General features: G+C 40.1%; 1 protein-coding gene across 1 annotated transcript; it reads left to right on the top strand.

The window, feature by feature from the left end:
• The first annotated feature begins 2,616 nt into the window (after positions 1–2,616).
• On the top strand, positions 2,617–63,283 carry GABRG1 (gamma-aminobutyric acid type A receptor subunit gamma1). Its single transcript, XM_062642397.1, has 9 exons — positions 2,617–3,053; positions 24,151–24,299; positions 32,369–32,436; positions 49,245–49,465; positions 52,106–52,188; positions 53,490–53,627; positions 53,743–53,895; positions 57,014–57,225; positions 62,073–63,283. The coding sequence occupies exons 1-9, from the start codon at positions 2,749–2,751 to the stop codon at positions 62,349–62,351; spliced, it is 1,608 nt and encodes a 535-aa protein (XP_062498381.1). The 5' UTR covers positions 2,617–2,748; the 3' UTR covers positions 62,352–63,283.
• The last annotated feature ends 58,613 nt before the right edge of the window (positions 63,284–121,896 follow it).

Here is a 121,896-nt window from a genome sequence, read left to right as displayed (position 1 = left end):
TTTCTCGGCAGAAGCCGTTCTGGTCTGGGCCCCTTTAATAAAAACAGCAGTTTAAATCCTACAGCTTTGCTTGTACATTAAACATTGTTTAATTTGCTCTTTCTGAGGCGATGCCTAGCAGGCCTGAAATGCCACTGCTGACCCCTTTCTTCACCTCTGTGCTTTGTTGGGTTTTTTTTAAAGACACCCCTCCTACACTCAGTAGAAGATGATTCTAACTGATAATTTAAATATTGCTGTTAGGTCAGCTGTGTCAGTACCAAGTGGCTGATGAGTATCAGGAGGCCTTGGTAACTTACTGTCACCTGGATCAGCATCTCCTCATTTTGACACTCATTTAGGTAATTTCCTCTGTTTTTCTTCAATGTCTTCTTTTCCATTTTGCAGTTTTCCTGTATTGCTTCTTTTGTTCCTTTGAAGCACAGACAATTTGAGATGATTCATTGTCCTTCAAGTTTTCTTCTGTTAGTTAAAGAAGTTTTACTATTTTTACAGGATAGTTTGATTCTCAGTACTTTAACACCTAAGGTTCCTTAAGTATTTTACTTACTAATTAAAAAAAATCATTCTCTAGTTTTGTAAGGGGTAGAATTCTATTTTTTACATTAAAGGAAAATTCAGATTTAGGACTATCTGAAACCAGCTTGTCCTGATATAATCTTGTGTCATTTGAGAAACCTCATAGGTACAAATTTTATTTTAAATTCTTTTCAATGACACTTTAATGTGCCTTAGTAGTCTAAACCCAGAAAAATCAAATGAAAAAAAGTATTTTCGCAGTATCCATGTTACCTGTTATTTTAGCTGTAATCTTCCACCTCTTTCAGTGCTAGCTAGCTGCTGGACCTACACAGGGGTGAAATTAAATGTTTATAAATCAATGCTCCAAGCTGCTTATGTAGAATAAAGATGCCTCGTAATCCTGTAAGTACCCTTAAACTTCTTGCATCAAACTTTCTCAGTATTCATATTAATTGCTTAATTTATTTTAGTGACAGGATGAAATTTTATAGACTAGTAAAGAGTTTTAATGGCTCCATAAACATCAGAATGCAAAGGCATATGAAGTGTTCATTACACATTTTGCAAAATGCGGTAAATTTGACAGTTCAATTCATAAAAAAACCTAAGGATTGTGATTATTTTCAGGGAAAAAAATATGGAGAGGAAGGGACCTGGGAACAGGCTGTGCTTGTTTTCTTGCTGAGGGGGACAGCACTCATATTCCTTGGAGCCAGGGCCACCAGCTGCAGCAGGGGAGCTGCTTCTACACTTACTGTGTAATAAATGGATATTCTCTCCTCTGAGCTCATGTCTTTGCCATCATGATAGGATGCTGCCTGCAGTGTTAATCCACCAATAAAGAGACCTCAGGTCATACACTAATATGTGCTTTTACCTTCTGCCAGTACCCCCAAGGCTGGCTATTAATTTTCAAGTCACTGAATTTTCACTTAATGCACTGCAGCTCTCTGAAGCGTGGTGAGTTCCTTTAACCATTAAAGCGCTATAAGATGTATATATAAAATAACCATATGAAGATGTGTAAAGCAGGAGAGCCCAAACCAAAACACTGCCTTTTGTCGGAATAACCACTGAATGGGGAATTATTTACATTTCTGTGCAGATACATCTTGACTCCGAGAATGACGATGAATAGGATGACTATAAAACGTTTTGCTCCTTATGCTGAGAATCACACAGCACAGGTTACTCTCGGAGTTCCCCGATCGAGAGCTGCAGGCGGGACACTTCCGGGGCCGGGGAGAGATTCAGGGGCCATCCAACCCTGAAGCCGTGCAAGGACATAGGCTCTATTTAGGCGCTAGTCCCAGCGGGACTTTACCGCCGGTCCCAGCGGGAGGGGGCTGCAAGCGTGAAACCTCTGCGCTTCTCCGCCGCCGAGGACGCTTTTCGTGCCTCGGGGTTGTTTTTTTGTTAGGTTTAGGGTGTGGGGGTTTTCTACCTGTTTTCCCCGAAAGAGACAGGAAAACGGAGCAGCAAGGAGGAAAATGAGAAGGGAAGAGGAAAAAAAAAAGGGGGGGGAGGGGGGGAAGGAGGGAAAAAAAAAAAAAATCGATTTGCAGGTTGTAGCAAGCCCCGGCACGTTTCACTTCATAGCGCAGCACCGTGCACCGACCGCTTTCTTCCCCCTTTCCCCCCTGGGGGAGCTCCGCGGCCGCGCAGAACAGCGTGCAGCCTTCGGGCTTGCGCGACTTTCGTTTCTAGGGTGCGCGGAAGTCCCGCGGTTGCACTTGCGCACTGAATATGCCGCCTGCTTCCAGCACAGCTTTGGGGACCATGGCTGGAGGGGTGGGCCCCTTCTCCTGGGGACAGACGAGGGGCCGGAGGGTGCCCCCTTTCCCGCGGCTGGTGCCACCCTCCTCAGAATCGCAGTCGTGCCGGACGCGGGGCCGCGCAGTCCCCCCGGATGCCCGCGCACAACCCGCGGCTCTTCTCCTCCCGCCTGCAGCTCCCCTTTGGCAGGGTCGAGGGGCTGCTTCTCAGACTGCAAGCCACCCTCTCAGTAGCTTTAAAAATACAAAGATTCAAACACATATATACGTAAATACATATTTAACATTCATATTTTTGTATATAAATGAGATTTATCTCCCTCTTTGGATAAAATAGCAAACCAATGCCGCCCTTTCTCCCAAGCATGTTTCCCTTCTAGTAAAGGAGGCTCCACCTCTGCTAGGGATTGATTCGCCCAGCAATTTTTAGGATAATTTATGGAGCAACCTGATGAGCCTATTGGGCGAGTTGCTCGGTTCTTGTAGAGTGGCTTCCTACCTGTTTGGGTGCTTGATTTTTTTATTTAATTTCCCCCTTCCTCTCCCCTCCCCTCCCTCTGCCTGCCGTGTGCCGGTGGGGGGGGGAGAACGGTGGGATTGGCAGGGTCGCTATTCCCCAGCCTCTCCGGAGAAAACTCGGGGACGGGAGAGGGCCTTCCCGCTCATGGATGCGTGGGGGGGGCCCGCTCCCCGCTGGAGCTGCCGCCGCGGAGCCCGGCTGCTGCTGCTGCTGCTGACCGTGCGGCTGGGGAGCGGGTGAGTACAGCTGCGACCCCCGTACCGGCACCGCCAGCACGCTCCCGCCGGGTCTCCGCTACCTGCGCATCTCGCCCCGGGCTGGGGGAAGGGGACGGGGAAGGGACGGGGAAGGGAAGAGGACGGGGACGTGCTACGCGGTAGCCAAACTTAAAATAAGCCCAACAAGGTGCCGGTGCTACGTCGGCGGCTCCAGCGGGCGGCCGCGGGGGAAGCTGGCGACAGCAAAGTAAAAGTTCAGCCGCATCCCACTTGTTCGCTGTGCGAGTTGGTGAGCCCGGGCTCCGCTTGGCGCAGGGAGGGGAAGGCTGGAGCTTAGCTGGGGTGCGGCTGAGGTGCTGCTGGTTTCTCGGCAGGGCCTGGCCCAAGAGCCGGTGCCGGGTGGGGGTACAGTGCTCCCGGTGCCGTTAGTTCCTGACTGTGCAGCGGGGCGTGCTGCACGGCACCGCCTTGAGCCTCCGCATCCTTGGGAGGGAGACGGTGCCGGGCAGCTGCTCAAGTCCCAGAAGTTGGAAACGGGCATTTTGAGGGAGATTTGTAAAATTGATCCGGGGGACTCTGGAGAAACAACAATTTGGTACCGCTGTGTAAATGTGTGATTAGTACCCGTAATAACGAAGAGCAGTCTGATCATTCAACTCCATTAATAATTCAGAGCTAATGTGAACCATTCCACAGGTTATACTCTCATAAAAATCACAAAGCAGCACTGAAAGAGCATTTGACTGTTGCTCAGTGTGACTTTCTTTTTAATGATAGACTAAATTATCATTCTCAGAGGGTATGCAAACGTGTAGTAAAAAAAAACCAAACCCATAAAATGCATTATAGCATCTTTTTAAGTCCATCGTACTTTAGACCCCTTCCCCATACTGAATGATGATTTATCAGTCTGTGTGTATGTGTTGATCTCAGCTCATCTCTCATCTTCAGAAGGCTGCTGTGTTAACCTAGTCAGGAACACTACTGATTGTACTTTTCTTAATCTCTCTGTCTTTTAAAACCTTGGTATGTTATGGAAATGTTTTTTCAGAATCATTGATGCAAATGATACCAGTGCAGCTGTGCATCTTCAGAATGCTTCTTAATGAACATATTGTACCTCAGGTATGAAAGAAATTATCCAGTGGTTTGAGAAAAAAGAATACAAATGCTAATTTGTCAGTCCAAAGGCTTAGTTACAAAGGAGGAGGACTGGCTGGGAAAAAAATAAAGTAATTTTTGTTTGTTTGTTGAAGTGTGGTTGTGATTACAGGACTGGGTGTAGGTTATTACGTATGCATCTCATTAACAGTAGCATTCATAAATAAGTTGGTAAGAAGTCTTCAGGAAGAGCAAGAGGTGACTTACTTGCATTATTTTATTGAACAGCTCAGATAAAATGGAATCTTTGATATAAACATTTGTATATCTGCATCAGCTATTTTCAGGCTGCCTTTCGTTCAGAGGCTACATTGGAAAATGGTGGTTGAGAGATTTTTCTCTTTTGCTACTTTTTTTTTTTTCAAGTGACCGTAATGTTTTTCAGATGCTGATTCTCTGGTATATAGTGCATTACAACTCAGGGGTGTTCACAGAGATCTCAAAAGCTCTAGCACCCTTTAGCAGCCTGCCACAAAGTAGGATGGAAATGCTATTTTTCTGCCTTTTCAATTCCTTTCTGTAGTTTCAGCCCAAGCTTTTCCTTGATGTTCAAACTAAAACACAGAAGTAATGCTTTTCTGAAGAATAGACCATATTGCACCAATTCTGTGGTTTTGTTTTTGTTTTTTTCCCTGAAAACACCTTGCATGAGCCAACCCACCTTTTCAACACATACTTTTGCTGGTATGCGTTTATACACAAAGTACCTTGCATGGAGTATGAGTAAAGTTACTTAATGCATGGAGCTAGAACCTAAGCAAGCACACTGAATGTTGAGTCCAACCAAGAGTTTATCCGTTTAATGTACTGCCCCCAGACATGTAGTGTGACATTAGACTGAACTTCACCAGAGGCATTCACTGCAGTTAAACTCTGTCCCATAAACCAGTTGTCTTCCCCAGTTGTGCACATGAAGCACAAACAGACCAGAATATTGAATGCACTTGATGTCACTTTGTGAGACAGTATGTTGAAGTACTGGTGTTTTTTTTTTTTGTCCATAGTTGACATCACTTCTGTAGCAGAAACTGGAGTGTGAGCCTTTCTACAAGGTATGTGCAGGAAAAGAGTAGTTAGCGAGCAGTCACTTCAGTCCTAAATGTTCAGCAAAGTCATTATTCTTGTTTAACTCCAGTAAACAGATAATTCATAGGGAGAGCATAAGAGCTGACAATATAATTAATTTTATTTCCTTAATTCTAATCATACAGGTGCAGTGTAACTAGAACATTTCTTCTGGTTTATACTGCTTTAAATGGTATGTGCTGGTCAGCATGCCTAGTAGTATATTGTAAGCTTAATTTTTGGCCATATTCTCCTTTTAGTTTTGTAACCTTATGTTCTAAAAAGCAGTTCTAAATGACCTGTTGCAGTGTAACTGTCAGCAGGTGCAAATATCAATTAATATTTTCTTTTTCATTTCAAAGTATCTCTTAGTTAAATACTTACATAATGTGGCCTACATTTTCTTCTCATATGAATTCCTGGATGAGAGTTAAGCCTTTCATAACAATATGGGTTTCTTTGTGCTTGATAATAGTGATTTACTGTTTCATTTGAACATCTATGATGTTTATTCATTATTATCCTCACTCTTACACGATTTGTTCACAACGTGACAGTGAATAACTTGTAATTTAGCAGTGCCAGTGTTTTAAAAGTTTATTTTTTAAAAAAGTTTATTAATATTTTCTTTTGTTACTGTAAAGTTTAATGAGACATAACTATTGAGAAATACTTATATTCTTTGCACATAACTTTCTTACAATGGATTCAAAGGAAGCCTTCAGGCCATGGCAGTCCATTAGAAAAAGGGCTCTTACAGCAAATTGAGTTACATTTTCAACTACTTTTAACTTTATGCTTGTTAAATATGCCTGATATTTAATAAGAGGTATCAAAGGTGCTTGCTGCCAATTCAGGCCTTTCTGAGCTGGATAGAAAGGTTACAGGTGAACACTTGTTGACTTTGGTCAACTTTTTTCTGGATACGTAAGTCTGGCCACAGTGTAAGTTACCAGGCAATTGGCAGATCTATGATTTTTCTTCAAAGCTGTAGAGGAATTGTGATAATCTGATTAGAATACAACACCTAGATTCTATGGCCACTAGGTAGGACTACTTAAATGGACATGGCATATGCACTTTTTGAAGGTGAGCTGCCTTGGCTTGTACTGTCATATATATACATATATGATTGATGGCCTGGCTACGCGAGTGAAGATTTGGGAAGGGCTTTAACCATGCTTACTGCAAGCACGATGACCAAAGGCATGTGGGATATGCAAATCTGGTTGGAGCAGAATTCACCAAGCGCTGGATTGTTCACCCGCTAATAGGGAACGTGTGCTGGGATATACATATATATACACACTAAAAAAGCCATGAATGTTGAATGTGCAGGAGATCAAAGGTGAGCATCTCCCAAGATGGGCAAAGAGCCATTTTAGCAGTACCACTTATAAAAGAAGAGTACTAGAACTTTAGTTACTTCTTTAGCCCTTTCTTGCACCACATACTCAATTGAGCTTGTACTTTGGTAAAATAACTATCATAACTTATTTGGTAAAAAGCAGTAGAGAGAAAGTGGTAATTATAAATGACAGTATAAATGTCAGCACACTGACAGGGACCTTTCAAATGATGGTTGATGAAAGTAACACTAATTTTTATTCCTTCACCATTTCTGTGAATGGTAATATTTTGTAAGGAGAAATTCAGATGCAATTGAATTAACCTGGAGATGACATGGGAGTCCCAGTTTTGCATTTTTTACACATGCAAAGGCTTTTAATAACACTGAAAATAGTGTGGTGAGTTCAGTGGCCTACTGGCCTATGTAAAAACTTGATCTACATATCTAAACTTAAAATGGTAAATCGTGTAACAATACTGAACTATTGGAAGTAACTGGAGAGACTAGAAAGGTCATCAGGAATTGACCAGAACAGAACCTTCTTCAAAGAAGAGGAAAATCTGAAGTGTTATGACAAAGATGGAAAGAAGTAGTTTCTAAAACATGCTTTCATTGGTGGATGTGCAAGTCAGTGGGGTCTGTTGTGATAATCAGTCTGTTACCAGAATAAACAAAATTAGAGATTTTACCCTGGCTTGTGCATCAGGTTTGTTGCTTCTGTATAACTGTAAGTCCCTGCGTAGAAGTATTGTACAGTATTTCTAGTCTGTAGTTTCTCTGGCTTCTAGCCAGTGGATCTCGTGCCTTCTGCTAGGTGAAAAAGCCTGATTTTTTTTTAATTTTTAATTTTTTTTTTCCCCTCAGTACCACCCCCTACAGCTGGCTCAGCCGCTGGATCCCATGTCCATCTCTTCATGGGGAAATCCAGGTCTTGTTTTGTATCTCTGGTTTGTGCAGGGCAGCCTCAGGGTGCAGACCATGGCTGTCGCTGCTCTTCAGGAGTGGAGTGTGGTCTGCAGCCATCTGCTTTTTAACACAGCGGATGTTATCATCAGAACTCTTCCTTGCCCTTATGTGCCTCTGCCAAGTTTTGCCTTGACATGAACTCAGAGCACCTCGAATGAATCCTGAAAATTCTTACAGAAAATCAGCAGTTTGGTCAGAAACCACCCTGATGCTGCCTTTCTCTTTCCAGATTAGTCTTTCATAATATGTTGTAAATTACTTGCTCAGAGAAACCTCCTCACCTCTTGGAAATGAGAAGCTGCAGTGCAGTTGTATGCCTAGCAGTTGCTGCAGGATAAATAATCTAGTCCAAAATGAAAGTTTTATACAAATGTGTCACAACTGGAGATACTCTACACAAAGTGGAAATTCCCATTGAATTGGCTTTATTCATACTACAGTTACACTAACTACTACTAGAAGTATTTCCCTGGTATACTGTACCAACTTCATCAACAGCTTACATTTTCCTTTCAGAAAAGTACTTAAGCTACTTATATTTCTTAAGAAAATACTGAATTCTTTGTTTAACCGTTTGGTAAACCCTTTTAAACTTTTCTTTGAAGAACAGACCTCAAAAATGGGTAGATTATATAAATATTAGCCTTATTAATGGCAGGTATGGCATATTACTTCCCTACTACTACTTCATAATACTGAGATAATCTATCCCAGGATTAGCTCTGGTACTGCTCTGTTTCTTTTTGCTTTCTGCCTTGATCCTCAAATTCTTTTCCATGTCACTACATTCATCTCTGGTAAGGTGTGAATGGCTAATTCTGTGTTTCTACATTTATATGCAATTACTTTTTTTATTTTTGGGAAGATGGACATAGTAAATAAGAAAGATCTAAGGTAACATGTGATCCATCCCTTTGGGTTAAATTATTTGAGGTCTTAAATAGATCATTAGTTCTTTAATATGGTTTTCTACTTATTTAAGGCAGTGTACCATGAGGGATTAAGTAGTAGTATTCTTATTAATTTAATATTATGGTCCAATTTATCTTTCAGAATAAAGTTTGGCTTGATGGAATTTACATTAGGTAAAAGTTATAGTATTAAGTGGCTAACTGCCGTAGTAAGTCATGACAACCTTTTTTCTTCATTGTTCAATGCCATAGTTAGATGGCAGAACAAGAGATATAGTTGTTTTAAAGATAAAGTAGCCTCAGTATTTTCCCTGGGCAAGAAAGATACTTGACCTCACCATCAGCCAGCCATTGAATACATACTGGACTGTATGGGACCTGCTGCAGATGAGCTGTGGGTCTTACCAATTAAGGCCATGCAACTGATGGCCTGGAGGTTCCATCCAGCAGGGAACAACTTTGACAGCCATGAATTTTAGTTATCATCTGACAAGAGGTGGAATACTCCTGTTGTGAAAGATATATGTTATCTTTAATGCACAATAAGTTACAGTGGAGGAGACAGATTTTGCTTGCAGAGAGAGCGAACAAGCTCTTTATTACATGGTTTAGTTATTTACATTAGCCCTTACAGACTATATTCACCTCTTTGTACAATTACTCACTAATATCACTGACATTTAGATTAGTCCATATGGCTTAATGACAGCTAGACTATAATTTCAGCAGAACCCATTCACAGAACCATTGAATCATAGAATAGTTAGGGTTGGAAAGGACCTTAAAGATCATCTAGTTCCAACCCCCCTGCCATGGGCAGGGGTACCTCACACTAAATCATGTCACTCAAGGCTCTGTCCAGCCTGGCCTTGACTGCTGCTAGGGATGGAGTGTTCACAACTTCCTTGGGCAGCCCATTCCAGTGCCTCACTGCCCTCACAGTAAAGAACTTCCTCCTTATATCCAGTCTAAACTTTCCCCTGTTTAAGTTTTAACCCATAACCCCTTGTCCTATCACTACAGTCCCTAGTGAAGAGTCCGACTCCAGCACGCTTGTAGGCCCCCTTCAGATACTGGAAGGCTGCTATGCTTTCTTAGCCTGTCTTCATACGGGAGGTGCTCCAGTCCCCTGATCATCCTCGTGGCCCTCCTCTGGACTTGTTCCAACAGTTCCATGTCCTTTTTATGTTGAGGACACCAGAACTGTACACAGTACTGCAAGTGAGGTCTCACGAGAGCAGAGTAGAGAGGCAGGATCACCTCCTTCGACCTGCTGGTCACGCTCCTTTTGATGCAGCCCAGGATACGGTTGGCTTTCTGGGCTGCAAGCATACACCAAAGCTGGCTCATGTTCATTTTCTCATCAGCCAGCACCCCCAGGTCCTTCTCCGCAGGGCTGCTCTGAATCAGTTCTTTGCCCAGGCTGTAGCTGTGCCTGGGATTGCTCCAATGCAGGTGTAGGACCTTGCACTTGTCATGGTTAAACTCCATAAGGTTGGCATCAGCCCACCTCACAAGTGTGTCAAGGTCCCTCTGGATGGCATTCCTTCCCTCCAGCCTATCAACCGAACCACAGAGCTTGGTGTCATCGGCAAACTTGCTGAGGGCGCACTCAATCCCACTGTCCATGTCAGTGACAAAGATGTTGAACAAGACTGGTCCCAACACCGATCCCTGAGGGACGCCTCTCGTTACTGGTCTCCAGCTGGACATTGAGCCATTGACCCCAGTGATACTTCTCTTTTTGTCATTTCCTTGTTATTTTAGTTGTGTGGGTTTTTTTCTATAATTTTAAGCCAGATTCACCTGCATGTCACAATTATGGTGCATAGTTCAGTGCAAGTCTCTGGTTTTGTTGCTACTTCTGTCTGTACATACTTCTTTACCTCCTGCTTACATGTGTACCAGAAGCTGGAAGTATTTCAAATAAGCTTGTTTTTATGAAGGCCTGCAGTAGATTACCTGAAGATTTTGCAGGAAGTATGCAATGAATTGGGTTAGAACAAATGTTCACATGAATATGTTGAAATAGCAGCAGTATAAATAACCAAAAATGTCTTATTAAGGAGAGCTAATTCTATCTATTTCTTGAGATGATGGTGACATTTTAAGGTAGAAACCTAACAAAGTTGAAAGTGGACTTTGCAAGTTGAGGAATATTTTAGTGACTGTGGGATGGCATTTAATTAACGTAGCAGCTTTTTATTGAGGTTATGGTTCTCAGCATTCATTTATGTTAGATTTGTTTTAAGTCTAGTTCCACTGTGGAAAGTGTTTTTTGGATCAAACCCATCAACAATGTATCAGCCCATTCTGAACTCGATGACAATTAACCTTTCTTCAGTCAAGTGTAGATAGAGATCTGCAGTCTCTGGAGAGGGGTGCTGACATGTGGCACATGGATTTATGTGTGCCTGTCTTTGTGTGATGATCCTAGTCTGAAACTCCCAGGACTACCATGGTGGTTAGCACATGTTTCAGGTATCCAGAGAGGTTATGCTTTTTCATCATCATGCTCTTCCTTAGGAGTTTAGGTATATTTGTGTGCTTTATTTAATACCATTTATTCCTTTTCAGTTATATTTACTTAGGCTCTATAAATTGCTATCATTATTTTTTTTATTTTCTTCTCTGAGTCTTCATTCATTTCCTGCTGTGTGCTCTGGATGAACAGTGGCTGTTTACATTTTAATTACTTGATTGCATGGTCTGGCCAAAACCCACAAAGAAAGTAAAACTTACCAACTGAGAAGATAAGATTTACCAGTTTACATTTCTAGGTTTTGTTAAGAATCTATCTGAAATAAATCTCCCTAAGAATTTTAGAAGGTTTATACTTCAGTTTCAGTCAAGGCAGTACAGATTGTGCTAAGGACTATAATATCCTGATAAATTTGGTTTTTGTTTTTTTTTTTTGTTGTTGCATGCAATAGCTGGAAGGTTTACCTTGGAAGATATTTTGTTGAGGAAGATATATTTATCTAAAAATGTTACGACAAAATGCTCTTGATCTCTTATGATTAAAACATAGTTGGCGTAAGGGCCCGTACTAATTTTTCAGCTAGAATTAGAAATGTTTGTACTAGAAAAAAGGAAGGACATACTGAAGATAATAGGGACTTTCAAGTACTTTCCTAGGCAAGATGTGTTTTAAGATATTGTAGTAATGATTTTCTCGGAACAGGGAGAGGTGTACTTACACTGTGAATGTGGGTGTTATGATCAATATAGTACCCACTTCTTGTAAGCCAAAACAAATAACATGCCACACATTCTGCAAGTTTGCAATCAGAATGTGGAATAATTGATGTGAAGAAAGAGGAGTGAAAAATGTGTCCTATTTCCTCACTTGTCTGCGGTGGAGCAAGAACTGCTCAGGGCAGCAGGAATATTAGTGTAGCTTTTCCTGAAGACAGTAGACTTTTTTCCCCATATTGAAAGATTGTTTTTACCAAGTTCGTATGTTTGCAGCCAGGGTTGCTGTTCTGAGGTAGCTGTGGGGATGGGTTGACAGCGATGTTATAAAATTCATCAACGATGAATGCTATATCCTGCAGCTGGGTGGGAAGGTCCCCTCAGCAGCATGGGCCGGGGACAAGCTGGCTGGGGAGCCGCTCTGCCAAAAGGGACCTGGAGTTCCTGGAGGACAGCATGGCACCTGAGCAGCAGTCTCCTGGTCTGTGTGACCAGGTGCATGCTCAGAAGGTTGAGGGAAGTGATCGCCTCAGCACTTGTGAAACCGCATGTAAGTACTGCATTCAGTCTTGGGTTTAAACTGGAGGCAGCTCAGCAGAGGGCTACTAAACTGATCAGGCTGGAGCACTTGCCCTGTGAGGAGAGGGCTGTTCAGCCTGGAGAATAAATGGCTTTTTGGGGGACCCAACAGTAGCCCCCATCACTTACAGGGAGGCAATCAAGAAGACAGAGATGGGCTCTTTGAGGTGGTGCCTGGTAAGAGGATGAGGAATAATGGTGATGAATTGCAACAGGGGAAATTCCAACTGGGTATAAAGAAAAAAATTCAATGTGAAGATAATTAAACAGTGGAATAAGTTGTCCAGTGAGGTTGTGGGATCCCTGTCCTTGGAATTTTCAAAGACCAGATGGGAGAAAGCTCTAAGCATCCTGGTCTGAATTCTGTATTACCCTCCTGTGAGTAGAAGTCAACTTCATAAGATCCCTTCTAAATTTTATGATTCTGTGGAAAATGTCAGGAATCAGCTTGTTTGTTTTTTTTTTCTTTTTTCTTTTTTTTTCTTTTTTTTTTTTTGTAGGATTTGCTATCTTGTGCAAGGTTCTTGTTCTCTATTGTATGGCATAAGAGAGGGATGCAGAAACAGGTAGTTATCTCCATCAGATTTATAAAACTGGAAGAATATTTTTGTGATCACATATGGAGGTAAAGAACTGTTTTTACGAAGATAGTCAAAATAAGATCACTGTACTAATCAAGGTGAATATGTCTGAGAATCTAGCAGTTCTGAACTGGCACAGAATATTACCTGTATTTAGATAGAGAGAGAAGAGGAAAATTTTTAATTGATTTCTGGACTGCAACTTGATAGGAGTAGGGGCAGCAGTTATGTGATCATAGCAGATCGATATTTGGATGAACTTTCAAGGAGAGAAAGTTAACTCTGTATTGTATGAGAAGATTGATGGATAAAATCTGATGCTTTGAGTACAGATGATAATTTTTTTGAGGTCTTTAAAAAACATTTGAATTAATAACAAATTTGACCTATGCCTTTCAAATCGTATGTGGCATTATCTGAAAGTTGACTTGGAGAAAAGCAATTTGTGTGGCTCTCAGAACAAAATTATTGTACTGGAATACCTGTTCTTAACATTAAAAAATCACATTTCTATAAATGTTCTTTGCAGCTTTTGCCTTTGTCAAGTATTCAAATGTTATATATGGTTATATTGTTCAGCAGTTTCTCTTTGGATTAGTTTTTATTATATTAGTATCACAGAGATGTTGAAGATCATTTTATAAGAAATGTGATAATGCTTTTAAGTGAAGGTCTTGCTGGGACTAAAATTAATTGTACTGAAGTTATTGTGTGTGGGAGAAAATGTTTCATATCTTTCAGAGATGTACTTCAAAGCGGTAATGACTCAAAAGATCTTGAACACCTGATGCTTGTGATATGTATTAAGATATCACAAGTTTGATAGTCTAAACACTCAGCTATGCAGGCAACACTGTTAAAGGGAATGAACAGCCAGGGTACCAGCTTTAATTCTGTTAGTGTTATAATTGTTCTTTTTTTTCTTTTAGCAAAACTTTACTTATTAAATACTAAGTGAACTGCTTTATGTAATTTGCCCTAAAACTCTGATGTGTCTTTGTCCTGGGTTCAGCAGTAGCAGTCATTTTTCCCCTTCTTGGTAGCTGGTGCAGTGCAATGTTTTGACTTTCAGCTCGGGAACAGAGCTGATAACAAGCGATGTTTTGGTTTGGCCAACAACTTTGTGAGCCTCTTGCTCTGCCAGGGAGGAGGGGAAGCCAGGAGGAAGAAGAGACAGGACACCTGACCCAAACTGACTAAAGAGGTATTCCATACCACAGCACGTCATGCCCAGGATGTAACTGGGAGTTAGCCGGAAGGGCTGGGAGACTGAGGGGTTGGAGGAGGTATCGGTTGGAGCTTGGTCGGGGTTGGGGGGCGAGTTATCGGTCGGCTGGTGGTGAGATGATGTATTCTCTTCCCTTGTTATTTCCTTTATCATTGTTATCATTGGTGGTAGCAGTAGTGATTTGTGTTATACCTTAGTTACTAAACTGTTCTTATCTCAACCCGTGGGAGTTGCATTCTTTTCGATTCTCCTCTCCGTCCCTCCGGGAGCAGGGGGAGGGCAAGAAAGGGGGGGAAGTGAGCGAACGAATTACCTGACTGGATTTAAACCACGACAGTCTTTCTGTATAAGAATTTCTAATTTTTCCAAACTTTTCCCTGTGAATTTTTCTGCTGACTTAAGGTCCAGGTTCATCCATTCAGTAAAAACTCAGGAAGGAGAAGGGAAAGAGGAAACAGGGCAGAAAATTATAAATAGCCAGACAAATAGTGAGTTTAGAGAAAGTGACGAGCACAAGACAAAATGTATCAAGAATCAACCTAACAGTATGTGGTAGGTATGATGGAAGAAAGATGTAGGGAATACGTCAAACATACTTCAGTGGGAGAGATACATTTTGACACACAAAAGAATATGCCAAATTCTGGCAAGGCAGAAGAAGAAGGAAATAGATTGGTAAAATCATCTGAGGTAGAATGGTGGGGGAGGAAGAGGGGGAAGAGAAAAAAGATTTTTGTTAACAGTGTCTAAATGGGTTTGGGAAGGATGAAGATGAAGGAATACAACGTGAGTGACTATATCACACAGGATTCAGAAGAGCAAGTAATGCTTTCTGTAGGCGTATTTTCAGTAGCTGCATTTGTTTGCTTGCAGTTGCACTTATTTTCCCATGATTTTCTGAGATGAATAAAGCATATCAGTGAATAAGCTGATGATGAAATGCAAAAGAGAGTTCATTTCTGCAGAAGTGCAATAGAACTGATGAGTATGAAGTCAACCATCAAGTTTGGAAGATAATCTTGAGAGCTACTGACAGCTAGCAATGGAAGTAAGCTTTCAAGAGAATCTTTTGACGAAAAATGTAATTGTGTCCTGTTCTAGCAGTCGTGACTAATGTAGTCCTGCTGCTGTTGCTGCTACTGAAAAGAAGTAATATTTGAGTTATGTGCAGAAGTCCTAATCCTTTTTCAGCTTCTGAAGGATCCTACAGTCTGTCTCATGCCCTTGTTTTATCCCAGGAATGTCTAAGGAAATATATAAATGTTTTAAATTGCTGACATAAGAGTAATTACTTATTCCTAACATGCTGAAGCTGCGTTTTGCTCTCTCTGTAAGGAATTTTCTTTTGTTCCAGGCACTGCCTAACTTACCACCTTTCTAGAGTTCAGATTTTCTTCTATGCCTCACCTTATGCCTTGTGATTCAAATGACCGAGTACTTGCCTAAGTACTTGCTTTTTTAGCTTCTGAATTGGAATCATCACCAGCCTCTGTACAAAGGTCTGACTCTGGATGTTAGGATGTCAGTGACCTTGTTTTGGTTTTCAGCAATGCTTTAAGGTCTTTTTTTCATGAGTGGAATTTGTCTAGATCAGATGACCTCTGAACTCTTATTGATGGGGCCATGAAGTATACTTTTTTATCACATGAAAACATGTCATGTTTGGTGTTCTGGAGTAAGCTAGTCACTGGTTAGACGTCTGATTGGTTGGAAACCTTCCGTGGAAACCTTGTGTGTCTCAATTGACTTCTAAGGAAGCATTGGTTAAATGCAGTATTTTGACAAACCTCTGAAACTGAATTGTTGCTAACAGAGTGATCTCCTGTTTATAATTTGGGAAACGTTAACATTTTGTCTGAAAGTTGAGAGAAATTTAAGTACCGGAAAATAAAGTTTAAATTATATTACACTTAGGCAAATAACATAAATACAGCATGCTGGGATGCACAGCCAGTTGAATAACAGCTGTCTTAAGGCATGTTTTGTGATTTAGGTAAGTGTCTCTCTGCCTACCCTCGTATCAGTAGAACTCTCAAAGAAACTTCTTTTGGCTGCTGTTGGAGAAGATGCTCAGCTAAATGAACTAACGGACCAAGTATTATTTTCATTTGCTTGTGTAAGGTAAAAAGAAAAATGCAGGGGAAATTCAGGTTGAATATAAGGAAGAAGTTCTTTACTGTAAGGGTGGTGAGGCACTGGAATGGATTGCCCAAAGAAGTTGAGTGCTCCATCCCTGGCAGTGTTCAAGGCCAGGCTGGAGAGAAGCTTGGGCAATACGGTCTAGTGTGAGACATCCCTGCCCATGGCAGGAGCGGTGGAACTAGTTGATCTTAAGGTCCTTTCCTTTCCTAACTATTCTATGATTCTGTGTTCCTTTCAGCTCTTTCAGTATAGAAATTATCTGAAGCACTGACTTTCCTTCTTATTTATTTATTAAACGATCATTAGAGTATTCCTTGTATGGAAGGAAGACTTTGTCTCCAAACAGACAAGGCTACTGTGCAGGGTCAGTTATCCCTCACGGCCACTGAGGGCTTGACTGAGTTGCTTGTGCACAGGCATAAAGTGTCAGTGGAGATAACTTAAGGTTCACTGCTGTCCTGGGTTCAGCAGTAGCAGTCATTTTTCCCCTTCTTGGTAGCTGGTGCAGTGCTGTGTTTTGACTTTCAGCTTGGGAACAGAGCTGATAGTGATGTTTTGGTTTGGCCAAGGACTTTGTGAGCCTCATGCTCTGCCAGGGAGGAGGGGAAGCCAGGAGGAAGCAGAGACAGGACACCTGACCCAAACTGACCAAAGAGGTATTCCATACCACAGCACGTCATGCCCAGGATGCAACTAGGAGTTAGCCGGAAGGGCTGGGAGACTGCAGGGTTGGAGGAGGTATCGGTCAGAGCTTGGTCGGGCTGGGGGGGCGAGTTATCGGTCGGCTGGTGGTGAGATGATGTATTCTCTTCCCTTGTTATTTCCTTTATCATCGTTATCATTGGTGGTAGCAGTAGTGATCTGTGTTATACCTTAGTTACTAAACTGTTCTTATCTCAACCCGTGGGAGTTGCATTCTTTTCGATTCTCCTCTCCGTCCCTCCGAGAGCAGGGGGAGGGCAAGAAAAAGGGGGGGAAGTGAGCGAACGAATTACCTGACTGGGTTTAAACCATGACAGTTCTTTTGGCGCCCAACGTGGGGCACGAAGGGTTGAGATAACGACAGATTTGACTGGATTAATACTCACTCATCACAATGCTGATTTATTGGCTCTCAGAGTTGTTTCTCTTGATCTCACAGCTTCAGAATGTTGTAACTTACGTAGAGCCGGTATTTGCTGTGATAGTGTTTATCAAGTATGGGGCCTGGGCTAAGGTTCTTGTCTCACTGTGCTTTATGGCAATGGCTAGTAATACGGGCGGGCTCCAGCAGCAGGGCGGGACGGACGTGACCGTGGACTTGTACCTGGCCGTCCGGCTGCTCTTCACCGTCCTGGCCCTCGCCCTCGCCTCCATCTTTGTGAGGCTGCGGGGAGCCGAGGGGGAGCGGCCCCGGGAGCCGGCGGCAGCCGAACCGGCCCGGGAGAGCGGCCCCGGGGACCAAGCGGCGGCGGGAGCGGGACCGGAGGCCGCGAGGGGACGGCTGCGGGTGGAGGAGGTCGGGGCGGTCGAGGAGAGGAAGGAGGCGGCTGCCGAGCAGCGGGAGGAGGCGGCGGAGGAGCCGAGCCCCGCGGAAGAGCCGGGCCCCGCGGAGGAGCCGAGCCCCGCGGAGGAGCCGAGCCCCGCGGAGGAGCCGAGCCCCGCGGCCGAGCCCAGCCCCGCGACGGCCGAGAGCATTTACCGGAAGCCGCCCGCCGAGCCCCAGGAGGATGCAGGAGACCACGCAGCATTTCCCAGCAAGGCAGAGGAGGAAGAGCTGGACTCAGGAAAAGAGAAGCTGGCGGTGGGAGAGCCGGCAAGCACAGCAGCTGCACCAGCCCCAGTGACAAGCACAGCAGCTACACCAGCCCCAGTGACAAGTACGGCAGCATCGTTTGAGGGTTCTGGAGGTTTTGAATGGCCTTTGGGTATCCTTGGGACCTGCCTGCTGATTGTGATGGGGATCAGCATGTTGGCACACACACAGACTGTGTTCTACCCACAACCATTTTGTCTGATCTCAGAAGTTAAGCAGAGTCAGGTTTGGGCCTTGTCTGGGGTTAGACAACAATATAGCGTGACCAAGAAGTTTTCTCCGAGGCTGGACAGTGATGAGTGGCAGGGTGTGTGGGACAGTATGGGCAAGTATCTAGTCCACTGGGCCCCTCCAGTGCTTTGGAAGCATCGGAGATGGAAGGCAGCTGTATGGAGTCCCCAGCAACAAGCTGCAGAAACTGCTGAAGGGGACAGTGAATTATTTTAAGCCTGGTGGGACCAATGCACTTCAGGCCATCAGAGCAGAGATGCAACACAGAGATGGACTCATGATCGGGGGTGGACTTAGCAATGGACACTATTGCCCAGGTTATTCACGAGTGTGAACACTGCACACAGTCTCTCCTGCTCTGGAAGACTGTTACAAGAGATGGAGCCTGACATGGACCAGATGGACGCAGCAGCTTTATAGGGACTGGTCCATGCACTAAGTTAAGAGTGCACTGAGATAAGAGTGATGGTATATTGAAAATGTGGGATCTGAACATGACGTGAATGGTATGGAATAAGGGGTGGATAATGTCCTGGGTTCAGCAGTAGCAGTCATTTTTCTCCTTCTTGGCAGCTGGTGCAGTGCTGTGTTTTGACTTTCAGCTTGGGAACAGAGCTGATAGTGATGTTTTGGTTTGGCCAAGGACTTTGTGAGCCTCATGCTCTGCCAGGGAGGAGGGGAAGCCAGGAGGAAGCAGAGACAGGACACCTGACCCAAACTGACCAAAGAGGTATTCCATACCACAGCACGTCATGCCCAGGATGCAACTAGGAGTTAGCCGGAAGGGCTGGGAGACTGCAGGGTTGGAGGAGGTATCGGTCAGAGCTTGGTCGGGCTGGGGGGGCGAGTTATCGGTCGGCTGGTGGTGAGATGATGTATTCTCTTCCCTTGTTATTTCCTTTATCATCGTTATCATTGGTGGTAGCAGTAGTGATTTGTGTTATACCTTAGTTACTAAACTGTTCTTATCTCAACCCGTGGGAGTTGCATTCTTTTCGATTCTCCTCTCCGTCCCTCCGAGAGCAGGGGGAGGGCAAGAAAAAGGGGGGGAAGTGAGCGAACGAATTACCTGACTGGGTTTAAACCACGACAACTGCCCAGTCTATACTGCTTCTCCGTAAGTCTATGTTTCCTCATAAATCGACTCCACTTGGAGGACTGGGTACCCTTGGGTATGTTGGGTGGGAATAGGAGCCTGGGAATGGTCAACTAAATTGATTATTAGCTGTGTTTAAATACTCCCACCTGTGCTATGCTGTGTACTTCTCTGTGTAATACTTTGATATGCATGGTGCGAACAGCAGTTGGAGCTCTCACTGTATACTATTTTTTTTTTCCCAATGCCTTAGATAACCTGACTGATGTTAATTGCAACTTACAGCTCATTTGATTGTTTTTTCTCATAGTTAAACAAAGACCTGTGATATTAAAGTCTGAAGATGGTCATGGTGTTCAAAAGACTTATTTAGTCATTAGTCACTTGTGCTCAGGGATTTATTAGTCATGGTAATGTCTCCAATTAGTTGAAGGACAGAGAGCATTATTAGGGCACCTTTTGCCCAATTATTGTTAACTGTATACATGGAGTTTACTGTTGAGCTTATGAGGCTATAGCTGAAGTGTTACAATAACAAGCATGTAAAGAAGTAAGGTCTCTTTCCTGTTTATAAGATCATTAAAACCAGGATTATACCTGCAGTAATAGATGTAAACTAGCATCGTGCCATGGAACAAAAATGTTTTCATGGTTTGTGTCATATTTTTGTTCTAAATCATCATAGAATCATAGAACAGTTAAGTTTGGAAAGGACCTTAAGATCATCTAGTCTCAAGACATTCTGAAAAAGACATACTGAGTGAACTTTGTTGGGAAAAAAAAACATATTTTACAGTAAATGGAGACAGTGTATAGTGTCATAACCTTTACATAAACATAGAAAGGAAAAGAATTCCTCTTCAGTTAAGTTTGTCTTTCTTCCTGGGGTTGTGAGAGAGAGAGGGGAAAGTGCTGTTGTTAAAGTGAGAGTGATTAATTGTCATTAATCTTTATGGGTGTGTTATTTTAACTGCAAAGAAGTAGAAAGCTGCTCAGCCCAAGTAAATGTGTCACTAAGTATTTGAGCAACACACCTGAATTTGACATTATCTGGTTTGGAATGAAGTTTGCTTTCTTCTGCCTTCTACCCTATTCCAAGTTCTGGAGATAAAACTGTCCTTTGCAATGTGAGACACACAGAAACTTGGGTGAAAGGCCAACAGTTTTGAACCATCTTGTTTTCCAGCATGAGAATGTTTCTTAAGGAACACGGTCTAGAGACCTTTATTAGATGTTGATAGCGCCATCTCAGCTGATCTTGCTGACAATTTAAATCTGCAGAGATTTCTACCTTTGAAACAAAGTAGTTCAAGCCTGTCTACTGTGACAAAGATTAGTAGTTCAGATTCCAAGAAATTAATATGTCCACAGCGTCTCTTCCCTGATCTGTGTGAGTCTGGGTATTCTTTTGGGAGATATTTGTGCAACTCCCCCCAAAACATCTGGATTGAGAATTCAAGCTGGCAGGTGTTGTGTTCTCAATTTCATTGGAGGGCGTAAAGAGGACTTTCTGTAAATTATGGTCACTTCCTTTTTCCAGCCAGCATCATTCCTTTCTTAGCTCAGTGCTGTGGCAGCACGTTGGTGATTATGGCTTAGAAATCAAAAGTGTATCAGCACTGCAGAGATGCATGCTCATCTTGGGCGCATTTTAAAGAAGAAGATGAGTTAATCACAGTCAGTCATCTCTGAAATGGCCAGTAAGATAGGAACAGAGAGAGTAAGAATAGCTCCTTTCACTGTGTAGAACAGTGATAGTCTGGTGCCTTCACATTTGGTTACATTAATTCCTAATTTGTATTAATTCCTTTGCTAGTTTAGTTAATGGATTAGTGAACTGCAAGCTCTTATTAACCTACCAACTTGTGTGGAAGTCTAGTGTATTTCTATTCTAGCAGTTGTCACTTTTTTAATGTATTGTGTTTTCTAGATAAAACCAGGTAGTTCTGTGTAAATACGAAATGGATGTTTTAAGACTCTTGTCAGACACTACGAAATGTTGCCTTTAATAGAAGTACCCCTTAAATGAATTTAGCTAGCTGTGGCTGGTAAAGCGGTTGGATGTCAGGATGGATTTTTTTCACTCTCTCCCTGGAACTGCATTATTAATAGCTTTCTGTAACCTGAGACCAGGTTGTTCAGAGAGGTTGTGCATTTCCGTCCTTGCAGCTCTGCAAGACCCAACCTGGTTAAGCTCTGAGCAACCTGCTGTGACCTCATAGCTGGCCCTCCTTTTAGCAGGAGGCTGGACTAGAAACTTCCCATGATCCCTTCCACTGGAGTTGTCCTGTGAATCTATAAATAAAATTAAAAACTCCAAAAAGTCAAGATCTTTGAGTGACTGCAGGTGAAGGTATCATGGTTGTAAGTCCTCTTGGGTTTAGGTGGGAATGGCATGACCTCTTATACTTTTAATTTTTGCTAAATCTGTGCTGTTCTTAATAGGAGTGCGGAAAGAACATTGAAGCAGGAGAAAGTTGTGTCACCATCACTTAAAATTCTCTGCAAACAATTGGTCTGATCCTGAGAGTCAGGTACCTTGGCTCTGTACAAAACTGTGGTAGTTTCACTGTACTTTCTGCTCTTTGTGGAATGGACAAAAAAAAAGGAAGAAAATGTTGGTTTCATAGTATCTTTTTCCTCAAAGAGCTGCTTATAAATTTTTACTCATCATCTTGGTGCCCCTGGGGAAAAACTGGGATTGCCTCTGCACTCTTAGCAACTGTAAGCTAATTTATGTAGTAATTAGATGACATAAAGTGCAAGCAGACAAAATATATATGTATAAAAATATAAAGCTGCATGGTAACAAAACATGAAAGAGATAGCAGTAAGTGGCTTTGAGGAAAAAGGGTGTACATTTAAAAACTTAGTTTCCTACTTTTAGTGCTCCCTTTAGTGTGATCCTACTCATGGGAAATGTTAAATATTTAATATCTGACATTTCTATAATATCTGTTTAGTGCAGTAAAGATTTAAGTATTTTACAGTGAATTTCAATTTTAAAGAATGAAAGTGCTTTTCAGACTGTTACAGGGAAAGCTGTCAGTGAACCTTTCTCCTGGGTTCAGCAGTAGCAGTCATGTTCAGTCACTGCTGAACCCAGGACAACCTTGTATTTTGATTGCATATCACTTTTAGCTGTAACAGCCTCTTGCAACTGGTTTGCAGCAAGCTAGGTATGAAAGTCTTGATATCTGAGCAGCACCTTTTGTTCATCCCCTGGGAACCTGTTGAGCTGTTGCACTTCCCAAATTAAGCAGGCGTGCCAAAACCATTGAGCAGTTTCCACAGCCTTGGTAGTCTTGATGCTCAGTGAGACGTGCTAATGTTATCTGAGGTGATGTGAGGTCTTACGAATACAGACTGTTTTGGTACATGCCCTCAAAGGAGTACAGTTAAAGCCAGGTGTGCCTACCTACCCCATCTCTGTGCTTTTCTGACTTTTTCTGTCCTTTCTTCCTGGAGATGTAATATTGTCTCCATGTGGAACATGCTGGTGATCTTCATTCCTGTAGGAAATTTACTGAATGATTCCATCCCTAGTTTTGAGGGCAGCATGTGTCTGTGTAATTTAGAAACCCTTAAATCCCTTTCTGACAATATAACAGTAACATTTTTAGTTTTGGTGCACAATACAAATCAGTACAACAACAGTAATTTAATTCCCTTCTTTTACTGGAATGTTAGCTTATGCTAACCTTGGAACTGATTTATATGGATTGCATACATTTGTAATAATTGCTAGCCAGTGTCCATTTGTGAAGATAACGTTGTGACTGTCAGAGGTACTGCTGTCAGTCTAACGCACTTTGCTTTACTTGAAGCCCTTAGCAGTTTCCCTCAAATAAACTGGATGAGTAATACAGATTGCAGACCTTGGCAGTGGAGGAATACTTAAGTCCACACTCATTTGATTCAAATAGAAAGTTCTTCCATGCATTCTTTGACCTTTCAGTGATATAAGAGTGAATCTGCAGATGCAACCAGGCTACTTCAGGCGTGGGTTTTTTGGTGACTTAATGATTAACTATATATTGCTACTTATCGAAAGATAGCCAGTAAATAAATGTATAAGTGTTCTCCATGTACATTTGTTTCATCTTTATAAAATGGGTAGCTAACAAATAATATTACTGGCTGAAAGGAATGGAACAGCATTTTAACCGTACCATGTATACATGCAGATACTTGACACATGCTGTGAATGTTTACTTAAAGCACATGGTTGTTATATTTATTTGCTTTCTTAAAATTTGAATAGAGTTGAATAAGTTATACAAGTCTTACTTTTTTATACCATAGCTAGAATGGAGGCTACTGGGAAGGAAGTTCTTTGAATGTTCTTGACATCAAGTTGTATCTATTACCATGATTATGTATCTCTTAGAAATATTATCACCATCACCATGATTTGAAAATGAAATACATGCAGGGAGAAGCTTGTGAATTACATTTTGTGCTTTAAAACAGGAAAAGGCTGACAGGAAGGGTATGCCTACTGCTGCTTTTATGGGCTTGACTCGGCTTGATTTTTTTCTGAATGGTTGATGTGTTAATGCCTCTCTTGACATGTTTATTTGCTTACACTCTCTACTGCCATAAAATAAAATGTTGGTGTTTTAAATAAGCAGCCTGCCTCTTTCTTTTGGCACCAGAATGCATTTAGATTTTTATAAAGTACTGTAAATACTGTTCAATTTTTTATCAGATTCTTCTTCACCTCTTGTGTATTTAGTTTCACTATGGTTGGGGTTTTTTTTTGTTTGTTTGTTTATTACCTAACCCTGTTTTTTTAAATTAATTTACTATAGAGCTGATAAAGCAGATGATGAAGATGATGAAGATCTAACAGTGAATAAAACATGGGTACTTGCACCAAAGATTCACGGAGGGGATGTAACTCACATACTGGACTCTTTACTTCAAGGATATGACAATAAGCTTCGGCCAGATATTGGAGGTAAGCCAATAAAATAACTCAGTAAATAGAAAACATGAACCCAAGATAGTTTTATCACAGATGGCAAAAATCCATTTAATACAATTTTTAAAACTTAATATAGCAAGCTAAATATAATAGCAATAAAATGCAGTGTTCTTCTGGAACTAGTAAAAATAATGTTCTAGGCAAGAGCAGATTTTTTTTTTTTTAATGTTCTATTTACAGTCTCTTTTATGTAAAGCATTGCTTTTTGTGGACATTAGGCAATCTATAATAAAACATTAGAAGACAATTATAGTTTGCTTTGTTTAACTAAGATCTTCTGGCAGAAAGAACTGTAGATATAAACCAGCCATGATTATTTAAAAAATTGGTCTTGAGTCTGTAGGAGTTATTAAAGATTATTCTTAGATATTTTTACTCTTGCTGTAGAAAGTGCATTGTAAGTGTGTATTCTGAGCAAAATTAACTCAACCCAGTTCTTCCATTCACTCAGATTTTGAAAAACTTCATAAGAATCTAAAAATATAACTTTGGACTGTATCTTTTCTGGGCAATACAGAAAGGAAGACTGCATTACCAAATGTCAGACTGCAGCTAACAGGAAAGGGGTTTTGTCTTTCAATAGTCAGAGCATCAATTTGCATATAATTATTAAGTATAAATATTTGGAAGAATTTTGTGTTGAAAACATGAAATACATGAAACCTTGCCAGCTCTTGTCTACCATGTGCATGCTGGATCAAACTAGAAAAAATAATTTATTTTCTGAGTTTGTTTCCTGAACTGTGAAGGAAGAAGTGTAGGACTTAATTATTTGTTAAATACTTGGCATTCCCTATCAAAGTAATGTTATGTAAGTCTTTAAGCTGTTTATATGATAACACAACAATCTAGACTTGTTTCATTTATGTAGGAGAACAGAGATGCAATCTCAAACTAAGTATTTTCTTTCGAAAGCTTCTGACAAATTGTTTTCTTCTCCGAATTTCTTAGTTCTCTTTTATTGTTGACTGTTACCCTGAAGATGATGAATGGCAATTTTTCTCTCGCTGTCATAATATAACCACATGTGAATCTCATGAAGTTTTTTGTAAGTTTTTGCTTTCACATTCATTTAATTGTATAACTGCAAATATTGAGACAACAGGAAAGGTCTTCCAGATTATTTCCCTTTACATTCTCAATGTGTGACAGCTGTACGGTATTACTTTTTTTTTTTTTTTTTTTTATCCTGACTGCTTTATGCAACAGACAGCAAAGGCATTATGAGGGAATAAACTGTCTCCTCTAGAATTCCTTCTAATGACTAGCTGGTAGGTGGGGATGAAAGAAAAGAGAATCCTGTTTTTCTTCTTTCCCCCTAAAACTAAGAAATAAATGGAGGGAAAATAGAGGAAGAAGTGTTTATTCTGACCTGTCAATAGATTTAGACAGTTATGGAAGAATTATGGTGTAATCCTTACCTTCACTTTTCTGATTATATACTGAGCCATATGTAGGGCAAGAACTCTGCCTTTTTGTGAGTGAGTGTACAGCATTTTGGATTCCAAATAATCAGCTCCTGAAGGAAGACAGTTCTGGCTTCTCTCACATAAATGCTGCCTTTGTTTTCCTTCTTCACTCTCTTGATGTAAAACAAAACTTAGTTCATTCAGCTTAGTCTGCTTCAATTATATGGATAAAATCTGGTGTCAGATTCCACATATTCAGGATATATGCCAGTACTTGTACAACAAGCTTATTGAACTGGATTTCTAATTCTAAAGAACGTTTTTACTATTGAATTAATGTAGCTCAGTTACAATAGTTGCAAAAATTTCTTCTGTTCTTTCTTTTTTTTTTTAATAACTTGAACTTTCTTGGTTTGCATTCCATGGCAGAATTTTGTTTTCCTCTTGATTTTGACATAGAATTTCAGCATCTCAGATTAAGATAAGGGGTTTCATTGTTAAACATCCATTTACTTGAGGGAGATAGAATTATAGAATGGTTAGGGTTGGAAAGGACTTTAAGATGATCAAGTTCCAACCCCCCTGCCATGGGCAGGGACACCAGACATTAAACCGTGTTGCCCAAGGCTCTGTCCAGCCTAGCCTTGAACACTGCCAGGGATGGAGCACTCACAACTTCCTTGGGCAGCCCATTCCAGTGCCTCACCACCCTTACAGTAAAGAACTTCTTCCTTATATCCAATCTAAACGTCCCCTGTTTAAGTTTGAAGTTGTTACCCCTTATCCTATCGCTATGGTCCCTCGTGAAGAGTCCCTCTCCAGGATCCTTGTAGGCCCCCTTCAGATACTGGAAGGCTGCTGTGAGGTCTCCACGCCACCTTCTCTTCTCCAGGCTGAACAGCCCAGATTTTCTGGCTGTTTTCATATGGGAGGTGCTCCAGCACCCTGATCATCCTTGTGACCTTCCTCTGGACTTGCTTCAACAGCTCCATGTCCTTCTTGTGTTGAGGACACCAGAACTGTACACACTACTCCAAGTGGGGTCTCACAATAGCAGATGATAAAGGAGAGCCAAATAAAATTGAAACATCAGAGGTGATACTGAAATTCAACAGGAGAACGCCACACTTTGTAATTTTCGCTTTGTCTTATTTAAATATCTTCTGAGATTAAGAATATTTAGCAAGATTTGAAGGAAATTGAAATACAAGAGCAAGAAGTTTAAGAGCATATGCAGTGAATGTTAAAGGTACTGGATGTGTGCACGCATGAAAATGATGGAAATATTAAAAGTGGTGGTTGGAGTATTTGCTAAAGATGGATTTCTTTTAAAGGAAAAGGTAAAAGAAGTGTAGAGAATAAGGCTCTGTCTTCATCAAAATCACTTTGAAAAAATTCTTCAGAGTTGGAGCTGCTATCCTTCTGTAGACACTTGATGAATTTTCAATATAGATAACCATATAAGTAATACTGTTAGATAACTGGTTGTGAAAATTATGTTATTCCATAGAAAACTGTAGCAAACTAATGGCCTGTTATTTCTGAATGTCATAGTTGCATAATTTATTTGCTGAATAACTGCTTTATCACCAAGAAGAACATGTTATAGAAAACATGTTCATATAAAAAATAAGCCTCGATAAAATTATCAAAAATCTTAGTTTAAATCAAACAGCATGAAAAGTAATAATTAATAAAAGGTGATGTAGACCTTCATTCTAAAACGACGAACTGTGGTAAACTATGGGAACCAGTTAGTGAATTTAGGTGGACTGGCATGCTGTTTTTCTCATTATCTTCTCTGATTTTTGTAGCAATAAATTAAACAAATTTTCCCAAGTCAAGTCCGTTTTGCCCATGACCATAATTGTTGATGGACTGGCTTGTCTTTATCTCAACACACTAGCCTTTTGTTACGTTTTCTTTCCCCCTCTCTGAGGAGCGGAGTGATAGAGTAGCTTTGGTTACCATGTGGCATCCAGGCAGGGTCAAGCCACCACAGCCTGGGTGTAATGCAGCATTATTTCTTATTAGAAGGACAGTGGTACATGCCTGCTGAGAGAGGCTTTTTTCCAGGTCTTGTTGCTTGTTGGGAAGTTCATTCTTGCTCTTGAATTCCAGGCCTACGAGTATTTTATTTACTGTATTTCTTGGGACAAGCCTGCTATGTGCTCGTGTTAGATGATGTCAATACCTGTCAGACCTATTAAACCAGAAGACAAATCATAGAATCATAGAATAGTTAGGGTTGGAAAGGACCTTAAGATCATCGAGTTCCAACCCTCTGCCCTGGGCAGGGACACCTTCCACTAAACCATGTCACCCAAGGCTCTGTCCAACCTGGCCTTGAGCACTGCCAGGGATGGAGTGTTCACAGCTTCCTTGGGCAGCCCATTCCAGTGCCCAGCATCCCTATAGGCCCCCTTCAGATACTGGAAGGCTGCTGTGAGGTCTCCATGCAGCCTTCTCTTCTCCAGGCTGAACAGCCCCAACTTTCTCAGCCTGTCTTCATACGGGAGGTGCTTGAGTCCCCTGATCATCCTCATGGCCCTCCTCTGGACTTGTTCCAACAGTTCCATGTTGGTTTTATGTTGAGAACACCAGAACTGCACACAATACTGCAGGTGAGGTCTCACAAGAGCAGAGTAGAGGGGCAGGATCACCTCCTTCAACCTGCTGGTCACGCTGCTTTTGATGCAGCCCAGGGTACAGTTGGTTTCTGGGCTGCAAGTGCACACTGAAGTTGGCTCATGTTCAGTTTCTCATCAACCAGCACCCCCAAGTCCTTCTCTGCAGGGCTGCTCTGAATCTCTTCTCTGCCCAACCTGTAGCTGTGCCTGGGATTGCTTCGACCCAGGTGTAGAACCTTGCACTTGTCATGGTTAAACTTCATAAGGTTGGCATCAGCCCACCTCACAAGCGTGTCGAGGACCCTCTGGATGGCATTCCTACCCTCCAGCATATCAGCTGAACCACACAGCTTGGTGTCACCTGGTGAGGGCGCACTCAATCCCACTGTCCATGTCATCAACAGAGATTTTGAATGAGACCGGTCCCAACACTGATCCCTGAGGGACACCACTCGTTACAGGTCTCCAGCTGGACATTGAGCCATTGACCACAACTCTTTATGTGCGGCCATCCATCCAGTTCTTTATCCACCAAGTGGTCCATCCATCAAATTGATGTCTCTCCAATTTAGAGAAAAGGATGTTGTGTGGGGCAGTGTCGAATGCTTTCTTTAAGTCCAGGTAAATGATGTCAACTGCTCTACCCCCCTGTCCATCACCTCCGTAGCCCCATCATAGAAGGCCACCAAATTGGTCAGGCAGGATTTCCCCTTAGTGAAGCCATGCTGGCTGTCACCAAGCACCTTGTTGATTTTCATGTGCCTTAGCATGTCTTCCATGAGAATCTGCTCCAAGATTTTGCCAGGCATAGAGGTGAGACTCACTGCTCTGTAATTCCTCGGCTCATCCATTTTCTCATAGTTTAGTCTAGTCAAGAAAACATGTCAAAACAGGAAATCAGAAAATGTGGGTAGATCTCTCTAGACTGGGCTTAACAACCTGGTTCCCTGTGTACTTAGCTATGTTATGAGCTGATGAACTATCCCTTGGGGACAGCTGCCCCTTGGTGCTCTCTCTCTCTGTTGAGTGTGCAATATGCTGTCCTCTCACCTTCGTACTTTACTCTAGCCTATCTCATGATGTCTTTCAGTGTAAATATTTAGAGTGTGCAAGCCTTTTCTCCCCTTCCTTAGAAGCTTCTGTAAGTTTACAGTGCTGTTCTGCACTTCAGGATGTGTTAAATAGCCTTCTTCCTTCTCATAGTATTTTCAAGGTTGATTCAAATCTTTTAAAGTAAAATAAGAAGGATTCACAGTAGAAAAATCTCAAACCATTTTTCATTTAGCTCTTTGTGAAGTGTTAATGAGCAATAGTAATTATATGGATGTCAGGAAAGTGTTTTCCTCCAGCATTTGTTGTTTTCATGGACTCTTACCACTTCTAGTTCAAGAACACAAGAAGAATAAATTCTTTTTTTTCTGATTCACAGTACTTTGCTCTGTGCTACGCAGAAGAACTGAGGTAGCAGAACATCCTGTTCCAGTCTTCTTGAATTGGATCATTTGGGTCAATTAAAATAATTTCAACTGAGGCAGATTTTCAGACTCTTCATTGGCTCTTAATAGCTCTTCTAGTCTTACTCAAAGCAGTATGGAAAAGGCAAATTGAACTCCATGGCACGTTACAGGATAGCCCCTGTGGCAGATCAAGTGCTGCTCACTGCAAGCTGAAATTTCATAAAATCGACAAAGTCCCCATTAAAAACTGGCTTGATGAAAGATATAAAAATTTAGTTGTTAATAAGTAAGTGTCAGTGGGCTGTCTATAATGGGGTCTCACAGAAAAGTCTTGATCAAGAATATTGATACTTTGACTGATTTTAGCAATTAATTTTTGTACTAAAGTTGGTGGATGACAGACTGTGGGAAAGGAAGAGGCTGTATCTGCAGAGTAATCAGCTCCTTCAGTAAAACTGGAAATACAAAAACTGAGGGGGAGAGGGGGAAGATGGAGGAGAGAGAAGCAGCCTGTGGGTCATACTGCAAGGTAAGATTCTGCATAGTAAAGCAGTGACAGCAAAGGCAGGCTTCAGAGGTGACCTTAATCATTGTGTATAGGCACTTGCATCTGAAGAAGAGGTTTGAGACATGGCTGGGCAGTGCTGAAAGCCTGAGTAAAAGACTTGAACCTCTGAACAAAACAAGATGTCCTAACACTGAAGGGAATTAAACATTTCCTATTAATATGGGAGAAAAATAGAGGATTCAGCATTGCTTGAACAATGAGGCAGGATGCACTTTGATCCATCCCCTTGTTTCCTACTCTAGCAGTCGGATAAACAGGGTTGCAGAATTAAAGGAAGAGGATATCTGCCAGATGTGACATATGTAAATTATATTACATTTTACATATGTGTATAAACACACATGTATTACATACTAATATTTTCTCTGATTTTTTCAGTCTGTGGATGTGACTTCTTGTGCTGCCCCCATTCCTCTATGGGCCCTGCAGATGGTGAAAACATTTGCAGCTCAAGAAGTACTTACTTTTTCACTCCCCTCCAGGAAATAAATTGATTTCTAGAGTCTGTTTAAACTTTCTATGAAGCATGCTGGGGACAGCATGGTGACCAAGTGACTGTGCTCTGTGGTCATCTAGAAAATCTTTTGTGCAGCCTCAGCAGTGTGTCTTGCTGTCATGCTCAGTGACTGGATTTGGAATCAGGGAGAATTTCCTCCCAAGTGAGACTGGTGGGACAAAGGAATCTTAGGATATTTAGGAAATGTATCTTGCCTGTCATTGTAACTGGTGAGGATGTTAATGATACCCTGGTTTCTTTCTGTGTATCTGTTTTTTTGATTCTGAGATTTGAAAAGTCCTCTCAAGGTTTTTGATTTGTTATAGAGCACTTGTGTGATCTTTGATGGTTTGCAGTATAAAGAAATCAAATCTGAAGACATAGTCCCTTTCTTAGGAAATCAAAGTGTCTTTCTGTTTGCACCTTACACCTTTTCCACCTGCAGATGGACAGAGATGCTTCATTTTAACATGCCACATCATGAAATAAAAACCAGCAGAGCTTTGTTATTAACCCTCTTAATTCTACTGGGACTAGGACATATGTATTTTTGTGTCCTCATTTTGGCTCTCCAGTACAAGCTGGTACTTAGAAGAAAATTTTTGGCAAATTGATGAAGTTAAAATACATCCTGACCTCTTCTCTTTCCCCCCCTGTAAACCAGTTTGGAAGAAAAAAACTGAATTATCTGTGCAACCTGTATTTCAGACAAATACCTTTATGCCCTCATGCAAGTGCACAAAGAAAGAAAGTATATTCTGTAAGAGAATATATATTTTTAAGCAGTTAATTTTTGTCTGCCCGGTGAGAGTGGTTTTAAAGAAAAATACATTTTGAAATGTTTAACTTCTAAATGACTTTAACTTCAGGAGCTTTAGTTTAGCATTTGAAGCACCGTATTAAGTCAAATAAAAACATTAGTAGTCCTTAGGTGTACTGTAGTTGCATGAATTGAAGAAATCTGTGGTGAAAAGTGTTGGGTTTTGTTGGGTTTTATTTATTTAGTTAGCTAGTTAGTTACATATTTTCAGTAGGAATCAACAGGAGGCACTGCACATTGATTCGTTACAGCTGATAAACATATCTGCTCCCAGACCTTATGGGTTTTTGTATGAGCAATTTTTCCCAGACATTTTTTCTGTTTCTGATTAAGGTTTTATGTTGGAAAAACAGATTTTGTGTTTGTTTTCTTTTGGTTTTTAATTCTTTTACCTTTTATGCCTTTTATATCTGGTTGTTCAAAAAGCACTGGTGGAGATTGCGTTATGAAGTAAAAAATTTATGTTGATAATCCTAACGAGTCGTATGGAATAGGGAGCCAAGTCATATATGATCCTTCCCAGAATGAACAAACCAGAGATTTAATTATTCTGAATCTCATAAAAGAATATCAGATTTGTTGCTATTTTAATAAGCTAAATGATTCTAACAATGTACATAGTTAATGAAATATGTAATTATTATGCTTATTGTTTTGTTCAGTGAGAACTACAGTGATTGAAACAGATGTCTATGTTAACAGCATTGGCCCAGTTGACCCAATTAATATGGTAAGTTCTGATTATTGCCAGAAAATATTATCTGATGCTATAGATTAATATTATGAAATACTTATAATCTTATTCAAATAAGTTTATTTTTTACTATGTATTCTTATGCTGTTGGATATGATTGTGATTATTGCAGAAACATGTTTAGACTTGTCCTGGGTTCAGCAGTAGCAGTCATTTTTCTCCTTAGTAGCTGGTGCAGCGCTGTGTTTTGACTTTTGGCCTGGGAACAGAGCTGATAACAATGATGTTTTAGTCTGGCCAAGGACTTTGTGAGCCTCATGCTCTGCCAGGGAGGAGGGGAAGCCAGGAGGAAGCAGAGACAGGACACTGACCCAAACTGACCAAAGAAGTATTCCATACCACAGCACGTCATGCCCAGGATGTAACTAGGAGTTACTCGGAAGGGCTGGTGGGCTGCGGGGTTGGAGGAGTGTCCTGGGTTCAGCAGTAGCAGTCATTTTTCTCCTTCTTGGTAGCTGGTGCAGTGCAGTGTTTTGACTTTCAGCTCGGGAACAGAGCTGATAACGAGCGATGTTTTGGTTTGGCCAAGGACTTTGTGAGCCTCATGCTCTGCCAGGGAGGAGAGGAAGCCAGGAGGAAGCAGAGACAGGACACCTGACCCAAACTGACCAAAGAGGTATTCCATACCACAGCACATCATGCCCAGGATGTAACTGAGAGTTAGCGGGAAGGGCTGCGAGTCTGCAGGGTTGGAGGAAGTATTGGCCAGAGCTTGGCCAGGCTGGGGGGGGGCGAGTTATCCGTCAGCTGGTGATGAGGTGTTGTATTCTCTTCCCTTGTTATTTCCTTTATCATTGTCATCGTTGGTGGTAGCTGTGGCGATTTGTGTTGTACATTGGTTGCTGCACTGTTCTTATCTCAACCTGTGGGAGTTGCATTCTTTTCGATTCTCCTCCCCGTCCCTCCGGGAGCGGGGAAGGGGAGAGCCCTGGGGGGCGCCTTGTTTGCTCTCAGCCCGGCACTACTCACTGGGAGTGAGTGAACAAGCTGTCTGGCTCGGGTTTAAACCATGACAAGGAGGTATCGGTCGGTGCTCAGTCGGGTGGGGTGGGGCGAGTTATCGGTCAGCTGGTGGTGAGGTGTTGTATTCTCTTCCCTTGTTATTTCCTTTATCACTGTTATTATTGGTGGTAGCAGTAGTGATTTGTGTTATACCTTAGTTACTAAACTGTTCTTATCTCAACCCGTGGGAGTTGCATTCTTTTCGATTCTCCTCTCCATCCCTCCGGGAGTAGGGGGGAGGGAAAGAAGTGGGGGAGTGAGCAAACGAGCTGCCTGACTGGTTTTAAACCACGACAGACTCTATTCGAAATTGTTGTAATTTCAAAAATAGATATCTACTTTAAAAAATGAGGTCACACAGAGGACATTGCGTCAGCTCCTTATTTTGGTTTGTGTTGAATGTTTTCCCTATGTTTGTTTATATCTGGTTTATCTCTAGCCCAGTATAATTTCCTGGAGCTACTCTTCAAAGGTTATAAAAAATAACAGTTGAACTACACTTGTGAATAAAACTATTTTCAGTGCATTGATTTATTATTACTTCTTCAAATTCACAGAAAAACCTGAAATTAACATTTTTTCTTTTTACCAAGAAACGTTAGACCAAATGATCCCTGAGGTCCCCTTCCATCCTGGTATTCTGTAATTCTGTGATTGATTCCTTTGTTGTCCTTTTTCTATGTGCATTAAGCCTTATGGGCCCTTTTTGTGGGGTGTGTGTGTACACATAGCTGGTTTCTTCAGAAGTTGAGCAACATCTTATCTAGTTTCTTGTAGAAACTTGAGATTGAACCTATTTGGTACCAACACTGAAGTAACAGCAGTTATGAGGTAGTTAAGTCTGTGACCTTTTTTCAAATCACTTAGCTTTTCTGTCACGATGTGCGTTGTATGAAATGGTAGTATTGGAGGCTTTGGAAAGGCCTTGTTGCATGACTTCCTCTGGGGACTGCTGCCCAGGACTAACACTGGGAATGGTCTTTGGGCGAGTTTGAGTTCAGGCCCCTCCCAACTTTTTTTCTTTTCCTCCTCCCTACGGAATTGCTGACAGTATTGAATTTGCATGGCAGAGAAGCCTTTTGTTCAGTCTGAGGCTGGAGTATGCCAGTGCAGGGGGCTTCTGAACATTTGGTGAAAGCACAGTAATTCCGATTATTATTAAGGATCTTGTGGTTTACGTGTATGTCATCATACTTCGGTGGGGAGTATCAGCTTTCAGTGATGGAAAGCAAGGCAGGAAAAAACAGTAGTACTTAGACACTGGATAGAAGTGCCAGACATAGATGATGCAGATCTATTGCAAAGGATATCTGTTCCAGCATAAAAGTCTAATAAGTTTAGGGTTGTCATTATCTGGGGCTGTGTCAGGGAAGTCCATGTCTCAGACCACACTGAATGTAAAGAAATACATGAAAGTGCAGAAGAGTGATGGGGTGGGGAAATTTTTTGATTTCCATGTCTGGTATAAGTGGTATCTTCAGTTTTGGCTATCTTCCTGTTGCAGTCTTTCTCTTTTTCTTTCTCTCCATCCTATCCTATCTTGAAGGAATGTATTGTGGGAGCAAAATGTGTGGACAGAATTACCTGTAAGGAGGATATAGCAAATGGTAGAGGCTTCCTTTTCCAGTAACTTACATTTCCAGAAATATAAATTCTTCAGCCTGTGGCCAGTGCATACCCTGGAACTGAAACAGCTTCAGTTTTCCTGTTTTAAAGAACCAGCATGTGGCTGTCTTTGCAAGGTAGCCTTGCCCCATCTTTTCTTGTGTCTGCAGCCCCTGGCAATCTTCCTGCTGCTATGTACCATGGCCTCTGCTGTGCCAACAGCTATCATCTGCTTGCTCAGCAGTGTTATCATGCACTGCACTTGCAGTAATGACAGTCTCAGCCATGGGACTACTTCATGTCACTCATTTTTGAGATCTCCACACATCTGCTAGAGCTGTCATAGAGCTAGGTGTGCTACTCTCATGGTACTAATAAAAACCAGTCCAAGGTAAGGATAGCACCATACTGAAAAGGCAAATTATTTCATTAGAGAGCATGATCCCAGTAGTTATAGTGCATGTCAGCTGAATGTTTATCCCTCTAACCCTGATATCTGAAAAAAAAACAAAACAAAACCAAAACAGGATGGCAAAGAAGCTTTCCACCAAAGGGTAGTAAGGTGAATGTCATTAAGACATAAAGCTTCAAAAACTATTCTATGATTTTAAAAATGGGCAGAGAACCACATAGAAATTGAAATTACAGTCTGAGGACACTATGGCCTTCATAAAAGAGCTATTGCTTTCACTGGGTTTGGATTCCAGGAACCAGGAGCATCTGAGCATCACTACAAAAATCTAATGTTTGTGGGAAATAAATCCATATATATGCAAATAATTTAATTAAGATTTCCTAAAAAGATGTTTCTAATTTGGGAAACAACATTCTCAGGAAAAAAAAAAGGTAATTACAGATTTGACCCTATAAGCTCTCTTGTTTTCATTAGGAAGGCAATATTGTTTGAGATTTTTAACCAATAATCCCAAAATTGCTTCAATTTCAAAGGCTGTCTTTAGCCCTTCATTTGATCACTTAATGTGAGAACACATATCTGTGATTCCCCATTGGATTACTCATTTGACATATACGTTAATTCACTATGACAAATGATGTCCTTCAGCTTAGTTTGAATGCAATATGGCATCATGTAGAGAGCAATTTTTCCTAACAGTGATGCTGAAGCAGCATATCAAGGGAGTATGTTTGAGAGCTTCAGAGGACACATACGAGAGGAAATGGGTTTATTTTTGTAATTCAGTCTGTTTTCCTCCTGCTTCTGGTAGACTTTCACTTTTATGAAAGGGATGCTTTAGGTGTACATATGACGTTCATTAGAATTAGCTTCTGAGGGCTGTTGTGTTTTGGCTTTCGCTGTTTAACAAAGATCTACTCAAAATTGTAGACAGTACAGACACTCCATGTTTAAGAGATGTTTTTCTACAATATGTGATCTCTTCAGGCAACTACAACCTGAGTAAACATTTTTAAGAAAGTGTCTGCATATTTATGCTTCTAATACTCATTAAGCCTAAAAATTTTTGAATGTGTTTTTTAGTGCTAAACTGGGCTATGCATTGTGCAACAATCATGTAAAATGCAGCTAAGTGCATTTTTATGGCCAAAGTCTTGATCCTTAAGAGCTCTGCAGTGGTCTAGGGCTTTCTTAAAATGTAGACATGATGAATATTTAGAGCTTGGTTTCCTTGTATGCAGAGGCTCATTCATAGAATCGTAGATTGGGTTGGAAGGGACCTTAAAACTCATTTAGTTCCAACCCCCCAGCCATGCACAGGGATAACTTCCACTAGAACACGTTACTCAAAGCCCTGTCCAGCCTGGCCTTGAATGCTTCCAGTGCGGGGGCATTCAGTTGGGCACTTAATGTAAATGTTGTAGGCTCTTACTACCTTTCTCTTGCCTTCCAAACTAGGGCCAAGATGGAAAAAAAAAAAAAAAAGTCAGTTTGGTGGTACTATTTGGCAGAGTCTGATGTACGGTCAGTGTTTTAATCTGTGTTGCCTGTGGGTCTCAGTTTTCTCTGCCCTGTATTCGTCCCCCAAACTCTATGTGTGCATAAATGCACAATGTTTTGTGCTGCTGGTGCCCCAAGGGACCTGGGGAGAACCATGCAAGTGCCACAGCTTTTGTAGCTTGACAAGACGAGGCAAGTGTGCAAGTCAGTGGGCTGGGGAAGGCATGGTGGCACTTCAAGGCATTTTCACCTTCCTTTAACTAAGAGAATACCTGATCTTGTAATTTCTGTTGAACTCATATCAATAAATGACTGCGACCCCAAATGACAGTTTTTGGAGAAGGATTCACAGGAGCAGTTCCTTAAGTAAGAAGCAGTATTGCATTGTGTCAAAAATTAAGAGCAAACAGAAAAGTTTGTACTTTCCTTGTCCTTAATGTCAGTTTAATCAGGCTTCATATAGGAAACAGTAGAGCAATGCTCAAGTAACAAAAATGGGGAGAGGATTAGAAAGAGTCAGATCTGTTTTGTAGAGACACAGGGACATCATGGCTGATAGATTAAAAATGGGCCAGAAAAAAATACTCTACCTGTCTGTCTATATCTGTAAGTGTATACTTACATGAATCTGTATGTTTACAGAAAAAAAAATTCAGAATTCATTTTCTTTATGTGTTTCTGAGTCATGCTCTAACATTTTGAAACATTATTGTATCATTACCATTTTAGTGTATTTGAGGACTATGTATTCTTTTCTTCCCTTGCTGTGGATGCAGATGATGCTCTCTATTCAATTTTAGTATTTATTAATGGAACTTTGTATTAGAATGTCCAAACTGAAAATTCCAGGATTAATTCTGGAACTAATTCTGTATTTCACAGAAACAATTCGGTTTCTTTGTTATTTTCCAACATTTCTGTCTCTTCTGTAGATGACTTACGTTTTGTCGCTTGTTTTTTTTGCTAGTTATGCGTTGAAGACTGCTGTGACCACAAACTGAAGGCCATACTTTGAAGCCTAGCACTCTTATTTTTAACGAGAGAGTAAACCACTGTTATCAATATTGTAGCCAATTTGGTTTAAAGTATAAATTTTATTGAACTGAGTAAGCGATAGCAGATAAAACAGCGCTGGGTGCGCCGGGGAGTCCTCTGCTCCGCCCAAGACGCACACACGCAGTACCTGGGAGGCGGTCCTTTATCTTCTCCGGTTCAAGGCCCCGGCCAATCCTGTCGCCCCTCCTCACTCGGATGTTGACATGGCTCTTCCCCATTGGTTCCCTTTGTTGCAGGGGTCTCATTACCGAGAAGTTTCGGGAAGTTTCGAGAAGCTGCCAGAGGCTTCGAGAAGCGTCCACTGCCAGCCTCCAGCCTCCTCACCGTCGCAGCCCCCTCCCCTCCCCTCAAACGTTGCAACAAGACACCACTTCGAGCCACCCAGGCCCCTTTTCTCTCTCACAATCCCGCGGAACAATACAACTGACTTCCCCCCATTACCTACAGAGTACAACAGTTACAGAGTCAAAAGGAGTATTGTTTCACATAACGACAGCCACAGAGAGCCTCCCTCCCCCCAAACTTCTTGATGAACAAACCCCACACATTACACCACTGAACAAATCAGATTTTTACAGATTGCGCAATATGCTACTTTGGTACACAGACTGCACAGCCTGGGCACTGTTAGGATACATTTTTTTCTGCGATAATGTGCCATTTATGGCGTCATGTAGAATGTGCTAATGGCGAATTTTAAGTATCCTTTGACTTACGAATTCCATTTTATTCTCAAGTTGCAGCAACTAACAGCAGATTTTTAATTTATTGGCGTTTTTTTATGTGTTCAACTATCAATGTGTTTGGTATCCTAATACACATTGTTCAATGTTATTGTACTTGTGGGGGATGCTTTGTGATCAGGTATGTCACTGCACTTATTCTACGAGTCATTGAATTTGTGTAGAAGGTTTGAAGGTTTTGTACTCTTGCTTTACAGTGCCAGGAAATTTACATTAAGCACACTAGAGTATAAATAATCCTGTCCCAAAGATAAATTATCTGAAGCTACTCTGAAATCCTGTACTCAAACTGCCACTCTTTGTGTGCATTATTCTGTAAATTAATGTATTTTTAACTCTGAATTACATTAATTGTTTTGTTAATGAATAGTATCTAGCATAAAGGATGAGGTTTAGAAAAAGACAGAAATATCAGAATTGGCAAAGCCCTGATCCTGCTGTTACCTAGGCATGTACTTCAGTTTACATGTGTGAACCATGTCATGTTGATTTAAGGGTTCAACAAACACAATAGGAAAAAAAAACTAAGTAAGGAGTGTATAACAGGAACAATACGAACACTCTCTCCCCCTCCTGGTCTGTCTGCTACGGAGAACTGTGTGTCAAAGTGAACATAGTTCCATACAAGAAACACGTAATAAATCATGGTGCTATCAAAATGCTGCAGTAAATAGTAGTATTTCAGGACTAGGTGAACACTGCTTGATATGGCTTGTCATGGTTTATGAGCTGCATGTGAAGCTTTTTGTGGTGGTTGGAATTTGAAGAAGACAGTCTTGAGGAGAACCATTGTCTCTATGAGCTTTATGATGACAGACTGAAAGGAAGAGCATAAGGGATGCACTTCTGCCATATCTAAGAAGTTATGAGGTTTCCTAAGGTTGTGTTGATTCAGCATGCAAGCACTGCAATTTTCTGAGAGCCCAGTGTGTATGTTTTGTGAAAACTGGTTCAGTTCTTTCAAATGGCAGGAGTATCTGCTCATAGATGAGGACAGTAATACCAACAAGTCTTTAAATATTACTTGTCTCTTACTGTACAACATCTTTGACGTAAGGTAGAATAATAACTTTTTTTCCCAACTTACCCTTTTATTTTGATTAGAGAAGATAGATTCCAATCATTTTGGTGCCTGTCAGCACTGCAAGTGATTGGAGTTAATTGACTGTTACTCAGATGAGTGTTTGAGATTGATGGACACTGTGTTCATTTACAGCAGCTGAGCAACTAATTCTTTGGTAGGCTTGAGCATTGTTTTTTCTTTATTATGAAATAGATTTAACTGTCAAAAATCACGTCTGTTAGTATTTCTCATTTTACCAGCTCTAAAAACTTGAGTGATATTTTACAAATAAAATTTCATGAATCTTCTCTCTTGTTTTTTTGGGGGGGTAGGGGGAAGCTGGAATTGATTAGTCTTGTTCTTGCAGGCAGCTAGTTTGCCTGCTGCTATTGCAAGGTAGCTTTAAGCTTGTTCTGTTTAGTTTCAGGGGAATTGGCCAAGTATAGGCAATATTCTGCTTACACTGGCTCAGCAAAGCAGTTACTGTGTCTCTCCCAATTTCTGTGATCATTCTGGAGGGAATGGTGAGGGGTGAGGGAAAAAGCAGCTGTGGTACAGCAGATAAATATTGCAATAGCTTTCTGAAACCAAACCAGAATACAAGCGTCTTTTATCCCCCACTTTAAACAGCATACAGTACTTGTCCCATTTTCAGCTACATTTTACGGGTTAACAGATAGGAAGTGAGGAGAAGTAGTAAAGCTTCAACACAAGACACCAGAAAAAAACTATACTTTTTGTTGTAAAATATGGCCTGATTTCTGTGTGCCATTTAGCAATGCTATAGTCTGAGGCTGCAGTCTTTTTGTGCTGTGGTTTATATACAACTGGTTTTGTATAATTCCATTGTATCACTTAAGCCACAGTTGGCTTGCTTTCAGTATTAATAATAATAATTTATTTCTCTGACTTCAATAGAGTATGATGGCTTACTGGTGGAAATCCAGTTTATATCATCTCAGATTCTTAGTACCCACAGCCAGAGCAGTAACCAAACTACCTTTAAAGTATCTGAACGTTTAGGTGCTAGTACTGTCTATTTGCAGAAGGCTAATTTGTTAAAGAAATAGCAGAAGTGCTGAGTTGTTGATCTGATTAGAAGACAGTTCTGAAAAGCTTCCTTTTATCTGTGGTCAGTTTGCCAGTGTATTGTGAGTTAGTCCCTTAATTTCTCATGTTCCCAGTGCTTGATCTATTTAGGTGTTGACATGAATGTACTTCTTAATGCTCATTCTTTGGCACTTCTGTGCAGGATATCTTCCATGGTCACCTTTGTCCTGCTTTCAACTACTTTTTTTCATGCACAAATTCAGCACTCTCTCTGTGCCAATTGCCTTCTCCTTTGTGTGTCTGCTTTTGTCCAATTTGAAATACGGCCTTGTGTCACTCATATCTGTTCATAGGTATTTAGTTAGCTCAGTATGGCTAAATCACAGCTTTAGATCTTCCCAAATTTTACCCCTTCCACACAGTTGATGAGGGTAATCACTAGTCCCTGTGTCATTGAGGCCTGAAATCTAAAAATTTTCTATGATGTGATGGATCTTAGAACCAGGTCTTGTAGTGCTGCAAATTGTGAGTGCAGAGGACTTTTATCTATATTTATTTTTTAATCCATCACATGAAATCCCTTTTCCAGACTCCCATTGTTATGCTAACATATTTTTGTAACTTTTCAGTTGCACCCTTGCTCCGTTTGTGCTGTGTAGTGATGTCCTACAGAGAGAATCTTCCACTGTTTCAACTGAGTCATTATTGCTCAGGTGGTTCTTCAGTCTCCTCTTTCACCAGGCCTCACACATAAACAGTTTCCTATCACTTTCAAGGCACTTCAAAGCCTATCCTCAACCATTTATTCCTATCCCCCCACCCCACCCCAAGAGGTCATTTGCTATCTCAGATCTCATTAGTTTCTGCTTGCATTCTTTCAACTTTTCATACTGCTTTCTCCCAAGCTGCCCTTTATGGTTGAAAGAAACTCTCTATAAATGCCTGTAAAGCTGTTTCATTGTTTCTCATAACTTTTTTTTTCTTTTTTTCTTCTTTCTGTGGAGGTTGCAAAATATCACAAACAATTAAGCTTTTGTTGTGCTAAAATCCCTACCTGTAATTCTGACTGGGTTCTTTGTTTCATGTTTCTTATGCCTCTGTTGTCTTTCTGAATCTTGTCTTTTATGTTAAATTCAAACCTCCTTGCAGAGGATGTGTATCCTGCATAAGCAGCATTGAGTGCCTGCACAATTCAGTTGTGATCTGAGACGGTCTAAACAAAAAATGATGTTAACAGAACTGCCATATAGCACTTCACCAAGAAGGTAAAGGTATTGAGTGGTTCTAAAGTTAACTCACCAGTCCTTCACTCCTGCTTTTTCCCCGCAAACTGCATAGACTGCTTGGCTGCTCTGTCATACAGTTTATTGTTACTTCTGATGCCTGAATAACCTATCCAAATACTTTGTCTGCTTCTACTGTGGTTGTCTCCCTTGTATCTGCAGCTGAGACAAGCTACACTTAGTTCTTTGTCTTGTACCTCTTTATGTCGAATACATTATAACTATTTTGAGGAACATTACACACCTGTTCTTTGTTATTAAATCCTAGTCTGTCTGTCTATATGGTAATTTGTGATGCTGCATTCCACATCCAGGAACGATCCTGTTGGCCTAGATTTGAATTGCCTTTTGGGAAAAAAGGCAGGGAATGTACTTTAATTGTTATGATAACTTGTAACAGCTTGTTGTGATAGAAACTGTCCTTGGCAATGGCTTCTAGCATATGGGTTTTCATTGCCTCCTTTGCTGCTGTACTCCAGAGGAAAGCTGCTGTTGTTCACTTGCCTTTATGATGGCTAGTGCCAGGATCTGTGTGACATTGCAAAATGTCATTCTCTGATAAAAGCTGGACTGCAGAAACAGGATTTTTCTCTTCATAGTGCATGCTGTGGGAAGTTCACTTTACAAAGCAGGGTTTCTGGATGCCCTTTTTGCAGCAGCACCTCCAAGCTGTTTAGCAAAGAGCCAGACCTACTCCTGGGAAAAGTGTTACCCTTACTCCCTTTTAATAGGGGTTACAGCACTGACAAAATAGCTATTAAGAAAAGCCATGTGCTTTTTCTAGTAAGTGAATGTAACTTCCCTGCCTGTTGATCTTGGCCTTCATTATTTTTATACTGTTGTTTTATGATTTGAAATTTCATCTAGTCTTATATAGTTGAGGTGGTTATTTCAACCCCTGTGGAGAACGCACATCTAAATCACTTCTTGTTGGACTGTTTTGGAGTGTCATTCAATGGCATGCAGTAAGTACTGCATAAGATTTCACCTTTTGAGTAATAGTAATGTCTCTATTGTAGAGGGTTATCCCCACAAACGGTGACACCGTTGAGGCCAGTTAAGTAAATAGAAGCTCTTTTAGGAAGTTCTTAACAGTTGTTGGTGCTCTTCCATCTCCAGTGTAGCAGGTGACTGATATTTGGAGTTGTATGACTGCCTCATCAGAAAGCTAAACTGATAGTTGTGCTGTTTTTCATGTAGGATGATATATCTTTCAGGAGTTGCAAGGTAGAAACAAAACCCAGATAAATCTTCTTGCCATCAGTATTGATGTTTGGAAGCATAGCAGGAAAACCATGGAAATAAAGAGACCAAACAGTAACTGTGCAGTTAATCTTTCTTTAAAAAACATTGCACCATACTGAATGCTCAGGTATTGTATTTGAGACTTGATAGCTTACTTATAAAAGGAAATTGTAGAAAACCATGTATGCTTGAGTAATGTGCAGCTTTGTCACTGGTGTTGTAGAGCAGTTTTGACTGCCTGAGTCTCTCTAGTTACAAGAAAGTAGATTTAGCTGCTTGAATTTAGAAAGTGCACTTAATGCAGCTGATAAATCACTATTCACAATCTCAAAGCCAAACCCTTAATCCATACCAGTATTCACTCCTGGGTTTTAAATATATGTGTATGCATTTATGTCTGATTTTTTCTTTTGTTCTGAGTTTTCTGGTTCTTTCTGTAGTTTAATGTTTCTTTATGAGTGGCAGTAGCTGAAATAGTCAATTTTCAGTTGAAAAGCAAACCAAAACTTTTTGTATAATTTTTGCAGTGGGAATGTATATAGATTATATATATATATATATATCGTCTACTTCCTCTCCTGATGTTCATTTCAAATGGCCAAAATCTATGCTGATGAAATAAAAGCAGAGATTTTGCTGAAGTGCTTTACTTACTTTTCTAGCTAATCTTTTCATTATTGGCAGGATTTTAATTATGGTTTGTAATCTACAAAGTATTGAGATAAATCTTGCTAAGGCAAAATTTTATTCATATTGTTTGCATCTGTCACTTTGCATGTTCAAAATAAGGACTGGATAAGCACAGATACAAAATTATGATGTGAAAAGTGATCGGATTTTTTTTCTGAATTGTGACTATCTAGGTCTCACTGTACTCCCTCACCTTCTGTGGATATGATTTGCTATATTTCCACTTAACCCTGTGCGTACATTCTCCAGTGTGATTACCTGTACGGTTATAACAATCTGACTGGTTAAAAGGTTCTGGGAGTACGTGCTGTGCACTTCTGTTCAGTGTATTTCCTGCAGCCCCCTCTTCCACAGCTGTAGTATCAATAATGCAGTATTACACTGAGTTCCAGTTTAATGAATTTAAAAAAGCTGGATAGAATGAAGAAACATGGGGAAAATACCTTGAAGCTGAATAAGATGAACTCACATCACACTTGGTAATTCTAAGTTCAGGGGCTCCCTGTGAAACAGATTTCTGAATCAGCTTGTTGCACTCTTGAAAATTCTGTGTGCCCTTCAGGTGAAATTTTGAATCTGGGAGAAAAGCTGTGGTGGGTTTCTGAGTAAAGATAAAATGACAGGAGTAAGATTTTATTATTTTTTTATCTGAAATTCACTGGTAATCAACTGTATTGCAGGCCTGTGGTTTAAAAACACAGTTTTTGAGTTCCGAGTCTGGTTTTGGGACTTTCCATTGCTTTTATGTCTGGCCCCAGGAAACTAGGCCACTCTCTTCCTGTTCTCAAACAAAATGTGTTGTAGCTATCGTAATCCAGCTGACAATTTAGCTATGTATTGCTTGACTTCTCCACACTTTTCACTGTGGAATATCAAATCAGTTGTGAGACTGCTAGACAAAATATCCAAGTAAAATGTTTTTTCTGCTTTGTGATTTTTTCCCATCCTTATTGATATTATGTTGGAATTTGTGGGAGGTGGGTTACACTGAGAGACAATCATGTAGGATGATATCTGCCTCCCTTTCTTTAACGGCTTGCCGATAAACCTAATCCACTGTCCCATTTTTGTGTCTAATTGAACTATGCATGACAGTGAGACTGATATTGAGGATTCCATTTATTCCCATACAGTAGCTGTTTATACTTTATTTGAAGTAATTGCTTTTATTTATTAAATGATTTTCTCTCAGACTGTGCACCTGCTTGTCAATACTCAGTTTGTTCACTCCCTGGCCCTTTAATGGTAATCTCTGATTAGTCAGTGTGTTCCCAGCCTTTGGAGTTTGTTATGATCTTTTAGAGGGGAAAAAAGATGGAGGAGGATTGCAGTTATCTGTAAATAATTAGGCAGGTGGGCTTTTTATGCAAGCTGTGCAAAAAAGAGGTCAGTGATCTAATCAAATGCCAAATATGAGCTAACGTGTGCCATGATCATTGAACCCTGTAAGGCTAAATATAAATAAGTATGCATTTTGCTGTTACTGTGACTAACACAGCCATAGACTGATTTCATTTTGTTCTGCATGGCTATTTTATCATTAGTTTCATTTGAAAGAGAGAATAGTAAACTAATTTTTATGGTTACACAGTGACATTAAATGGTGAGATTTATGAAAAACTAACAGAAGTAGTGATAAGTATATTAATTTTTATTTTTTCTTTTGTAAGCAGGAAAAACAAAATAATTGCTCAGAAAGATCTGTTATAACAAAAGAATATTGTCTAAATCTGGCTGCTGTTGTGCTTGCTCATACAGTGTCTAAAGCAAGCTAGGGCTTTTATTCATTTCATTTTGGAAACAAAGTACTCCTAGAAGACAGAGTGATTTTCTTTTTCCTAACCTAATTTTCAACAAATTTTAGGGATCTGTATTTCCTGTTCTTAAAATGAAATATGAAATATTTTTCAGGAGATGCAAATTTAAGAGACTATAACGTATGAATCCATAAAATCTGAACATTTAGGAGCCATTCAAAACTGGATTTTCAGAAAGAATCCAACTTTCCTGATTATTCTTCTAGCATAGTTTCCTTTTCAGGTTATTGCTCTCAAACTTCTTTACTGTCACAGCTGCATGCTGCCAAACTCTTAGTTGTCTGATCATCCTGTATATTTGCCTGTGCTTGGTGACTGATAAGTACCTATGCTACCTGTCCTTTTCTGGAGGGAAACTAGTGTTCAGAAAGGAGGCTAATATACATTTGAGTTCCTTTTTCATATGCCTTGCACTTCTACAATATGACTACACGTATGTGCTTGGACATTATGCTAAAGTTCACTTGAGTGGAAGATAGCAGATACAATGGGTTGAAAATGTGATCCTATGTAAGATGCGTTGTGTGAAGAATATATGCAGCCTCAGGATGTATTATGGACCCTCAAAGTCGGAGAGGTCTTCGGGAGGCATAGGACAAATAGATCTGCTGAAGAAGTAGGTAGTAATGTCCACCAAGACAGATACTGCAAGTGAATAAAGTGTTCTGGGGGGGGGAAACCAGGGAGCACTGACTCTGAGTCCTGCTGAAGTTGGGGGTGAGCTGCTGCTACCACCCATTGCCAGACTGCAAGTTCACATATATCAGGTGAGATGAGTAGGAGGATTTATGCCTTTGGTTGGCTGATTCCTGAGGGAGAGGAAGATGGCTGAGTGCTGAAGTGTAAGCTTTCAAATGGAGGACCGCCCTCTGCAGGTATGTGACAATAGGCTAGCAACTGGATCTGTTGTTATACATGCAGCAAGATACTTGGAAAAATGTAGTTACTAATTTTATGATGTTAAACTATTATGTATTAGTTTATTTTTAACAGTTGTAAATGTATCTTGAAGAATTTTAACACAGTTTCTTTTTTCTTTTCCTTTTTTTTTTTTCATCTTTTCAAAAAAGTTCCTTAACTCCTGTAAAGCATGTTATGATAAAAACTTGCATGTTTAATGCTGAAAGGTAAGAGAAGTGTCTGGGTCTGCTGAGACTATTCCTTTGCTTTGTGTTCAAATAATCCATGAGCTCCTCTTCCTTTTTTATCTTAATTTATTAGGGTGGTTGGTATTCTATGGCAGCCTGAGTCTTCTTGCTCTGGGTGAATTTGACTGTAACGACACTTTGATAAATTTCTCCTCAGACAATGCACTGCTACTGTGAAGTGGTTGCCTAGAGTAGCACCTTCAAACTCAGTCAGTCTGCACTTTTTATACATGTGGTCGTGTCTGCTGATTTCACTCACTGACTTCTTTTTTTTCCTCCTATTTGTACTGTAAAGGCAACACATAAATCTTTGTTCAATCTGTTCCATTTAAGCCTATTAAAATACTTCTCTGTTGCACTGCCTTGGGCTCTCCTTTACACTACAGCAAGGCAAGTTTTCTTTACGGTTATAACCACTATAGAAGAGCACAGAAAACTGAATTTTAAAATTAAATAGGCCCTTGGTTTTCAGGGTGTCTTGAATGTCATTTACAGAAGTAAAATAATGAAGGACTTGTTTTGACCTGCAGAATCTTCCCCTGATTAACAGTGCCTCTCAAGGAATAAGCAGAGTTTTACAGTGAAGTCATCTCTAAAATGCATTTTTTATTTGTCCCTTTATTCCTTCTGTCCCTTCACTGTTTGTTTGCCTCATACACTAGTTATTCATAACCTTTGAGAGTCACTGAGTTATCACAGTCCAGGGGGTAATTCATCTCCCATACACCACAGAGCAAGGGCAAGCCTCCCTCTTGCATATCTGTTTCTTGATCCTTCCAGTTCTTCTCCCACCTGGAGAGGCTGGAGGATTGAGAGATTTAGGTTGCCCTAGAATATCTGCCTTTCGCACTTCTCAAGGATGAAGTGCCAAATTTCACAAACTTTCCTGCAAGACGGGTGGTATCAGTTGCAGAAACAAGTGAGGAGCCTGTAACTCACACAGTTGGCTGCTGTGAAATTAAAATGAACAAAACTGAACAATCCAAGCAGGAAAGCCTTCCACTTTTATTTTATTTGAAAACAAAATTTACTGTCTGCACTGCACATTTTTTTTACTAACTAAGTAAACTAGTAGTGACCCCATTGGCTCAAGCAGGAGTTTGAACCAGTCTCCTTCTCTGTTCTGTCTGTCCACTCGTGTAACTGAGAAGTGAACAACCAACACCCAATGTCTAAGTCTGGTCTCCAGCTCTTTTTTGTCCTGTAGAAGAGCTGCTGAGTTGTTCACTGGAGCATAGGGCAGTTGTTCACTGCCCCTCATAGGGCAGCCATGAAGGAAAGACCACATCTGCCATCAACCAGAGAGACTTGCCCTTAAGATCAGAGTCCTGATCTGGAGCTGTGACAAATACAACGGAGAAGAGGCTGCTACTTTGCTCCTTTGGAGTGCAGGAACTGGATTGTTTGAAAAACAGTATTTCATTGCATCTGTAATAGTTATCTCCCTCAAGTTTTACTGTGTCAAGTATTGTCTTGTTAAAAGGCTGTGGGCTTTCCATTATTTATTTATTTATTTATTTGCCTTTCTTCTCTGGCCGTAAGTCTACTGAGAAAATGGAAAAAAAAAAACTTTCTTCAGGCTTTAATAAGTAAAGTGTAACTACTTTAGAAATTTCCTTCCTGATTATGATTATATATACTTTTGTGTGTATGTAGGTATGTAGGTAAGTAAATGAGGCAGATGGTAACAGATAGTTCTGCGAACTGTGATGTTTACTTCCTGCATATTCATGAATTTTTCAAAATCTGAAATTTCTTTAAGGATCTTAAATTCCATATTGTACAGTTTGGGGGGGGGGGGAATATAGTTTATTTTGTTTGCTTCTTAGAGTTGTAGAATCACTGTCTTAACAAACATAGCCTAGCCCTGAAGTATTAAGGGTGCCCTTACATTTATGTCTAGGGCTTCCAGAGGTGGTTGCACTGTGCAGGAACCAAGTTACAGCAAGCTCCGATCAAGTCTCCTTTAACTAATCAGTGTGCATCTAGGGACAGAAAGTTGTGTGTGTCTTTCATCAGCCTCTAATTTCTTGATTTGGTGTTACGGGCTGCTGTAATACAAAAGAGAATAGAAGAAGAGACCTCGAATTTACGTATGAATTAAAAATTGTTGGCTTGCAGACTTTGGTAAATATATACTTTCATGTGGTTGTTTCTCTGTTTTCAGGAATACACTATAGACATAATTTTTGCCCAGACTTGGTATGACAGTCGTCTAAAATTTAACAGCTCAATGAAGGTGCTTATGCTTAATAGCAATATGGTTGGAAAAATTTGGATTCCAGACACTTTCTTCCGGAACTCAAGGAAATCTGATGCTCACTGGATTACAACTCCAAATCGTTTGCTTCGAATCTGGAGTGATGGAAGAGTATTATACACTCTAAGGTGGGTTTTTACTAACTGGGGAGAAAAAAAATAAAACTCTTATGACCAAGAATATGGAAATAATGAATATGGATCAAATCCTTAGTATCTCTTTTGTTATGGACTGCAGGAATTTGCAAGGAGTTTACGAAAGGAGAAAATGAAAATATTTGATCATGAAAAACCTGAAATTTGTAGTATTGAAACATATTGTGTAGAAAATTGGGTAAAGAGAATTGAAGAGGTTAGCAAATTTTGATCTCATTTAGGCAAGATTAAAAGAAGATATTACATAGCATGTGGCACTGTGGTGGTCTGTCACTAACATATTGCAGATCTAGCAATAAATTGTTTTGCAGACTTTCTATTCTAAATAGTTCAGTATCTAATTTTCACCAAATTATATTCTGTAAGCAAAATATGAAATGCTTCAGATAATAAAACTCATAAGACATTTGATTAAAGCTAAAGCCCCAGTCCTGCATATGCTTTTTAATATGTTTTCCCTTGCAAGCTATTAAAATCAACAAATCTGTTCATCTAAATCAGGCATAAGCAAACATGTTGATAATAATTCTTTCTAGTAAATGGGAGATCTTGGGCTGGCTTTAAGTTTTGTGTCACTTTTCAAACAGTTCTTGAAAGACTGCAGTCTACAGAAAGCATTTTAGGGTCATCTCTCAATTCTGAGTATGCCTAAAAAATGTTGCTATAGATTAGGAGCTGATCAGGAAGCAGTCCATGCAGAGGGTGCTCTAAATCTGATTCTGCTCTTGAGAGTTTGCTTATTTAAAACAAAAAGTAGCACCCTTTAATTACTTTTCAGTCATTTATGCTGTTTTCATAAGCAAGCTAGTTGTGTTGTATGAACAATTTATAGAAGTCTTCTCTATCGGAAGCAGGAAGAATAAGAATGTTTTAAAAGGATTCTCCTCACTGAATTTTTTCTTAGTGTGCTTCATTTCAGAGTATACAAATATACCTGAAGAGCACTTTTTAAACAGTTTATTATACTGGTGTTTATAAAAATCTCTAGAGAGCCTCTTTGTTAACATGCTAATGTGTTTTTTTCCTTTTGTAGCTGACATACTTGGACTTTACTTTTCCATTGCCCATTCAGTTTCAGTGTACAATTTCTTTTAAATGGGGTCTAAGTAACACAAAGAAAAAAACGCAACCAAAAAAAAGCCAAACCAAAAATCCCTAGTGAGCTTTCCCAGAGCAATAGGTTAGAATTAATGTTCTATAGTGTGAGCTATGAAGTGCAGTGAGCTAGTAATAGGCTAGCAGAGCAGGTATTCATCCAGTACTGCAGCATGCAAACATCTGTATAGGTGAGGATATGGCCTGAATTTGGCCTCAGGTAGAATAACATTGAGAGTTTCATATGTTGGTTATTGAAGGAACAATAATAGGATCTGACAGTGTTCCAGGTTCATGGGCTCCCCTGTACCATGGCCTATCCATTGCATCCATTAATCCAGTGATTCCAAATCTAGTTGTGTTGCTTTTAATAAAAGTCTGGTTTTGTTTTCTTTAAGCATTTGACTATCCAAAGATTGAAAATGGAAAACAAAGGTAATAAATGTAGTAAAAAAATACTGCAGTTTGAAAAGTATCTTCAGAGGAATGCAACTCTTTTACCTAGAAATGGAGGGATGTTTGCCAACCTCTCATCCCCCTTATAAACCTCTCTCTTGGTCAAGACAAATTTCTAGGAAGGTCTAGTGACACTTTGTGTAGAGTAACTACTTTGTTCACAAACTTCTAGAGCTTTCTGGCACCGTGTGGCACAATCTTCCTCTCCCCATCCCTTTTTGTTCAGTATGTAAGTATTGCATACAGTCAAGTATGTAAGTATTATATTAATTTTCAAAGTTGATTTTGGAAGACATTCTGACTTTCTTCACAGTGTTACCAACAGGAGGTATTTTAAATACAAAGAAAGCAGTTTGGAGTCTAGCCCCTTACTCTAGCTTCCTAGTGAAAGTTAGCAGAACTGGGTTTTGCATTGGTTGCTTGGAAGCTCTTCAGAAATCTGTGATGGTATTTTCAAAAGTAGCAAGTGATTCAGTTGATACCATTACAGTCCTAAATTACTTCTAAAACATATATTAGTTGCATGAATGCAACTAACTACTTGATGCCTTAGACATTAAATGAGTGGAAATACGGAAGTCTGCTCTTTCATATCCAAGCTACTGCCTTTGCCACAAATATAGAACAAGGCCAAGAATGTCCTCACTTTCTATCTGCCTGATACAATGTTGCCAAATGCAGTTTGACTTGAAAATGCATTCTTCAGAAAATTCATTTTTTTTCCGTCATAAACTTCCCTTTCTTGCCCTGCCTTCAGTCCCTCCCTATTTTATCCCCTATTTCTGGTAGGCAGCTGAAGGATTCCCCCAAATCAACTGAATTTTTTTTTAAATGGCTTGAAATGGCAATTGAAACAATGCTTGTCCTCACGTTGTATATCATGATAGTTTTTGTTCTTTGGCAGTGATGCTGGATGCTTTTGCAGATACACAATTGGCTATGTGTAACATTCATTAATTGACAAAACTGATTTCTGTGCATGTGCTTTACTATCTAGTCTGGAGTGTCTGGATGCTTGAATGTAATCTTTTTTCTTTTTTCTTTTTTTCCCTTTTTAATTAGGCTGACAATTAATGCTGAATGTTATCTTCAGCTTCATAACTTTCCTATGGATGAACACTCCTGCCCACTGGAGTTTTCAAGCTGTAGGTGGTAAAATACATTTTTGTTGGGTTTGGGTTGTTTTTTTTTTTTCTCCTTTAAATTCAGGCATTAAATTTCCTTAAATCCCAGCAAGAGAGCAAGGGTTAACTTTTTAAAGCCTTGTAGTGAAGAAAAGAACTGACCTATTTTATTTCTTTTTCATTAGATTTATTGCATTATTTAGTGCATTATTAAATGCAGTAATGAATGAGTTGAATTTCAAGCATTTCATTTAGGTGCAACTTTAAAAATAATCTTATTGCTTAAGAGTCTGATGCAGTGCCCATTCCAGTTAATGAAAATCTATTGCCCTGGAAGAACTTTATTTTTTATGCCTGCCAGACTTGCCAGCTTTGAATTAGTTCCATGTGGTATACTTAAAAGGAAAAATAAGATCTGTCTTCTTCAACTTTTTCCTGTAAATGCTTAATCAGTATAAGAAGTCCTTTCAGTGGGACTTACTTATGTGAGCAAGAAACACAACTTTCAGGATTAATTTCTTTAGTATACACTATATTAAAAAAAAAATTAAATCTAAGGGGATTGTGTTATTACTGGCAAAAGAAACCCAAACCGCCTGAAGACAGCTAAACGACTTATTCCTAAATGTGAAACCTAATAGGCAATGAAATCAAACTTCAGTGATTCTTTTTAAATTAATGTTTTCATTTAATACTTTCTTCTTGAGTGCTTCCGGCTAAATGAGCTTTGGTAGCTCCATTGATTAAGTAGTTGTGCAACACAAGCTAGTCTCCCTTAATTTCATTTCTGCCTTTCTACAAGGTAATGTGGGGTAACACGCGAGGCATGTGAAAATCAAGAAGGTTACACTTCCTTAAAGCTGAAGTACTGGATAGTGAATCAGGCCACAGACATCCATTGTGAGAGTAATAGACAAAGAATAAACATTAGTAGGACTTTTATAAACATATGTACTCAAGCTCTTTGTGGTCTTTTAATGATAATGTATATTATATTTGTGTATTAATTCATAGTGATGAATCTGAGCCAGTTTTTCTATCTGAGTTCTAGAATATCATCTAGATACTTACTAAATGTTTGTATTTACATAGTTTTTGATTGATCATATATTTCTAGCTAGGCTTAGTACTGAGGCTAGATGTTTTGTGGTTAAATTTTACATGTATCAGGTGGACTGTATATTGGCTTTCTGTCTGATCCACTTTATGTATAGCCCTGTTTTTTAAACAGTTTAAAAAGTTTATAAACAGCTTCAGAGATTACAAAATATGTGTTGGTATACACTGTAGCTGAATGCTTGATTTGCTCTGTTTTATCCTAGATGGATATCCCAGAAATGAAATTGAATACAAATGGAAGAAAACCTCCGTTGAAGTGGCGGATCCAAAATACTGGAGATTGTATCAGTTTGCATTTGTAGGGTTACGAAATACAACTGAAATTTCTCATACTTTGTCTGGTAAGGCAGAATGTTAAATGTTATTTCACGTAATATGTGTGTAAAAGAAGACTAACAGATGAAGATAGAACTGAAAACCATTCTCAGTTTCATGTATTTTTTTTCTAATTTATAGGTGATTATATTATTATGACAATCTTCTTTGATCTCAGCAGACGTATGGGGTATTTTACTATTCAGACGTACATTCCTTGTATACTCACAGTTGTTCTTTCATGGGTGTCATTTTGGATCAATAAGGATGCAGTTCCTGCAAGAACTTCTCTCGGTAAGAACATACTTTTTCAACCTCTAAGGGTCTGGCACTCCCCAGGAATACAAACCTGCAGCAGGGAATAAATTGAACACAGTTTATTCCCCTTCACATTGTGACCATTGGCCACCCTTTCTCTTGAATTGCAGGATTAAGAGTAGAAGGATCCTGCTGTGGTTGCACCATAGGGCTTAAGGAGGGAGTGTTGAGAATGGAAATCTGGAAATCCTGAACCAAGCCTTGTGGATGTGGTGGTGCTCATACAAATACATTTTCCTCTCCTTTGTGTTCTTTTTATCATCTCTAGGGACTTGCAATATGGCAATCATTAGTCTGACAAGTATGATTGAACTTCACTTAGCATCATGGAGCAAAGGATGTCATTGCTACACAAGCATTAACCATGAAGGTTTTGTTTTTTTTTTTTTAACTTTTTTTTTCTTTTTGGTTGGGTTTTTTTGTTTGTTTGTTTGTCAGGGGGTTTTTTGGTGGTGTTCCTGTTGTTTTTTTTTTTTTTTTAATAACAGAAATGTTTCAGTTGTTCTTCTAAGCCCAGGGTAGAACTGAAAATTTGCAACCAAAGTTGCACTTCAAGCAGTTAAGCATGTAACTCAAACTTGAATCACTGCCCTGCTTTTAATACAGATAGCAATGAAGTGTGTTGCAAGTTCTGATACAGAGATAATTCTGTGTTAGTGTCATCTGGCATGTTTAACATGGTACCAGTCTCCTATGTTTGACTTGAGGATCCATGTGCTGCCTTGAAGAAGAGTTGTACTCCCCACATAAAGAATGCTAGACAGTGTGTGGAGTGCAAGGACGCACAATTACAACTTTGAGCTTAGAAGTGATAGGTGTTTTTCGTAAAACTGGTGATGGTGGTATGACCTGTTCTGGGAGAAAGATCAAGAGCTGAGAGTGTGTCTTAGAAAGTGAGAAATGTGTGTTACTTTTTCTCATCAGCTTATAGGATTGTGAAAACACCATTCCCACTTATTAGGAACATTCCCTATCAGAAGAGTGTGTCCAGGTTTTAACTCCCTGACTTTCCCACTGAAACTGGACCACTTGCAGTCAAGCCTGCAAGATTAACTAGTCAAGCAAGAAAGTAAGCAAAATAGTTCAGTAGCCTAATGAAAAGGTAAGGGGAAAAAATCGGAGTCTTGGTTCTTTATGCTCTTTAAAAGTACTGCAAAGTTTAGCGAAAAGAGCCTAAGGTCTTGCGTAAGTAAGTCGAAACAATAAAAAAAAATAGTTTCAAATCTTAGTTTTTCAATTTATTATAAGATTTCTTTGACTAATCACTGGACATCACTGTGTACCATCTGGAAAGACACTAGCTATAACAGGAAAAATTGTATTGGTATTCTGTGAGTTCTGTATCCAGTTTACTCTTTCTACAGAGGTTTGTGTTTTGGTTGTTTTGGTTTTTTTTTTTTTTCAGTGCCACAAGCTTTGCAAATTTGCCTTTAATCTCATGGTTAAGAGAGTTTTCATGCTCCCCCTTCAGCAGTAGTAACCTTTATCTATTTGAAATGTACTACAAATGTTTGCAATATTGTATTTGCAGCTCCCTGCAGTTAACTCTGAGCTCCTATTGTATGAACATGCAGAAGCCATTGTTTGACAGATTACAGGATGACTTTTCTCACATGCAAATGTTCTGGTGGAGAAGAGAATACCAGACAAAGCAATTTTATGGGAAATAATGACAAATTAAGACAAGAAAGCCAAAACTAAGCATGGTCTGTTATGGCAAACAGTTGTGATGCTGAGGTCCTTGTGACAGCCCTCTGTGTGCCTTTTGAATAGCAGAGAGGACTGGGAAAATCCAGGTGTCCTTTTGTCTTCTCTGAACAGAGGTCAGTCAGGGGAATGCTGTGTGTGACTTCTTGCCTGGAGGCTGTGCTGGGGTCTGGTATGCTGAAAAGGCTTGGGCCTTTTTCTTCCATTTATGTTGAAAGATACTGGCAGTTTGTGGTTTCCCAAAGCAAAAGCTTTGAGACAGTTAAAGGTATTTAAATGTTTAACTAAGTGGAGAAATGCCTAATTGATTTTCAAAAGCATCTAGTGGGAGCCAAGCACTTTTAGAAAACTCTGGGGTTATCTGTTTGCCCTTTTAGGCACATGATTTCATTGGGAAATCTGTTGTAAAATCCCCACTGCTTTCTTGCTGTGGTATCAGTCCATCGCGACCCCGATTCCATGCTTTGATTGAAATGCCACAGACAGCCTTAGACTGGTGTAACCCATTTTTTGCAATAAGTCTGTGCATGTAAATAATGAATTATTTCTGTGTCCAAGTATTGCTTTCTGAAGGAAAGGTCACATCTTAATTTTTGGGACTACTGTGAAAAAGGCTTTGCTTCTCTCTGAAGCATCAAATATAAGAAAAAGTGTTAACACCTTCTAAATGTTAAACCAGTGAAGAAGAGTGGTATAGTTGAGATTCTGAACACATCTCTATTAAGGCCAGCTTCTTCTTTTAATTAACTTGTATGTAAGTGAATGAAGGGAAATGTTTTCTATTACTTAAGACACAGTATTGAAAAAATACCTAGTAACATTAAGAATGAGACTGGAAAGGCCAGGAAGGTCATCTAGTTTGATCTGCAACATGTCAGAAGCAAACAGTTGAAAGTGTTATTCCTTTTACTTGTATTTTCTGGAAGTTTGAAATCATTGATAAATAATACATCTTTTTCTGAATGTGTCCTTTTGTACATTTTAATCTTTCAAGAACCAAAAGACTTTTTTGTATTAATAAAATTTGTGTGCTTATTTGTACCTGTTTGTCTATTGTATTTGTTTTATGTGCGCATTCTTTAACAGATTTATGACATTACACAAACTGTCTCAGTGTCATTGTTTAATGAGTCCATTTGGAAAACAGGAGGGATTTAAACTGAAGGTGAGATGTGCTACCTTCTGTATGATCCCATGGTGGCTGCTGGATCCATATGGATGACTTCTTGCAATAGCACTGTTGTGTTTGGCAGTGACCCCTGCTGTGGCTCAGTTATTGTATTAATGAATTAAGGGACAATTTGAGGACTTTTGTTACAATATAATTGGATCACTTATACACTTCCCTCTTCCGGTCTTTTTTTTTCTTTCTTTCTTTCTCAAACAGGCATTACAACAGTGCTGACCATGACAACACTGAGTACAATTGCAAGGAAGTCACTCCCAAAGGTTTCCTACGTGACAGCAATGGACCTTTTTGTTTCAGTTTGCTTCATTTTTGTGTTTGCTGCCTTGATGGAGTATGGCACACTGCATTACTTCACCAGCAACAGAAAAGGAGACAAGGGAAAAGAAAAGAAGACAAAGTCTAAGCCATCAGTAAGTTTAAACAAACAAAGAAAAAAAAATTACAGAATGCTGTTTACTGTGGCACTAAGTTTGAGGGACTGTTCTTAAATAAAACGGCTAATGTTCAAACATAATTAACACTTTTTTTTGGTCTTTTTTTTACAGTTGGTAGATTGTGCTAATTTTGTGTAAATACTAATAATGAACAAAGGTTTTGGATCATTCTGCTCATAAGCCTAAGTTAGAGAGTGGTTTGCTATAATATTCTGTGCTTCCATGCCCAGGCCCCTATTAATCTTCCCATGAGGTGTGTGCCTATGGAGACAGTTCTGTCTAGCACATTGCTTCTGAAAACAGCACCTGAGAGAGAACCATAGATAAGACAGTAGCAGTAGAGGTAATGTAAATGGACTGGAGGTGTGACGATTTGTTTGGATTCACATCATGTAACTTGGTTCTTACCTTGCTAGCTTTTCAACATAAAAAATGCTTATTACTGGTCAGTATTCTGACACCCTTCCACTTAAGAAATCTACCTTAACTCCATTTTTTTTTGTTTTTTTTCTCCTCTTTCACTTCCGTATTTCTTTCTGGTGAAATGAACGTTCTGCTTTTACAGGTTGATGTTTGAATCCCTACATATCTCAGGAATAAGTATTATTACAAGTATAATGTATACAAGTATATATATTTTAAGAAGCCTTCTGTTCATGTCATAAGAACACTGAAACTTCCAAGACTCTATTGTTGGAAGTCAGGTCAAATATTTAAAGCTAATCTTTAATAAAATATTGAGGTAAAAGTGTTAAATAGCTTATTCATTCAAACACTAGTCTTAATATCTGAGGCTTGATTGTAGTCATCTTTTGGAGAAAATAAGAAGGACAATATTATAAAGCCTCCTTCCAGATAATTTCATCAAAGGAAGCTGAAGAATAGCTGAATCATAATATCAGTTGTCTTTTCTGACTGAAGGCTGTGTAAGATGAAAGAGAAATTAAAATTAAATTAGAGAAGCCCGGATACAGAAATGGAGAAATCCTGTTGCAGCCCATATTCCTTCTGCAACTAGGGTCAAAAAGCACAGGTGCACCAATTTTGAGCAGCAGTTCTGTGGGAGACTATCTTATGGGGGCACTGCAGGGCTGCTATGGCTTAATACCAGCAAAATCAGAGCCCTTGTGTTTAATATGATGAGCTGGTTTGAGTGGATCACATGTCTTTGCAGCCAGGCTAGTGGTGAAGGTTTAATATTGCCCTGTGCAACCTTGATCAAGCATCACTGTGATCCTCAGGGAATCCAACACAGCTACAATAACAGGAAAATGGAAACCTCAAACTTCCCTGTTAGTGGTAGAAGCGAATGTGGGCACAATGGAAGGCATACTGAGCAATGAAGGTAACAGATAACAGAGACTGTAGAAATTTGGGGAACTTCCAGTGTTAGCACAGCAGATTCAATTTTAGGTTGCTGTTGCAATGAGGTCTCAACAACACTTAGGGAAGAGGAAGCTGAAAAAAGCCTGCTCTTAGCATGCGCAACAAGGAGAAAGGAGGGGAGAAAATACTACTTATTCAAACCAAGGAGCTATTAAAGATCAGCTGCTGGCAGATCAAAAGCCGTTGAACTGGTTTGCAAGTATACTCTACTGAATGGAGTAACAAGCCTTTCCAGAATCTCTTCATATATCAGCTGTTTATGCAACAATCTACCAAATGCCTTGAGATTTTCAGTGCATGTCACAATTTAAAATATAAGAAAATGGGGAGATAGCAATTATGACACCTGTTGACTAAGATTAAAATTAGCAATATAATATTCCAAACACTGGTTGTGGTTTAGTGTCGTCTTAAAGCGTGCTTGTTGTTTTCAAGTAGTTGAAAACCAGCTATATTTTCACACAGAATTCTTTAAACATGCTTCACCATAAGACCATACTGGGTAAGAGATTACTCTAAAAACCAGAGCAATTAATAGATGCAAGGATTCTCATTTTATAAATAGGGATTTTTTGGTGATATTTTGTAAAAAGCTATAAAATTTTTGTTCTAACTAGAGCAATTAAAGAAGCCATCTGATTAATTCATGGGAAGTCATACAACTACAAATCCTTTTTTTTTTTTTTTTCCCTTTTGTCAAAGACATCTATTCATTCTTTTTCTCTTGTAGTTATGGGTATGTAACTCAAAAATCCAATTTAATTAAAATAGTTTAATTCCTCCTGAGAAGTTCTCATTTACTGGTGTTTTTTCCCTTGGAAAACTTGCCTTGCATTGGTTGTCTGTTTCTATTGCAAAATGCAATAAAGGCTTATTATTCCATGATCTGATAGCAATAAGGTGCAATAAATGATCTATGAAAAAATTGTGAGATTTCACAAATGATTACAGCAGTTTAATCTTACAAAGTATGTGCTGGCATAATTCAAGAAAGGTAGTAGGAACTGGTTTATGTAAATCCACATTAGTAAGGATAATGAGTTTGGGCAGGAAAGATTAAACTTAATTAGTTGCGGATTTTGTTCTGATCATCATTTCACTTGAAGTGAATGCATCACCTGTGCTGTAATTCAACAGATGATGGCTTTCTTTTGTACATCTGTTAGTGTTAATGCAGAATAATTTGGGTTTGGTCCTATCAAATGTATTATAAATGCTTCTTACTCTATGTGGAATTTTATCTACAATATTAGTAGACATGTACATGAACAATCAGCATGTACTACTGTATCTGTATCTACATCTTTGTTGCTTTTTTTTTTTTTCCTAAGTCTCTGCAAATTGATACAGGTCATTTTCTTGTGAGGTTTTGGTGTTTTTTCCCCTTTCTCCTCACATTGTCCCTTTCTTGCACATTTTCTATATTCCCTGGAAGTGGTTAGGCCTATAAGATGGCACTATCTTTCTGCCTCTCTCAGGCTACCTCTTCAAACCTGTAATGTAGTAGCCAGCTTTGGTCTGTGCTGGTGACATGAGCATTTAAAAGCAGTACTGTTATTTTTCCTCCTTTTATGGTGTTTCTGAATTGGGGATTCCTGTTTTACCCCACTAGTAGAAATGAATCATGCTACAAATCTTCCATTAGCAGAACCAGCAGTCAGAAAATTATTGTAAAACCAGAGTAGGCTTTACAATTATAAGCACCTTTTTCCCTACATATCGTCAACAAAAGAATGATTTTGTAAGTAAAAAAAAAATTTGAACTTACTTTTCATATCTTGTAAAAATAAGACCTGTTTGTAATACCTCAAATTAGGATAGAAGCATGTAACTGCTGTTTGTTGTTATTCTCAGTATTTTAGCATAACTGAAAAGAATAATGAGGTTCTTTAGCATGATAATTAGCTCCCTAGGTCATCATGTCTAAAAAGTATTGAAACAGCAGCCTGTGTGAAACTTCCTCTGGTAAAGACACTTATTAAACAAAGCTATTAAAAAATGCTGTGCACTCTGCACTGCTTTAAAACATCATCCCTTGGGACACAGGGTGAAATGTCCCTTCAGCAACAGAATGCCTCCTTAACAATGCATATAGATCTCTGTGCTGGCCAGAGTAATTCCATGGGAGCGTGACAACAAGATTTTAAAATATGACAAGAATTGAAACTATGTGGCTTCATGCTTTTCATATTTTTTCATATTTTTTTCACTCCCTGTCATGTATAATTAAGAGAGATTCTTCTGTACACTTAAATACCTAGCTAGATCTTCTGACTACATCCTTTCCTGCTGCATTTATTCCTAACATGACAAAATATGGAAATGGTAGAAAAGAGAGAAGACAATGTAAGAGTAGTGTTGATGTAAATTCTGTCTTCCATATGAGATTTTGGAAGAGATGCCAAAGGTGGGGGGAGTTCAAAGAAAGAGGATTATGGATTAGTTCAAAAAGGCTATAAGATTTAGAAAGGCAAAAGGGACAGTTAGAGAAATAGAATGTATTTTGAAATATTCAGGAACACAAGCATGAAGAGTGAAGAACTGCAAGGAAACAAAATAGAAAAAGGGAAAAGATGGGCTGTGCTTGTGCAAGTAAAAGGATGGTGAAAAGGCAAAAGTTACAAGAAAGGGAATAGCAAACAATATATGTGCTAGGCCATAAGGCACCCATATTTTTTCTATGAAAATTATTTATGAAACTTAACATCTATTACACCAAGTTTTTACCAGATTGCAAGAAGAGTTATTTTTAAGGAAAGTAAAAGTAAGATTTAAGATCTAAATTAATCAGCTTAGTGACTCAAATGGTGTTCTCCTAAGGATTCTTGTGTCTTAGTTTCTAAAGGCAGGGCATATTGCTTAGGGATTTAACATTAGAGTGTGTTATATAATGTGGCCTGGCCTTGTGTGTCGGTTTCTTAAACTTCACCACTGATGTTGTACTAACCTTATTAGCTGCTTTTTGGTGAAAATGTATCTTCCAGAAACACCTTCACTCTTGTTCAAGACTCCAAATGTTGGGGGAATCATCATTCCTTTGGTACTGATGCTTGTAGCCTGCTTGTAGTCTTGCTTATGACCCAGTTGTCAAACTCTGGCTAACTTCACAATGTTTGTTTGTGTTGTGTAGATGGGATCAGCTAACCCTGTCTGTGTAACTAATTATCCGCTATTCCCAGATCCCAGCACAACCCTGTTTTTACTGTGGCAGCTGAAAAATATATCATGATCATTTGCCTGCAAGAGCTATACAGCAGTTCATAATTCGCAAAGCTCCCTAAACTGCTTAATATCAGAATTTCTGTATAATGTGCTGAAGGTGTTTATATTGGTCTTTGCTAATGGAAAGCCTATGGAGGCTAAGAATAAGGGGAAATAAAAAAAGAAGCAAACCAGCCACCTGCAAAATTATATTTTTCTTTTTTGTTTTTCTTAAGAAAGCACCTGCAATTGCTGTTCGACCTGGATCAACACTAATTCCAATTAATAACATTAATCATCTCCCTGAACGTGATGATGATTATGGATATGAGTGCCTAGAAGGGAAAGACTGTGCTAGCTTCTTTTGTTGTTTTGAAGACTGCCGCACAGGATCTTGGAGAGAAGGAAGAATACACATCCGCATTGCAAAAATTGACTCCTATTCTCGAATATTCTTTCCAACTGCCTTTGCATTGTTCAATCTCGTTTACTGGATTGGCTATCTTTATCTATAAGTTTCAGAGGTTTGACAAACTCAGAAAAAAATTGTGAATTGAACAGTCAGTAACACTTTTCAGTGAGCAGTCAGAGATTAGAGCTGGTCCAAAATGACTCACATTGTTTGGATACTTAAAAAAAAATTTGAAACAATGAGAGGACATATGGTGATGTGGTCTCCCTCTTGTGATCAACTATAGAAATGATATTGGTATTTTGAAGAGAAAATATAAATATCCCTGAGATTTAACTTGCCTGAGCATGTACATATTTTGTCCAGCTCTAACAAAATGCAGAGTCAAGAGGCTATGTTATTTAACTGGACAGTTCTACATAAGCTTTCAATTTTCATTCTAAGTGATAATGCAGATGAATTTTGTAGCATCTCTTACACCTTTACAAAGAAAGCCTTAACAAAATGAGATTAATTATTCTCATCCATTTCATCCATAAGGTGATGATTTTATTAATCCTTGATTTAAAAAGTTGAAATGGAACATTTCTATTTTTTCAACTAGCCATTTGTTCTCTGCAGTATGTTAAAAAGAATGATTAAGTCATAATTAATCACAGTCATATTTATACAGAACACAGCAGAGATTAGAGCAGCGAGAAATGGATATATCACTAAAACCCCAAAGGTAATTCTGAGCTTGTCTTATCCTGACTGTTGGTGTAGGCTTTTGGCTTTCAACCTTAGATTACATGTATGTCTGTGCTCCATCTGCCGTTACTTCTCTGTTGTGATTACCCCAAAGTTTTCCAAGAGGGCTGCAACTTTCAAAAATTCCTAGCCAGCTGACATTGTTTGCTCATTTCATGGAAACCAGAATGAAGTTGGCTGAGATTCTGGCCATTGAGTATAATGCTGTTCACGTTCTCCCCATTCCCTTCTTTGTCTGATTCATACTCAGGGCCAGAGAAAAAGTCATAACTCTACATGTGACAGAGTTTGGAAAACCTGTATCACTGCTGTGGTCGCACAACAGTATTCAAAACCACTGTATTAAATCTCTAGCCCTAGGAGTGTAGTGTGTGACCTGCTTTGCTTTGCATACAGTATGAATTTGTGGATTCTGTTTGTTACTGCATACGCTGCTCCAAAGCCAAAGCCAAACAGTATGAATTTGCTGAGTCTGTATTATAGATTGCCATGTAATTATCTCCTTGATAATTGTTTTTTTCTAATGGAAAAGCTCTGTTGGGGGTGGGGGCAGTTAAATAATCATTATTCATTGATGACCCTTCTCTAAAATGGGACTTACTCCCACCTAAAATTCTAGGACCAGTTCTCCAGCATTTCTGTGGTCAGAGCTTCTGTTCACTTTGGTAGCAGTTCTTCAGTAGCAGCCTTTCTGGACTGACTTCTCTGTGTTGACTGTTGCTGGCTGACAGCATTTAGTATCTCATTTCTATTTTTAAATACATTGTCTTTATTGTGGAAAAGTGCTGTCTTTCCTCCATTCTCAAAAATAAACTGGTCTCAAGTGAGCTTGCAAAAAATCACTGTAAAATTAAGATATGCATTAAGTAAAAGTCAGAATTACACAAAAGACCTTACAGATCTTTAAAGAGGATTAATGGGATTAGCATTTGGCTGTAGGTAAGGATGTTCAGTACCAGAAATACAGACATGATTAATGGCTAATAATAGAAAACGATACACTACCCCCCAATATTTCCTTTAGATGTGCTCCATCTGAATTTCTCAGAAAAGATTAATGTATATTCATATAATAGTTGATACCAAACACAGTAAGATATGATATGCAATACACATGAATACAGATGAAATGTTACTGCAGTGTTCAGTCCCAAAGTGATACAGAATGCAAGACTATATGTGTAGTGATTCTGGAAGAAAGTGTGGCAGAGAAGATCCCATTTTAACACAACCTTTATTTCAGTATTTAGCTGATGAGATATGGCAGTGGTTGAGAATCTGAAATCCTGATGTCGAGGTTTGCTGACGTTATATGTTGTGTGACCTTTCTGAGCACTAACTTCTGACTCTTAGACTGAGCACAGAAGTGTGGCATCATTAACAACACTGAACTACTATAATTTATTGTTTCTTTAGAGTCTCATTTTCAGAAAATATTCAGTACAAAGGAAATGTGTCAATTTTAATTCCATAGTGCAATTTGGTGCTTTTTGACAACATAGTAAGCACATTTCTCTGGGACAGATGAAGGTAGCTCCAGCAGCAGTATGTTGGATGTGTAGTTGAAAAGCAGTCTCCTCACTGTACAGTGCAAGGCCCAGATTTTGTGAGCTCCCGAGTTTCATTAATTCACCTTTAAACAAAAGGAACTTCAAAGAACTTGGCACCTCACAAGAGGAAATACAAATTTTACAGCCTGCTCTCCTCTGGCAGATCTAGTTAGCTTTTTCTGTTCATGTGGTTGTCAGTTGCCAGTCAGCTTCCAGTGACTGGAGAACTGAAAACATCCAGAATTGGCAAGGGATAGATAAAAAATTTTCATCTCTCATTTCTATGAAACAATATAATGGAGTATTAAACCTGTTGAACATTACGGCTGTTTGGCTTATGGATATACTTGCTTCTGTCTGTTGACAAACTTTTCTGTGTACTTCATTTGTTTCTGATGAAATAATTTTAGTTTCCCATAGTACTGTGAGTGCAAGTAGAAATGGGAATATAGTGAACTGTAACATGGCATGTAATAAATGCATTATTTTAGTATCATGTGTTTTCTTTCTAATTGCATGTGAACACTTCAAGAAATCCAAGTGATCAAAAAAAAAAAAAAAGGCAAGAAACAGACTATAATTACTTGGACTAAGATGTTGCAATCCTTTTTCAAACTTACCTGGATAAAAGTTAATTTACTGATAGCTGGGATCACAGTATTTGGAGTCATATTATTCTGACCATTACTGATTAAGCACATGCTTAAACTGATTCCTAATCAGTACTGTAATTAGACCAGAATTCAGAAAAGTATGTGCCTATGTACTGTCATAAAGAGTGATGCTATCCTGAATTGTTGCCATTAACACATGCTTAAGTTGCACTAATTTCAATAATGAGTGTTCAGTATCTCAAATGACTGAACACTAAGGATGTGAGGCAGAGCCTCTTCAGTAAGTTTTCTCACTGAAAGAGAGGGACATAAGACGAGAAATTGCTGTACAGGCAGAGAGGTGGAAAAGTCTGGGGACTCTTTTTTACAGTGCACCTATGTAGGCATCTCCTGAAATATATTTTTCAAAAAAGAGACTTTCCTTGATATTTCTATATTAGTGTTCATCACTTGTCTGGTTTAGTAGTGAGTACAGCTCAGTGTGTTATTTTTGGCAAGGTTTTGTCTGTGATTGTACCTCACTGATCTTCAGTGCATGTCTTCTGTGTCTGAATGAATCTGTTTTATGTAGTGGCAGTGCAAGCAAAGCATGAGCTCTGGGCAATGTATTTTATATTCGCACATTGATGTGCTTCAAAGGCTTTAACCACATCTGATTTTCTGACATTCAGAGACACAGGATTGTGCAAGACTTTGGAGAATCACCTGCAATATGTTTTTTATAATTTTCAGTTTCTTATTTGCTATGGTAATAAAAGATTTGTTTAAAATTGGTATATGAACTATGCTTTGTAATTTGTGAACACCTTTGACCTTTCAATTGAAAGCCAACAGGAGGAGTCTGGATTTAAATATCTGCAGGAAGCAAGGTATGCTGTGCTTATATGCACCAGTCATCATTTCAGTTTATTGTTTCCAAATACCTGAGAATTGACACAAATACATCTTTTTTTTTCTTTTTTTTTAAATCACTGTCAATATAATTATTCTTGATTCATTGTAGTTTCTCTCAATTATACATTGAATGTGATCTTTAATGTTTGTGAAATAATAATGTATTTTTTAGTCATTGTAACAGATACAGAAAATAGAAACTAATGTAGAGTTTCCCAGCTAAAGAATACAAGGCAAGGAGTGAGAAAGAATTACTGTGCTCCTGCATAGTGAATATCCACATGCCCTGATGAATGTGCTTGGGGGGGGGGGGGGGGCTGGAGCTGGGGAGAGGTAGAATATTCTCCAGGCTATAGAAAATGCCTCTGCATTGGTTCGTACCAGAAGCTTGCTACCCAAGTGGTTTAAGTCAACGAAAGGAATAGATCTGTCCATCCTTTTTCAGTTGTCTCTTCCTTCTGCCTTACTCATTCCAGCAATGGCAGTTGTTTAGCAATGTTACCAGATGAATCAAAACCTGAAAATTTATCTTTATTTTACTCTTTTGTAAGTTAATATTTCAACCAGATGGGTGGGATCATCTGACTGAATGTGCAAGACTATGACCAAGCTCTGGTCCAACAAATGTGATGGGAGCTTACAGCTGGAGGCAGAAGAATGGATTCTTATGATGGCCACTTCTCATTCCATTGAGAATCTGCACTGAAAACTGACATGGAGGGAAAGAAAAGATGGGGAGGAAAGATTGCTGGGGGCAGCAATTCCAGAATCCAGTTACATGGATCTGATTGAGCTATGTTTAGTAAATGGGCTTCTCACTCATATTTGTGAAAATGCACTTTAATTTTTAACTAAATCTTTATTTTTTATATTAGAAAAAGAAGTTTATGTGCATTTACTACACATTAATTACAGACTGAATGAGCAATAGAAAGCTATCTTCAGTGATCGTTCTAGTGAAATGTCAGATGAAAAATCAGGTTAAATCAGAAAAAAAAATGTTTATTCTTTAATTATGAGAAACAATATTTGTTAAAATTATTTAGTATTAATTAGTACAGTAGACACTGGAAAAGACCTCGTAGCCAGGTGTCTACACTGCTGTTAGTCCCCTTGAGGGCTGAACAATTTGGGAATGAAAATCTAACCCAGACTGCATTCAGTCATTAAGTCCCTCTCTCCTCTCAGGAGTGTGAAAGCTGGATCATACCAGGCATGAACTAATACAGCTGGTGTGCTCCAGGGAAGTTGGTACTAGTTTCTAGTTAAAAGGAAGGGTGACTTTTGCCTGCAAGACTGTAATTTGAAATAGGATACATGCTTCCCTTCAGAAGATGGATGTGTGTTGTGACTTCCAGAACAATGGAAAAGCATCCCTGCACTTAATGTTTCTCTTTGCACAGGAGCAGTTTCATTGAGTTGGCTGTCCTGTTATGAGGCACTGAGACATTCTCTGTGTAGTATAGGGGGAGAGTTTTGATTGCACTCCTGGACAGTGTCTAAATCTTGTCAGAGAGCTCAGTATTGTGTGTGGGTTCTGTGTTGTCTTTTGGATCTGTTATGATGCTAGTGAAAAGGCAGTAAATATTTTTTTTTATTTTAGTTACTAGTAAATCTTATTGGGAAAGCCAGAGTGTTCTCAGAAGCTCGTGGATGTAGGAGATCAGCTAACACTGTAAAAGACTGAGGGATCTAGCCCTTTTTTCCATAGCTGGGTCTTGTTGCCCCCTAGCAATATCTTGTTTATAAAAAAAAATTAAAAGTCTCATGGTATTTTAAGGAAAAAAATAAATCTGTAAAATTCCTGGGCAATCCCATTCCACTTTCCAGTGACAAATCTTGCTTTGCCTGCAAGTTTTGCTTATGGCAGATCAATGTTAACTTCAGCTGTATGAGGAGAGCCATGGGGGACATAAGACAGAAGATGTGTAAACAGTTCTACTATGTTCTTCCTCTCATTTTCTTTTCTTATTCAAGAAGAGAATTTCAGAAGAGTAGGAGTATGGCGTGTGTAAATTAGGACAATTTTGTTACAGACACCAGGGCCTGAATCCAGCTAGACGACAGGATCAAGAGAGACATGAGTTTGCTTGCAATAATAAGGCTTCTCTTTTGTAATTCTTTTCCATACATCTCTGCATGCCTACCTTAGACTTAAACATTTATCAGGGTGGAAGCAATGTTTTTGTGTGTATCTGGCTTCACACAGTGATCTTCTCAGGGTTTGAACTTTGCTGAATTCAAAAAAAAAAGGTTTCCTCTTGCAGATTCCCCCTCCAGGCATTGCAAGTAGGAGATGTCTTGCTGCCAAGCACTGGAAAAGGGATTTTCAGTTGATCCCACTGAGGAGGCAGATTGGCTCTATAGAGCAACATTAAGATTGCTTTGTCATTTAGACTTAAAAGGGTTGAGAACTGTTAACAACAGTGACCAGTACTGCCCTGCAGATGATATATTTATTTTGCCAATTCAATATTTAAAATAAAAACTAAAACCAGCTACTGTGGGTGGGAAGTGACGATGAGTCATCACTTCACTGCAGATGTCTATTTCCCCTGGAATTGTTTTTACTCCTTAGGAAGATGGTAAATAGGAATCTTTTGGCTTGTGAGATCTGCAGAAAAGAGTTCATGGTTATTTTAAACAGGTCAAGTCATGTTTGCCCCTCATCCCACTGATGGCATAGCAGCAGGAACAATGAAGGTGCTTGCACTATGGCTCAAATTTTCCAAGATAGGTAAATGTGGACATTTGAATATTCATAGGCCCGGTGTAAATATACAATCTGTGTTCAAGTTTTAGTTACTGAAAAAAAAAGTCTTAATGGTTTATGTGATTTCACAGTACCTTTTTTATTTCCCGCTGTTGTCTGCTGTGGATGCTTAGACTTTATATGTGAATGTGAAGAGCTGTGTTATGATACTAACAGTCTAAATTACTATAGAATATAAATACTTCCTTAAATGAAACTGAAGGATCACAATCTGTCAATCTCATGGTGATTACTATTTTGAAAGATCTAATATTTGTTCTTAATCACTTTTTCTAATTAAGTGATATTGCTATAATTCATATTCCCCTTCATTGAAGTTTTATAAACAATTGCAATGTATGGTCTAAAAACTAAATTTCCAGAAATATCCTTCACTTGTTGATTTATTATGTATCTTAGTATATATTTTGAGGTTTCATTATTCAAATACAGTCTTAATGCAAATCTCAGCATTTACACTTCACATAGTGTTTCAGTTTGCCCTTTTCTACTGCATCTTTATTTTTTAAGTGTTTTTAAAAGTGCTGATATTTTTAACTACCTAAGTGAACATTCATACCATGCATTTAATTTTACAGTGTTTTGGCTCCAGTGGACAATGTTATAATATTATGTTCCTTTAAAAATTATTTATTAAAGCCCTTGTGAATAACTTACTGAAAAAATATGGAACATTAAGAAGTTTTGTAACTCTGTATTGCTTCTAAGGGTTGTATTTAAAATACATTATATTGATGCAAATTTATTTTTCCATTTCAGTTTTTCTTACATAAGCCTCCTCAGTTTGGCTAATATTGTAAGTGTGCCGATATTTACAGTTCTACTCAGTTATTTGGAACTTTTCCAATAGCCTTGGTATGCACTCATCCATTATTATATTCAGTTACCTAGAAACATCAAGGTATCCTCATAGGCTTTTAATGTGATTAAGCCATGACTTTTTCAGCCTCTCTTAAAAATACCATGGTCTTTTGCATGCAATGTCAAACCTAAAGCATTTGCGAGTATTAAATTGATTGTTATTTGCTTCTCCAGTTTGACAAATTCTCTGTCTGGTTAGAGTGAAACATTGATATAATCATTTTAATATTTGACAACATTATGAGTGAGCATGGCTGAACTAGAAGACTTCAGAGATGATAAACTGATAATGCTTTTGCTAAATCCTATACTGAGACTTTGTGAGTGTGCAGAAATTATATTAGCAATGTCAAAGACATATGTATATACATATACATGTAGACTGGAAAGTAACCTATGAGCATTTTTACGTATACATCAAGTTCTGATATTGTTTCAACAAGCTTATGTCCCCCATAGAATTTATGTTCTGAATGTGATCAAAAAGGTCCTAAAAAAGACCGCCATTTAGATTTGTACAGTTAAAATGTAGAAGTGGTTCAGAAGCTTAAAATTTGATGGGTCTTACGGATTGGTTTTTAATTGAACTCCTTTTTACTGAAGAGAAGGGGAGAACATGAATGTTCTGGTTGAAGACAGGCATTGATGTCACTGAAAGTAAACATCAGAATTCCTTCTTTGATGAAAAATTGATTTACAGATAAAGGTAGAAGCAAATTTCTTCAGTGCTGAGGAAGTTGCTGTGATTGCATTTGTGGAGTGGATGGATTCAGCTTGTTTTTAAGACCTGTTTTTCACGTTGTAAATGTTTAAGGTTTTCTAAAAGTCATCCCTTAAGTTTTCAGTTTAAAGTATTCCAAACTGGGCATCACTCATAGTGTTTTTAATAAATGTAAAGTTTAGATTGCTACAGGATATTGCAGAACGATCAAATATGGTTCAAGGCTAGAGTTTTGTAGCCTTTTGTTCTCTCTTACCTGTGGGATTTTTGTTTGTGGCTTTGTTTTTATTGGTTTTATTTTTTCTAGAGGTCTGGAGAGAAATGAAAGCTAAGGGAGGTATTTCACCCTATGGTTGTTCTGTGGTTTTTTTTTACAACAGTATACCTCATGCAGAAGGTGCATGAAAGAAGCTGCTAAAAGCTGATTTTGTTTGAGGACTGATGGGACTTTGAGACTGATGACTGGAGTAATACTAACAAGCTCAGAAAGGAGGTGCTTGTGGCCCTTATTATCAGAAGGGGTTTGGCTGCTCAAGGCCTTAAAAACAGAATTTCTGATGTAAGATTATGGGAGAAAGCTGAGTTGTAAGGACTTCTAGAAAATAAAATCCTGGAAACCTCTTGCCAGGAGAAGGCTGGCAGTAGTTTGAAGGATAGGTTTTATAGCTCATGATTGTAATGTGAATGTTAATGTCTATTGAATTTTCTTATAAATGTTGCACTAGTCCTTGTGCATTGAATGGAAATGTGCCTGCACCCTGGTGCGTGGTTCATACTGATGTTTCTGAGATGTAGCCTGTAATCTTCTAAATGTAAAACTGAAAGCCAGTCTTGAAAATAAATTTAAACCCCCACCACCGAATACCATGTGTTCTGTGCAAAATGAACAGATTAGATGTTTGTGCTCTGATGTCCCTTAAACTGAGAGAGTTTCAACACTGAACTTTGTAAAGCAGTTGTAATGCTTTGTTTTTACTGTATCTGCTGTGAAGTTGATTGGTTACACTGTGAAAAAATAAATAGTGCCTGGCTACTTACTTTCTGATGTTATTTATTTTCTATATGCCATAGATTCTTTTCTCTTTAGGACCCCTCTTTTTTGTCTTGTTTGTAATTTTAGAAATGGTTGTAACTTTCTATTATATGCACCATGGGGCAAGGAGCAGGACTCGCACTGAAAGCAAATATCCAGGAAAAAATCACTCCTCATTATTTTCCTCAAATGTGTTTTGTTCTCTGGCCTTGCTAGCCCATTGGAGGATCTACCTGTAAGTGTCAGCTTCTTGTAAGTGGTCAAACCCAGAAACTGTTTCTAATTCATTCTGAACAGGGTGTGGAAAGGTGAGGGAAGGCAGGTGAAGTCAACATAAAAACTTTGGGAAAAGAGTCAAAGATGCTTTAAGCATCTCATACTTCTGGAAAACGACAGATTTCTTTAGCGTCTTACACATTCTTTTCAGATTGAAGTAAAAAATCCCAGCAATACCTACATTCCCTTTAGCATCATATGTTCTTTTTTCCCTGGTAACTATTTCTGGTATTGTGTCTTGCCAACTGTTACTTAAATTATTAAGCTGTCCTGGGTTCAGCAGTAGCAATCATTTTTCTCCTTCTTGGTAGCTGGTGCAGTGCTGTGTTTTGACTTCCAGCCTGGGAACAGTGCTGGTGATACCGATATTTTCGGTTGTTGCTAAGTGATGTTTACCCTGACCAAGGACTTTGTGAGGCTCATGCTCTGCCAGTGAGGAGGGGAAGCTGGGAGGAAGCAGAGATGGGGCACCTGACCCAGGCTAGCCAAGGAGGTATTCCATACCACAGCATGTCATGCCCGGGGTGGGGGGTAACTGGGAGTTACACGGAAGGACACGGGCTTCTGGGTCGGACTTGTTTCTTGGCGAGTGGTATTGTATTCTCTTCCCTTGTTATTTTCTCTTATCATTGTTGTAGTTGGTAGTAGCAGTGGTGATTTGTGTTGTACATTGGTTGCTGGACTGTTCTTGTCTCAACCCACGGGAACTGCACTCTTTCGATCCTCCTCCCCATCCCTCATGGGAGCGGGGAAGGGGAGAGCCCCGGGGGGGGGGGCGGTCTCGATTGCTCTCAGCCCAGCACCACTCACTGGGAGTGAGTGAACAAGCTGTCTGGCTAGGGTATAAACCACGACAGTTTATTTTTGGCGGCCAACATGGGGCTCGAGGGGTTGAGATAACAACAGATCTGACTGGATTAATAGTCACTCGTCACAATGGTGATTTATTGGCTCTCAAGGTTGTTCCTCTTGATCTCACAGTTTCGGAATGTAGTACATTACTTGGACCTGATATTTGCTCTGTTAGTGTTTATCAAGTGTGGGGCTTGGGCTAAGGTTTTTGTCTCATTGTACTTTATGGTAATGACTTGTAATACAATAGAATCATTGATCATGAAACTGATCTGGTTTATGTTCCCAGTGTGGTCACCACCTTTATACTTTGGGAGGTATATAATAGAAGTGCTTAGCAATTACACATCTTTTTTCTCCTTCTCGGGTGGTCAACCTGTGAAGGAGACATTCTTTTACCCTCCCAGTCCTCCCCCCAGACCATTTACATTTGAGAGTTTTGAAATTTTTGAATGGCCTTTTAATGCTGTTGAGACTTGTTTGCTGATGGTGATGGGGATCACCATGTTGGCACGCATACAGAGTATGTTTTGCCCACTACTGATTTCAAGAGTTAAGCAGAGTCAGGTTTGAGTCTTGTCTGGGTTCAAACGACGATGTAGGAGGACCAAGAGATTTTCCCTGAGGCTGGACAGCCATGAGTGGCAGGGTGTGTGGGATAGTATGGGCAAGTATCTAGGTCAGTGGGCCCCTCCAGTACTTTGGAATTTCACTACCAAACAACTGCAAAATCCAGAAGAATTAGTAAAACACTTAAATGAGGTGTGTAGTCATTCTGGCCATGCCAGAGACAGACAAATCATGGCAACGTGCTGGGGCTTGGCCTATGCTTACAGGGCCTTGTTCAACACTATCCAGCACCTTCAAAAGGAAAAGAATGTCGGCGGATCTGAGGGCAAAGCAACAGTCAGCGCAGCTACTCCAGCTCCTGGCACAGCAGCTTCACCACTCCCAGCGACAAGTACAGTCGCTACTCAAACTTTGGCTGCAATGAACAGCGCAGCTACCCCAGTGGCAAGTACAGCAGCTGCTCAAACTTCAACTGCAACAGACAGCGCGGTTACCCCAGCTCCAAGCACAGCAGCTGCACCACCCCCAGCAACAAGTACAGTTGCTACTCAAACCACAGTGATAATTACTGCAGCCAAACCAGAGGACCAATTCGTACCAATATCAATTGCCCCTGTACACAAGAGAAAAAGCAAAACAGAGGCAACGAGGGTGAAGCGAGATGAAGAAACAATGAATTCACCACCCGGTCCAGAATCTGATCAGGAGTCATCACCACATGACGAAGAAGAAGAAGAAGAGGTAACTTCTCGACCTCGGACCTCAACCGAGCTACGGAATATGTGAAAAGATCTTACCCGTCAACCAGGGGAGCACATCATGACCTGGTTACTCCGATGCTGGGACAATGGGGCCGATGGTCACGAACTAGAAGGTACAGAAGCCAAGCAGCTGGGATCACTTGCTAGAGAAGGGGGAATTGACAAAGCAATTGCAAGAGAGAAAAAGTCCCTCAGTCTTTGGAGGTGGCTCTTGGCAGCTGTGAAAGAAAGGTTTCCATACAAGGACGATGTTATGAGTCGTTCGGCCAAGTGGACTACTTTAGACAAAGGCATCCAGTCTCTGAGGGGATCAGCCATTGTAGAGATGACCTATCACATCAAGCCGAGTAACGGGGATATACCCATAGATCCAGATGAAGTTGAATGTACATGACCCATGTGGCGAAAACTTACACGGAATGCACCGTCATCATATGCCCATTCATTGGCAACAGTAACCTGGAATGACATAGTACCACTAACAGTACATGAAATGGTTCATAAACTCCAAGAGTTCAAAGACAATCTCACCCCTTCCATCATCTCAGCTGTGGAAAAACTGTCCCAGGGCCTCAAACAATTGAGGGACGATCTATCTGATTTATCCGGCTCCTCACGTGTACCAACACACGTCTCAGCTATTAACAAAAGGCGTCCTACTGTTCGAGAGAGGAGATACAGGAGGTATACGCCACGGGGTACCCTATGGTTTTACCTGCGGGATCACGGAGAAGACATGATGAAGTGGGATGGAAAACCTACTTCAGGTTTGGAGGAACGGGTGAGTGAATTGAAGAGGGGAGCAAGGGCCAAGACTGATCGTCCCATGAGAGCTACGTCTTCAGTCTCTGGTGAGCAGTTTCCCAGATGGAGTGAAAGAGCTGATTTTACTCCACTCCTGTGATAACGAAGAATAATCCCTTTCACCATGACTTAAGTGTCCAACGCTGTGATGACCATTAGAGGGGCCCTGCCTCCAGCCAGGTGGAGGTAGGGGACGATCGGATTTACTGGACTGTGTGGATCAGATGGCCTGGCACATCAGTCCCACAGAAGTATAAGGCTCTAGTAGATACCGGTGCACAGTGTACCCTGATGCCATCAATCTGTCAAGGGGTGGAACCCATCTATATTTCCGGAGTAACAGGAGGATCCCAAGAGTTGACTGTGCTGGAGGCTGAAATCAGCCTGACTGGGAGGGAATGGCAAAAGCACCCTATTGTGACTGGTCCAGAGGCTCCATGCATCCTTGGCATAGACTACCTCAGGAGAGGGTACTTCAAAGACCCAGAAGGGTACCGGTGGGCTTTTGGTATTGCTGCTTTGGAGACTGAGGAAATTGAGCAGCTGTCCACCTTGCCTGGTCTCTCAGAGGATTCTTCTGTTGTGGGGTTGCTGAAAGTTGAAGAACAACAAGTGCCAATTGCGACCACAACAGTGCACCGGCAGCAATATCACACCAACCGAGACTCCCTGATTCCCATCCATCAGCTGATCCGTAGACTGGAGAGTCAGGGGGTGATCAGCAGGACCCGCTCACCCTTTAATAGCCCCATATGGCCAGTGCGAAAGTCTAATGGAGAATGGAGACTAACAGTAGACTATCGTGGCCTGAATGAAGTCACACCACCATTGAGTGCTGCCATACCGGACATGCTAGAACTTCAGTATGAACTAGAGTCAAAGGCAGCCAAGTGGTATGCCACGATTGATATTGCCAGTGCATTTTTTGTCAATTCCTTTGGTAGCAGAGTGCAGGCCACAGTTTGCTTTTACTTGGAGGGGTGTCCAGTTCACTTGGAACCGACTGCCCCAGGGGTGGAAACACAGCCCTACCATTTGCCATGGACTGATCCAGAATGCACTGGAACAGGGGCAAGCTCCAGAACACCTGCAATACATTGATGACATTATTGTGTGGGGCGATACAGCGGAAGAAGTCTTTGAGAAAGGGATGAAAATAATCCAAATCCTGCTGAAAGCCGGTTTTGCCATAAAACGGAGTAAGGTCAAGGGACCTGCACAGGAGATTCAATTTTTGGGAATAAAATGGCAAGATGGACGTAGACAGATCCCCACAGATGTGATCAACAAGATAATAGCAATGTCTCCACCAACTAATAAGAAAGAAACACAAGCTTTCTTGGGTGCAGTGGGGTTCTGGAGAATGCACATCCCAAATTACAGGTCGATTGTAAGCCCTCTCTATCATGTGACCCAGAAGAAGAATGATTTTAATGGGGCCCTGAGCAACAGCAAGCCCTTAAGCAAATTAAACGTGAGATAGTTCATGCAGTAGCCCTTGGACCAGTCCGGACCGGACCAGATGTAAAAAATGTGCTGTACACTGCAGCTGGGGAGAACGGTCCTACCTGGAGCCTCTGGCAGAAAGCTCCAGGGGAGACTCGAGGTTGACCCCTCGGCTTTTGGAGTCGGGGATATAAAGGATCTGAGGCCAGCTATACCCCAACTGAGAAAGAGATACTGGCAGCCTATGAAGGGATTCGAGCTGCTTCGGAAGTGATTGGCACTGAAGCACAGCTCCTCCTGGCACCCCGGTTGCCTGTGCTGGGCTGGATGTTCAAAGGCAGGGTCTCCTCTACACATCATGCAACTGATGCTACATGGAGTAAACGGGCTGCACTAATACACAACGAACTCGAATAGGAAATCTCAGTCGTCCAGGCATCATGGACTGGCCTGAGGGCAAAGATTTTGGAATGTCACCAGAGGAGGAGGTGATGCGCGCTGAAGAGGCCCCACCATATAATAAACTGTCAGAAAGTGAAAAGCAGTATGCCTTGTTTACTGATGGCTCTTGCCTTATTGTGGGAAAGCATCGGAGATGGAAGGGAGCTGTATGGAGTCCTGGAGGACAAGTTGCAGAAACTGCTGAAGGAGAGGGTGAATCGAGTCAGTTTGATGAGGTGAACGCCATTCAGCTGGCCCTGGACATTGCTGAACAAGAAAAGTGGCCAGTACTCGCCGCCATCTTTATGAGGCCGCGAGGAGCCGAGGGGGAGCGGCCCCGGGAGCCGGCGGGTGCTGAAGCGGCCCGGGAGAGCGGCCCCGGGAACCAGGCGGCGGCGGGACCAGGGCCGGAGGCCGCGAGGGGACGGCTGCCGGTGCAGGAGGTCGGGGCGGTCGAGGAGAGGAAGGAGGCGGCTGCCGAGCAGCGGGAGAAGGCGGCGGAGGAGCCGAGCCCCGCGGAGAAGCTGAGCCCAGCCCCGCGATGGCCGAGAGCATTCCCCGGAAGCCGCCCGCCGAGCCCCAGGAGGATGCAGGAGACCACGCAGCATTTCCCAGCAAGGCAGAGGAGGAAGAGCTGGACTCAGGAAAAGAGAAGCTGGCGGTGGGAGAGCCGGCAAGCACAGCAGCTACACCAGCCCCAGTGACAACAGCAGCTACAGCAGCACCAGCACCAATTGAGAGTTCTGAAGGTTTTGAATGGCCTTTGGGTATCCTTGGGACCTGCCTGCTGATTGTGATGGGGATCAGCATGTTGGCACACACACAGTGTTTCTACCCATGGCCATTTTGTCTGATCTCAAAAGTTAAGCAGAGTCAGGTTTGGATCTTGTCTGGGGTTAGATGACGATATAGGGGGACCAGGAGATTTTCCCCAAGGCTGGACAGTCATGAGTGGCAGGGTGTGTGGGATAGCATGGGTAAGTATCTAGTCCACTGGGCCCCTCCAGTGCTTTGGAAGCATCGGAGATGGAAGGCAGCTGTATGGAGTCCCCAGCAACAAGCTGCAGAAACTGCTGAAGGGGACAGTGAATTATTTTAAGCCTGGTGGGCCCATGGCACTTCAGGCCATCAGAGCAGAGATGCAACATAGAGATGGACTCATGATCGAGGGGTGGACTTAGCAATGGACACTATTGCCCAGGTTATTCACGAGTGTGAACACTGCACACAGTCTCTCGTGCTCTGGAAGACTGTTACAAGAGATGGAGCCTGGCATCATGGACCAGGTGGACGCAGCAGCTTTATAGCTACTGGTCCATGCACTTAGATAAGAGTGATGGTATATTGAAAATGTGGGATCTGAGCATGACGTGAATGGTATGGAATAAGGGGTGGATAATGTCCTGGGTTCAGCAGTAGCAGTCATTTTTCCCCTTCTTGGTAGCTGGTGCAGTGCTGTGTTTTGACTTTCGGCCTGGGAACAGAGCTGATAACAATGATGTTTTGGTTTGGCCAAAGACTTTGTGAGCCTCATGCTCTGCCAGGGAGGAGGGGAAGCTGGGAGGAAGCAGAGACAGGACACCTGACCCAAACTGACCAAAGAGGTATTCCATACCACAGCACGTCATGCCCAGGATGTAACTGGGAGTTAGCCAGAAGGGCTGGGGGACTGCGGGGTTGGAGGAGGTATCGGTCGGTGCTTGGTCGGGTTGGGGGGGGCAAGTTATTGGTCGGCTGGTGCTGAGGTGTTGTATTCTCTTCCCTTGTTATTTCCTTTATCATTGTTATTAATGGTGGTAGCAGTAGTGATTTGTGTTATACCTTAGTTACTAAACTGTTCTTATCTCAACCTGTGGGAGTTGCATTCTTTTGATTCTTCTCTCCATTCCTCTGGGAGTAGGGGGAGGGAAAGAGGGCGGGGGGAAGTGAGTGAACGAGTTGCCTGACTGGGTTTAAACCATGACACTCTGAGACCATAAAATTTTGAATGGCTTCTTAGCTCAAAAAGATCAAACCTGTAGCTTCCTCAATATTGAAGTAGCTGATGAATGAGGGAATTAGGCAAAGCCTTTATGTACAGACTCCAAGTTAAAATCTGTCATCTCTATTTTTAAGGTCAACTTTTTTAATTGTTACTGTTAATAGGGTGAATTTCAGCAATACATGCCTGCAAGGAGCTAAAATGAATTAATTTCTCATTGACAGGCCAAAGTATATTATTTTCTAGAAAACTGAGACTGCTCAGACTTGGGATAGGTACAAGCCTTGCTGACTGAACCAGAATAGGGCAGTAAATTTGTAAAACTTCCCAACTACTTTATCCTAGTAATTTGTAATATTAGGTTTTAATTTGTAATAATAGTTATATAAACAAAATTTTTAATAAATGAATGTTTTTAGTAATATCTAATATTATTTGCTAATAATATCTGCAGTAGAAATTGAAGAGCTCTTAAAATGTGGATTGGGAGCTCCAAGTGTCTTGGTGAAACCTGTGGATTTTTAAAAATCCTAGTCAAAAGGAAGAAACTGCTGCTTTCCAAAGTACTACGTAAAGCTGTCTCTGCACTCCCTTTCATGCCCTAAGGTCCTGCACTGTGGCTTCTTGTGAGGGATTAACCCAGTTTACATGCCCTGAGACTGCCAAAAGAGCTGCCCTTGCTAAGGGTGATTTCTGTGGTGCTCTCATGCCTCTTTCAGGCAGGGAAGCATTGAGCATTGAAGTTATTCCACGCAGGCCAGCAGTCATATGGTAACAGCTTTCAAAACTAACTATGTTAGGTACATACTGGTAACTGAAAATTTGCATAATTAGTTACCAGGTTAGCTGCTACTCTTCTGTTTTCTGATGCGTTCCCTCCTGTGAGAAACACCAGCTCAGGTTTCCCAATGCCTTCTTGTTTAGAGCTATTTGCTACCATCTTCTCATAGCTTTCCTCAGCAAATCTGATACCTGGATCTTTTTGTTGCATTAAAACCACTGTGTATTCCTAAACTTCCACTATACTGCCCAACCTTTTACTTGGTTCTGCACCTTCATTTTCTCATTTTCTCTTTAGTCATGGGTTATTTCACACATTCACAGATGAGAACCGCAGAAGGTGAGAGGTGATCACTGTGAAAGTGATGCTGACATAAGAAACGAGACCTTTTTCCTCCTTGCACAACACCAGCAGTCTGATGATGCAGTATATCAGCCTCCTGCTGTCTGAAGAACCCCTCGGAGACTTCTGTCTGGTGTGAAGTCATCTGACAAGAAATGGTAAATAAGCAGCAGGTCTTTCTTAGTGCTCTCTTAAGGATGTCAAAAGACAAAAAAGGTCAAAATGTCCTTGAGAATGATTTTTTTGTTTGAGACGTTCTTACACAGTGCTGCTGTTGAGGTCACAGCTCTCAACAGCAGTGTCTTCAAAGCAGGTTGGGTTCTTGAATGCATTTTCCCTGTGGCATGTTAATGTGGATAACCTGTCAAAAGTTCAGCTACTTTACTAAGCTTCCTACCAGCAGTGGTTAAACAAATAGAGACACTGATAATGAACTTATTTCCCTGCTCCTAACTGTTACTTGCCATAGAGACCACTATGAGATGCCCTAGCTTAAGACTGATGCTGGGGGCTATGCTCAGAGTACAAATCAAAGCTTAGATATGAGCCTTAAGACTTGAACTTTTAAGCTTCTCCTTTTCCTATACTACCACTGAATCTGCGTGACTCAAATTTCCTGGTTTGAGACAAATAGTTTCCCTGTGCCTCGGTTTCTGTCCATAAGATGTCAATAATGCTTCTCATGGAGCTTTTAAAATTAATACTGATTTAATGAATGCAAAATGCTTTACTTTTCTTGTAAAATGACCTTAAAATCTGAGAAGAAAAAGGTATGCACGTCTTTAATGGGAACTGTACTGATTGTGATAGTAATAGTTATGTGCCTGGAATTTTCCTACTAATACAAATATTTTTGATGCAAATATTAAAAAGTAAATAAAACAGTCATTAGTGAAGATAGATCCTCAGAAGAACTTAGTGATCAGGATTCACCCTGATCCCAGGTTGGGATTCACCCAACCAGGAGCAGACCTACCCAGCCAGTATCCTCTGAATATGAAAACTCTTTGGAAGGTGGTGTGAAACTAACTACGGTGATATCTTTTTGATTTTATTAATGATAATACACAAAAGCAATTTTATCCTGCTTATCTGTAGCTTGCTTTGGGTCTGTTGCTGATAACAAAGCATGCTATCTAAATGCTGGTTTCATTTGTAGTTTGGCCTGCAGGCAGTATTGGAAGACTCTAGGACTTCCATAGTTGCAGTAAATTAAGTTGTTGTCACAAGCACACCTCAGCACTGCCTAAGGTCTCAACAAGTGGAAAAAAAAATCTCTCAGGGAATAAATAAAGTTAATAACAAAGTTTAGTCTGTGTAGCAGGTTTGCTGATCTAATTTTATTAAAAGTTGATGGGACCAGAGTCTCAGTGTAAGGCTATATTGCTCCTCTGAAATCAATAGAATTACACTGATTTACAGTTGCAACTGTATGACCAACATAATTTTATAACTAAGAACCATATGTTCTGACATGAGTGGTAAGTATCACCAATGTTTTGCATCAAAGAAGTATGGGTTTTGGAATTACAGCCTTCTTAGCACACAGTAAACTCATAGTGAGATCACACTGTCATTGTTCAGGTTGTCAATGAACTACAATGAACAACAGCACTATTCTAATCAGTAGCTGCTACTTAATGCCTGCAGTCCCTTGCACTCAGTACATATATTCGTGACCTACAGTAGAGTCACCTCTACTGAGAACTGAGTTTGATTCCCCGTATTTTGAATTCTATAGCAATGTGCAGAAGGGCTTTGAAATATTTGCTAAGCCATATCTTTATCCATATGCCATTTGTTAGGCTAGAGATTTGTTGTTGCTTTCTGATAACACATATTGCTTTAAAATCCTAATCTAATAATTCAACTAAATGGGAAAATCTTATTACAAACAACGTTCAAATTTCCCAGTAGCAACAATGAAGAAAGTTGTGCGTGCATTATCATCACACTATTCCAAAAAACATAGGGAAGTTATACATAAAAACTGACTTGTCCTCCAGACTACTAGGGATTAGTGATCAATAAATGGGCAGCAGAGTCAGAAGTGGGCAGACAACCATTAATGGCACACCTGCTATCAGCCAGAGTGTTCTATGATACAGGCAGCAATCATGACCCTGCAAAACCTTGTGAAGATACGTAGAAATAAATAGCATTTGACTATGTGAACTGCCCAGTATGTGATTCAATCAGTAGGAATAATAAATTCATCAATGTATGATTGCCTTTAAGATTTAATCAGCTTTCTGTACACTGTGCAGCGTTTGTGTTCTGGGGCATTTCAGTTTGCTCCTCTCCAGGAGCAAAACTTTACATATTTCTGTTAGCACGGACCCAGTGCCATCCTGTTGCTACTTTACGAAAGAGGACAGGAACCACTTTGCTAGATGTTAGTCTCAGAATTTGATCAAAAGCCTCACTATTAATTTCCACTGAGAGTCTGTAGTTCATAGAATCATAGAACAGTTAGGGCTGGAAAGGACCTTAAGATCATCTAGTTCTAACTCCCTGCTATGGGCAGGGATGACTCACCCTAGACCATGTTGCCCAAGGCTTTGTCCAACCTGGCCTTGAACACTGCCAGGGATGGAGCATTTACCGCTTTTTTTGGGCAGGGAAGTTTAAATTACCGCTTTTTGGGGCAGAGGAAGTTTAGACTGGATATAAGGAGGAAGTTCTTTACTGTAAGGGTGGTGAGGCACTGGAATGGGTTTTCCAGGGAAGTTGTGAATGCTCCATCCCTGGCAGTGTTCAAGGCCAGGTTGGACAGAGCCTTGGGTGATATGGTTTAGTGTGAGGTGTCCCTGCCCATGGCAGGGGAGTTGAAACTAGATGATTAAGGTCCTTTCCAACCCGAACTATTCTATGATATACTACTACTTTTTCTTCCCCAGAGCAGGGTGTAGTTGCATCCAGACTCAGTAGTGGGATCAGACAGTCAAGGCAGACTGTGACAGGACCAAATAAAACCCTGCTGGTTGTGCAGTGAATTCTGCAGACAGGAGGCCCAGGTGGACTATCAGTACTCTGCGCAGCTCCCTCGATGTTCAGCCTCAGCCTGGCAGTGTGGTGCAGGCACATATATCCTGGATTGCACACATAGCCTTAGTGATCAGCTGCTCTACTCAGCATGAGTCTCTCCAGCATCTCTGCTTAATGCAGCAGGGAAACAGGAAGCTCTAAAACCCAGCAAGCAGACTTTCCACCATCACTTCAGTTTCCTGCCTTCTGCGAGAAAGTCAGTGTTGCTTTCTGCTCAGGGACTAATGACTCACAGAAAGGAAGGACACTGCTATCTTCCCCCCAAACCAACCAACTATGAGCAGTCCATACTGGCATTTTTTCAGGGCTGGTTGGTGCAGTATATCTATATTCTTGCTTGGTGAAAAGTACTAGATTAAATTCAATGTAGAATTAATTCTGGAAAATATCTCCTGGTCACTGTTATCAGCTAAACCACAATCATATATTTTACTGTTCTCCTGGGCAAGTTGCATTTTTCCATATGACTTTGCCCCAGTTTTGCCAGCACTGCTATTTCTCTGTCTTTCTGTTTTATCTTGCCTGTCACCATTTCACTATTAGACTGCTGCCCTTAAAGTAACAATCATTCTGGTTTGCAACTGTACTTTTTAAATGGATTTTAGCAGAGGGGTAAATGAAAATCTCTGATTCAAGGCCTTTCCAAATCCTTGAGGCTCTGGACTTCTTAGAAAAGGGAGAAATCTTGCACCAAGCTGAGATTAACCCTTCTTTGCTTTGTATTTCTAAGCTGTCTGTGTGCTTGGTTGCAAATATCCCCTTTGAAGGCTTTCTGTTATGAAAGAGATTATTGCTTGCCTGAGAAATAATAATTAGCTGATAATTTAGACTGAAAACAAACCACTGGTCCATGATTCATAGTCCAGCAGAGAAACATTAGTCTTCTTTGCAGTAAACCAAAGCTGCATTCTGGTAGTCATTATTCCCTTGGAAAATGCCATATCAAGGCAACATTTTGCCTGGAGACACCTTCACTGGGAGATGGAAACTAAGGATGCCTCCTTGCTCCTCTTTGCTACCCAGAGAAAGCTTTCCAAGAATAGTTTCTTCACAGTTTCCTGCTACAGGGACATTCCCCTAGAAAGAGGAAACAATAGAAAGCAAAATATCCAAGCATTGAAGGAGCTTTAAATATCAGTGGAAGACACTGTACCTTTCAACGCATCACCAGATGTTTTAGTCTTCAAGTCATGAAAGTCTGAGAACACAATGATTATCTGCTGGGGAATCTGTCTACAGATCCTAACATTAAAGAATGTCAGGATCGTGGAAATACTGGTTGAAGCCAATTCAAACTGTCTGAGATAAAGTGCATCTTGACAACCTTAAATATTATAGGAAAAAGAATTACAGTCTACAACCTTTTTTCTTTTCCTTATTTAGCATGAAACCCAAATCATCTTAAATACTGCAATATCTCTAATGCGGGACCTATGTTAACAGAAAACTGTATTCTGAGCATTTTACTCAGATTTTGTTGGTGGTGGTCTCTTTGTGACCTGTGCAGCCAGAACAGTCTTAGTGCAAGAGGCTACCCACTGAAGTATGTTTGGAATAGTACTTGTAATCATGAAAGTCTGGAAAGCATAAGAGCTGTATGAGATGCGAACAGTTTTATTACAGGAAGTGAAGAAAAGGAAGTGTGAGACATTTTCCTGTTCTTTCTGTTTAAAGCACCTGAAGAACAGCAAAAAAAAAATGTTGAAACTGGTGTCTACACCTTCTCCTTCCCAGATATGAGTGGAAGAGTAGAAGCAGAAGTGAGTTTTTGTGTCTGTCTGCATGGACTTGAGAAAAAGCTAAAGCAGTTTCACCAGCAAGGTTTCATTAAGAAGTCTGTGAAATTTTACAAGGAGGGTAAGAAGGCTTTCTGGGACTATGCCAAGGAGGAACATAGCTGTGCTAAGAGACATACGAGGTAAGAATTGGTTGTAGAATGAGAGAATGAGTACTTCAGAATCCAAAAATTGGAACTCATGGAAGATGTTTTCTATACTTTAAGGGACTGTGAGTAGTTGCTTTAAACTGTTGGATAAAGGATATAAACAAAACATGACAGCTGAACTGTTCAGATCTTCTCTGGGAAGACGTGAAGGATTTTGTGGAGAAATATCAGGGAAATATTTCTAATGTTTATTTTCAGCTGCTGAGGAAGGAAGGGAAGGAAAGAGAGGAAAAGAATGAAGAGAAGGGAGGAAGGAAGTGGGTCAGATTATCTTCAGAGCTACCTCATTAAAAAAACTAGTGAAATCTAGTAAAACTAGTCTTAAACATTTCATTGTTAATGAAGTTTAGGTATTTTGAGTATAGATATGTTTAGAAATGTCACATGAAGTAAAAAAAAACATCAAATATGACTTTTTATTATTTACCAGTTACAGATGGGACTACTAGGTCTACACAGCTCACAGACCCTCAAATTACTGCTGACATAGCAAACATCAGAACTAGGAGTAGGATGGTTGCTCTACATTAAAGCTGATTAGACTGCAGCACTGTTGATATGGGACTATGGTGTTCCTGGGACAGCAGCTCTTCACTTTGCTCAGAGAATTGATAACCACTCATGCAGTCACGAGGGTTCCCTGCTTCCACAGTCCTGTGCACCATTTGAAGGCACACACAGGCCCATGGAAAGGGTCATCTGAGGAAAGCAACACAAGGCTGACAGCTGGACTTTCCTGTTAATGATATGAGGGATCAGCCCTTCATTAATGAAGGGGAAGTTGATGTTCAGAGCCTATATTTTATACCAATTTTCTGAATAAACAAGAGAATACACCAGAAGATCAACTGTATAAAAACTTCTTCAAAAAAAGTTACAAGGCCTCACTGTTTTTTTTTTCTTTTGTTTATATTGCACAGATGACTGCCTAAACATAAACTCAGGACTCTTGAAGTCAAAGCTGTATCCAGTATCTTTTACTTCAAAGCTGTGAAGAGTCTCATGGAAAAGAAGTTCTGGCCTGATCTGAAGCAGAGACATGTTTGAGGTATAGAAAAGAACATTGAGCATTTTTGCTTCCTGATTCAGTTGACCCATTTGTAAGATGGAATCTGTAACTTTCTTTGTAGTAAGACCATGATACTTCTTTTTTAATTTTTTTTTTCCCCCAAAAGTCCATGTCTTCTATTTTTTTTTTTTTCACTTACAAATAACATTTTTAACCTCTTCATGGTAGCAGTGTTTTAAAACTATCTTCACTGTGTCTAGGAGAGCTGGACAAATCACTTTAGCTTAATGAAGAAGGAAGTTGCTTAAAAAGGGTGCTTTATGAGATAAAATGCATAGGGCAATAACATGGGTCAACAACTGGTGAGGACTGTTTTTTAATGTGAGACTGAAATATCACTTATTGCCCTAAGGCTTATGTTATTTTAGGTATTGCTTTCCAAAACATAAAGATGTTGCTCCTATTGCTCTCCAGGTTTATTGAGGAGATTCCAGGAGATTATCTAGTATGACTTACTATATATCATAAAGTGGCACAATTCATATAATTCATATAGGAATACAGAATCCAAAAAACATGAGTCTGACATGGCTTTCAAAAGGGTGTCTGTTCATGACTTAAAACTCAGAAAATGGAGATGCTACTTGGTAACATAGAAAAAAGTTAAGCTATTCTCACTGTATTTTCATTGTTGCTTATTTTCTCTGTGAATGCTGTGGTTTAAAGTACTAGTCATTGTATCTGTAATGTTTATGTCTAAAGAACTAATGGACCTGTAAGTAGCCCGTATATTCTCTCTGGAAGGGAACTTGACATTCTATCCTATCGTGTAATCCTTTTTACGATAACATAAGAAACTCTCTTTTTCAGAAGCATCTTTCTTCGGGCTTTGAATTGTATTTGGAACACTTAGGGCTCCCTGGGAGGTCTTCAATGCTAAGGATGAGCACAGTATTCTATCAGTTTAATCAGTGGTCTAGTAGAAGAAAACCTCTAGTTCATTATTTTAATTAACCTTGTATATTCAACAGGACCAATTCTTTCCTTCTGAATTGCCTCTCTGCTTTTAAAACTCCTGTTCATGTTATAATTTAATTTTCAGACTTAAATATGAATGGAGCTCTTACAAGAACTTAGAGGTGGGTAAAAGGAAGAAGCCCCACATCTGGAGACATCAAAGAGGCAGTCTTAAGGCTTATAGTACAAAAATTTTTTTTTAACTGCACATGCTGAAACCTTCCTACAATGGAATAAGCCTTCTTCAAAACAGTGAACAGTGGGCATTTAGCTAGCAGGCATTCTTGTAAATGCAAGCTGTAGTTTTTCCATGAATGCAGATTATTTTACATTCTGTGTTTCTCCTGTCTCATATGCTGTATTGACCATTTGAACTGAGAGGTATAGCAGAGTTGACTTGATGCATCAACTGTTTTTAGTTGTTTTGTTAACAAGTACAATGGAAATGAAGCAAAGACTTCCGGAAGAATTTGAGGGTTCAATTATTGTTGCATGGCAAATACTGTAAGCAGTGTATATTATCTTGATGCCAGTGTTAATTTCCTGGTATTCTGTCCACTACTGAATGCTATTCTCAGAACTTAAGATCTACATGTGCTTCCTCCTAGAAGTGTTTCCTTCCAGAACAGCTGTATTTCATTGGCACATTGAAAATGTCATCAAGGAAGAGGATTTGCATATGTATATACAGGAAACAGTGTCCAGACACTGGGCATGGATTAGGAAGCAGATTCATATAGCAGAAAGGAATGAGAATGCAGCAGGTAATTCTTGAAACAGTCACAGAATCACAGAATCCCAAGGGTTGGAAGGGACCTCAAAAGATCATCTAGTCCAGCCCCCTTGCAAGAGCAGGGTAACCTAGAGTACATCATACAGGAACTTGTCCAGGCAGGCCTTGAATATCTCCAACCCAACCCCCCTGGGCAACCCGTTCCAGTGCTCTGTCACTCTCACAGTAAAGAAATTTTTCCTGATGTTCACATGGAACCTCCTATACTGCAGTTTACACCCATTGCCCCTTGTCCTATCACTGGACAATATGCAAAGGTTGTTTCTATATAGTTTTCTTCACCAGTTTATCACACCCAAATAGAGGCTTCTGAAACTAATCAAGTAATTGCTTAATACCATGCAGAAAGGAGAATGATTAATAATGAATGGAAAAAATTTAATATCTAAGAATTTAAAAATTAGATAAACAGAAGTAAAATATGACATATATGTGAAAGCTACTAACATACACATGAAGAGTTGACTCAGTTTTCATTGCTATTTCCATTGTGATTTTTAAATTTTATTTTTTATTTTCCTATTCTTAAAATCTAGTGGAAGTACTTTGTAATGTGTTTTACTGTGAATGGGATGCTATATCCCTACCTGTTGTTGAACTCAGGGAAGAAAGACAATACTTTGACTCTAGGAAGTTTCCTAGAGTGTCCAAAGCTTCTCAGTAACCCATCAACCATTACAGTATCACAGTATCACAGTATGCTGGAGATTGGAAGGGACCTCAGTAACCCATCAACCATTAAACATATCATTTTTTTATTTTTAATTATGGAATGTGTTCTATTACCCCTTGTCCTATCATTGTTTGCCAAATATTTATAGACACTTATCACCCCTCAGTCAATAAATAAACTCTCTCCAGCAGCTCCCTGTCCTTCTTGAACTGAGGGGCCCAGAACTGGACAAATATTCCAGATGGGGTCTCAAGAGTAGAGGGGAAAAATACACCCTTCTTAGCCACAAGGGCACAGTGTTGGCTCATGGTCATAAAACATTAAACATATCATTAAACATATCATTTTTATATTTTTAATTATGAATGCTATTAAAATAAATCAATCAATAAATAAAAAATAATAAAAAAACCCAAACCCCAAACAAACAAAAAAACACCAACCAACCAACCAACCAAAAAACCACAAAAAAAAACACAAAAGAAAAAAAAAAAACAACCCTCAACACCACCACAAATGACGGGAGGTTATCTAGAGTTCCCACATATCATTTTGAGGAAAAATTTTCCTGTTTTGAGCCATAATTTCAGTATCTTAACTCTGCATGTGAGTGGTCAATACCTCCATGGTAAGAATGGAAAATTGGCTGTTTAAAATGCACTAGACATTTTTGATAACTCATAGTAACCTATAAACTCATTCTATGGAAGAAGTTATGAGATCATTCTGCCCATAGCCCAGAAACCTCTTCCTCTCAACATACAATGTATCTTTAACATGGAACTCCACATTGCTTGTTTCAGTTTTAAGGATCTTCTGTACAACAAGGTTCACAGCAATTTGTCTTTGCTAATAATCTGTTCTTGATGCAGAATTGATGGCTGGAGGTAAGTAATGAATTTTGGCCCTGAAATATGACTTTTCCTGCATTGTGGTGTATGTGGATCTTCTTAAATCCCTTCTAGGCCTGATGCAGATGTGAAATGGATGTGAAAGATGTGAAATGGACATATCACAGATTTATCAGAGATTTCTTCTTAGTAGAAAGTTATTGAAGCCTGAGAACTCCTCCTGCCGTATAGATAGCTGATAACAGTAGCATTAACATCTTTTAGTGACATGAAATGTAGGCTTCTCTCAGAGATTTTCACAAATGTTTTCAAAACTTAAGAGCCCAGGGATCTGTGATCATGGATCATGTCATAGAAGTTACAGCATGGATAAGCTGAAAGTGATTTAGTTGAATCAACTATAAAAAGGCAAATTATTCTCACACACATTTCACCTCCAAACAGCAGAAATACCTTGTGCCTCTGTGAAGATCAAAGCTCATCCAAAATTATCAGCTCTTTTTCCAGCTGTGCTTCTAGGCGTTAGTTTAGTCTAAAAGCCTGGTGCAGGCACATCTGTAGAACTGATCAGAAAGCCACAACCCATTGTGTAGGACCTGAGTGAAAGCATCAGCTGGGTTAGACCTTTGGCTTGAATGGAAGATGATAAATAATGGAGTCAGGAGAACTGTTTCTGAACTTATAGAATTTGTTTTGAACTTAAATTGAATTGCAGTCTCTTTGTAGGGTCTAAATGATTTATTTTTTTTTTTAATTCTGAAATTCATGAGGTAAACAGACAAATGAAAATATGTAAATATAGTAGAAATATTAAGAAAATCCTCCTTTGAAACTATGGGGTTTGGATAATCTTAGGTACAGTCCTGCTGGATATTACCAAGTGGTTTAAAATGAGTATTGATCACATTATAGGCTGTTTTTTTCGATTTGATTGATTAAACCTTTGGGAAAGTAAAGTTCATTAAAGACACACCTGAACTGAAAGAATTTCAAAAGATGTTGAGGTTTCTTTTTGGCAAAATAGTTTAAGAAATTCTAGTGAAAAACCTTTTTTTTTTTTTTTTTTTAATTCCAGAGACAAAGCAGATTAAAGCTTCATGTGACTGCTTCTACTTAGTAGATAGGATGGCTGAGTCACACTTTTAATAAATTACCCTCTGGTCAGCAAAAGATGTTTCTAAGCCAGAGTGCCATCCAGAGGGAATTTGGTATGTGTACTATCCTGTATTTGGGCTGTGCTAGAAAAAATCTTGCTCTTTCTGAGGTAGAAAGAAGAACATTCTGTAAATCTGGAAACTGTAACTTCAGAGGATTGCTGCAATCCTATTATAGAGACATCTGACATTAGGAGATTGTTCCCATAATTCTGTCAGAAGTTTTTATAAGACAGAAGCAAGGAAACAAAAGAGAAATTTAGGCTTGCTGACATTTACACAAGTGAATCAAGCTGTGAGATGGTTGTTTTGGAAAGCACCAACTCTTGCCATTGCAGTGCTGCTAGCCTTTGTTATTGATCTATTCATCAGTTATTGATCTATTGATATTTTCCAGTTAGTGGAAACTTTACCCAAGGGCTGTAGCACCTCTTGTATGGAGACAGGCTGAGAGAGTTGGGCTTGTTCAGCCTGGAGAAGAGAAGGCTCTGGGGAGATCTTCTAGCAGCCTTCCAAGAAATCTGGATAAGGCCTACAAGAAGGACGTAGAGGGACTTCTCACAAGGGCATGTAGGGATATGACAAAGGAGAATGGCTTAAAATTGAAAGGGGGTAGATTTAGATTAGATATAAGGAAGAAATTCTTTATTGTGAAGGTGGTGAGGTACTGGCACAGGTGGCCCAAAGAAGCTGTGGATGCCCCATCCCTGGCAGTGTCCAAGGTCAGGTTGGATGGGGCTTTGAGCAACTTTGTGTAGTGGAAGGTGTCCCTGCCCGTGGCAACGGGATTGGATTAGATGAGCTTTAAGGCTCCTTCTCAATCCAAACCATTCAGAACAGCCTTCCTGACATGGTATTTCTGGTACCTGTATTGTGGAAACGCTAGTAAGCTCCTTTGAAATGTTTTTCTTCTGTTGTGATGAAACATCTTGTTATTCTTGGATGGCAGGTAAAATGACTCCCTCTGTTTCTAGTGCCTCTGAAAAAAAAAACAGCTGTTTCTGTGGTATGTTAGCCTTGCTCAGCAGCTAAACTCTCCCTCAGGTGCTTCTACACTCTCCCTTGCTCAGCCAGTTGAGTGAGGAGAAAAAAAGAAGAAAAGGGGTAAGAAATCTCATGGGCCAAATTAAAGGCAAGGAGGTCCCTTGCTATAAGCAAAACAGACAAGACCTGGGGAAAATTAATACATTGCAAATTAAAATAAATATTTAATTAACAATTTGGGTAGGGGGAAACAAAGAGACAAACATTAAAATGACACCTTTCTTCTCGTTTTTCCTCGTTCTCAACCTCACTCCTTCACTCCAGACTCCTCTACTCTCCTCACCTCCTGAGTGGTGCAGGAGGTTGGGGAGTGTGTGGTTACCATCAGAAAACAGTGGTTCTCCTCTGCCTCTCCTTCCACCTCACATTTTTACTCTGCTTCAGGTTGGTCTCTCCAAGGGCTGCAGTTCTTCAGGAGTATCTTCTGTGCCATGGAGCACCTCTTCCTCCTCATTCACTTCTGAAATGAAATGGACCTTGGTGTTCCCACTGCTGTTTCTCACTCTTTTGTTCCTTTCTCCATTGCCAGTGTGGCATTTTCTGTTCTTTTAAAAATACACCAGAGGGACACCACCAGCTTGTCTGATGGGCTTAGCTCTGTCCTGTGTCCCAGTGGGCAGTCTTTCATAAATTCCTAGCTATATATGAAATATACTATGAGAAGTAAATTTTGTGAAAGTGTTTTGAAACATTTTATTTTGTACTATGAAACAGTCATAGGAGAAATATAATACAGCATGACTCTACTGAGAAGACTGCTCTCCAAATTGAAGTCCTCCAGGACTGACCCAAGAATGTAGAAACCATCCATTCCTTATCAGGTTGTAGAAACTGTACCTTCGTTATCACAGGATGCTAAAACTCAGTCATTCATCTTCATAAATGAGAGTTGTGGTTTAAAAATGTGGCTGTTAATCACAATATAGATCATCTTCACTGAGTCTCTGTACTACCATTGATTGAAATTGGTGATGAATTACAGATTCTGCAAGTAAACCTCAGAGTTTAGAGATAATTTCTGACTGTCAGTAAGCTACAGTCCTCTGGTCAATTTATATCTGGTTTTCATGCTATTAAATTATTCTAACTGCTTGAATGGTGTTAAGAATGAGCAAGTTAAAGTAGAACTATTGCTAACAAAGCATTGTGACAGAGTCAAGTAACTAACTAATTTTTTTTCTTTTTTTTCTTTTTTTTGGCAAGAAGAATATTATTTATATCACCTAAATAGTTTTTCAGACCACATTGTTTTGATTTGTCCCTGTAGATACGTGGTACTCATCCTGTTTCATCTAAGGGCAACACCTTTCATGAGACTGAATATTTACCATTTCAAAGTCCTAGCCCCCTTAATAATGTTTGCTAGAATTATTAAAACATGAAAGCAAAATTACTGCTCTTCAGAGTACACCAGAAAGGCCAGACTGTTGATCACCCTGATGCAGAGACATGCTGACAGCAGAGTGTTTATTTACCGTTTCTAATTCCTTGGCTGCCCCAAAAAGCATCATTTGTTTTCTGCAGTGATTCAAGCTGACATTTGCATCACATTGCATTACATTAAGCAGTGTTATGATATGGAGGAATACTAAACTGTGTAGGTAGACTAGACAATTTAAAACAGGAGCTCCAGATGAGAGACATTGCAAAGAAAAGGCCTTTGAGGTTTAACACAGCTGCTGCAGCAGAGTTGAATGGAATTTGGTCTATAAAGACTGAAATGCACCATTTCAGAAAGATAAGTGGTCAATCAACTTAACCAGGGCTCAAAGCTACTTCCTGAGGTGCTTAAATTGATTAAATCTGCCTGGAAGCCTTTTGCATGTGGGCAAAATAATTATTTCCTAAAACTGCCTGTAACTGCAGTTATAAAACAGGTCTCAAATGAACCAGCACACTTTTTTTGTAGTTCATGCCTTTTTCCAAGACATAAAACTGATCTAAACCAAAAATACTGCCCAGCTGACCTCTAACCAGACTTCCATATTCTGATTTCCAATAATCTCAACAATTTAGTAGAAGGTGAAATTCTATTTTTTTTCCTCTGCTGCCTTTTTTTTTTTTCTTTTTAGGGAAGCTTACCATCTTCCAGATGGCTTTATAATTGGCAGGTATCTTTTCTTATTTGTCCCTGTGTTTAGTCTTGGAAAGATATTTAAGAAGCTCCAGAATGAACTATGGGGAAGTCCAGCATAATGCTGTGTAGCGGTTCATGTTACCCAGTGGCAGAAATATGCTTAGATGCTCAGAAATATGTAAAAGTTTGGTGAGTTATCCTAGGAAACAAAGATCCAGCTTAGCTTAATAGCAAAAGTTAATATTCAGCAACAGTTTAAAGACAGAATACATCTGCCCATTCAGCAGTCTGTATTTAGGATCATATCAGATGAGCAAGAACTACATATACATGTACCTAAACTCTTGTGACAAACTGAAGTACAAAATAATAGGCTTTCTGCATCTTGTAGACCTTCACTTGATGATGCTACAGGGATGGGTGAACTGAAGACAGTAAGTTTTGCCTTTCTAGCTGCTATTCTCACCATCTCTGATCCTCACACCTTCAGTAGACCATCAACCTCATTCTGAAAGACAACCTGACCAAAGTAAGTCAGAGAGGTGTTTCCACAACTGGACTTAACAAAATAGATTTGAGTGTGTACTATGGATTCTTTCTTTTCCCTTCTCTTCCTCTCACGTCTCCTTTTCCTTCTCCAGCCACATTTATTTCCTGTCTCGGTCTCCATTTGCATTCTGATGACTACTTGCCTGGCAGACTAATACAGAATTTCTTTAAAAAAGAAAAGCTTTACTCTTCTGTTTAGAAAGGTGGCAAAAAGAACATACTCACTGGTGCAAGTTTGCCAGGTCTTGGCAAGACTAACAGGACCAGGGAGCAGACATTGTAAAGGCTTAAGATTCCTGAAGCAGGATTCATGCAGACATTTAGTGCTGAAATCCAAAATTGACCACAAATTCTATCTCCTTGATCTTGAAGCTGTCTGAAATCACCAAGACTTAATTCTGTCAGTACAAAATCAATTTTTAGACTGGTGATGCATGTGTGTAGCTCCACTAATCTTGTTCCCAGATATATTTTCAAAAACCAGAATGTCAGAGGGCCACAGTATTTCAGCACAGCAGAAAGGTGCCTTTTCTCTTTTTCATCTCTGGTTCTGTTGCTCTGACCTGTTTATAAAATGCCATCAGATAATACTGGCCACTCTTAAGAAAATGATGATACTGCAAACTCCTAAAACTACGTATATTTTTCAGGAAGTTTAATTTATGCTGATGTGAAAGTCTTAGGGATTAAAGAGAGCAAGAGTAGAGGAAGTTCTCTGAAGAACAGTGATGAAAGTGTTCTCTTTAGCCCATTTTAAATGCCTTGACCCAGGTCAGCATATTGGGCTTGAAATCTGGCCTGTTTTTGATTCTTTTGCTTTTCATCTCTCTCTGCCACTACTAACAGTGCCCACTCTTTTGCTGACTTGGGACTGCAAAGCAAATTTTCATACTGCAGGTGCAATAACTAAGCTTTTATTTTGGGATATAGTTACTTGCAACTTACTGTTATGTTGAAGCTTAGTCAGGCAGTTGAGAAGAGTGTTTCTGACTGAGATAAGAGCTGTATTTAGCTCCCCTCAGCTGCGAATTTCCTTTGCCTGTTGAAAGTTTAGGAAGGCAAAACTATTTTCTCTCTTTCTCTGAATATGCAGGAGCATCTTTGCTGCATCTGAGCATCAGTGAAAGACCAATTGCTTCCACACAGACTCATTTATAAGTGTCTATGTAGCAGCATACAGATAAAGACAACTGACAGAAAAAAGAGAACAGATGCCATTTGAATGCGTATTTCTGGGTGACTGCTTGTGTTCAATGATGAAAAATTATAAGATGATAACTGCTAGAGTTACAATTATATTGGTAATACTCCCAGGGATCTTACGGCGCTAAATTGCTCTTTTGCCAATTAGGTACCATAGAATCATAGAATGGTTAGGGTTGGATAGGAGCTTAAGATCATCTAGTTCCAACCCCCCTGCCATGGGCAGGGATGCCAAAGAAATAAAACTGTAAAACAAATTTGTAATTTTTACTATTTACTAATTGGCATACAAATGTGTCTTCTAAATTTACTTTAAAACACGAACAGAACTTCTGCTTTTTAGTAAGGTGAATGCTTTGGCAGCAGATGTTTCTAAGTTCAATACCTTAGCTTTTTTTCCCATGATATTTGCAAAGAGCAAGTGGTAGACATAGTAATAAGCTCCAATAATTCATCATAGTTGAAATTACATGATTTAACACCTTCATATTTTGCTGAGGTGAGTAGCTGGAGAGAGGACGCCTTCACCACCGGAGTGGGGGGGGAGATCAGCGTCCAGGAGCCTCAACTCAGAGTGGGAAGCGCCACCGAGAGAGCCTCAAGTCCTCGACAGGACCTGCCCAGGAGCCGGCAGCTCAGCTGACGAGAGCGAGCAGCTGACTCACACGGGGCGGAGCCTGGAGCAGCGGCACCAGCCCTGAGTGGGTAAAAACCTGCCCGGGGAGCGCGGCGAACAGAGCGGGTCGGGGCAGTTTGCGCGCGCAGGCGGGCGGGATGGTGAGCACTCGGCGTGTGAGCAGGGCCCGGTCTGGGAGCTCTGCTCTGGCTGCCCCGGCGGTGGCCAGCGTAGGCACCCAGACAGAGCCGATGAGAGGGGAGGCTGCAGTGCAGAGCTCGGGGTGTAGAGAGTGCCTGCACTGGTCTGGTGAGGGGAGGGTGCACAATGGGCAGGGCTGCACTCGGTGCGCCCTGGTGGAGGTCCTCCTGCAGCAGGGGCTGAGCTGCGGGATGCTGTTAATAGGCTGCGAAATGTCAGGGAAGCTGAGAGGAAGCAGAAATGCTTGCTGCCGGCCCAAACTGTGCAGGGGCCTCGAGCTTCCCCTCTAGCTCATGAAGGAAAGAAGGAAGCTGTTAATCCGAGGAGCTGAGAATTAGTGCCAAATAAAACCAACAAAAAAAGGAGGAAAAGGACAACCAAAAGTAAGGGGCTCCCTCCTAAATCTGTTGTCCCCACGCAGAACCGCTTTGGTGTCTAATGAGGAAGCGCACTCGAGCCAGAAACAGCCGGCTGATGCACTGCTAAAGAAGATCTCTAGTGGTGCTGCTAGGAAAAAGCGGCAGGTCGTAGTAGTGGGGGCCTCTACACTGAAAGGGACAGAAGCACTTGTCTGCCGGCCAGACCTGGTCTCAAGGGAGGTGTGTTGCCTACCGGGGGCATGGATCAGGGATGTGGCAGAGAGGCTGCCTGCTCTAGTAAGTCCCACAGACTATTATCCACTTCTAGTGTTCCATGTGGGTGCTAGGGATATCAATAGTAGTAGCCTGGGGAACATAAAGAGTACAGAGCCCTGGGAGAGGTGGTTAGGGGCTCTGGAGCTCAGATAGTCTTTTTGTCAATTCTCCAGGATGCAGGGGAGGACCTAAAAAAAGCTAGGATGATCAGCCAGGTTAATAACTGGTTAAAAGGGTGGTGTCATAGTCAGGGGTTTGGGTGTCTTGAGCACGGGACCCAAGTTTGTAGGCCAGGTCTAGTGGCAACTGGTGGAGCTGGTCTAAGGAAGGGAAGGAGCAGTTTTGGTAGGAGGCTTGCCAGACTGGTCAAGGAGGCTTTAAACTAGATGTGTTGGGGGAGGGGGGCATCATTCCATCCCAACACACCCAGTCAGTTGCCAGCACCTATAATAAATGTTCAGAGCAATGTAGAGATATCCCAGCTGCTCCAGCCGGTGAGCCAGCTTCATTTGGAGCTTGTCTCAGATGCCTGTATACAAACATCTGCAGCATGGGAAACAAACAAGAGGAATTAGAGATGTGTGCACGTCTACGGGGGTATGATATAATAGGCATCACAGAAACATGGTGGATGGCTCCTATGACTGGAGTGTTGGAATGGAAGGTTACAGGCTTTTTAGAAAAGACACGCCTGGCAGGCGGGGAGGGGGAGTTGCCCTTTATGTTAGGGATAGGCTGGAGAGTATGGAACTCTGTCTGGGGACAGGTGAGCAGTTAACAGAGAGTTTGTGGGTCAGGGTTAAAGGGAATATAGCTATGGGAGACATTACTGTGGGGATCTGTTACAGACCGCCTGATCAAGGAGAACTTGCGGATGAAGCACTCTATAGACAGATAGGAAAAGCCTCGTGCTCGCAGGCCCTTGTTCTCATGGGTGACTTCAACCACCATGACGTCTGTTGGAAGGACGGTACGGCCTGGCACAAGCAATCCAGGAGGTTCCTCGATTGTGTAGAAGACAACTTCCTTCTGCAAGTAATAGAGGAGCCGACAAGGAGAGGTGCCATGCTTGACCATGTGCTCACCAACAGGGAAGGGCTCGTTGAAATGTGACTCTCCAGGGCAGCCTTGGGTGCAGCGATCATGAGATGGTTGAACTTGCGATCCTCAGGACAGTGAGAAGAGCGTGCAGCATGCTCACTGCCCTGGACTTCAAAAGAGCAGACTTTGGCCTCTTCAGGAACCTGCTTAGTAAGGTTCCATGGGATATAGCACTGGAGGGCAGGGGGGGCCAAGACTCTTGGTTGATATTCAAGGATCACCTGCTGCAAGCTCAGGAGCGTTGCATCCCACCTAGAAGGAAGTGCAGCAGGAGGGCCAGGAGACCTCCTTGAATGGATAAGGAGCTGCTGAGGAAAATTCAAAGGAAAAAAGAGGCTTATAAAAGGTGGAAGCAAGGACAGGTGGCATGGGAAGAGTACAGGGATGTTGTCCGGGAAGCTAGGGACCAGGTTAGGAAAGCTACCGCCCAGTTAGAATTAAACATGGCTAGGGATATTAAGGATAACAGGAAGGGATTCTACAGGGGCGTAGCAAATAAAATACAGACTAGGGAGAATGTAGGCACCCTCAGGAAGCTCTCGGGAGAGCTGGCTACACAGGATTTGGAGAAGGCTGAGGTTCTGAATGACTTCTTTGCTTTGGTCTTCACTGGCAAAGGCTCTGACTTGGAAGGCAGATGCAGGGACTGTGAGAATGAAGACCTTGCGCCCACTGTAGGAGAAGATCTGGTTCAAGACCATCTTAAAAATCTGAATGTGCACAAGTCCATGGGTCCTGATGAAATCCATCCACGGGTCCTGAAGGAGCTGGCGAATGAAGTTGCGAAGCCGCTGGACATCATATTTGAGAAATCATGGCAGTCAGGTGAAGTTCCCGATGACTGGGAAAAGGGAAATATAACCCCCATTTTCAAGAAGGGGAAAATGGATGACCCGGGGAATTACAGACCAGTCAGTGTCACCTCTGTGCCTGGCAAAATCTTGGAGCGGATTCTCCTGGAAGGCATGCTAAGGCACATGAAAATCAACAAGGTGCTTGGTGACAGCCAGCATGGCTTCACTAAGGGGAAATCCTGCCTGACCAATTTGGTGGCCTTCTCTGATGGGGCTACAGAACTGATGGACGGGGTAGAGCAGTTGATGTCATCTACCTGGACTTGTGCAAAGCATTCGACACTGTCCCACACGACATGCTTGTCTCTAAATTGGAGAGACATCAATTTGATGGATGGAGCGCTCGGCGGATAAAGAACTGGCTGGATGGCTGCACACAAAGAGTTGTGGTCAATGGCTCAATGTCCAGCTGGAGACCAGTAATGAGTGGTGTCCCTCAGGGATCGGTGTTGGGACCGGTCTTGTTTAACGTTTGTCACTGACATGGACAGTGGGATTGAGTGTGCCCTCAGCAAGTTTGCTGATGACACCAAGCTGTGTGATTTCGTTGATATGCTGGAGGGAAGGGATGCCATCCAGAGTGACCTTGACATGCTTGTGAGGTGGGCTGATGCCAACCTTATGGAGTTTAACCATGCCAAGTGCAAGGTCCTGCACCTGGGTCGGAGCAATCCCAGGCACAGCCACAGGTTGGGCAGAGAAGAGATTCAGAGCAGGCCTGTGGAGAAGGATTTGGGGGTGCTGGGCAATAAGAAAATGCATGTGAGTCAGCAGTGTGTGCTCGTAGCCCAGAAAGCCAACCATATCCTGGGCTGCATCAAAAGGAGCATGACCAGCAGGTCGAAGGAGGTGATCCTGCCCCTCTACTCTGCTCTTTTAAGACCTCACTTGGAGTATTGTGCGCAGTTCTGTTGTCCTCAACATAAAAAGGACATGGAACTGTTGGAACAAGTTGAGAGAAGGGCCACGAGGATGATCAGGGGACTGGAGCACCTCCCGTATGAAGATAGGCTGAGAAGGTTGGGGCTGTTCAGCCTGGAGAAGAGAAGGCTGTGTGGAGACCTCATAGCAGCTTTCCAGTATCTGAAGGGGGCCTGTAGGGATGCTGGGGAGGGACTCTTCATTAGAGACTGTAGTGACAGGACAAGGGGTAATGGGTTCAAACTTAAACAGGGGAAGTTTAGATTGGATATAAGGAGGAAATTCTTTCCTGTTAGGGTGGTGAGGCACTGGAATGGGTTGCCCAGGGAGGTTGTGAATGCTCCGTCCCTGGCAGTGTTCAAGACCAGCTTGGACTAGGCCTTGGGTGAGATGATTTAGCGTGAGGTGTCCCTGCCCATGGCAGGGGGTTTGGAACTAGATGATCTAAAGGTCCTTTCAAACCCTAACCAGTCTATGATTCTATGAAATGTAGTAAAAAAAGTTTTTCAGTATTTTTATAACATTCTCCTGAAGAAATGCCTGGAAAAAAGAAAAAATTAGCAGCACAATCTATTTGGTATGTGGCAAATATTATGCTACGGTACTTACACTGTGAAATTAAATCAGCTCTTATTCTCTTGCACAATCTTGGTTGAAATTCAGGTGCATAGCAAGGTGATCAGGATAAAAGAGACTAGCACTGATTAATACTTGTCACTCTATATGTGTTCCATAAACAGTGACTACTGGGCAGCTGAGCAAGTAATATAGGAAAGCCAGTCAAGAAATACCACTGGATACAATGTCTTTAAAGCTTTATCCATATTACTGCAAGATCAGTGAAACTGAAAGGTGACCTTAGATGTTATTACAGCGTTTTATACACTGGACTTTCAGGTGGAAGAAGCTGCTGAGCTGCACTGGCAAACTGTTGTAATAGGTGTAGAAAAGCAAATGTTGGGAACAGAGAGAGGGGTTACGCTGATGAATCTGCAGAACAGGTTCATCAGCATGACAACAGCAGGCACAAGCTGGAATTCAACAGGGATGTTTAAGAAGAAAATGTTATGTGCTTTCCAAAATAATGATGACCACTGCACAGCACTCTTACAGAGCACACATTCATGATTTGTGATAGTGGTGGGAAAAGTCAAATAGCCATTATAGCTGATAAAAGGAAAGGTTTTAAAATTCAGGTCACACAGTTTAACTTGCTTTCTACACAATCAGTTCTTTTCCTGTTGTTTTTAATCCTCAGTGTAATTCCAGAGTACTATTGTCCATGAAATTACTGATATATTGCTTAAAGAAAGTACTGCAGATTGGAGTGGTGGGGGAAAAAGGTGTATTGTTCAGATTCTGTGCATGAAGAACACTGACCAGGAGCTGCACTTCCAGTGTGCAGCCTTCCAGTTGTGGAATTGATGTTGGTTCATATACAGCCACTGCCTGACACAGGCAGACTGCGCAGGCTGGGTCACACACAGTCATTCTTAGCCTGCATCACCTATGACTCCACATTTGCTAGCAAAATGGTCTAGATCACATAAAAGGTCAGCTCAAGAATGAGCTAGCTGGCTACAGTTGAACCCAGGTGAACTGTTGTGAATAGATGCCCCAGTTTTGTTTTCTACTTGGGATTCTTCATCAATACTGATCTTTCCCTCAGAGAATACTAAAGTAATGCTCAGTTCTCTTTGTTCTTAGTAGAAAAACATTCCTTATCTGTTTATACCTTTGACTTCTGTTGGTTGTACTGTAGCAATAAGCTATGTCTGAGGCCCTGTGTGCTTTCAAAATTCTCATGCAGAGCACTGAAATTAATATTCTCAGGAGCAAAAGACCTAGACTATTTTTCCACACTACTTCTGGTGTTTCTCATCTATTGACAAAATTTTCTCAGGCATGAAGGCCCCTCTACTCTGCTCTTGTGAGACCTTACTTGGAGTATTGTGTGAAGTTCTGTTGTCCTCAACATAAAAAGGACATGAAACTGTTGGATCAAGTCCAGAGGAGGGCCACGAGGATGATCAGGGGACTGGAGCACCTCCCGTATGAAGACAGGCTGAGAAAGTTGGGGCTGTTCAGCCTGGAGAAGAGAAGACTCTGTGGAGACCTCATAGCAGCCTTCCAGTATCTGAAGGGATGCTGGGGAGGGACTCTTCATTAGAGACTGTAGTGATAGGACAAGGGGTAATGGGCTCAAACTTAAACAGGGGAAGTTTAGATTGGATATAAGGAGGAAATTCTTTCCTGTTAGGGTGGTGAGGCACTGGAGTGGGTTGTCCAGGGAAATTGTGAATGCTCCGTTCCTGGCAGTGTTCAAGGCCAGGTTGGACGAACCCTTGGGTGACATGGTTTAGTGTGAGGTGTCCCTGCCCATTGCAGGGGGTTTGGAACTAGGTGATCTAAAGGTCCTTTCCAACCCTAACTATTCTATGATTCTATATACATACATATATATATACACATACAGATATATAGATACATATGCATCCGCACACACACACACACACAGAGGTCATTCCTTAGTGCATGGACCAATCCCTGTAAAGCTGCTTGAGTCCATTCAGTCCATGATGTCAGGTTTGATCTCTTGTAACAGTCTTTCGGGGCATGAGAGGCTGTGTGCAGTATTGGATCGTTGCCTGCTGATGCTGGTCGTTCCTTTACTGCAGAACTCATGCGGTTCTATCAAAGTTCATTCTCTGTTGGGATGATGATCAGAGGGAAGTCAGGGCCAGTTGCTGGTGACCTGAAGACATCTAGTTGGTGGGCTATATAAGTATTACATAGCAGGCAACAGCATACAATTGAGTTCATTGGCTGTTTTCCCCTAAAATCAAATCCCTTTGAGGTATACATCGGACTTCCCCATCCACCAAGTATATCCAGGTCCCTGAGCAAAAGCAATCCCACTAGTGGGTTTGCCTTTACCTGAAGCAGGAATAACCCAGACTGTCTTCCCCAGCAAATTCTTCATATGCACCATGAGAACTTTGTCCCCCTCTACAATATGTAAAAGTTCTGCCTGGGCTGGGCCAGCCCTGTTGGCAGATCCTCTGGTGTTGACCAACCAGGTGGCCTTTGGTAAGTGTGTATCCCAATGCTTGAAAGTTCCCCCACCCATTGCTCTCAGTGTAGTTTTTAACAGCCCATTGTACCATTTGATTTTCCCAGAGGCTGGTGCATGGTAGGAGATGTGATATACCCACTCAATGCCATGCTCTTTGGCCCAAGTATCTATAAGGTTGTTATGAAAATGAATCCCGTTGTCTGACTCAGTCCTCTCTGGGGTGCTGTGTTGCCGCAAAATCTGTTTCTCAAGGCCCAGGATAGTGTTCCAGGCAGTGGCGTGGGGCACAGTGTATGTTTCCAGCCATCTGGTGGCTGCTTCCACCATGGTAAGAACATGGTGCTAGCGTTGGTGGGTTTGTGGGAGTGTGATATAATCAATCTGCCAGGCCTCCCCATATTTATGCTTCAGCCATCGTCCTCCATACCAAAGAGGCTTTAACCGTTTAGCTTGTTTAATTGCAGCACATGTTTCACACTCATGAATAACCTGGGCAATAGTGTCCATTGTTAAGTCCTCCCCTCGATCACGGGCCCATCTATACGTTGCATCTCTGCCCTGATGGTCTGAAGTATCATGGCCCCACTGGGCCAAAAGTAATTCACCCTCACACTGAGGACATGGCATTCACCGACCCAAGCACCAACGCGTGTATGTCGTGGGGAGAGTAGCAGCAGCCCCCGGCTCCTCCTGGACCACGCCAGCCATGGAGTCTGGCCTGTGTGTGACCCGATCTGTGCAGGCCCCACCCGGTGCCATGACCACCCGGCAAAAAATGACGCCTGGCAGTGGGACCACAGTGTCCCACACACACAGCTGCCCTGGCAGCACGGCCCGGCCCACGGCCCCTCGCCCGCCATTGGCCTGCCTGCCTGCCAAAGGAATTGAGAAAAATGCATTGGCAATATCAGTCGTGGCATACCACTTGGCTGCCTTTGACTCCAGTTCGTACGGAAGTTCCACCATGTCCGGTACAGCAGCACTCAATGGTGGTGTGACTTCATTCAGGCCACGATAGTCTACTGTTAGTCTCCATTCTCCATTAGACTTTCGCACTGGCCATATGGGGCTATTAAAGGGTGAGCGGGTCCTGCTGATCACACCCTGACTCTCCAGTCTATGGATCAGCTGATGGATGGGAATCAGGGAGTCTCGGTTGGTGTGATATTGCCGCCGGTGCACTGTTGTGGTCGCAATTGGCAGTTGTTGTTCTTCGACTTTCAGCACCCCCACAACAGAAGAATCCTCTGAGAGACCAGGCAAGGTGGACAGCTGCTCAGTTTCCTCAGTCTCCAAAGCAGCAATACCAAAAGCCCATCGGTACCCTTTTGGGTCTTTGAAGTACCCTCTCCTGAGGTAGTCTATGCCGAGGATGCATGGAGCCTCTGGACCAGTCACAATAGGGTGTTTTTGCCATTCCCTCCCAGTCAGGCTGATTTCAGCCTCCAGCACAGTCAACTCTTGGGATCCTCCTGTCACTCCAGAAATATAGATGGGTTCCACCCCTTGACAGCTTGATGGCATCAGGGTACACTGTGCACCGGTATCTACTAGAGCCTTATACTTCTGTGGAACTGATGTGCCAGGCCATCTGATCCACACAGTCCAGTAAATCCGATCGTCCCCTACCTCCACCTGGCTGGAGGCAGGGCCCCTCTAATGGTCATCACAGCATTGGACACTTAAGTCATGGTGAAAGGGATTATTCTTCGTTATCACAGGAGCTGGAGTAAAATCAGCTCTTCCACTCCATCTGGGAACCTGCTCACCAGAGACATCTAATATGTGTATCTAATTGTCATTATTCTGCAAAAAAGTTTGACTATCAAACTCCAATTACACCTATACAACTGTATATATTCACTTTTGTTTGTACAATTGCAAATGAATCATTGCAATTGGGATATCTTGTATCATCTTGGAGTACTGTGTGCAGTTTTGGTGTCCTTATCATAAGAAGGACATGGAGCTTTTAGAGCAAGTCCAGAGGAGGGTCACAAGGATGATCAGGGTGCTGGAGCACTACCCATATGAAGATAGGCTGAGAAAATTGGGTCTCTTCAGCCTGGAGAAGAAAAGGCTGTGTGGAGACCTCATAGGAGGCTTCCAGTATCTGAAGGGGGCCTATAAGGATGTTGGAGGAGAACTTTATATCAGGGGCTGCAGTGATAGGACAAGGGATGATGGGTTTAAACAGGGGAAGTTCAGGTTAGATCTAAGGAAGAAGTTCTTTCCTGTGAGGGTGCTGGGGCACTGGAATAGGTTGCCCAGGGAAGCTGTGAATGCTCCATCCCTGGCAGTGTTCAAGGCTGGCTTGGACAGAGCCTTGGGTTACATGGTCTAGTGTGAGGCATCCCTGCCCATGGCAGGGGGTTTGGAACTAGATGATCTTAAGGTCTTTTCCAACCCTAACTATTCTGTGATTTTATGATTCTATGATCTTAAATTAGTCCGTGCTCATTACCTAAAATGTTGGGACTATAGCTTTATGACACAAACTTTCCTACAAACAAGTTAATTATCCTTGGTACAAGTAAAACACAGTATTCATCTATTACCCTCGGCATTGCTGCAATGCTTATTTATGACTAATCAAGCTTCTCCACAGAAGGTGTATTCATGCCAATTACATGGTGCCCACTGCATGAAATGCCTAATTAAAGTTTTCTCTATAAATATCAGGCTGATTGAAGTCAGCTTGCTAGCAGCCATATAGTCAAAGTCATGGCAAGACCTGCGTGAGTCCTGGGAGGTTATTGAAGCATATTTGTCTCTGACTCATTTTGCATTAAGACATTCTATATACCACGAATTCAAAGAGAAAAGGTAGGTCTAACATACCTCTATGTAATAAATGGACTTTTTACTTGTCGTGCAGGATAATCTTTGGCTTTCTTGAAGTTTGTTGCTAGTTCTCCTGGGTTTTGCTATAATTTAGAAAATTAATGTTTTTTTTGTTAATATTATGACTTGGCTGATAGAAAAGTTATTGGCAATCTGCGTTCAATACACTAAAAAAATGTAAATATGGTTGGTCTCACAGCCATGAAAAAGTGAGGAGTAATACTGGGCAAGTGGAACTGAACCTCTATTGTAATGCAGTCTAGCGGTGGACAGCATTTGAGACAGTGGGCTGATCTAGATTGTACAGTGAATCTTGTCTTTTCTGCAACAAGTGGAAGGACTGCTTTGTAAATTGAATCCTGTTGGCTCACCACCATCTTAGATTAAATGAGAATATGCACCTTTTAAACTTTATATTGTATTTCTGAGTGTATAAGATAAAAATAATCGAGTAAATAGAACAAAGCCTGAAAATGTGTTTTCTTTCAAATGATCTGATTTTTTTATTATTTTCCTATGTAAATTTTCAGAGAAGTGCTTTTGTTGACCTTTTTCAGTCCTTTTCCCCATTCCAGTCAGATTGGTACGGGTACTTAGAGCTCTTAAGAGGACTGATACTGATTCAGGTGCTTTTGGGTGCTTGGATGTATCCAATATTGAAGTTGCCTGAACATGTAAAGTAGTTGATTTTACCAGTCCAATCTATGATCCTTTAAGTGCCTGTGAGGCAATATTGATCTCCCTAAATATGCATGAGAAAGCAGCATCAGTGCACTCTCACGCAAGCCAACGAATCTCTTCGCCTGAGTTTAAACATTTCGTTAAGGTTACTGTAAGTGATAAATTGAGACAATTTTTTATTTTTCTGTAATTTATTAAGGATAAAAAGTAATTTAGAAAAAAGTCCTTATTGTTTTAGACTTCAATATTGCACTTTTAAATATAACCTATAGCGCTGTCTAGAGCTGTAGTTCAGCCTGAAAAGGCCAGAAGAACCTCAAGTGAAATAATTTGCCTTTGTTAAGTGAGCGTATCCTATTGATTACACACCAACAGTTATGTAATACAAGCAGGGACAATTAAACTGGGTAGATTTAAACTATTTCATTATATTAAACTATATTATGTGCTTTGTGGAAAGAACATGACACATTTAGTGTAGTAATAATAATTTTCCAACACACAAGTCATTTAAATGAAGATAGATCTAATGGTAGTCAGCAAAAGTGGCTTTCCTAAAACTCGTACTCCATTTCAGTTTCACTGCCTGGAGCTTATGAGGGATGATGTTTCAACATCCTTTTTTATGGCCTTTGGCAGGAATAAGGTGGCATCTCATTAAGATAAGTAGAATGTGCAGCAGTGAGCAGATTACAGTAATTTCTGGGAAGCTGCAGGTATGGAGAAGCTGTTCTAAGCTTTTCTATGCTTCTTAGTATTGAGAAGCTGAAAGGAGTGGAACTTTTTCTACCCTTCATCTCCAGCCTGATCTAAAAACAGATCTGTCTTTATTATGTGCAAACATTACTGGCATTTTTTAGGATGTTTTGAATAATACTTTACAATAACAGGAAAAACAAAGATTAAACATGAAGACAGCTGAAAGACTTAGGTATTTGAAACAAGAAATGGAGCCAGACTTTTGTTGTCTTTCTATTGTGAGGTATGGAATAGCAGTTCTCCCAGGTTATTTACATGACATTGTTTAAATAATGAAGTAAGGAAAAGAACTGGAGACTAGTGGAGTCCCTCAGGGGTCAGTGCTGGGACCAATGCTGTTTAATATTTTCATCAACGACCTGGATGAGGGAACTGAGTGTACCCTCAGCAAGTTCGCTGATGATACTAAACTGGGAGGAGTGGCTGACACACCAGAGGGCTGTGTTGCCATTCAGCAAGACCTGGACAGGCTGGAGATTTGGGCGGGGAGAAACTTGATGAAATTCAACAAGGGCAAGTGTAGAGTCTTGCATCTGGGGAAGAACAACCCCATGTACCAGTACAGGTTGGGGGCTGACCTGCTGGACAGTAGTGAAGGGGAAAGGGACCTGGGGGTCCTGGTGAATAGGAGGATGACCATGAGCCAGCAATGTGCCCTTATGGCCAAGAAGGCCAATGGCATCCTAGGGTGCATTAGAAAGGGTGTGGTTAGTAGGTCAAGAGAGATTCTCCTCCCCCTCTACTCTGCCTTGGTGAGGCTGCATCTGGATTATTGTGTCCAGTTCTGGGCCCCTCAGTTCAAGAAGGACAGGGAATTGCTTGAAAGAGTCCAGCGCAGAGCCACAGAGATGATTAAGGGAATGGAACATCTCTCTTATGAGAGGCTGAGGGAGCTGGGTCTCTTTAGCTTGGGGAAGAGGAGACTGAGGGGTGACCTCATCAATGTTTACAAATATGTAAAGGGTGAGTGTCAGGGTGATGGAGCTAGGTTTTTTTCAGTGATGTCCAGTGATAGGACAAGGGGCAATGGGTGTAAACTGGAGCATAGGAGGTTCTATGTGAACATCAGGAAAAATTTCTTTACTTTGAGAGAGCACTGTAACGGGTTGCCCAGGGGGGTTGTGGAGTCTCCTACGTTGGAGATATTTAAGGCCTGCCTGGACAAGTTCCTGTGTGATGTACTCTAGGTTACCCTGCTCTTGCAGGGGGGTTGGACTAGGTGATTTTTTGAGGTCCCTTCCAATCCTTGGGATTCTGTGATTCTGTGATATCCTGGCCATTGAAAATCAATAGAAATCTGAAGTTGGAGATAAAGACACCAGAACTTCTAAGGAATGGGCATCAAAATTAAAGGGTATCAAATTAAAGTAACAGTTGTGTTTAAACCTGACTTGTGAACAGCGTGGTAATTGTTTGCATTATGGTAATTTTTAAAACAGAAACAGAACCAAGATTCATTTTTATGCAGAACAGAAGCAGAGAATGGGGGAATTGTTTCCTATTGTCCTCTCTTCAGAGCTTATAAAGAAAGGAATGCTTGCAAATAATAAATCAGACCTCTTTTTATCCTTCTATAAGTAGAAGCCAAGAACTTCTGAATTCTTGCTGTTTGGTACCTGCAGAGATACTGAACTGTATTGTTCAAGTTATTGTAGCAAGAACATGAATTGTCATTATGTACAAAATATGAAACACTTTTTCATCCTTATCATCTCCCTTCACAAATATATGTATATTTAAACATTATGCATTCAGAAACTATCTTTAAGAGATGTTGTCTTGAAAAAAATAGAAATCACAGATAAAGCAAAACCTCTTTATAAAAGCAAATGCAGATTTTTCTTCATAATGCCAGTGAATGTTCTTCTCTTGCTGAAAGATATGAGGCCTGTGAATACAAAATGACCTTTTCTTTATGAACTTCTACAATGGGGATTTGAAACCCAAGATAAAAATGGCTCATTCAGATTCTTCATGTTACAGCTAATCTTCACAGAGCAATAGATTACTTTTCACTTCTGAAGCTGAAGCTGTACACGTTCTCTTGAAAACAAAACAAACAAACAAAAATATAAAATTATAACAGCTACCTAATAATTTTCACGTACACCACTCTAGAAATGTGGATCTTTCTAAAACAATCAGTATTTTCCCCACAGACAACCACGACAGGTGTTACTGTATGTAAAAAAACATACTATCCTGTTCTGTTCATTACGAAGGGAAAACCAAGGCGTGATAATATTGCTTACCTGCTTTGCCAGAAAGAAGCTGTCCCTGGAAAGGTAAACACATGTGCTGATTGCAATAATTAATTTTGTTATGATAGATCCAGGATTTGAATTTCATTAGATTATGCACTATGTATGGTCCAGAATACTGTGAAAATTAGATGGGCAGAGAATGTGATTATTTTTTAATAAACGTGTCTATGTACATATGTGAAGAAGTCATACATGGAAGAAAATGACAAGATTGTTTTCCAGCATAACTTCAAAGAAAATGCATTAGTATTTCTCCCTTTAAGACTTTTTAAAAAATTTTGCTGAATGAAAACATATTCCATGTTGAAGGAAGTTATTCCTGATTTTCCTTTCTGATATTAAATCAAAAAAAATACTCTTTGACACAAAACACTACAGTGGAACAGAGTGGTTTTGTACCTAACAATAAGTTATTAAAATTTAAATTGCAAAAATTTTTGATGCATTTTTTGCTTAAATTTGTAATTATTCATAAAACACAAAAACAGTTTCAAAAGCCAGCTAGCCAAGCATCCATGCCAATGAGATTTTTGTCTGCAGATTTTTACAAGCTATCATAGTATCAGAAATACTTTTACTGGGCTCTGACAAGTGCTTTGGTAGTAGCTGTAGTTCTTAATATCAGGCAGAACAGGTGACAGTTCAATTTGAGGGAGTAACAGATCTCTCTCCGGGATAAAAAAATGTCTATAGTGGAAAAGGCAGCTCTTTAGGGCTATGTATCCATTAGCAGATAGTGTAGCTTAATAGAAGTGGTCTGTAGGGAAATAGCTGTGAGGACCTGTCAGCTGTATTATAATTCTCTTAGAGGTGATATGAAATAGCTCCAGTCTTGTATGCTTCTGGACTCTAATTCCCCGTGTGGTTTTATACAGAAGGAATGTAGTGATGGCACTTTCAAGCCACTCCACAGTGCCAGCCAAAGTGCAGTAAGCAGTGATAAGCACAAGTTCTGCTTCCAAAGCGCAGTCCTCAGCTTGTCTAAAATGCTAACATAGATGTACCTTCTGTTTCATTTTTTATGGTGTGCTGGCTACATCTGGTTATTGATGCTCTGTAAAACTGGGACACGTGGGTGTTCATTTACCAAAATAAGCTGCTAATTCTTTTATAATTTTATGAGAATGCAAAGAAAACCCAATAAACTTAAAGGTTCATTTTTTTCTCTATAAAAGGTGACTTTATTGGGTAAAGATTGAGATCTGTATCATTCTCTGTATCTACAGCAAAATAAGAAAATCACTAGGCTTTCCAGGTATGACAGTATCATGTTTCTTATTCCATTATTTCTTTTTATTTCCTAGCATGTTTAATGTGGATCCAGAAAGATTCTTCTGTATATGCAAGAACCAGAAGTACACAAGAGATTTCCTTCTGCTGGGGTAGACAAAACAAGATCTTAATCAAACTCCAGAGCATTTTTACTATATGCAGATGTGGCCTTTAAGTTAAAATTTGCTGCAGACACACATTTCATAGGGCACTGGACTCTCAGGATATTATAAAACTGTTAAAACTCTACTGATAGGACACAAACATTTCTAAGGCTGAGTCTCGCTCTTTTTCCTTCTATTAGTAAACCCAACAAAACTTCCATCTTGAATTTTCCTCTTTGCCCTAGGCAAACTGGCATGCCTTCTTAAAGTCTCAGGCAAATTCCAGAAGTTGATTTTTTAGTAGGATTATGAACCATGAAGTTCTCAAAATGAAAGTCTTACAGGGTTTTTGGAAAAAGCTAGGTGTTTTCAAATTAAATACAAACCTTGGGCTGAGTGTGCTTGAGTCAGTGCCAGCCCCATTTATTGTGGTGCCTCCAGAGACCTTCTCTATACCCGGAAAGATCAGCTGGCAATTCAATCCAAGCAAAACACCCCAAACCAAGACTATGCATTTCATTCAGAGTATGAAAATGATTACATATAAACACAAATCTTTGATTGAAAGCTGTTTTAAACTTCATTTTTTCACATATGCTGTCTTGGCAAGTAGACTCAGTGTAAGGTATGTTAATGAGTTATATTCGCTGTTTTCAAGCACAAATCTACAGATATATGGTGGTGTATATACAAAACTGATATGTTTTTCTTGTTGCTAACTTATAAGTTAGTAAAATATTCAGAAGAAATAGCAAATAAGAGCTTCATAAATGTTCATGTGGAATCTTGATGCAGTATTGCAGTTTAAATAGCAATATGAGTACATAGTTTTTCTATTGTTTTCCATTGACTGTATTAAAAAGAAGACTACTAAATATAATAAAAGTAAGATGTAGTGTTGTTTCAGTGACCTAGGCATTTCTTCAAAAGAAAGTTAATTTTCTGTACTTCAAATTTGCACTACATTCCAGCAAACTAGTTAATCTGGCTCAGTGGCTTTGTGTGATGTAGAAATTGTAAGGTTTATGATATCTTTGGAATATGGCTGATATCAGTAGGGACTGGAGCATCTCTCCTCTGAGAAGAAAGTGTGAGCTCGGGAACTCCTTAGCCTGGAGAAGAGAAGAATTAGCATGTTATCTATGTATTTAAACATGTCCTAGAAAGGTGTAAAGAGGAGGGAGTCAGGCTCTTCTTGGTGGCATACAGTGAAGGGACGAGATGCAGTGAGCACAGTCTGGAACACAGATGAACAGAAGGAATTATGTTTGTACTCTCAAGTCAAGGCAGTCAAACACTCAAGCACCCATCAAAACATGACTGGACACAGCTTTGAGCAACCTGCTGTAGGTGACCCTGCTTGCACAGGAGGTTGGACTAGAAGATCTCCAGAGGTCCCTGCCCTCCTCAGCAGTCCTGTGATTCTATGATCTTTGATCTCTGGTCCATGATTATGTATATAATGGATAAGGACCAAATGCAGAAATGACCTACTGGTTAGGTAAACTTAGTATGTCCACTGGTTATTGTTGGGAAGCACTCAAATTTTCTGAATAACTTGGTTAGTTTGATAATGATATGGCTATGTGAAGACTGGAAAGTCATGACATGTAAGAGATGGGAACTGCCCAAGGGCACATCACATATGCGAGGTTTATGTGCTGTCCCTACACCACCAATTGTGATGTAGAATTTCCCACACACTCCAGCAGAAGCTGCTGCCAGTGGCTTAATGAGAGGCTAACAGAATGCCAGCACTGGTATGCAGAGCTCTCTGAAGGGCATAATTCTGCTTTTACCTGATCAGGGCACATGTAACCATGGGCATCCTAAACAATCTTCTGTCTTTTCTGTTTGACCTGTTGGCTGGATTGATTCTCATTTTTGGTTTGATTGCTGTGTTCTGCATCCTGCTATCTGGCATCAGAGTTACTCGTGATGAAACCAAGGTAGTCACCAAGTTCAGTACAGCAGGGATGATGACTGAATGCTAAAATCTAGTCACCAAATCAGATGAAATTCAGGTACACACTGAATTTGATAAAGCTGATTTACTAGAAAAGCTGTCCAGGGAGATTGCTTCTGATTACAATGGGGTGGGTTCTAGGTCATTATTATGATTATTGTTGTTATTACAATTATTAATAAGATCATAACTATCATTGTTATCAATTTGTGTTTTATTGTTGTTATTCCACAGTCAACATAATTTGGGATTTAACTATTTTTAATTCATTTTGATAGGACAAACAAAGTGGAATTTAGCTACTTTAAATTCATCCTGATAGGCAGGAGAAACAAAAGGCTAGCTCTCCTGAAAGCAATGGAAATTAAGGATGTTACTTGATATAAGTTGTTTGTAACACTTATGAACTGAGTTCTAGATATACTTAAAAATATCAGGTATTGGTTATGGATCAAGGTTTTTCAAATTGTTTAACAGCTTGGAGAAGAAGGGGAATTGGAAGATTTCAGATATATATCATAAAAGATGTTAGTCACTTCTAAGTTATGTGAAAGTTTTTTAAAGTTTTTTTTAGAACCTGGCAGTGTCAAAGGCTAGTAAAACAAGAATAAGCATAAGGGCAATATTAATTGCTTCCACTTGCAGGTCCTTTTCTTTTTTTGTTACTTTTTGTTGTTTTGTTGTTTTTATTCTTTTTTTTTTTTTTTCTAGCAGTGTAAAATATTTTTTTTGCAGTTTTTTGACTGTATAAGTAAAATTGGCAGTCTGAGGTATTCTACAGCATTTGATATCTCCCTGTCATTATTTCTGCCTTTGGTGACATTCAGAAAGGAAATAATTTTGAAAACTCAGAGTTCCCCATCAGGGAAAGCATGCAAATATGTAAATATATAAGTGCACACATACATATACATATATGAACGTACATGATTATATATATGAAGAACTGTTATTGCTTTTAGGTTTAAGCTCTCTCGGCAGTGTACTTTGGCTCCTAAAACTCAGGGGAAATGGGAAAATTCTGATGTTGGGGGAGTCTCAGACAAATTCAAACAAGTTTTTAAAGTTTCTTCATTAGTGTTCATAGTATGAAAAAAATAGTCAGTTCAATGGAATCTAATAGTTATATAAAATCTTAGTAAGGTTGAGTACTGGAGAGAGAACAGATAGTGTTTTTAATTCAAGGATTTCAAAACATTTAACTCAAAACAAATACATTGAGGAAATCCAAGTGCAAAATATTTTTCATGAAACTAGCTAATATTATAGCTAATATTATAGTCAATAAAATCAATTCTCGCTTACCAGGACAAAGTAATAGGCTATTTTGTTCACTGGGAAACCTGTAAAAACACCTGTCTACTTTATATAGATGTGTGTATTTCCATTTGTGTTTCATTTTCTCTTTAGTATCTATTTACTGATTCAGGACATATTAACACATCTTATTGCTTGAAAGCCACTATTCGTACTGGGTTCCAGAGATGGTAGTTGCACTCCATGCACGTAACAAAGCTGTCTTTATCTTAAAGGTCTTGCAGTGTGTAAACATTGGATAGCTATCGTTTGTTTTCTATGATAATGCATTGCAACAGAAATACTGTTTCTGGTCCATTTAAAACTGCTGAGTACATTATGAAAATGAATAGGAGAAAATAAATCTGCAGCTGTTGTTGGTAAGTTTGTAAAGTGATCTGTGTTGCTTCTGCTACACAGAAATATGCAAATAAAAGAAAGAAGGGGAAAATGACAACATAATAGAAGTGAGACTAGGTCATGAAGTTGTTTTGTTTGCTTACTTGGTATATGTACACACTGATTATTAAGCTGAGAACTGCAAAGCCTGCAAGAGCTCTTTCTGATCTTCTTTGTATGTGCAAAACAGGATATGACAGAAATCCGGTTGTGGACTGGATTTTTAGGTGCTAGCACAGTGTTAGCTACAGTAAGTAGGAGAACCATCAAACTGACCTCTTTTAGGTGAAATTAATTTAGGTGGTGAATATAACTACTTTACCAGTACTTATCAGAAAGTTGTTCACCCATATAGGAATGGATACTATATGGAAACATGACTCTGTTGTGAGAATGAATATTGAATTTCACTTGTACAGGTAAACGCTTTTCTCCTGGGTCATTACTATATTATTACTGAGACCAACCTGTTCTTTATTAAGACCTTAAACTTTATTAACTTAATTTGTTTTCGTTTATGAAGTGCCTGAAGATCTTTGAGAAAGCTCAGGTCTTGACTGCCATCTCACTGAAAGTGGAACTTAGCGAAACTTAGCGACAATGTGTGGCATGCCAATGCTGAAGTTCAAATCAGGGATGATGCCCTGGAAGACATCAATTTTGATGAGCAGGCTTTTATTTTGACTTGTGAACAACTGAATGACAACTGTATCTTACTGAAGTACACTGAGCAAAATGAATCGGCTGTCCAGAACTTGCAGCTGAACAACCCTGTGTGGATACCTCTAGAGACATGTTTATGTGCTTCCCGGATGGCAGATGTTGTGGGATCCACTGACAGCAGTGAGAAAAGAAAGACGGGGAAGGCAAAAGCCTGTCCAAGCCAAAAGGAGTGAGCCTACCCTGTTGTCTTCTTGGAAACTTGCCCTTCTACAACATTCAACGCAAAGAACCTGCTCTTTGTTGTCACCTAAGCAGCACAAAAGGACAAAGCTTGCTGGAGTGTTTATCACTGCTTCAGTAAAAATTCAGTGTGTTTAACACTCATATAAGGTGTTAGGGTTATTTTTACGGGTCGTTATGTTTAAAAGTAATACACACAGTATAAATGACAGCTAAATTTGGTGTTTTAACTACAGTGCAGAGGAAGCTATTGGGAAGTAAATGCTTTTAGTTTTTACTTTCTCTTTTGGTATCTAGAAATACAGATGAAACAATTTATTTTTTTTTTTCTGTTAATAGTTTTCTTCTGCTAATTGATGACTGGGCAAACTTCCCCACTGTAACCTCTCAAAATGGAGAAAATCAAGTAAGAGGTGTCTTGGGGAAAAAGCTGACAATAATTTTTAAGCCTACATTTATTGTTCCAGCATTAAGATAGTATGCACCTGTTACTATCTGCTGTGTGACTTATGGCAAACTTAATTTTTATGTGTCCTATGTTAGCTATGGAGAAGCTTAAGAGACAAAGTGGCAAATATTCCATTTAATATTTTGGAAGAGGAATGTGCAGGGGATAAACTGTATTCCTGTAATTTGCAGATGGTTGGACACTAGTTGTATTCTTCTGGTTGTCCAAAGCCTGGTTTCAAGCACAAGGGTTTAAATTTTATTTACTCACTTAATTTTTTAGAACATTTCAGCAAAACAATGAAATGTGGGCCAGATCTGCAGGTGGTGGTAAATAGACACTAACTTCCACTAACTTCAGTGAAGAGGCATTTCTCCATATTGTCTGAATGTACATTAAAATACATTTATGAAAACAAATAAATAATGGCTTGAAATTAAAGAGGAAATATCAAAGTTCTCATGATCCTGCTTTTCCACTTATCTATACAAAATACACTAAGCGACTGAGAGAAATTTTGAAATTCTAAATGTCTGGGTAAATTAATAATTATAGATTTTATCCTTTAGTTTCATAAATTGGAGCTTCTGTTACATTTTTCACTCTACTTGCATGCAGAATAAAGTTGGAATAGAGAAACCTACTAAACTTAGTGTTCATGGTTAAGTAGAGACAGATAAGAGGAAGTTTATGTTTACATTAGAGGCTGCTTTCACCTAGACTTGTGTGGAAGAGCCAGTAATTCCCTCAGATACCCGCAGTTGAATTTTTTCCTGGTAAGTTTGAATAATTCACAGTTCATTACCTCATTCAAAGTAAGACTTTTCCTGCAAAAAACAATTTTCTTTGACTCCTCTGAAAAAATTAAGTTCCACAGTGAGGCTCAGAGAAGTGTGCTTTTGATGTAACAGTTTTACCATCTAACCAATTCATAGTTTAGAAATATTCCGATAGTACTTTGGGAATTTCAGTAGCAGTCTACAGTTTGTGAAATGACAGGTTGCCATTTGCATAAGTTTAAGAAAGACTGCTTTTGATAATGCAGAGTCCCTCCCATTAACTCAAATGTTCATGAAGCCTTTCAGTGGAGGGAGTCTGGAGTTAAGTGAGATTTCATCAGTGTTAGTTCATCTTCATGGAAGGGATTTTAGTTGTTAAGTATCTTTTGAGTAATTCCCTCTTCAGAATCCAGGGCTACACATACAAACTCTGAAGCTGAGAAAGAAATCAGCTCTAGACAATAAAGGGGACGCTCTGTTGAACAGAAATATGGTGAAGACTGCCACAATCTGGCATATGTTTGATGCATTAGAGTTCACAGTATGTAAACAACTTTGTATGTGGAAAATCAGAAATATCAGCTGAGAGCTTTGCTGCTGCCTGAGCTCTTGAACTTCCTGTACATTTAACGTGTGCTTGGGCAGTTCCCAGTTCTTATGATGTGACATGGCTTGCTGATAAAGGTGAACATCTATATTTTTTTTTTAAAGAAATACAAGTTTCCTTTTTGGAGAATTCTTTCATCATTTTTTTTCACCCTAAATATCTTGGCATGAGAATGTATATTACTCTTAAAAGTTAATGAAGAGCTCATGTAACATACACTTGTTATCTGTAGGTTTTTTTCCCACTGTAGCAGGATTACATTTTTGTGACACATAAAGTCCAAGGAGGGCATGAAAGCTATCTGCTGTGCAGTGGCATGATGTTTGATTTTGCTTCCGTTCTATTACCAGCCAAATGTCAAAATGCCATAAAACTACCTTGCAGTGTATCTAAAAGAATTTTGTTGGTGGTTTTGTGTGGTTTTGTTGTTGTTGTTTTCTTAATTGCTCTCTTTTTTTGCCTTTCAAGTATTCTGTAGCATCACTTAAAACTTTTATATGAACTCTCAAATTTCAACTCATGTGAAAAGCAAAATGCATACTAGAAGAACAGAAGGCCTTTTAATCAAAAATATGGTTTTAACATAAAAGATCCTCTTTGATTTCTGAGAAAGATGCTATTCCAGGTTCTTTTGCTTTCTGTGATTCTGGGAAGAATGGTAGCTCAGATGGATCACTAGGTTACTTAAGTTCCTGAGAAATTAAATTAGCATAGAATGCATGCTATTCTACAGTTCTATTCACATTTACTTCACTTTAAGACATTTTCTAATAGTAAGATAAATTACTTTGCTCCTCCATAAATATTTTAGAACTCAATGAAGGCCATGTGTGCAAAACTTTAAACAAGTACTTAAAACTGTTGAAGATCAATACAGACCAGTATTTTAAATGATTTGGTTCAGTCAGGGAGAAATTAAATGAGGAATCTCATGTTGCAGTCTTTCAGATTTACAGTTGATCTAACATATCAAGCCTTCCTAGACCCATGGTGACTCCCATATCAACATTTTACCACTTCAGTATTCTGTAGCTGCAGGAAGACTCCTTTGCATACCTTTGCCCTACCATGCTAACCTGCCCACAGTCATTCACATCTTTTCCAGCAACCTTTACATTCCTTCCATGTGGCTTGGTATCTCATTCTCTTTAGATTCCTCCTTTTATAATTCCTCCTCTTTGGCAAAAACTGTCAAAGAAGATAAAGTGTTTAATGGTCCTACTTTTCCAGCAGTGGGAAATGTGTTACTCCCATTACTCTGTGGTGGCCACAGGTGATGTAGAACTATGTCTGAAGTCTCTTCCTGATACTGAAATGGTGCATAGCCAGCTGTTAAGTCCAAGGCGTTGTTTAGGAAATATATAAACCAAGTTTATTCTTAAAACATCCTAAACTGTTATATGCTGAACTGTGCTAAAACACAGTTTTGCACTGAAGTGTTTCTGGTGTATTTCCATGTCATAAGTCTCTCACTGTTTTGTTTCCATGTCATCACCCTCCACTGTTTTGGTTGAAAGAAGACGGGAGCCTTGTCTGGTGGCTGTGCAGACAGCTCTACTATTACAAGCATCACTATCACAGGGTGCATGGTACTGGTTCTTGCATCATGTAATTTGTGGGAGCTGTTGCTGTCTTTTCATTGTGTTGGCATATCTCTTTCAGGTCTCTCTTAACAGGCCTGCTAGGTCCTGTGATTTCACCAGACATGGAACTTGACTTTTACATTTGAAAAGGACAACTAAATAATTAAACAGTGTTGCCAAACATTTCAGTAGTGAGGTCTCCTTTTCTTCCTTCCCAGTCTCTGCCAATGAACTTACCTAGGTGTTCCTTTGCTACCAAAGGTAAAGATCTTAAAAGATTTATTGCAAATCAGCATTTCTTTCCTTTCAAATTTTCTTTTTTCCACATTCAAATTCAAAAAATAGAAGCAATTTCTGCACTTACACAGCATTTTTCCAATACATCTTTCCAGTTTATGGCAGCCCCATTTAGTGTCATGGCAGCATGCTGCAAAAGCCCATAATTTGTTTAGTTTTGGTTTTGTTTTGTTGTTTGTGGGGGCGGTGGTGTCACAAGATACCTTTACTTAGGTATGTTAAAGTGTCTGTTTTGAATCTGTGGGTAGACTTCAGTACAACGTTCATCTCTCAAGCATAAAATGTAGTAGGCATAACAGTTTCTTAAATCTTTTTATGTGAAAAACTGCATCCCATGCTGACTCCACGATTACTTTGTAAACTTACAAGTACTTTTTTGGAGGAGGTGCATGTAAATGTGGAGAGTTGAGAGGTGGCTGTCAGTGCTGGAAACAAATGACCAAAACTTCTGCTCTACTGGAAGATAAGGAAGTTTCCTCCAGCGTGCTGTCTGACATACTAACCTGATTTGCTCCTGACTGATGCTGCAGCAGCAGAAAATTAATCATCAGTCGCTGAAGATCTTGCTCATTCATCAGGATGTGGTATGCAGGGGTAGCCACTCTGGACTGTTTACTGCCTATGAATAATAGAATATAATATCTTAGTAAGTCGTACTTTACATTCACTCCAATAACAGTATAGTTACCCAGTATTTAAAAAAAAAATAAATCATATTTGGTGGTTAGCAACAATTGGAAATGGCCCCAGGGAAAATGAAGGTTACTTCTTAATGACTTTTCTTCTTTCAAGAATAAAGATTACTCCCTTTCTTAGGGCAGCCTACTTTGATCTGGTAGAAAAACTGTGAATGTTTCCTTCAATGGCTTCAGCCTCTAATCTGCTTTTTTCTCTCATTTATTTATTATATGTAGAGATAAACACAATGTATCTCACAAAAAACTTTTCATGAAAATCTGAAAAGACCTTGATGTTGATAATTTTAATAATTTTATGAAAATTATACCTCTTTCCTACTATCTGAGTGATCTTTTTTGTTGTTACAATGGATTAAAAGATTAAGGAGGTTATTTTAGGGAAAAAAAGAGATGTCTACTCAAAAAGTAATTGAAATCCAGATGGGATCTGGTACTTTAAGTAACAGAGGACCAATTCATATGTCTAAAACCAACACTCTAGTAAAAGAAAGAGCAAACTTTGAATAATAACTAATCTGTGGTAAGACAGCAAAACTTTGACTATTGCATAACCATCTTCTGAGAACTGACACATTCAAATTTGACCTCATTTACTCTATCTGATCCACAGGAAGAGATTCCTAATCCCATCTACTATTTATTTAGAATTGAATAGTTTTCAGACAGGTTTTCAGCTTTGCCATCTTGCAGAATACCGGGCTTAAGTTTTTGCTGAAATCATGGAATAACAAGCCTTAACTCTAATTTGTCTTGGTAATATACAGTGAAAAAAATACTCTTTTTCTCCACTGTCCCTTTTTTCACTGCCTGCAGGTGTTACAATTGATACTTTACCAGGATTCTGACAATCTCTGCAGCTCTAAAGGGAAGACTAAGGTTATCTCCAGCCTAAATGGCAAGCTTTGTCAGGACAAAGCCATTATTAGAGCTCTTAGGACTTGTTAACTTTGGTTCACCGACAAAGTGTGTGTCTCACACTGTTGCAGAGAACTTTTATGCTTATCATTCACTGATGAATATTTTGTCTAATTCTCAAAAAATGTAAAAAAATAGAGCAAAGGTAGGTTTCTCAGATTTTTATTATCATCATCCTTTAAATCTTTTAATAATTTTAATCTTTATTATTTTCAATTAAGATTGTTTTGGTTTGCTTTCTTGGGGGAAAACAAAAATCTTAGATAAGATTTAAAACTTTGACCTTTATAATGTCTTCTAAAGGCTTAAAGATGCCACAGAAAGATGCATGTTAACCAGATTAACCCCTGATACAGTGCATTATCTCTTCTATTAGACAGCTGAAGGATGACTCAGTGAATTTAGCTTGCAGCAAGTTGCACAGTAACAGGGCAGTTAAAGCATTTTAGGAGAGTCAATTCACAGACTTTCTCTCATAACACCTCAATATTTTTGCACAATTCATAAAATATCACTTAATTTTACTCTTTGATGGGCAAATCACTATACCTGAATGTCCATTTATTAATGTGTTGCCTGTCAAATGATTTGAAAAAGGTGTATAATCTTATCATGTAATCTTTGGCATTAGTAAATCTCTAATGGATATTAAAGGTGCTAATGAATACTTTCATAATGCAGTAACACTACCGATTTTACTGTTATCACCTTTTCTTTGTCTAAATTATTATCATTATTCCATTTCTCTACATTTTTCTCTGAATTTGAAAGGTTAAGATGGTATAAGTTGTAAATGCTCAGCACACACGTCTCTGAAATATTCATCGAGCCGATCTCACTTATCATATCTCTGCTTGACTAAATGAGGCGAGTTTATGGCTTATTTTCTATTAATTCACTTTATTCTAGGGTGATTTGGTAGATTTACTGCTCTTCTACCACAGGTACCTTTCTGTCTTTTACTTTTCTTTCCCTGATGCATTTTAGATAAACTTGAATTTAATATATTATCTGAAAAATATCTCAGTTTTTAAGTCCTATGAAAAAGTAGATGCTGTATTCTGCTGTCATTTAAAAACTGTAGAGATAACATAAAAAACTTAAATTGTTTTGTCTTCAACAATTTCTTTTCTCTAACAGTGATTTTAAGGGTAGGCCACATTTATCTACCTGTCTACAATTTCAAAAGTTTACAGCAATTACAATCTTTGGGTCTTATGCTACAAGGAGAGCTGTAGGAACCCAGGGAGAGAATACTACAAAAGTTGTTTTCTTTCACCTCTTTCTGAATAGGGAGATGATTACCAGAAAGGTGCTTCATGTGAGTATACTATTTAGAACTTCACTGGTGACTTTGAAAGTCACTTCAACTCCACACAAAGTCAGAGTTCAGAAGGAAAACTGCCTGTTAAGAGGCATTTATATTCTGGAGGAAAAGAAGTGATAATTTTCCACAATAGGTGTTGCAAGTTAACCCCAGTGGGCAGCTCAGCCCCACAACTCCTTCCAGTGCAAAGGGAAATAGAATGAGAAGGGTAAAAGTGAGAAAACCTGTGGGTTGAGATAAAGACAGCTTAACAGGTAAAGCAAAAGCTATATGTGAAAGCATAACTCTG

The sequence above is a fragment of the Pezoporus occidentalis genome, unplaced genomic scaffold (assembly GCF_034315485.1).
Source record: "Pezoporus occidentalis ecotype Australia unplaced genomic scaffold, CSIRO_AGI_Poc_V1 ctg71, whole genome shotgun sequence".
NCBI lineage: Eukaryota > Metazoa > Chordata > Aves > Psittaciformes > Psittacidae > Pezoporus > Pezoporus occidentalis.
The sequence above is the reverse complement of the archived record's forward strand: the minus strand, read 5'-3'. Positions and strand labels throughout refer to the sequence as shown.

What these genes read in the sequence shown, in the direction of transcription:
- GABRG1 (XM_062642397.1), top strand. Translation starts at nt 2,749, where the DNA reads ATGAGCCTATTGGGCGAGTTGCTCGGTTCTTGTAGAGTGGCTTCCTAC. An exon ending in CAGTTGACCCAATTAATATG is followed by an intron (nt 32,437 to 49,244) that starts GTAAGTTCTGAT and finishes CTCTGTTTTCAG; the next exon opens with GAATACACTATAGACATAAT. An exon ending in AATTTCTCATACTTTGTCTG is followed by an intron (nt 53,628 to 53,742) that starts GTAAGGCAGAAT and finishes TCTAATTTATAG; the next exon opens with GTGATTATATTATTATGACA.